The sequence below is a fragment of the Ptychodera flava genome, chromosome 8 (genome assembly GCF_041260155.1).
Source record: "Ptychodera flava strain L36383 chromosome 8, AS_Pfla_20210202, whole genome shotgun sequence".
NCBI classification, from domain to species: Eukaryota; Metazoa; Hemichordata; class Enteropneusta; family Ptychoderidae; genus Ptychodera; species Ptychodera flava.
This window is the reverse complement of record NC_091935.1, coordinates 148,243-263,681: the sequence shown is the minus strand read 5'-3', so window position 1 is coordinate 263,681 and position 115,439 is coordinate 148,243. Positions and strand designations below refer to the sequence as shown.

The 115,439-nt window shown below is 38.5% G+C and overlaps 1 protein-coding gene and 2 long non-coding RNA genes across 4 annotated transcripts; all 3 read left to right on the top strand.

The window, feature by feature from the left end:
- Window positions 1–13,490: 13,490 nt before the first annotated feature.
- Window positions 13,491–16,323, top strand: LOC139137866 (uncharacterized). The gene is made up of 5 exons (XR_011553464.1): window positions 13,491–13,555; window positions 13,835–13,901; window positions 14,175–15,013; window positions 15,467–15,513; window positions 16,064–16,323. It is a non-coding gene; the product is annotated as an uncharacterized lncRNA (long non-coding RNA).
- Window positions 16,324–23,074: 6,751 nt separating this feature from the next.
- Window positions 23,075–28,071, top strand: LOC139137865 (uncharacterized). Its single transcript, XR_011553463.1, has 6 exons — window positions 23,075–23,115; window positions 23,384–23,450; window positions 23,690–23,707; window positions 24,250–24,516; window positions 27,248–27,294; window positions 27,849–28,071. It is a non-coding gene; the product is annotated as an uncharacterized lncRNA (long non-coding RNA).
- Window positions 28,072–34,068: 5,997 nt separating this feature from the next.
- Window positions 34,069–101,867, top strand: LOC139138121 (patched domain-containing protein 3-like). 2 transcript variants are annotated; one of them, XM_070706343.1, is made up of 19 exons: window positions 34,069–34,559; window positions 37,183–37,429; window positions 39,289–39,359; window positions 42,124–42,243; window positions 46,261–46,408; window positions 46,954–47,051; window positions 48,385–48,505; window positions 48,871–48,994; window positions 61,296–61,405; window positions 63,830–64,150; window positions 64,968–65,105; window positions 68,125–68,317; window positions 72,659–72,774; window positions 78,054–78,212; window positions 84,842–84,967; window positions 86,244–86,388; window positions 91,142–91,263; window positions 92,015–92,281; window positions 98,319–101,867. In XM_070706343.1, exons 1-19 carry the CDS (start codon window positions 34,456–34,458, stop codon window positions 98,571–98,573), a joined length of 2,985 nt encoding a protein of 994 aa, XP_070562444.1. In that variant the 5' UTR covers window positions 34,069–34,455; the 3' UTR covers window positions 98,574–101,867. The 2 variants fall into 2 exon arrangements, with proteins under 2 accessions (XP_070562444.1, XP_070562443.1); XM_070706342.1 differs by lacking the exon at window positions 98,319–101,867 and having other exon boundaries at window positions 92,015–95,601.
- Window positions 101,868–115,439: the final 13,572 nt, after the last annotated feature.

Here is a 115,439-nt window from a genome sequence, read left to right as displayed (position 1 = left end):
TAAATAGTTGCAGTAAGGAAGCCTGAAGTCTAAATATTTGTATTTTATTTGGCACAGAACATTCATTTTATGACAGCTCATTGGTAATATTTAGTGTGAGGGGAGGCAAAGTGGATGTCACTGTTAAAGATCAAGATTAAAATCAGTAATAAACACCAATCCCCATTATTTGTGTTGAAGCTCATGCAGAGATAATAAAGAGTAAAAAGTTGAGAATGCTTTTTAGCTAGTATAGACTATGGTCTATAGAAGCTATTGGGATGGGTATCCGTCCGGCGTCAGTCTGTATGTATGTATGTATGTATGTATGTATGTCCGTTTGTGAGGCGTCCGTCCACTCAAATATCTTGAGAACCTCAGTACTTACTGATTTGATATTTGCTGTGTAGATGAAAAATATAATTTTGAGAAACTGTTTTTTTTAATTTTTTGATATTGTTGAAAATAGGCAAATTAATGCCAAAAAAGGTGTTTTTGGTAAAAAATCTTCTTCTTCATAACCGCTGGTCAGACAGCTTTGTTATTTGGTATACAGGTCCCTAGGGGTAACCCAATGTAGATTTGTTCAAATTGTGATGAAATATGCAAATGTGTATTTTTAAGGAATTTTTTTGTCATTTTGGTCAAAATTTGACCTACATTGTATGTAATTCTTGTACTGTATAAACCCTATCAATTCACCCAGAAAAAAATAATTACTATGATTTTAAATAATTTAATTAATTAGGAAATCATCAAAGCCAAAATAATTTTAGTGTAGAATTATCAGGAAGTTCAACTTTTTTTGACAGTTCATAGTGAAATGCTTACCATCTTGGAGGATTAAAACATGTAAAGGCAACTTTCCTGAATCCCAACTTTGACATATTCTGAACCGTCATTTATTGTGCCCTGTATGTTATCTAAAAGAAATTGCTCAAAATAGTCAATAGAGATAGAGATAGAGATAGAGAAAGTTCTAATTTCCATTTATGGTTATATTGGTAAGGATAAAATAAAATTACTTTTTCAGGAAAAAAATAGAGTGGTCAAGTAAAAGAGTGGTCAAAGTGATAGGGTTTTTATGGTAAAGCTGGGCTGTAAGATTCCTCATGTGCTATTTATAGCAATTATGCAATCTGTGTAAACAGTGCAATGAAAGTTACATGATTCCTTATAATGCTTTTGATGACCTTGAACTTCTTAAGTTTCAAACATTTGTCTCTTCAGTGTGCTTTCTCTGAGTATGTACAGTCTCAACTTATTCAACAGAACTCACTTACAATGTTAATCAAAGATATCCACCCTCTTCATCAATACATGTGTCACAAAAGGTTATTCTCTACATAACACAGCAGACCTCTGTCAACTGTTGAGTTGCTTGTTCTTTCAAAACCGCTGGTCAGACAGCTTTAATATTTGGTTTACAAGTCCCTAGGTTGACCTAAGTGAGATAATTTCATACAGTCAGGAAATACTTAATTTTGTATCCATGTCTATAGTAGCTTCAGGGACTTTGGCCCTATGTTTCATTTATGTGATAAAAATAGAGATGAGTGGGACTGGAAGTGAGGTTTAATAAAAATATATCCTTGTAATTTTACTGGTATGAATAGAACTAAAAATTACCAATGAGCTGTAATAAAATGACTGTACAAATACAAATATTTAGGCTTCTGGCTTCCTGACCGCAGCTACTTACATCAGACACCCTACTGTATTGAAAATAACTGCAAATAGAATGATCCCGAAATAGACATTGATACATTGTAGCAGCCCCATGAGCCTATATGTGGATGGGCTTATCAAAACTCTGGTATTACGTCTAGACCAATCATATTGCTGTATTTTTGTCATCAACATACTGTTACGATAAAAAACAATAATAGCCTTTAGAGGTATTAAGGTATACAATAAAGGGGCTTTGCATTGGCACCGTACGTTGTGTAGTTGGCATGTCATGAAACTTTGTTTCACAGACCGTGTAATGGTTGTTGTGCAAGTCAGTCATACTGAACTAAACTCTAATATTGATACTGTTTTAATAATACATTTTGCAATTGCCACATATTTTAAATCTGTAATTTTACTTTCCTCAGATACAGCATATGACGCTGTCACTCCTGCTGTGTCTATCGATAAAAACATGGCTACTGTGTTTAAAGGCACATGAGCTGCAACTTTTGGCATTATTTTCACAATTTTATATTTAGATTACAGGGCTCGAAATTAACTTTTTCCCCTGGTAGTCCACAGTGACAACGGCTGGTAGCCCAAGCATATTTTAGTCTAGAGATATTGTTTTTCATTAACCAGACAAGAAAGAGCCATTTTCTTAACAATGGTGGTTTGGCACTATTGTCTTTTATTACTGGCCGCAAAATACTTCCGTTTTCTGTTTAGCATTTTTGGACATGCAAACAGGGATATCAAAAATAGCTGTATTGATCAGTATGTAAACCAAAAAAACCTCCTGTTTGGAGGAGGCATATTGCCCGTGATTGATACGTTATGATCAAAACGCATTTTCATTGACCAAAGCCTGTCATTCAAGTATGTTAGTTCAGATATTGGACATTTCAAGTACTGACTGAATTTTATGTCCCGGTCTTTGGTAGTCTGTGTGGGCTTCTATTTCATGGATTTTGGTAGCTCCAGGGAAAAGTTGGTAGTCTGTGGAGTCAGAGGTGATTTATACTCAAGGGAAGAGTTCAGTCAGACATATAATAAACGGGTGCCGCACCCAAATATGGCCGCCTCCATACAACTTCATGATAAACAGCTTAATGGTGCATGTACACATTTGAATCTTTACAAATACACATGGTGCAACCCACTGAAAGGACGGGAAAGGGATTCACTCCACTTAAACAAAAAATTCTCCATATTTCACATAACATAGCGAGATTTTGAAAATGGCAGGAAATTCAAAATGAACAAAAATCTGTTCAATTTCTTGCCTATCTGCCACAAGCAAATGTTGTTGAGGCATAGTTAATGACTGTATCGTTCAATTTTCAGATTGCAATGAATATCTAAGGAAATTGGAGGTACCTTGATGTTGGACAAATTTCGCAAAGCTGCATCTCATGGGCCTTTAACTATGAGCTGGCTGTCCATCTAATACTTTTCTGTGTGTTAATTTTGATTTCTATCTCTTTATCACTTTACTAACCATCAACATCAATTTTTGGCTTACACATCGTACAGGTATTGGTAGATATTGCTGTTAAATATTCATGAGTATTGCAGTGGATAAGACTTAATTTTTCCTTCAGTAGTCATCAGAAATTATTTAATTGTCATTGTCATGATTTAATCCTTGGTGCTATACCAATACCAAAGTCCCATAATTTTAGATATTTTCAATGAATTGTGCAGCATGTTGAAGAAAGTTGATTGAGATAATCAACAAGTACATGTAAGAGAGCTGTTGTATGGAGAAAAGTGAACTATGCATTGTCAGTCAGATCACAAAGAGCGGTGATGTGAGAAGTTCATACTTGTAAAACTACAAGGAAATACTCACTTCCAGTTCCTCCCATCCCTATTTTTATCACAGAAATGAAATATTGCCCTTTGATGTGTAATTCATCAATAATGCATAGAATTTCCATCTGGAATAATCTGTGAAGAACGTGATGTGTGGCGTTTACCAAGATTAGGCTGTTGAAGAAATATGACCGGAATTGATATTGAAGCCGCTGAAACATTCTTCAAAAAATTACTGCATGAAAATACAGGTTATGTAGCAGACCAGATTCGTGATACACATCACTGCATCAAAATAGCAGACCAGATTCATGATACAGCTGAATTTACTTCATAAGGTAACTCTTCTAGGGAGTCTTTTCGTTCGATGAAAATGTCCATGTGACCTGATTAAAACCAATCAGAAAGACGTATACAAGAGTTTTAGGTTTGGTGTAAAGTCGTTGTTCCAAGCAGACCGATATTTTTGATGTCTTGAAATGGTGCTGAATTTATCCACCAAAGAGAACTTTTATAGTCCAGTCATTCCGAACTAATTGATTGAAGTTGCAGGAATTCCCACTAGAGCCGATGGCCTAATTTTAGCAGGGAGAATGAACAATATTTTTTCCGAATGTTTGAATTTATAGAAGTGTTGAATTAAAAGCCTTCATGCGGGAACCGGTAACTTTTTCCAATTACTGTTTTCTTTTTTTGCAGTTTCATGGTATTTGCCATTTTGATATTTTTGGAAACGGCTGCTTAAGTAAACGTACACTGCAAATTCAGTTAGGATCTATTGGCGTCATTCGAATTATTATTACACGATAAAACATCAAAAGTTGTCACTGGCTATGCAACTCAGTGTGTAAACTAGGAAATGCAACGGGTAACTCGAGTTGCTCAAGGAAGTGCCTCGTTAAGCCTCCGAGTTCTGCCTTACATGTAATTAATTCATCATTGAGTGAAATATGTAAGCCTCTGCAGGAACTTTAATAGTTATAGTCCTTGCCAGCGTATTGAAGTTGAGGGCCCACAAAATACATCTCCCAATATGCGTGTTCGTGTTTACACACCTGTTTGATGTAATAAACCTTAGTTGAAGGCAGACATCATCAAACGGTTCATTAAAATAATAATAATAATAACAAGGCAGTATTGCTGAAGGCATGAGTACTTGGGCCGTGATAGAGTAATTTTGAGGACAATATATACTACTATTCAAATATGGTCTTGAATTTCCTCCTGTCAATGAGGCATTTGATTAACTGGTTATTAAACGAAGCAACGGCATGACAACGGCAAAATATGTCTGGCAACTTTTGTGGAGTTTGAGGCAGGGGTTCTTTATTTATAGCGGGAATTGCTTAAACTCCTTAAATATTCAAATTACAGCAAATTTCTTTTGTTCTCGATGGTAGATGTCTAATATTTAGATGGGCATATTTAGATTTCTACCCTATAGTTATCCCTATATACCAAAAATCGGACATCCAGCTCTATTGGCTTGCTCAGAATTAGATATGCGCATAATTAATGAGGTACAATATGTGGTGTCATAAGGTGTCCCATCATACCATTTATGAAGGGTGTAGCACTTGTGGTTACTGAGTTATGGACAATAATGTATATTTGAGGTCAAAGGTCACCAAGGTCACATGATATTTTGTCAAAATGTCTGAGATATCTGCGTGAACCGATGGACTCACTGATGCACTCACTGACGGATATGAGCCAATCTATAAGCCCCCTGGACTTTATCCGTGGGGACAAAAAAACTGTGTCACTGCATCCTTTAGGCAATATGAATACGATGAGAAACTAAATTTTTATTTTCTTGGCATCATACATGCGAGTCTATGGAGAACTGCCTTATACATGGGAGTCTATGGAGGTGTAAACTAAAAAGTCCTCTAACACGGCCAAATTTGATAGCATTGTGAAACAAATCGACGTGCATCTGTATGGGGTTGGGTACTGTAGGCGTGAACGGACGGACGGACGCACGGACATGACCAAACCTATAAGTCCCCTCGGACTTCGTCCGTGGTGATTAAAACAACGCAACAGTTATTACAGCTACACCGGCGGTAGGTTCATATCCAGAGCCCCGTACGGTCTACCGCCGTCGCTTGAAAACAGTCTCATGCACCCGGCCATATGGGCAGCTGGCCGGATCACAGTCGCTCGAGAGCTATTCAGCTCTGGGACTATTCGCCCCATAGACGAGTATACAGAAGCGAGGTATTTCTCGCTTCTGTATACTCGTCTATGGGGCGAATAGTCCCAGAGCTGAATAGCTCTCGAGCGACTGTGATCCGGCCAGCTGCCCATATGGCCGGGTGCATGACTTCCCGGAGAAGGCGAGCTGTCACGTTCACGCTCAGGATTATTTGTCGATCAAATTTCAGTAAATTTACCTTACCTAGATGAAATTTTGTCTATAGGCTGAAATTTCGCCGAAGTTTGACAAAATTACATCGATTTTTCAGGTTCATATGCGACATTTTTGAGTTTTGAGTGCAGACAGAAATAAGTTTTGAGGCAACATGGCTGCGACCCCATGTTGACCCCTAGCCCTGCGTACGATGCTATGTGCTACAGCTAACACACAGCATCGTACGCAGGGCCAGCGAGAGAGTTGCCGACATCGACGGTTATTTACGAGAAGTGAATAAAAGACTGTCATTTTTGGAAGCGATCGAGTAGCTGAGGTAGGCTGGGATACGACTTGGGCCCAAGAACGCTGAATTTCGGCAGTAATTTGGCTTTTTACGTCAAGTCCCAAAATGGATTTGAAGTCACCGACCCAACGTACGGGTCTTTGCAGGGCTGTGGTGAGCGGGGCGGTTAGCTGTAGCGGAACACACAGCATCGTACGCAGGGCTAGTTGACCCCCAAGTGAAAATGTGTTCGCGATCAAATCTTCCTATATTTTTTTCAGAATTTTCAACAAAATCATTGCTTCTTACATCTTTTGTAAAATATAAAATACTAAAATAAAACTGCGATGTGCCATGTCTCCAGATTTCTAAAATATCGTTCGTTGACCGTTCGACGCAAACTTGTGACGCAGTTGAAATTCAATACTGACCGCCAAATAAATGAGACGAGATCAGTCTAGACATCCTCCAAATTATCCAACCATTCGCATTGGAGTTCAGCTCGCTTAGAGTATCATAACATTTTTCGGCCTTTTAGATCGACCCTAATATCTCCCATTTAGGAAATACATACACAAGCTACCTCGACAAAACTTCGTGCACCATCCAAGACCAAACGCACTACAAATCTGTCTTGACGTCATCATCTCCTTACATGGTAATCGGCATACCGTATTTTTTAGCAAAGGGGACACAGAATACGTCGGGGTATTCAGTTTCAAAACGTATTACATTGTGTGATGTTGTCAAAAAAAGTCATGTTACTGCAGTGGTATAAATTACAAAACACAAAAGTTCAAATCAGTTTATTTTGGACTGGCTTTACCCAACATTTCATATTGTTTCTTATGCCAGATTTGACCACGTGCTTACTGGCGACCCCTTTTCATGCAAATTTTGTGTCAAATGATGTGTTCCCCTGGAAAACAAAAACGTACGATTTCTAAATGAAGGAGGCGAAATTTGCCCTCAAGACTCGAAACCACCCTTACGGGGTGTACCTAGCTATTTTTAACGAGCTTCTCGAATCTGCAGCTCTATTCCGAAATGATGGTCTGGTTTTCTCAGCTCAAGGATAAGTGTTCTCCATCGCTGTGGGCGTTACTATTCTCAACCGGGGGTACAGTTTCCAGTCGTAATGTTTTTCATTGTGTCCGGGATATAAAACCTTTCCTTTTCAAACTTTCTCTTTGATTAACATTAATCCACATCTTGTCAGTGATTAAACATGTTTCAAGTTTAAATGTTAAATTATGGTCTCGAGCCCTCCTGTTCGACCAAACCGAAATTACCCCTCCCACTTTGGCTCGTCCAGTGGGTGTAGCAAGGGTCGTGCCATCGCCTAGTAAACGGAGGGTGCATTAATTGTTGCATTTCGATGCACATTTGATTATATTCAGAAGATTTTGTGGCAAAAACTCAGATAGAGAAGCATTTATAATCACATCTCACTTATTCAAGACTGGCTGAGAGCAGCACTTCCATTCAGTTAACATCATTACGCCATTATTATGCCAAGAAAGATGAAGCCAAGACATTTTGCCCTCCCTGGTCTCAGCCAGAAATGGTTATACCTTACAGTTTTTTCCCACGGAATGAAAACAAATGTACTTGGGCTGAGGCCCAAGTACAATAATAATAATTATTGCATAACAACACACTTTGGAAAGTGTGGTAGAGCAAGTTACAAAATCAAACGTCACACACATAATCGGGTGAGGCTGCTGCTGGGGGAGATTTGGTAGTGTTAGAAATATATCTTAAAAGAGGTACCTTATCTTCAAAACTTATACAGTTATGCTCAACGGAAAGTAGACGATGAGATTAAATGATACCTTACTCAATTACTAATTTACATCAGACACTTTATTTCTAAAACTACACTTGTAACACTAGTACCTCACAATATTGCTTGCGAGCGGCAAGTTCTCAGAGACAAGAATAACAAATACCAGACCTAAATGATTCCTTAACATAACAGTCCCTTGCCTGCTTCTCGGCCGACATGAGTGCCTTATCTCTTTCTTCTGGTTTATTGCCGTAATCTTATACCACGATACTAATTACACAGACTAATTACAAAAAGACAACTGTAGTTCTTGCTGAAATGAACGTCATCGCCGGGGTAGACCGGCCGACATTGTTGAGACACTGCTCAGTAAGTGTCAAGTAGATTGGGTTTTCAATCTTTAAAATCATGACTTCTGCTTTTGCCAATTTTCATTTTCTTTGACATTAAAATGCCTTAAAACAGATTACCCCTCATTCTTTGTATGAAAATGCCTCGACCTAACCCCCCTAATTCTTTGTAAAACAGGTCCACACTTACGATTGATAACAATGGGTATTTTGCCAAACCATGGTGGTGAAAATGTTACAATCAACTGCCACTCTGTAGTTTGTGCTAGAGTGAAGATAAGTGTGGACAAAAACATTTAGATAAAACTGACTTAATTTGGCAATGTTATCACGCATGGGGGTCTCTAGCTATGTACCATATCGCCAACTTTACAATTACCTAAGCTACTTTTGATTAATGTGAAATACTGTCTGTGTGTCCACTGTTCTGTGTATCTCTTCTAGCAGTCAAACAGTGGTGCAACTATTCTCATGCATACTCTTCCAAGTACATTTGATTGGGATGTTTAACGTTTTGTGTTTATTATATCCAATCAAATGAGACTTTGTCTATCTATTATTCAATGGCTCAAAATTGATGAGGGTCAATTACAGATTTGTATAATCCTCTACAAGATTTACTCGCCAAACCAGAGAAACCATATAATTATTGTCTGTCTCAAGATATCTTTGCAAGAGCTTTTCAGACAAAACGTTTGATTCATGAATGATGAAGATGTTTCATTATTTGCCTTTTATATATCTCTTTGAGAGGCACATATGTTACTTCATGCTTCAGCCAACTTACAGTTGTCTTTTTGTCGCTGTGTAATTAGTATAGTGGTATAAGATTACGGCAATAAACCAGTGGAAAGAGATAAGGCACTCATGTCGGCAGAGAAGCAGGCAAGCGACTGTTATGTTAAGGAATCATTTAGGTCTGGTATTTGTTATTCTTGTCTTTGAGAACTTGCCGCTCGCAAGCAATATTGTGAGGTACTAGTGTAGTTTTAGAAATAAAGTGTCTGATGTAAATTAGTAATTGAGTAAGGTATCATTTAATCTCATCGTCTACTTTCCGTTGAGCATAACTGTAATATAAATGTATTTCTCTCTGTCACTCAAATGTTCAAAATTCTGACAATGTGACTCCATAGATGAGAAAAGGGCGTTTCTATACGCAACATATTTAATAATAATATAGAAATGGTCCGATGAGTTGGAATTCGTGACTTTGCCCGAAAAGTAGCTACTTGTGTTATATAATCTATCGATGCACGGTTACTGTCTGTGTATTGTAACCGTGTTCGATGGTTGTGATCGTTCTGTTTTGCTTGTTCAAACCTGCAACTCTTTCTAGTCTATAAAAGTTTTTCAATTGATTCAATCTGACACTTTGTTTTTTCCTATGTGTTTACTGGGTGTCACGACAATAAGGCGAGACTCTCTTGTCGGTGGGGGAGGGAGGGGGAAGCTCTCACATATGGACGATGTCGTATACGCTACGGTGGTGTCAAGTGGCAGTATTGCAAACCGTAAATCACGCGGCAAATGAAATTTTAAGGGTAGACAATCCGACTTTGACAAAAACGTAACGGGTATTTTACATGTAAATATAGTATGGTAATGTATTCGGTACAAGATAAAGTTACGGGGGAGGCAATGACGGCTGTATGCAACTGCGCTCCTGTTACGAATTGTTGGCTGCCATTATTTTTTTTAATTTGATTTTATTTGCTGTTAACAAACATTAACAATAACAACACAGACTGGTGAATACCAAAAAGAAAATCACCAGAAAGCATTTCTGAGGAGTTCTACACTCATACTACGGCTTACCCTATTACCAGGAGGCAATGCCGCAGACATGTTTACAGAGCAAACAAATTGCTCAGGGTCCTGCGGAGTTGCTTTAATTATATTGAATAAACAAAACATTCTGCCAATTATAAATTATTGTGGACAAGTCAATATTGTTTTTTCTTTCACAAAGGAACTCCTGGAGTGCAGAATGTGTGGCAAGGCACGTGACCGAAGTGGAGGGACTGGCCCAGTCCGCCATTGGCCATGACAATACGTCTAACACAATACCTTGTACTCGGTAGTGTTGTGTACAATGAAGAAGGGAGTTGGGAATGATTGTTCCTTGGTGTTGGAATTCTTTGGCTGTGTTTAGAGGGGACATTGAAATATCATAACAATGCATCGAGATGATCTAAAATTTCATTCCGGGCAAATGCTGTTCATGTATACATTTGGTCCCCTTACAGGATGTGGTCGGGTATGCAAAGATCGCTCAAAATTTTCTAATTTTGTAAAATTTTCTTTACTGTTTAATTTTACCAAAATTCAACCCAAAATACTAAGCAAAATACATAGCCCCATTTCGCAACAGCCCTCTCACATAACTCAGCATCAAACTACTACCATACTTTAGTCTACGTATTCTCAACTGAAACCATCGCATTACTAATAACATAAACCTAAGCAAATATTTTATCATCGTGGGCGTCAGCGCCACCATGCATGTAAGCTATGAATACTATTAACGCGAAGCGCATGATATGCCCGGTCTCTAAGGGAATGTCAGAGTTGCGGGTATGAATACCGGACTTGGTTTTTGATACACTGCATTTAGGGGCCGTGCGCACTGTGACGGTGCGGCCTCAAACCACCCCTCCCCTGGAACCATTGAGCTCCATGCCTAAACGAAAGTTTGGAACTGCGAAAATCCAACTAAGCCTCCTTATGTATCAGCATACCTACAATCGGTAATTATGTCGCTATGACGTCACACATACGCTACTCCCTACCCCCACCCCCACATACCCTCTCTAAAATCAATCTTTGTTCATCGCCAACTCGACAATGACGCAACCAGCATTTAAACCATGGACAGTCTTCCCCCTTTACAGTCTGTATGATTCCAAGAGTGAAATAAAATCGAAACACTGCCCAAGATGATCGTTACGTTATTTTACTCGTATATGCGCTGAACCACATGTATGTCAAAGGAATGCTGGTGCACAGCTGGTGCCGCACTGGCCTGGTACACGCCAAATAATATCGCGCGATATTCTGTCATACATTAAAATGTGTAGTTCGATTGTTGCGCACGGTAATCGAAATACAGCCAAACCCCCTTCCCCTAAACACAGAAATTGCGTTTAAAATGCCCCTTACTACATAGTGTAATAGTTTGACCCTGTGTGTTATGTGAGAGGACAGGCGCGGAGTGGGGCTCGTGTATTTGGCTTGATTTTTTTAGTTTTGAAGCCTTTCACTATTGTTTGGTCGCAGTTTAATTCTTGGACGAATGTGCCTTTCACTTACAGTCCATTAAAACGCCTCTGAAACGGCCCTGGTCCAATACTGACACAAAAAGTTGTGTGGACGCTCCAAAGTGCTTTTGAAACGTTTCAAATTTGAGATGGTTTAGCTGACCAGACCTTAGCCGGTGTAGTGATTAACTGTATCCGCAACTAGCTGTGGGGACGGACTGAGCCGCTTTAGAGCCGTCTTAACCATAGACCCTCGTTTCTCGAAAAACGCAAATAGTGTCACTGAATGTTTCCAATTTTTTCCTGTCTGAACGTAGTATAATTGACCATCGTTTCGACTTCTAACACTTCCGGTTGTATTCTTTTTGGCCCTTACACTACCTCAAATGGCAGATAGACTGGGCATTGCATGCGGGGTTTTCTACGCCTCACCTATCTCTGCTTGGCTTAATTGACGTTGCGGGAGAAGCCGTGTTCTACATTTTATTCATCGTCCGCCAGCACGGGTAGTTAGCCAGACAGGAGTCTTCCACTAACTACGCCTGATTTCGGGAAGCATCCGGCTGCCCGAACAGCAGGCCTTGGCAAGGGAAGATGCATTTTATTTACATGCTCAGATCACACGGCCTTTCATCTTGCTGCGTTGTATGATCTGCCGGGTTTCAAAAGTTTCGTAGTCTCATGCGTAAGCAGAGGTTGCAAACGTACCTCACTATCCGACGACGTTGCAATGGCTCAAAGGCTGGGTTCAATCAAAGGCATATAGTGAGTTATTATTTCCAAAAGATCATTTCACCACTTGCCTCCCGACTTTCAAAAAGCCTCGGAGCTTCCGGATAAGACAGCGACATGGGGTCCCCTGACGCTCCTGGGATACACCCTTACACCTATGTGAGGAAATTATGGAATTTTTATGCTTACTTTTTTTTAAAACAAAATTGTTTATTATGCATGAATTGAATCTAAATATCAATTTATCTATGTCGAAATGTGAAATATATAAAAATGCCCAGGTACTCTGGAAAACGCCAAACAAAATGAAACTTAACAGCTTTTACTAAAAATTATATTTTAGGCTGCAAGTTTGTCGGCAAAAAGTTGTATTTTTATATGCAATTATTGTAATCAAGTTGCTATGATCAGAGTATTCGTACTCAATAAACATTATTCGGAGATCAGACTCAATATGAAGTCTTCACACCAACACTGACGTCATTTCATCACGTGGAGAAGGTTTATACTTCAAACATACGCCACATCTAAACATTGCACAGGTCCAAGAAAGTCGGCGAAAAAATCCATGATTGTCTCCCGTTTCAAATAAATCAGTGATTAAAACATTAAAGAATGTTACAAAATTAGAAAATTTTTAGCGATCTTTACATACCCGACCACATTCCGCAAGGGGACCAAATGTACATGGACAATTTTTGGCTGGAATGAATTTTAGATCATCTCGATGCATTGTTATGATATTTTAATGTCCCCTCTAAACACAGCAAAAAAATTCCAACACCAAGGAACAATCATTCCCAACTCCCTTCTTCATTGTACACAACACTACCGAGTACAAGGTATTGTGTTATACCTATTCCTCCACTTCGGTCACGTGCCTTGCGACACATCCTTCACTTCCTTTGTGCTAGAAAAAAATACGACTGCAATATTTCTAAACTTCCATTCCTCGCCTTAGGTTTTTAATTGCTTTAAAGAGAAAAGATTTTTACTACGTTCGTTCTCGACTCCATAGTATTTCAGCTATCTATTTACCAACCATGGAGTATTTGTCGTTCGGCTGAAATTTTAGGTCGTATTTGCCATCACACCAGCTTTGTCCTTTCGTTGCGGCGATGTCACCTTACCACACAAGTTATTCTTTAACTTTTATGATAAATTCTTTCGAACGGTTTAATAATTACTTTATTGTATGATGCGGCTATAAATGAAGATAACTCCAACACTATCCTTCAGTCTCATTCTCGTTTTTGCTCTGAAAACATCTGTACAACAGGACACAAGAGACGCGGAATGTTGTCGAAAACGGTGAGTATTTTGTTATTTTACCTTATCTTTTCTTCGGTAAACCGGACGAGAGATCTCTCAGATTGAAACGTAGAAAAAACTCGGAACATGGAAATTTCACTTTCACATCCCGTCCAGTTCTGCCATACTCAGAATACATATGGTTGTGTAGCCACATATGTCTTTCTATATTCCTCTTTTTTGTCTTATCCTTTAACGCCTTGTGTCTCTTCGTCTGTCTTGGGGGTAACAAATGTACATCTTTATCTGGCTTTGACTGCTGCTTGTTTATTTCTCCAGTGCAAAATGTTCCTATTCATACTTTTCGTTGCTACTGGAGTCCTCTACACGTCTGCCACTGATACAGGTAGGTAAATCAGTTTTTTAATGCAACTCTTTAGAACCAGCACAGAGTATTGTGAATTCAAAGAATGATTTAGCCAGAATTCATGACTAAACCAAGGCTTTTAAGTTTTGACTTGTTTTACTGAAGATATTTGGAAATATCAAAACTATATCACTTGCTATCCTTATTTCAACTTACAAAACGCCCTCTCTATGTAATGATATCAGAGTTTTGACATTATCACTTATGCTACAGCATTTATTTTATATTGATTTTGTTTCTGTTAAATTGCAGTTTCAGCAGCCGGTAAAGGTAAGAGTTAGTCCATACTTACCCTTGTGAGAGAATTTCTTGTTTCCTAGTTCGAATATTCGACTGTTCAGATCACAGTAAAGTCATTCCCCGACATCGTTTTACCACAGTGTGTCATTCTGATGTACCATTGTCTCTCAAGACTTGATTTGTGAATTTTGCTGCTTAATTTACACTCATCTCAGATATTAAGTGACACTCACACCTGGATGGTTCTATTTCGGCGCATTATTTCTACCGTTCATTACATTCAGTAAAATAACACAGTTCCACATGCCGTACACAGTGTTTTTCTGATCCGAAAGATCTGACATATTTTTGACAAAGTATATGCTTACTCTTTTCCTAGGAATTCTACATGGCGTTTTCGTGTACAGCAATGTGAATATTTTGAACAACCAGCCAAGTTTTATATTTTACAAGTCAGCCTCCTCTAGTCCCCAAACATGATCGGCCAAAAATATGTTTATGTGTGTTCATCCACGGAGTCTCTCTCTCTCTCTCTCTCTCTCTCTCTCTCTCTCTCTCTCTCTCTCTCTCTCTCGGTCACGTAATCACCATGCACGCATGTGAGAACCGCTCCATGACTTTGTCTTGTACTCGCGGTGGTACCATTCATATCATCGATGCCACGTACGGTCGGTTAAAGAGGAATGTCTGTTTTGTTCTTTTTGGCAAAACAAACTGCAAGTCTTCGAGGAGCTTCAGCGTCACTAGTGGTCGATGTGAGGGGAGGAACTCCTGTAAATTAGACGCTAAGAACAGCGTCTTCGGTGATCCGTGCCCGTGGACTAGGAAATATTTGGAGGTTGTTTACGAATGTAAGGTTACTTTTACATGTGCATTGTTATTCTTATATGTATACATGCCTAATACGCATCTGCACAATCTCTTCGACGCGGATGGCAAAATGGTTTCAGTCAAACATCCCCGGGTTTCCAGTTCTTTTGCATGTCATGATAGCGCAAGAGCTTTGTACCTTCGTCACACGGCTACTCCACGCCGACCGTTCTTCGTGTGTTAGAAATCAATTTGCTTCTACTGGTCAAAATTTTGTTTAAATTAATGCTTCCTTACAGATCACGTATACCCTCTATACTCATGTAAGGAGTGTTATCATTCTCCAATCCCACGGAACAAGTGGGCAATCCGAGAGATCAGATTGTTTTTTCAAAGGTATCTGACTCTTAATAATCACGTGGCCTACATGATTGATAATCGTTTAAAACCGTCAAAACTCGATGTACTTAAAAATGTATCGGTTGTTTTTTCAGGTCGTTATCGCGGATAGGCTATTTAACAAGACCTGCCTCTGAGTAAGGTATTTATCAATATTTCAATACTAGTATTTGACAAGAGTGTACGAGGATGATCTGATCGCTGAATATCTTAAGCACGTGCCCGTTTTCTTGAAATATTTCAATGTGAATCTCCTTCTCTCTTTCTCTATGTCCATTTGTAGTTCTGTGGAGCCAGGCTCGACTAAATCATTGAATTATAAATCATTCTGATGTATCCAGCAAGGTGCCATTCCTCAGTAACCGATATTTCGTCAGTGATACCACACAAGAGTACACAATTTCAAATAGACTTGCTGCGCCTACTCTCTAAACGATGGACACGTCATTGTTTTTGCAACGCTTTGTCTGCGATATATGACCAGCGTTTGAGCCACTCTATGGTGAAAGCTTGACAAATATTTTGAATTTGTGAACAATGCCAACATCTTCGCCAATATTTTGTAATGGACAGCGGTCGATAATTCTTGTCCCCAAGTCCTCTGACATGGCATGCATAAAATTTCAGGTTCTGTAGCAGTACTCCATTGATCCTAGCTGGTATTTTCATATGGACATTTTCTTCTGTTTCAGTGAACACTGCAATAGAAGTGAACACGGGCAAATAACCTTTGACCTTTAATAGCTGGGATTATGAACCTATCTCTATAGCACACGTCCTTTACCCGACTGTATCACAAGGAAGTTAACAACTTACCCTCGCTATGTTGTCACATGTTTGTCTAATTGCGGGGTATATATCGTGGTTTCAAAGATGCATTTTATTTCATCTTCTCCTTGTTAATTTTTATGTGTGTCTATTATTTTCCGAATAAACTTCAACAATATTTAACTGGCAATTTCCGTCTTGGTAGTGTCATTTTATTACTTTGCATAATGCTACCAAAGTTGGAAGTGAGGTAAAGCATATGATATGGAAGGATGAAGAAGAGCGATCTCTCTCTGTCTCTCTGTCTCTGTCTCTCTCTGTCTCTCTGTCTCTGTCTCTGTCTCTGTCTCTCTCTCTCTCTCTCTCTCTCTCTCTCTCTCTCTTCTCTCTCTCTCTCTCTCTCTCTCTCTCTCTCTCTCTCTCTCTCTCTCTCCGACAAAAGTGCTTTATGCCACTTAAAAATTGCATCTGATTTTGAATCTACTCCAAATTGATATTTGTGGTCAAAGTTCTCAGAATGTTCACAATAAGGGCTGTGATGAGGGTTTTGATTTGTACACAATCAAGCATTACTGTACTTGTAATCCACAAAACTGTCCAGGATTGTTGATTGCTTGTAAACAATTTGATTGATGTTCTCTTTGAAATCTATCATTATAAGTGGATATGCCAAATTTTTCCGCAGCTGCTGTTTTCCAAAAAGCAAAAACTCACTCTGTATTTTACCAGATGTATGTTGATTTTCTCAGTGTTTATTAGTGCATGCCATTTATTTGTATGGGATGCATTTCTAGGTCAGTCAAGTTCAAGCTTATCACTGGTTTCTATCATTCACAGCAATGGATTATTCATTCTTTGTTGTTTGCATGAAAATTGAATTATATTACAACAAATACATCAATAGTCACTGTAGTTAGACTCTTTCAGCCATTGTGAAAACATTCCCCGAATTTTTTCCAAAATTTCCTTTGTCTTGCTCATTTTAGAAAAACATTTTTTTTTTAGTTTTGTGACCTCTGAACCCACTGAATGTCTCGTTTATCCTTAGTTAAAGGCTGACCTTTCACCCAAAATTTAGCATTCTTGAATCCAACAAGTATCTCTGTCTACATGCACTTCTCTAACACACTCAGAATCGTCTCACTTCATGCCTGCAATGGAAAAGTTGCTGAAAAAGATGACGACAGCTCATGGTATAGGTCTTGTGGCAGCCATCGACTATGTTGCACGGTACGGAAAACAAGCGTTTTCAGCGTGAAGTGAATAAAACGTCGATTCTGAGGGCAACTGAGTAGAGCATGTAAATAGGGATATTTGTTGGCTTCAACAATGAAATATTTGAGGCGAAAGTAGGTTTTTGACCAAGGCTGACAGCAAGCAGTACCAGTAGGTTTAGCTGTGGAAACGAGCTATCTGTGGCGGGGTAGCGTGCGTCATCAAAAGGTAAACCCCGCCACGGATATCCGTAGCAGGTATGAACACAGGGCGTTGTCTACATGTCCGTCCCCAGGGGTGGGTAGGTGTTTCGTTGTATCGCTAATAAAGATATATTCTACCAACCTTTGGTGTTTCGGTCTTAACTTAGCACTGCCCTTGACAATCTTGCGCATACGTTTTATCAACATGCTGCGTCTATTATCTGATGAGTTTGAGTGCCTAATTAGCCAAAGTAATCAAGGGTAAATTACTAATCTGTGGACGCTCTCACCAGATTATCACCGGATTAAATTTGACAAAGTCAACAACGAACGCACCAGCAAGGTATCTTCAGTTATACCTTGCTGGTGCGTTCGTTGTTGACTTTGTCAAATTTAATCCGGTGATAATCTGGTGAGAGCGTCCACAGATTAGTAATTCACCCTTGATTACTTTGGCTAATTAGGCACTCAAACTCATCAGATAATAGACGCAGCATGTTGATAAAACGTATACGCAAGATTGTCAAGGGCAGTGCTAAGTTAAGACCGAAACACCAAAGGTTGGTAGAATATATCTTTATTAGCGATACAACGAAACACCTACCCACCCCTGGGGACGGACATGTAGACAACGCCCTGTGGTATGAACAAAAATTACAGGCATGAAATAAAAATTACAGGTATGAAATAAAAATTACAGGCATGAAAAAAAATAACAGGTATGAAATAAATTAATTACAGGTATGAAATAAAAAAATACACCTGTGGCCTCAGTAATTTATGACAGTTCATTGGTAATTTTAGTGTAAGGGTGAGGGGCACAAATTGGATGTCACTGGTAAAGATCAAGCAAACCTAAAATGCAAAATAAGCGCCAATCCCCATCACACTTAAGCTTGTGCTGAATAATTATTAGTATGCTCGGGGGCCATTGACTCGACTAGTCCGTTTAGACTATTTTAATGGTCCCCACCAGATTATACAATACTGCAATGTTCTTTCTTTTTTGACTTTGTACAACTTCAGTAAGACACCGTTTCTTTTCATTGTCATTATTATACATTGTGTGAAGCATCTGGTGAAATAAAGCATTCATTCATTCATTCATTCATTCATTCATTCATTCATTCATTCATTCATTCATTCATTCAAAATACAATTATTAAAGCATTCATTCATTCATTCATTCATTCATTCATTCATTCATTCATTCATTCATTCATTCATTCAAAATACAAATATTGAGGATTCTGGCTTCCTGACTGCAGCTGTTTACATCAGACACCCCTACTGTATTGTTGTGTTGTGCAAGTCAGTCATACTGAACTAAGCTCTAATATTGATACTGTTTACATTTGCAATTGCCGCATATTTAAATTATGTAATTTTACTTTCCTCAGATACAGTATTCTGACGCTGTCGCTTTTGCCGTGTAAATTGATAATAACATTTTCACGATGTTTAACTATGAGCTGGAGGTCCACTTTTTATGCTTTTCTATGTGTTAATTTTGATTTCTAGCTCTTTCTCGCTTCAGTAACCACCAACATAAATTCTTGGCTTACATCTTACGGGTAGATGTTGCTGTTAAATATTCATGAGTGTTGTAGTGGATAAGACTTAATTTTTTCTTCAGTATTCATCAGAAACTAATTAATTCACCATCATTGTCATGTTTAAATCTGTAGTGCTATACCAAGGTACCATAAAATGTAGACATTTTTTGTGCAGCACGCTGTCGTTTGAAAAAAGTTGTTGATTGGGATAATCAAAACCTAACGGAGCTGTTGTAAGGAGAAAAGTCAATTATTGTCTTTTGTACCCCTAATTTCGTTCCCAGCTGAGGATACCATCCATCTTAAGTATATGTAGCTGCCAGCTTCGCTTCCCTTGATCCGCCACTACCTTAAAAAGTTGATAGCATATCTCAGTATAATGGGTGTCTCGAAACTACCTTAATACAAATTGCACGAACCAGTCTGATCAAAGTATACAACAAAATCAAAATTATTAAACGTTTTCTGTTCGCTGAAATGTCCATGTGGCCAGATTTGAGGTTTGGTGCAATGTCGTTGTTTGTTCCAACCAAATCGTTATTTTCAACGTCTTGAAATGGTGCTGAATTTATCGACCAAAGAGAAATTTTTATAGTCCAGTCATCGCGAACAAATTAGTTGAAGTTGCAGAAATTCCCATTGTAGCCGATAGCCTAATTTTAGCATGGAGAATGAACAATATTTTTTCCTAAGAAATAGGGTTCGTTGAATTTATAGAAAAGTCGAATTGAAAGCGTTTATACAGAAACCGGTAACTATTTTCCAATTACTGTTTTCTTTTTTTGTAGTTTTATGGTATTTGCCGTTCTGATATTTTTGGAAACGACTGCTATAAAAAACGTACACTGCAAATTCAGTTAGGATCTATTGGTGTTATTCGAATTAGGCCAAAGTAATTAAATTCTTTGTTTTGCGTCCCTACCCGCCTAGGTTTTTAAGGTTTTCATGAAAAACACACACAGTGTATTTGAATAGGAAATTTTAGGACATAACCGCTTAGCTTTTCTGAACTAAAATTTTGTTACAATTTTTTATTTGCTGCAATCAAATTACATTGTGTTAATTTTCTTGTGTGTGTTTTTCAGCCGCTCAGACGCGTACCTTTTCCCATTTAGAGTGGACGCAAAACAAAGAATTTAATTACTTTGGCCTTACTATTCAGGACATGATAAAACGTCAAAGGTTGTCACTGGCTACGCAACTCAGTGTGTAAACCATGAAACGCAGCAGGCAACTCTGGTTGCTCAAGGAAGTGCCTCGTTCAGCCTCCGAGTTCTGCCTTACATGTAATTAATTCATCATTGAGTGAATTATGTAAGCCTCTGCAGGAACTTCAATAGCCACAGTCCTTGTAGCTGTGGAAACGCAGCTATCCGTGGTGGGTTTTTGATGACCTGCATAGACGCACACTACCCCGCCACAGATAGCTGCGTTTCCATAGCTACAGTCCTTGCAGTGTATTGAATTTGAGGGCCCACCAACCCCCCCCCCTAAAATATGTGCGTTCGTGTTAACACCTGTTTGATGTAATAAACCACTGTCGAACGGTAGACATCACCAAATGGTTCATTACAAAAATAAAAATAGAGAAATGGTCCGGCGGGTTGGAATTCGTGACTTAGCCCGAAAAGTAGCTTCTCGTGTTATCGATCAATGGTTGTTTTTGTTCTGTTCTTTGCTTGTTCCAACCTGCAATTCTTTCTAGTCTATAAAGTTTTTCAATTGATTTAATCATTATACTTTTTAAAATTTGTTTAGGCAATAAAATGTTTCTGATCCTTGACACTCAACAACAGTGATGCGTCGACTCGATTTTCTCCCCCCCCCCCCCCCCCCTTTCTTTATCGCCAACAATGCTGGTTTCGCACTATTGATGCAGCGGTTATTGTCTTTTATCACTGGCCGCGTAATACTTCGTTTTCTTTTTAGCATTTTGGACTTGCAAACAGGGATATCAAGGATAGCTGTACTGATGAGTATGTAACCCCCCCCCAAAAAAACAAACAAACCAAAAAAACAAACCAAAAAAAACCCATGACACGCAGGTTCTGAAATGACGCTCGCGGTGACAACAAATGATCTTTGTTTTCTTGGCCTTGCTTTATGTCACGACAATAAGGCGAGACTTTCTTCCTGTCGGGGGGGGGGGGGGTTCTCACATATGGACGATGTCGTATACGTTACGGTGGTGTCAAGTGGCAGTATTGCAAACCGTAAATCACGCGGCAAATGAAATTTTAAGGGTAGGCCAACCGACTTTGACAAAAACGTGACAGAGGTATTTTACATGTAAATATAGTATGGTAATGTATACGGTACAAGATAAAGTTACGGGGGAGGCAGTGATCGCTGTACGCAACCACGCTCCTATTACGAATTGTTGGCTGCCCCTATTTTTTTTATTTGATTTTATTTGCTGTTGACAAAAATTAACAATAACAACACAGACTGGTGAATTATTATACCAAAAAGAAAATCACCAGAAAGCATTTCTGGGGATTTCTACACTCATACTACAGCTTACCCTATTACTAGGAGGCAATGTCGCAGACATGTTTATAGAGCAAACAAATTGCTCAGGGTCCTGCGGAGTTGCTCTAATTATATTGAATTAACACAACATTTTGTCGATTATAAATTATTGTTGACAATTCAATATTGTTTTTTCTTTCACAAAGGAACTCCTGGAGTGCAGGATGTTTCACAAGGCACCTATGAAGTGCATGTTCCAGTCCGCAATTGGCCTGACAACTATACGCCTTTACACCTATGCAAGGAAATTTTGGCCTTTTTATGGTAACTTTTTTGTAAAAAAATTGTAAATTATGCATAAATTGAATCTAAATATCAAACTCTCGATGTCGAAATGTATTCTCGAGAATTTCAATGGAATACGCCAGTCTGTCGCAAACGTTTTCAAACAAAATAAAATAAAACCTAACAGTTTTTACTAAGAATGATATTTTAGGCTGCAATTTGTCGGCAACAATTGATATTTTATATGCAATTATTATTATTGCTATGATAAGAGTAACCGTACTCAATAAACATTATTCGGCATGGTAGATCAGGCTCAAAATGAAGTCTTCACACCAACACTGGAGAAGGTTTATAATTCAAATATATGCTATATCTTAAGATTTCACAGGGCCAATAAAGTCGGCGAAAAAAATAAATGTCTCCCATTTCCAATCAGCAAATCAGTCATTAAAAATTAAAGAAAATTTTACAAAATTAGAAAATTTTGAGCGATCTTTGCATAACTGACCACATTCTGCAAGGGGGGCAAGTGTATAGGGACAAGTTTTGGCTGGAATGGAATTTTAGATCATCTCGATGCATTGTTATGATATTTTAATGTCCCCTCTAAACACAGCCAAAAAATTCCAACACCAAGGAACAATTATTCACAACTCCTTTCTTCATTGTACACAACAGTACCGAGTACAAGGTATTGTGTTAGACGTATTGTCATGGCCAACGGCGGACTGGAACAGTCTATGCACAATATAGGTGCCTTGCAACACATCCATCACCTCATGAGTTCCTTTGTGAAAGAAAAAATAAACTGCAGTATTTCCAAACTTCCATTCCTCGCCTAAGGGTTTTAATAGCTTAAGGGTTTTAATAGCTTACGTTCGTTCTCGACTCCATAGTATTTCAGCTATCAATTTACCAGCCATGGAGTATTTGTTGTTCGGCTTAATTTTTGGGTTGTATTTGCCATCACACCATCTTTGTCCTTTCCCTGCGGCGATGTAACCCCACCACACGAGCTAGTCTTTTACTTTAATGATAAATTCTTTCGAACGGTTTAATAATTACTTTATTGAATGATGCGGCTATAAATGAAGATAACTCCAACATCATCCGTCAGTCTCATACACGTACAACAGTTTGTGCTCAGAATACGTCCGTACAACCACAGACAAACATAGACAGTCTATACTATTTGTCTGTGGTACAACAGGACACCAGAGACGAGGAATGTTGTCGAAAACGGTGAGTATTTTGTTATTTTACGTTATGTTTTCTTCGGTAAACCGGACGAGAGATCTCTCAGATTGAAACGTAGAAAGACTTCGGAACATGCAAATGTCACTTTCACATCCCGTCCAGTTTTAGCCATACTCAGAATCCATATGGTTGTGTAGCCACCTATGTCTTTCTATATTCCTCTTTTTTGTCTTATCCTTGTTCTCTTCGTCTGTCTTAGAGGTGACATGTAAATCTTTATCTGGCTTTGACTGTTGCTTGTTTATTTCTCCAGTGCAAAATGTTCCTATTCATACTTTTCGTTGTTACTGGAGTCCTCTACACGTCTGCTACTGATAAAGGTACGTGAATCCGCCTTTTTTATTCAACTCTTAAGAACCAGGAGTATCGTGAATTCAAAGAATTATTTGGGCAGAATTCATCACCAAACCTTTTAAAGTTTTGACATGTTTTACTGAAGAAACTAAACTATAGTACTTGCTATCCTTAGTATAACTTATAAAACGCCCTCTCTATGAAATGATGTCGCGTCTTTTGAAATTACTGCAGTTAATTTATATTTGTTTCTGTTACATTGCAGTTTCAGCAGCCGGTAGAGGTAAGAAAGAGTTAGTCCATACTTACTCTTGTGAGAGAACAGGTCAAACAATTCCTTGTTTCGACCGTTCAGATCACAGTAAAGTCACCCCACGTCATCGTTTACCGCAGTGTCTCTCAAGACTTGATTTGTAAATTTTGCTGCTTAATTTGTACTAATCTCAGAAATTAAGTGACACTCACATCTGCAAGGATCTTTTTCGGCATTTTGTTTCTTCAGTTCACTACTTTCAGTAAAATGACACAGTTCCACATGCCGTACACAGTGTTTTTCTGATCCGACAGAGCAGACATATTTTTGACAGAGTATGCATACTCTTTTCTCAGGAATTCAACATGACGTTTTGGTGTACAGCAATGTGAATATTTTGAACAACCAACTCAGTTTTATATTTTACATTTCAACTTCCTCTAGTCTCCAAAAATCTTATGATCGGTCAAAAAGTCTGTTTAAGCGTGTTCTCTCTCTCTCTCTCTCTCTCTCTCTCTCTCTCTCTCTCTCTCTCTCTCTCTCTCTCTCTCTCTCTCTCTCTCTCTCTCCAGGTCACGTAGTGACCAAGCTCGCATGTCAGGGCAGCTCCATGACTTTGTCTTGTACTCGCGGTGGTACCATTCATATCTTAGATGCCACGTAAGGTCGGTTAAAGAAGAATGTCTGTTTTGGCAACACAAATTGCAAGTCTCTGACGAGTTTCAGCGTCACTAGCGGTCGATGTGAGGGGAGGAACTCCTGTAAATTGGACGCACAGAACAGCTTCTTCGGTAATCCGTGTCCGTTGACTACGAAATATTTGGAGGTTGTTTACGAATGTAAGGTTAATTTTATATGTGCTTTTTTATTCTAGGCCTAATGAGCATGTGCACTATTTCTTCGACGCGGATGACAAAATGGTTTTAGTCAAACACCCCCAAAGTCTCCAGTTCTTTGTATATCAAAAGAGTGCGAGAGCTATGTACCTTGGTGCACACGATTACTATACGCCGACCGTGTTTCGTGCAGTAGAAATGAACTTGCCTCTTCTGGTCAAAATTTTGGTTAAATTAGACTGCGTTCACAATTAACGGTTAGGGAGGAATCGCGACTGAAACTAATTTTTTTTCAGATCCACCCCTTCAATACCCTAAAAAATGTTCAAGTCCCCAAAAGAAAAAAATAAACATGTATTGGGCAGTAATTCTGCTCGCAGATGTTCGACACTACCTGTTATTAGCAGTTTGTAGAGTTATATTTCTAGGGCAAATTCTTAAATTCATTCAGTATTAAATGTATCAGTGGACTTTTTTGATTTATCAGTCAAAGGCCACTTGAGTTAATCCAACTCGATCTGGCCAGGCCAATGGCACCTACTGAAGAGCACATAAAATGACAATCATGAGAGAATATGCACATTGTGAATTCCCGGCTACACTAACTGCTACTTATAAGTTTTACAATTGACAATACTGGAAGGTTAAAATATTCCATTAAATAAACGTTTTAATCTCTGAAATTTTGGTGTAGTAATGGTAAATTTGGTAAAATTGAAATCATTCCATCATTAAATTAGAGTCTTTACTGTACAAAGTTTTACTTTTGTGTTATTTTGCAATGAAAATGAGAAAATTTAGAAAATCAAGCATGGTGCCCCCATCTTTTTTCTTTAACTTTTGATTGTTCTCATATGCCAGAATTCAAAACTCCCAGATAACTTTCAAGTCTCCTGATCTTCCATGTGTAGCTTTCTGGCCTGATCTTGTGTACAAGTATGTTTTACTGTCATGACTCGAACTCTCCTTCAGCTCAGTACTTCATACTCAGAGTTATCTCTGTCACTGCCGTTATGCAGTGACAGTGACACTACCCGTAGGCAATAGGAGGCCAGTAGCTCTAGACTAACTTTGGTAATTTTGACAATAATTTTATTAAGTTTATTACAGCTGCATCCTTTTTCTACTTCCTAAAGCATGATGAACTGTCCGGTATTCAGCTTGCCAACACAGCCTGTGAATATGTACTGCGCCTTTGTATCATTGACAAATGATTTTCAGTCTAGACTCTAATTCAATTATCACCCAATATTCTTATGTACAGGCTTTTGTCGACAAACTGAATATCGTGTGTTTCAGCACGCTGTAGGGAGACAGTACGAAACTGTTTTTGATGTACTGCACAGAAATATCGAAAAAAAATTATCAACAGTTGCAGCTTCTGTCCCGATGCTTGGCCTACTTGTGTGGTTTTCTTTTAACGGAAATCCTACATTCAGATTCAGAAAACTTTAGGCCTATTATCTCCTCTAGAGAAATTTACATGTGGTTCTTAACACCAAATACACAACACACAATACACTTACACACAAAGGGATAGAACTGAGACTGGACATTACCCTAATTTGACTTGTTTAAAATTGAAATTGAATTCGGAATAAAACTCAGCTTCGTTCTCACAGCTCTACACTTTGGAACCCGTAAACGACGGCCTGATGGCAGGTTCTCATAAAATCTACTTAAGACGTGATTTTGATCTTTTAAAATCTCTTTTGCCTTCTTTTTTATGCGTCGGATATATAGATCACTGAGATTTAACTGTCGCCCATCAACAATCTTGTTACATATATTCACAATTCTACCTAGAATGTTTTTGCCACACAAACTCAAACCTCCAAACCAGCCTAAAAATGAAAATGTCAACACGGATTCGATAAAACAACGATAAAACGTTTTTAAGATTGCAGAATTGACACTGAGTGATCTGAGCTTCTGAAGGCAATAAATCCTGGACTGACACTTTGAGTTAATGTAATCAATGTGTGCTTTAAAATTTAGCTTGTTGTCTAAGATAGTACCTAAATATTTGTATGTAGTAACCCTTTCTACTGCAACATCATCTATCAAAAGACTGGGAATGACTGTTGGTTTTGTCCTGAAATCAATAACCATTTCCTTTGTCTTTTTTACATTCAAATCAAGATAGTTTTCTTTACACCATTTCGAAAAATTTTCAACTTCACTAAAGTAGGTGGTATCAGAGTTGGATAAATCTACTAACGCAGAATCATCAGAGTACTTGACAAGTTGGGTAGATTCATTACCATGACAATCATTTGTGTAAAGTGTAAATAAAAAGACATATTTAGTTTTTTCGAGATAAAAGTAATGCAATGCGACAAAATAGTTCTAGATCTTGTGTGATTATTACTAACATTAAAACAATTGGATGACATTAAAATATTATTAAATTTCATGGAAAGGAATCAAAAATGTTCAGGTTCCCCTATAGGCAGAGCAAAACTTTCAAGTCCCGTTCTACTACCCTAAGAATTTTCAAAAGCCCCTGAATTCATCCAGCCCCCCCCCCCCCCTGGGTTTTTATTGAACGCACGTATACTCTTGATACCCATGTAAGGAGTATCATCATTCTCCAATCTCATCGGCCAAGTGGGCAATCCCTGAGAACAAATTGTTTCTTTAAAGATGTCTGACTCTCTATCAGTAATGATTGATGGTCGTTTAAAATCTCCAAAGCTAGATGTACTTATATTAGGACTGGTTGTTTTTCCAGGTCGTTATTGGGGATAGGCTACATAACAAGACCTGCCTCTGAATAAGGTAATTATCAATACTAGTATTTGACAAGAGTGTACGAGGATGATGTGATCGCAGAATATCTTAAGAACGTGCGAGTTTTCTTGAAATCGTTCAATAAGTATCTCCTTCTCTCTTTCCATATGTCCGTTTGTAGTTCTGTGGAGCCAAACTAAGTATTCAATCATTCTGATGTGTCCAGCAAGGGTCCATTTGTAACTGAATATTTAGTCAGTTATACCACACATAATGGAAAACTTCACAATTTCCAGAACAGAGTCACACAATTTCAAATAGACTTGTTGCCTTTTCTCTACACGATCGACACGTACGAAGAGTGTCAATATTGAACTCTGCGGTATGACCAGCGTTTGAGCCACTCTATGGTGAAAGCTTGACAAATATTTTGAATTTGTGAACAATGTCAACATCTTCGCTAATATTTTGTAATGGACAGCGGTCGATAATTCTTGTCCCGAAATCCTCTGACATGTCACGCATAAAATTTTTAGGTTCTGTAGCAGTACTCGATTGATCCCAGCTGGTGTTTTCAAATTGGCATTTTTCTTGTGTTTCAGTGAACACTACAATAGAAGCGTACACGAGGCAAATATCTTTGACATTTAATGGCGCGGATTATGAACCTATCATTATAGCACACGTCCTTTTCCCGACTATCAAAAAGAAGTTAACAACTTACCTTCGCTTTGTTGTCCCACGTTTGCCTCATTGCGTGGTGTCGTAGTTTTAAAGACGCATTTTATTTCTTCTTTTCCTTACTGATTGTCATGCATGTGCACTTTCCGATTTCCGTCTTGGTTGTATTATTTATTACTTTGCACAATACTACAGTGCTATATTCGCGATATAGTGCAGATGGAACACACCCAAGCAATTAGCTATAGAAAGAATAATTGGGTTTTTTTTACGTTTCATGCCAGAAGTTCACTATACTGTCATGATAAAATAGCAATAAAACAACTCAGCAACAGATATACCACTCGGTTTGACCACTCCCTAACACTGGTGCATGATATGCCACAGGGCTTCGTAAATAATGCAAATACATGTATGGTGAAAAAAGAGATGAATAATAAGAAAATAAAATTACTTGACCATTTTTATTCTTTGGGTTTTTTTGTTTTTCTTCCTTTTTAGAGTGACCTTTTTGTGAATAAAGAACATTTTTCAAGTTTTGTCTACACTCTCAATCACTGAATTAAACACGTAACTCACAATCTACTTATTAGGGAAAGTGGCTCACAATTCTGCGAAGGCGAAGGTGGCTCACAAGCTAGCGCTTTATTCTTGTGTAGTCTTGAATCCCAGGAATCAGTCTTAGCTAAGAGAGAAATGGTACAGTGGCTCGCATCCCGCGCTAAAAACTAGAGATAACACAATTGGAACTAATTTTGGATAATTGGATGGTGAAGTAATGTAGATTTAATCTACAAATGTTATCTCATCTGCTTTTCTTTTTATATTACACACTTGTTTTTATGAGTAATTTGCGATATTGCAACATTTAGCTATATGGCACCTAACACTTTTGAGAAATTTGCAAAATATGGAAATCCAATTATCCAAATCCTATTCGTTAATTTTTGTTAGAGAAAAGCTCTCTGGAGAAGTGTGAGTAACTTGCCACGCAAAAAGACAATGGTGTGAGACCTCATAAACGCAAAGCAAAAGAGTGTAAACTTTGTGTAACTATATAAGGAAAGACGTGAATTTGCACGATGTGCATCTCAGATATAAAGTTCAACTTTAACACAATCACTTACAGAGATTTTAAAGTAATTTGCCACTGAGGGCGGAGTGGGGGAACCTTGGCTTCTAGCGAGGTGCCCTTCCTCATTTAAGCTTGCAGCTTGGAGTGACACGACCTCGTGCTCTATCAGAAAGTCAGACGGGGAATTACTGACTAGCGATTGGTCAGAAGTTTCGGAGGAAACACTTGTAGGTGCACGATTGGCTGCTGTAGTGAAGGTGAACTTCTGACCAATCGCTATTCAGTAAATTTTCCGTCTCTGTTTTACTTCATTTGTGCAAACAATCATACAGTGGCGCCATGGCCGCCACAGGCTCGAAAACGGCTAAATCTGCCGCTGCCGACAAAACAATATTTTCGAACAGGTACAAATAAGCTTATTATTTTTCCACCTGTCTGCGCGTGTCTTTATATGCGTCAAGCTGTGTACCTGTCAAATGTGGCTGTACTGACAGATAATATCTAAAGTTGGCCGTTGATACAAATGCTTTCTTTCACGTCTTCATTATATCGCGAGATGTTGACAGAGTCAGACAAGTTGAACAGGTAGCTCCGTGGCAGGTGTGTGTGGTCAAGTGATTAGGGATTAAGTAAAGAGATAAAAATCATAATAGAAGCTATGTATGTAAAACACAGCTCTTTCTTTGAAATATCAAGATGTTATCAAAAGGATGTGTGCATATCTGATTTTCGTGCAGATCCCTATAATAGATTAGGCTCTGGCGTAGGTCTTTGTCTAGGTGCAGTGGAGTGACCCAGGATGATAACATGAAGGGAAGCCAGCGCACAGCTATTACACATAAATAGGAGGCCAGTTCCTTCAATATGTGGTTCAACCACGGCCCGGTGGTGACACTCACAGGAAAGGCTGGGTACCCGTGCTTGTTCTGTAAAATTTCAAAACATCTGTTATCTAGGATTTTGCAACAAAAAAACCTTTAATATGAGAAATATTGGAGAAAGATACACCCATAATTACAAAAGCTAGGAGCGAGTGAGACAATTGCAAGTGTAGTTACATTTGATCTTGTATAAGGCGCCGTAAAAGAAATTCTTTGTTTGCCGTCCGCATGCGGGTAGGTTTTTGGGCGATGTCTGAAAAACAAACACAGATCGTCGCTCGAAAACGAGTTGTTCCCTTTCCTGTCCGCAATGACACATTCAGGCTGCCATCAGTAGTTTACTTAAATGCCATATATTTGCCCGAATATCGGGATTCCTGTTTATTGTGTTTTAGTGAAATATGGCTGACTGACAATATACCAGACAATGATATTACAGGTGGATGGGTTTTATGAGCCATTCAGAACTGATCGCGATCAATATGCAACAGGAAAACGAATGAGGATGAGTGTATGTAAATGTGAAATTGTGTAAAGAAATACATGTGCGAGAACAAATCTGTACCAGGGACATCGAACTATTATGTGTGTTACTCAGGCCGTTCTACCTTCCAAGAGAGTTTGGACAGATGTATTTGTGATAGTTGTATACATCCAACCATCATGCAGTTGATACAACATGCAGCACTGTTCATACGAGAAGTTGTCGAAACACGTCATCGGATTCGCCGAAAATAGTGTTAGGAGATTTTAACACGTGTTCACTGACCAATCAGCTTCCAACTTATCATCAATATGTGACTTGTTTCACTCGTAAAGAAAAAACTCACTGGATCTTTGTTATTCAAACATCACGAAGGCCTATAAATCCGTGAGGAAATCACCACTTAGCACTGCTAATCAATGCAGTGTATCTCAACCCTATCTACAAACAAATACTGGAACAAAATAAACCAAATACAAGATTAGTGTAAAATTGGTCAAAACAGTCGACCGAAGCAGTTCAAGGGTGTCTGGCCAGTACTGTTCATTGGCAACTATTCCCTTGAAGAATCTACAGAAGCTATCAAACGCTACCTTAATCCTGTCAAGACATGCTACTGGAGAAATGGTGATTGTAGTGTATGGATAAACAATGGGTTGCTTCTAATCTGAAACATTTGCTGAAAGAAAAGGCAGCTGCATTCGCAGAGGGATGAGTTTTTGATGGAAAAGTTCTTCAAAAGAAGTTGAAACAAGAAATACGCGCTTGCAAAAGCAGGTATCATTATAAAACAAAAATAGAAAGTCAGTTCCAGTCGGGTGATTAGGAAAGCATGGCACGGCCTTGCTGTTCTTTCTGGTAAAAAAGAGACTGTTCTAAAATATGCGGTATAGGATGTAAGAGTATGAAAGCACTGTATAAGGACAGAGCTGTTGCTAAAGCTGTAAAAATTACTAGTGATTCTTCCCATGCATTGGCTTAGCATATTGAGGAGCTTCCTTCAGGTCACAGATATAAAACTTTTGCTTTAACACGCCGTGTCCGACTCAGCTATGTTCATTCTGTAGTCAGACTACTCAGAGACTAACTTAACGTTGTGTCTGAAGTTTGAAATGAATTCTGTTGCGTATTTTTATTGAGCTTTATTCATACTTTTGTGATTTTAAAGATATGTTTTACTATTGGTTTTATATATTCTTACTGTTTCGATGTCTGTGCCGTTGCTAGACAAGTTTCCCACTTCAGGGATAATAAAGTTTAATAAATAAATAAAAAGGTACATCAGCCGCTATACGCAAAGTGTACATCTCCACCTCCTGTTGCAGCGGACTAGTGTGTACCGCACGATCGATCACAGTCCCTCTACGGAGAGAGAGGGACTGTGGATCGATCGAACGTTTCAAAAGTTTATTTCGCCCTCAAAGTTTATACATGTCAGCGGAAGGGCGTGAAACTTTCGGTCTCCATAAAAGACGGATCCGAAAACAATGCTTGACTGCTGGTTTTGCTTCAAATAAAAAACGGAACTGAATTTCCACAGCTTTTCCGCGATTCGCAATTGATCACGATATTGGATCTGCAACGGGGCAAGCAGGTACCGTGAAATGTTCGTTGTTGAATGCTCCAAATAGTTCGATGTAGTTGAAGTCATTTTATAATTCCGGATTAGAATTCATTTTTCAAAAATAGCAATGGCCATTGGGCGTTACACATGCATTTGCTGTCTTGACAAGCAGAATATTTGGCATTTTCGTGTGCGTCTATGGGTACCGATTTTCCATGAGAGTGCCACCGTCCGGGAGGGTATTCTTAATGGTTGAAGTTCAAGCCCGGTAATCAACCTGCTTAAGATTTATTTTACAAAGTTGATTCCCAATTATCGCAATTCTTACTTGCCCTTGTCAGAGAATGAAGATGTACCTCAACGGTCAGAGTATAGTCGATTGACCGCATAAGTTCATTGATCGGCTGTGAATAAAGGTGGGCATAACAAGGTAGACGTTTTACTTGTCCCGGCACGACACCATGTTCGCGTGAATCATAGAGATAGCACTACCTCTATGCGTTGACGAAAATTCATACTGAAAACTGATTCACATGGTGGATTGCCTTCCGATGACTGTAAGACCCTGGACGTGGTCTGTGCACTACCTCCACGGTGAGAAAAGAGAGCTAAGTAACATGCCCTAATGATCGTCCATGTAGCCGACACGAACACGAAGTGTCTGATACCGGCTACCGAAAACTATGAAAAATAGTAAAGAATTAGCTACAAATGATATGGTTGGCGTAATTTTTACGACGACAGCCTTGTGGTTGTTTTTCGATACAAGACGTGACGGTATCTGATGAAAATAAACAAGAATATTAACAATAATAATTGGCCTAATAGTAATAATACTAAGCCAAAGAAAAAATTGTGCTGAACCCCCCTACCCTCTTTTTTACCTGCCGACCCTAAGCTTAAACTTTTTAGAGCTACCTAAACACGAAAGTAAAAAAAGAAAAGAAAGAAAGAACCCGTAATATCACGTTTTAGTTACCCGGAATTTGATTTTTGCCGGAAGGAGGATGTCTTTTTATGTTTTTATTCCTTTTATATGTATGATACTTTTTTTCTGGAAATGTTGTGGCCAGTGTTTGATCGCCCTGAACCCCTGAAAGTGCATATTAAAAAAAATATATTTTGGAAAAAAAATCCCTGCCGACCTACCTACCCTATTTTTGAAAACCATGTTGTCGGAACAACGCAATTTATTTTGGGGGGCTTATAACAACAACGACGACGACGACAACAACTTTAATAGCTCAGGCTCTAGAACCCCTCCTGAGGTAAGAGAGCATAATACAATTGTCAAGAGTGAAAAAATACATAACTAATACACATAGTTTAAAAGGCAAGCATTTGTCATAGTTACATGTAAGACGGGGAATATGACAGATATGCAGTACAAATTGGCACTTAGACACAAAAAGACAAAAAATCAATAAGCTTACCACCGATGAGTAAAAGCCCAATCAAACTTAGACATAATGAGTATGGTGAATTTGGCGGGGTTTGATATTTCGGCGAGATTCATACTCTTGAATAGCTACACGAACATTGCAGCGTTCAGAATATTTTTAGCTTTATGGTTTCCATACCGGGCCATTGGTGAGACCAATTGTCAACGATCAAATGGGCACTGTGACCTAGATAAGAGATCGAGGAACTGTCCGTCGTACACCAAGCCATGAGAGACTGCGCATGTCCGCAGTACACAGGTATTGTAGGGATCGTAGGGTAAGGTACTTCTGACTGATAAGAACATTGGTGATTGGGCATCAGTTAGTTGTTAAGTGCGGAGACCGGGGAGCCATGAAAACAATTTCTGAAATCGGATGGCTGGTTGCCTCTACAGTCCTGCCCTTGGTACAGTGAGTGATCTAGTAAGTCCCCCATATATACGAATGATCAATCCCTGAAAAGTTCAGTTATATAAGGCGTAATGATCCTCGAACACAGATTATACTTTAATGAATTTCAATAATCCGAAATTATAAAATTTTGAAATATGCTGCCACCCAAAGCTTAACTATACATAAATTTTAATACTAAGGTTTTAGGTACCCTACGCAGTATCCGTCATATAGTCTGATCGTACCGTCTCGAGATATTCCTACGCTTGCGAGAGCTTCTTTCTGTTTGTTCGACGTTCGACAGAAGGATATTTGCATAACAAAAGATAAGCGAGAGCGGTTGGTGTTGAAGGTGACCTTGTATAGATTACAGATAGAGTCGGCTTTCTAGGAGTTCAAAGTAGGATGCCGGCAGCGTCACCAATCATCCAAGCTGAGCATGACAGTTTCCTTATAGATATTCAAAATTCTGGCTGACAAGCCGTCAGTTTCGGCAGCGCGCTCTCGCTCCTTCAACTGTATCTTTGACAGCCATACCGCAACCATTTGTTGATAACGTTTTAATACAATAGTGTACATGCCAGGACCAAATTTCATTTCTTTTGGTTTATCTTATTGTCATCGCCGAGACTGTCAAGGCCAACATTCTCACTTCACTACCAATATAATTTATTTAACGCGTCTGTTTGATGGCCACTGCTAAGAACTCCGAATCTAACGGCAATGCCAAACCAAGCTGTCTACAGACCTGCAGTAATGCCATCGTCACTGTTCTCGAAAGCGTTTTCTACAGGTAAGATACCACTGCCCTGCCCAACGGTGTATAAAGGATTAGCTCAGCTGTGCGCACAGATCAGTGTTGTGCCGTTATTGTTCATGTAGTGTTTAGATTTATATCTACCTAAGTCTAGCTAATTTGAGCATAATTTATAGCTAAACAGATTCTCGGTGCAGCACTGACGCGACCAGAACAGTAGCTCGAGGTTTCGTCTGCACCGGCGCACATCTGAGTCTGCACTGTTGCATTACGCGCAGTGTGGGAAATGATATCTGCTATCGTACTAAATTATGTAAACAGCTCAGTACAAAGAACATAGAATCAATTATAGGTATATTGACTGCATCGAGCTCTACGTCTGTGGAGATTTCGAGATAATTTCGTTGTCCTGATAATTCAATATTGGCAGATTCACTCGTGTGGTAGCCCTGCGTACGATTCTACTTTAGTTCCCACCATTCCACAGGTCAATTTCTCAAAATTTTCATTGCGAGAGAGGAACACCCCTCTCTAGTGCTCTCCCCCATGGCGTATTCTACCAGTTTTGCTAGTAAAAGACAAATCGAAAACACATTTCAGCTTGCACCAGCTGCACCATTGCATAAATTTCAGTTTCTCAAATTTTTCACAGGATCTAGGATAAAACTGAAATGTTGTTTTTCATCCTTTATTATCACAGAAACATAGATTTTCATTGACTTCAGTTCAACAACCATTTTGACATTTAACCATTCCATACCGTATTCAGGCTTTTCATTAGAAGCTGGCAACATTTAACCATTCCATACCATATTCAGGCTTTCATTAGAAGCTGGCAACTGGACAGATTTTCCATTCCTACATTTTCTTTGGTCTTCTGTCTCTGGCAAACTGAGAACTATTTTTTACAAAATGTATCGTTGTTGTTTGGTTGTTGAATATTGTGACCAAATACTGATCATGAAAAAAATGTAATAAAAATATCAGTGTTAAATGTAATTTTCAAACAATTTTACTGAGTGCAAAATAAATTGAAATGTCATCTCTCAGATTGCAACTTTATACCCATCAGTTTCTTAAAATTTTCGATACGAGAGGGGAACCACCTCTCATGCTCTCCCCCTAGGGTGTTCTAAGAATTTTACTTAAAGGCATGGTTCAGCTTTGACACCTTCATAGTCCAGTTACAGGCTAGAACAAACTTGATCCCTGGGATCGATTCCCCTTCAGATTGCACCAGACTGCACACATCAATTTCTCAAATTTTCCAGATAAGATAGGGGCCGGGGACAGCCCCCTCTGACTCTTTCCCCATCAGCCTCTCGTGTGTTCTCCTCTTGTACTTTCAAATTCTGTCCAGTCAGATTTGTCATGATACCCATCCAAGTTAAACAGTACATGGTTGTATACTTTTTATAGTGTGAGTTTTATATCTGTATTTTGTTGTCACTTTGAAATTTATTTTGTTGGTTTCACCTTTTTTCAACCATCATGAGATAACCAATGATAATCTAGGAGGGCACATCAGGATTTGAAAGGTCGAAACTATTGCTGTATTTATGTAAATTTTACAAATACGCATACAAGGGGTATTAAATCAACATTTCTGAGTTAGAAAGGGGGTGTTACTCACTCAAACTCATCATAGTTAGCAGGGGGTACTCAAAATTTTGGAGTTTCCAATGAAATTACTCTGACCTCCCTCCCCCAGCTGTAAATAATGATGGCTCCCAAATAATCTATACAGCAGGCCTGGACTGACCCTGTACCCAATAAAGGGTTAATATACTGTAGTAGTGTACATAACTTGGCAAAGGTACCCTGGCCTACATATATGTGTGGGCTTGTTTATCAATATGATTAATGTGCTCCCTGGCAGCCATTTCATATGTCGGTATCTATGGAAATCAGAATGAATTCACATCCAAATCTCAATCTAGAGCAATTTTCACTGATGACATTATTTAAAGGGGGAGTTCACCAAGGCAGATTTTAACATAATGTGATGGCTGGGGGGTTACTTCATCCAGAAAAGCCATTTTCGCCAATTATAACTTAATTGTGCAATTTATTGCAAAAATGGAAAAAAATAGTGGTGGAAGTTGCAGTTTAGGGCTTCATCAACTCCCGTTCTTTGAATCATAGGGAAAAGTGCCAAGCTTGGGGCTTTCATCATATGATATGACAGAGACCTTCTGCTGGGTATGGCATTGTCACTCACATTCACACAAGGCTGTGTGTGTCTGCATAACCATTATTTATGTTATGTAGATACGCACAACAAGCTTGGCTCAACTACTTTGAAACAATACCATCACAATTTAAGATGGTGAGAACTATTTGTTTAATGATAATTTGTTGAAATTTAGCAGATCGAACTAAATCACATCAGTGTAAAGAATCCTGATGTAAGAACAACTGTTGCGCCTATAATGTACCTATAAGTAATGGATCTCATTTGAAGTTCAAGAGTGTTATCACATCGCTACATCAGATGTGTGGTGGATTTGTAACTTGTGATTTGACTGAGTTTCTTGGACTGGTATACAGTCTGATCAAAAATACACGTTGATGAATGAAGTATCTTTAGAATCACCTAGCTGTTCACATGCCATGTGTTCCCACATTTCACCCTGGCAATGTTTCTTCTTTTCTTCAGACATGGAAAGTTGGTCGGAAAGTATCCATGGATTACCATTTTGTTCTCTGTCCTTGTTGCCATGGGATTTGCCATCGGAATGCTTAACTTTGTGGAGGAGAACAGACGAGAGAAACTGTGGATTCCTATGGGGTCACAATCCATTGATAACTTGTATTGGGTGAATGAATATTTCTCCAATGATATAAGATTTTCACAGTTCATCATCGAGGATAGAAATGTATTGAGACCAGCTGTACTCCAAGCGGTTAGTATATGGCTTAATTAGATTCATCATAAATGCTTTTAGCTTGGAGGGCAAGTGTTGTGCCCTCTCAAACTGTGAATTCTCAGCAAACAATCGAGCTTATAACTCAATTTAAAGCCTCAATAGCTGCGAATTTCATGCATTATTTTGTTTTCAAACCAAAGTTCATGTCAATGTGCTAACTGAAGGACATATTAGAATTATCACTGCGCACTTGGACCATGCCTACAGGTTGTTAAATAATAAATAGGTTCTGCACTCTTAAAATGGTGCCCCATGGAAAAGTACAAAAATTTAATGCAGTATTTCGTACATACACATCATGATCATCTGAGGAACAAGCATGGTGCCATTTACTTGAATGCACAACACATGATGGCTGACATTTTGTTGTTGTAATTTTTATTTTCTCTGTCACATGATTAGTTTTTGAATATGCCAGGAAATCTAAAATGATTTTAAAACTTTTGAATTCACATGCCACTTTCAACTCTTATGACTGGGTTATACACTTTTTCAGTCTTTAAAGGAGCTTATTCATCTCTTGAAAACTCTTGGAAAACTGAGGATATTTTGAGATCTGTTTATTACACATTTGCAGCTTTGTGGCTTTAAGGATATATTTTCTGAAAGTTGGATATTTGCAAATGCTGTGATTTGTGTTTTGTAATCATTGTTCACTCAAGGAACATGTGACAGTTACTTTGTCCTCCAAAACAAATTACTTTTTACTTTTCCCTGTACAAATGCTGCTATGTTTGTGGTTGTAATGTGTGACATTGTTTGGCTATCCTAGTTTTTAGGAATTAATCACCAACAAGAAGATAATCCCATAATTGTAAACCATCTAAAACCTCACACAAAAGTCACAGACACATTTTGTAAGATTTTACAATAGCTTTTGATCACAACATGTATCGACTTGGAACGCTGCAGCAAGTACAACTTGGGAGAAAGAGGATTAAGGTCCAGTACTTATCCTAGAACTTTTGACACATCTATTGTGGATAACACAAAGGAAAAAATTGTCCAGACAATTCAATATATAACAACCCAGAACCACAGGAACTTGGCTTATTCTTGGATTGACTTTACCAAATACTTAAATATTATTTCCAAACATTTCCTCATTTGGCAAAAACCACAATTTGCTTAAAAGGTAGGGCACTTGATCCCAGGGATCAAGTTTGTTCAGTAAGATTATTACGGACATGTCATGGCCTTTTGTTTTCCATTTCAATTGTCATTTAATGAGTGAATTTCCTAGCAAGACAATGTGACGCCTGACACAGGCCTGTAATGACTTTGTCATGATGAGTGGAAGATGAATGGTGACTTATTATGTCATTTGCATTTTCCAAACTGGGAAAGTATAGAGGTAATTGTTTGTAACAAAATAAATTCCACCTTTGCCTAACCCAAAAGTAATTTAATTTCAACAAAATATATGTATTTTCTGTAGATTACTTGATGTTTTAACTCTGGAGCCAGCATTCAAATGATATCTATTTCTATGTCTATGGATCTCTCAGTTTGTAAGCTCGTAGAGATTTTGTTACCAGGCAGTTTTCTAGGAATTGTTATAGCAAAACTGCGACAAAGTAAAACCTGTGACGTCATGAATTGTTTGCACAGTAATGACAAGGCTAACTCAGTTTTTGGCAGTGTTTGGCTTTTTGTTGGAAATTGATCTACATGTATGTGAGACAAGAAATGCTAGTTACATTATACACCACTCAGATGCGAGCACAATATCATTGATGCAACTTAAATCAGAACATTCTCAAACTTTATAAAACAATAAGATAAATTGTAAGTTGCTTTGAAAATTGAAAATTGTTAGGCGTTTATGCTTACAGATGCTGGAACTGGACAAGTCTGTGAAGTCAATCAATGCATCTGGAGTAGACTGGGAAACAGTGTGCTACAAGTAAGTGTACACATATATACATGGTATATGGTATGAGGATTGGACAGTACAAAGTACCTTATCTTTACAAAGATGTGTATGACTAAGCCTGAGTATCAGATAATGATTTTGATTGGTAGTTTATAATAAATCTGAACAATGATGAAATCTGGTCTAAATCTACATTATGTATTTTATATTTTGAAAAGTGGCCTCTAAAAGGAAAAAAATACATGTACACGCTTGACTTTCATAGAAAACAATGACATGTAAATAAATATTGTAAAAGTGAGTCTATTATAAAAAGGGATATACAATGCAAGATCCGAGGTACATGAATATTCCACATTGATTAAGGGTCATTATCTTGCACTAATAGAAAAGGGATAGTTATCAAGTTGATTTGTGATGCTGTACTATAGATATTATCTGAATGGAGATTTGTAATGATGTTTTAACTAAATACAATGTGAATATATCTATACTCATTGGGAAAAAAAATGAGAATTCATTCTTGATTTAGTGAAGTAACTGTTAAGGTAGAATGAATGAGTCATGTCACAGACTAGACACGCCACTTGACCTTTAACCCTGCCAACCTGTAGATGCTTACAAGTTACATTGACAAGCCATTACATAGCTTATCTCAGCTAATAAATTTGATTCTCATTGCTAAACGGTAATATTGCCCAAATTCATTAAAGCCAAGTCAATTAAAATTGAAATGTCTTATTTTAACATACAAACAATATGATAATATTTCTATTGACAGTGTTCTCCGCAGAGGGTTTTAGCGTATCGGGGCCGATATGCTTTCACACCGGCCGATACGCTATCCGATACCCTATTTGAGCCAACTGCCGTGTACAAATGACCTGCTAATGGGTAGCTGATTAACGGTGCACCAGCAAGTTTATTGTCAGTGACGGACAAAAAGTGTACTTCACAAGTTTATTTTTAAATAATTCACAACAAAAAAGGTGTCAAACGTGATTTGATGTTGCATATGGGACAAAGAGATCGACATTTGGTAACAGACAGACGGTCGTCCGTAACTTTATCAAGAATGTTGACAGCTGCGTCCGGGCAGCTAGGTTTGAATTACGGTAAACACAAACCATCGACCGTTGACAAGTTTGTTTCCTGTGGCAGACATGCTAAAATAAACTCTAGGGGCCAACAGTCACTATTAATTTGTAACTGAAGAAGTAAATCAAGGTTGTAGGGCCTCGGAAATTCAGTGGTAAAGCATAACGACATCTCTGAAGTGTCAGTGTCTCTTGTCTGTCAATTACTATTACACGCGTACATGTACGCTGTACTCTCAATTGACTCGTGCACACCGTCTTTCCGTCAATGATAATATACAAACCAGCCATTTACAAACCTTTTTGTTCAAAGAATTCATCGTTTTTTTGTCCAAAACAACATAAATGTGATAAATGTGGCATTTTAAGTCTCAAAGTTTGACAAGAAATATCGACGGCATCCAAACAACCACACTGAAGCCGACATATTGACAGGCCATATAGCCTTGTTCACGGTTACAGGTTTGTTACTAAATATAGCTGTACGCGCGCGACATTGGACACGCAGCTTGAAATGCGGACAAATTTTGTCGATGCTGCATACATGGCCGTTTTTGCAGCTTGTACTCTGAGTCGTGAATATGTTTTTTAGTATTCATTGTTACACTAGAAGTCGCCCACTGAGATGTATTTTCGTCGTCCTTGCATGCGTAATTTTCAAAAGCGTAATCTAAAATTGCGGACAAATATTTATTTTTGCATATTAATGAGAGAACAGTGACGTAAACTGTGAACGGCCCTATTGACAGGCCATTTTGCTGCGTCACAAAGGTAGACGCCCTAAGATACCGGTTTGTGATTAGACTCCCCAAGTCCTTCGGAATACGTACAGTTCAACATGAACACAGAGGAAATGACACTATACAATATATCATCTTCAGGTTTAAATTTTTTTCATAAATTTTAACGAAAATAATTAAAAGAAATATTCATGACTTAATGTTATGTAAATTTTTGCTAATTAGCCGATACTCTATGACTTTTTTCTGGGGAGAACACTGATTGATATCCCAACAATATTGGAAACAATTGGTCGCTATGTTTTTCATGTGACTTTAAATTTCAACTACCTGTAGAGTGTTAATTTTCATCAGATACATGTATCTTTCTGTGTATACAAAAGCTGTATCAAGCTTTTCCAGGCATACCAGTATTCCCAATGCTAAGATTTAAGAAGATACATGACCTTTACACTGAAGGGGGCATACAATGCCATAATATTCTTCCATGTCGTTTGTTATTGTGTAGCGTGACCTTGACATTGAAGGGGGCATACAATGCCATAATATTCTTCCATGTCGTTTGTTATTGTGTAGCGTGACCTTGACATTGAAGGGGGCATACAATGCCATAATATTCTTCCATGTCATTTGTTATAGTGTAATTATCATCATTTCCAGGTCAGCTGAATTGATGTTTACACAAGACCCTTGTTCTAAATTCACATCCACTTCAAAGCTATTAACATCTCTGGTATCTGTTTCTTCATTAGATTATTGGATTATTGTCAAAAAGTGCTGAAAAATACTAATCTTCACTGTATTCTGTTTTACAATTTTGAGGTACAGTGTGGTGTTCTATAAGAATTAATTTGAGGCTATTTTGAGGGATTCAGCTTCTTCAAGTTTAGAAGTAAAATAAATCATCAAAACACAAAGGAATTGTACTTTATGTAACTTCTCTCTGTTCTCTACTAGGGTTGCCGGTCAGTGCTTATCCAACAGTCTTCTTGAACTCTGGTCTTTCAACGAGACGGTCATTGTGAATCTTTCTACAAATGACATTTTAGACATGATCAATACAGGAAATTTGACAAGGTAATGGCACAAAAGCAAACATCTGTTGAGCTACATTTCTTCATTACTTCAACTTGTATATGATTTCAGAATACAGGAACAGGTGTGATAATTAAGCAATAAAGCACACCCAGCGATGGTATACCACAAGATTTTATCCAGTTCATGACATATATGCACGAGCAATAGCGAGTGCATATATGAAGTGAGCTGGTCAAAATCTTGTTGTATACCATCGCTGGGTGTGATTTATTGCTATCATATCATAACAGTACATTGAAATTCTGGCGTGGAACGTCAAAAACGAATTTTTACTCAAGCTGAGAGTTTGTGCGTATGCCTACCGTGGTATATCGCCAATATACCATGGTTCTTTTCACGTCTCGACCAATCAGATTGTTGTATTTGCACTATCAATATACTGGTATGATATAATTAGATATTTATCATAGTGAAACAACATATGATGAAATATTGGAAACCCCCAGTATATGTATAAAATGTAAAATGTCATGAGAGTGAAACTGTAACCCCAAGTGAATAAAATGTCATGATAGTACAAGGCCAATCACAACTGAATAACATATTTGCAAAGTAGTTAAGGTAGATAAATACCTTTTAGACACTTTCAGACTTATATTTTTTTCTCAATTAAAGAAGTCCCAAAACCCAATAAAGTATATAGGTATTTTCTGAAAGCCCTGATATAGAGCTATCCGACCAAGCACAGTACACGGTCATTATTTGCATGAGAGTCGCGTGACAAGCGTTTTGCTGAACCTTCCAAAATACGTTTTTCCCTCCTTTAATAGCGAGCACGCTGCAAGATTTCTGGTTGAAATTTCTTCATTGACAAGCCTCGACAATATCCTTCAAATCCGTGTCTGCGATTTTTTCTCGGCATCTCTGTTCAAATTATATGGCGTGATAATTACAATTCCTTGAATAGCACCTTTGTCCAACACCTTGAAGAGCGCATAAAAAAAAAAAGCATATAAAGGAAATCCCAGACACGGATTTTGAGTTCATTATGTTTCCAATGGACTGTGTGAATTTCAAGCAGCTGGTGTTTGTGAGCGTGAATTGAAGAGGTGCCAAAGAAGGCCACCTCATTCACACATTGAATTCGAGAAAAACGCAAAAAACCTGTTTTGTTACTTCGACGCCACGGCATTTGATAATTAAACGTGCATTAACCTAAACGCAGGCATATTTTGTTACCTAGTGATAATGTTGATCGGGAATGACAGTTGTTCAAAGAAAACTTCCGAGGAAAATAAAATAAATCGCGGAAAAGTACCGATTTTTGGAGCCTTCGTTTCGGCACGTCACCACAGCGAATGGCTTCACCGAGCAAAAACAATGACATCAGCAGTCATTACTGATATCAGGCTTGTCCTAAATTCATATGTAAATAAGCTTGCCTGCATTCCCCAGATAAACCACAGGGGACAGATGAAAGTCCCCTGGGATGGGGAGGAGGGTTTTTTGTTCAACGGTTTACCTTATTTGATTTTATTAATTTTGACTGTGATATTTCAAATAAAGAGTTCAACTCCACACCGTCTGAGTGCTTTATATGTTACCGACAAGTCCTTATCTCCTCTCCAACTTGTGTATACACCACTGCAATTGTTCTGGAAACATTGCCAACTTACTAATGTCCGTATCAGCGGATTAAGTGATTGAGTCAACACCACAGCTGTCCCACACGCATTGAAATTATATAGTATTTGTCAACAACAACAACATATAAACAACAATACAAACAACAACAACAACCAGATGTCTGGGTTCCCTATGGTACATGTAGCATAGCAAGCTTGATGATTGAACTGACATACCGGTAAAGCAAGACTGTATGATAAAAAATGACAATTGATCTTGTGAGTCAGCTTATTACAATACTGTTAATGGCATCTATTTTCAGTGCTAAGTTAGGAATACTGAGTAAAGTGTACCCAGCAGGAGTCCTTATTATTCTGGTGGATTTGTGATCTCCATATATACAATCATGTTTATGATTTTCAAGATCTTAGATAGTATAGCAGAAGAACTATGTTACGTCTCTCTGTTATTGGGTGGGCTTGTTGCAAATATTGGTATTTGTAAACTACCAGTATATTTTCAGTGATTGTTCTTTTTCCATTCAAAATGGTGATGATTTCCTGAAAGCAACAAAACTTAAAAATTCATAGGCAGGTGCACATCTTTGAAAACCTTACCACAATACCACTTGATAGATATGTGCCTTGAGTAGAGCAAAATCTGCACATAAATGTATTATCTTTTATAAGATCTGGAATTACAAGAGATTACTTATTGTGCGCAGTAATCCCTCCCTCTGGCATTGGTAGGGGTGTTTGAGTTAGGCAGTGAGTTACCAAGAGTTAATTGCAATGGTTCTGAGTATGACAATAGAAATCAGACTGGGCAATAGCTGATATATGACTTTATCCTGCCCAACAAAAGTCTTATTGAAATCACATTTTTTTTCTGGTTGAAAAGTAATCTCAGAGATTACGTCTGAGTGTTGTGTAGTTCTATACTTAACAAAGCAATGACTTTTCTAAACCTTTTATACATTATACTATGTTGCTCTGTGAAACACCCTTGAAAATATGTCACAAACTGTGCAATAAAAAATGACAATACCTCTAGTGAGTTGAGATAATTGCAACGCTGAATGTAGCATTCACGCTAGGTTGGCAAAAATGGGACCTTAAATGCCATTACTGCGGGTGTGAATGTTCTAAGTACAATGGTATATATTGATTTGAACAGGGTTAAATCACTGTGAACTAATGTAATAGCTCTCAACATCAGAGATTTACCAATCAAGGATGTTTCTGAATTTTCACATGCATCTGGCACCTTGAAACCATTTTCAATGGAGTTTTGGAAAAGGAAATCTGTTTAGATGTCAATGGATTTTATGTGCACACTTTGTTTTCTCAATCCAATCTGATTGATGATTCAAGAAATGTGACTTGATCAGGTAGACAACCTGAACATTTATGTCATCCTTTGTATTATTTTTTCCATGTTACAATTTGTGATACTTGCACAATGGATAAGTAAAATGATTTTTAAACCAAATACGTGTATATGAAGTAAGAGGTAATTGTCAGTAATAAGCAGAGGTATTTCACGGTCTTTGGTCATGATCGTCAGTTCATTAAAAAATAAGTGAATGTGGACTTCAAACAATCTTATATTTATTTATTTATTTTGAATAAATATAAGAATTATATAGCTCTGACATGGACAGTAGAGGTATCACTGTAGTTTCAAATAATAATTTCCCCTAACACTATTTTAGTGCATTCGTACTGTCTAGGAGTGTATACCCCCCCCGGTAATTGTATAAGTCCTACCATCACATGCAATTAGCACATCTGTTTAATTAATTTTCTAAACAGCATGAAAATAAATCAATTTTCCTGGTTGATTTATGATCTATGTCTGTTAGCCAGTGCAAAAAATGGAGTCATCAACTATAAATATAGGTTCATGTTCATGATTTTATAGAGGGGTATAAAATATTGCAGCCTTGTTTATTCCATGTATTTACTGTGGTGACTCTCTTGCATAAAAATTACTGGTATGTGCAATGGTGATTGTAAAATGCTGTAATAATGAATTGGTGTAACCAGCTGATTTGCATTTGTCAATACTCTGACATAAATCATACATCATCGTGATTGGTGGTTGAGAATATCTTGTATCATAATTAGCAAATTAGGTAAGCTATCAAAACTTGTAAACTGCTGGTATCACAGATTTTGTTATTTACCCAAAGATTCTGTATTGCCCACCATGCTCTGCCCTATGTACGCGGCCGGTACGATACAACTACAGCAGACACGGATTCAAAGGAAATTCCTCACTAATCAACACCCTATAATGGTCATGATGATACTTATGTATTTATTTCTATAATTAATAATGTTTTTGAAGTGCTAGGGAAACTCATCTTATCAACCACAATGAGTTTTTGACATAGTGTAATTGCAATGGTTCTTTTGCCTATTGCAGTCCTGTCTACTACAACCAACTAGACATTGAAAAACTTCTAGGAGGTATTACTCGAGATGGCAGTGATCGTATTATATCAGCGAGGGCCACAATAATGAACTTTCTGCTGGAAGACAACAGAGAATATGATCCAGACAGTGGAGATGAGGTAATGTGATACTGTAAAAATCCTAAATGGAGATCTGTGTTTGTACAACAGCATGATATGTTTAGTAAATCTACTAAATGTGCAGTTTAAATGGGAACTCAACAATAGAAATTAATATCCTTCATGTTAGTTTTAATTTCTGCAGTCCATGCAGAGATTTTTTTGGATTAAATGTAAGCTGTGATACCATCAGCTGGAAATACAAAACGCCTGGAGCTAGGAAGTTATCTCCAATGTTCTGTCGTGTGATCACAAATCAGCTAATGTCTGCCTGAATAAGATGTTACAGACATGAGATACTACCATATTATCAAAGATGGTGAACTACAGAAATTAAAATCTTGTTAGGTATTTTTCATTTAAAATGTTATACCGGTACAAAGGCACATAAAATTACAAGGGTTATAGCAAGAACTGAAGATTTTCATGAAACGTAAATGCATTGAGTCTGCAGTTTGTGTACTAAATGTTGTTCAAGTTCAAAAATTATCAAAGAAACCAATTACTCAGAATCTTGTAAAGTTTGACTTTGATTTGGCTTTCAGGTTGATCCAAATGGAGATGCTTTTGAAGAAAAAGTACTTGAGATTGGTAAAACCGAACAAACCAATATTGATTCTGTTTTTGTTTTTAACATTTTTGGGTAAGAACAAGATTAGCTCAGTTGTAGACATATAAAATTTATTGCTTTCACAAGAACACAAGATATCTTTTATCATAAAATCAGGAATTATACACATGTACAAATAAGAATGTAATAATATTCTTCAAAATTATCCGTAGAACTGTTGAATAAGGCATTTGAATTTCAATTCTTTATTGTAATTAACCTTGAGCACTGCAAATGTTGTCAGCAACATAAAAGAAATAGAAAATACATGGAGAGGTGAAAAGCTTTAATTGTAAGTGACAGGCCCTAACACTGATTCAAGTAACTTCATTGCCATGTATGTAATATTTGGCTGCAAAACTCACTACACCTTGCAGACATGGCAATAGCGCTGATCGCAAATGACGTCACTGTTCTCTCTCATTAATATGCATAAATAAACATTTGTCCGCATTTTCTGCATAAACGACGAAAATAAAACCTGCGAGTGTTAGAAAGGCTATTTAGCGTCACACTTATTCGTATGAATTGATGACTGAGACTACAAGCTGCAAAAACAGCCGCGCATACAACGACAAAATTTGTCCGAATTTCAGCATATTTGTCCGAAAGTCGCGCGCGTGCAGCTATATTTAGTAACAAACCCGAAATCGCGATCAACGCTATTTATATGTTTTGAATGAGAAAGGGTTCAAAATAATTGCAGAATTTGAATAAGTGACCTTAATTTTTCCAAAACATGTATTTTTTATTTTTGATAGTGAAAGATAGAGCAATAAAGTTGTGGAAAATTTTGTAAATTGCTTGGTTCATGGCTGCTGTGTCATCTCAGAGATGACTTGATGGTGATTAAAATGAACAATTCACAATACAGAGATGAAGATTTTATATTCGTTACAATCATGATTTTATGTTAAATTCCTAAGATGCATAGCAGTTTACTTTGCATCATGAATTATCATGTAGAGGAAATTCTCCAGCTGCATGTTTACTGTATTCCCATGAGACTTCCAAAATATGGATAAATCATTGTTGTTCTTGTCAATTATCAATAAAAACAATGAACAAATCAAATACTATTTCTTGCCTAAAATACTGGAGTTGTGTGACTTGTTGTTTTTTTGGTCTGTGTTACGCCACATGCACATGTCAAATTTGAAGCCTTATGCAGTTTTCTCCTCAAACATCATTCTCACTGCTATTTTAATTCCAAAGATTTAGGCTTCTTTCCACACTGTGCGATATCAGTAATTTTCCTGTTTGAATTATAGTCAGTATAATTTCAAAGAATTCTGAAGCAACTTGAATTTCTTCATCAAGAGGCAAACACTGTCATAACCAATACTCTTGTCTTTCTGCAATGTAGCTTTGGAGAAGAGAGTTCCAAGAGTATACAAGGCGATGTTTCCTTGTTGTCAGCTGGTTACATGCTTATCATTGCTTATGTTGCCATCATGTTAGGAAGATTCACTGTCATTGAACAGAAGGTAAGCTTTGTGCAAATACTTACACTTTACAGGCAAAAATGTATAGGTAAATTAAGTACCAAGTTATTTACCATTTCAATATTTTGTGAAATTTTGACCAAAGTTGCTTTGAGCCGTAAGGATTGTAACTGTATGTCATTGGTTATTTTGTTTCTCTGTTTGGCAACAAACAGTAAGAACCTAAAAGAATTAGTGTGTAAACATGTGTACGTTAACTCTTACAAAAGTTGAATGTATTTTCTTCATTACGACACTATAAATAGTGAAAGAATGCAGTGGATTTGAAATGTGTTTCAGTGAATACAAAGGTATTCAAGGCATACTTTACAAATCTCTGAAACAACTAAACCATCATTTTCATTCAGTTTTATGTGGCTGTAGGTGGTGTACTGTGTGTTGGTCTCTCCATACTGGTTGCTATTGGACTGTCTTCAGCATGTGGTTTTTTCTATGGCCCAGTACATACAGTGCTGCCATTTCTCCTTCTCGGTGAGTAGTTCAATGTTTTTAGTCCCCACGGACACCGTCCGGGGGGACTTATAGGTTTGGTCATGTCCGTGCGTGCGTCCGTGCATGCGTGCGTGTGTGCGTGCGTGCGTCCGTTCACACAGATATCTCAGAGATGCAAGAAGCGATTTCATTCAAACTTGGTACAAGGATTACTTCATATGTCATACAGATGCACGTCGATTTGTTTTGGGATACGATCCAATATGGCCGCCAGGCGGCCATTTTATTACGATTTTTTCATGTACAGAGCCATAACTCAGACATGTTTCAACCAATTTTATTCAAAGTTGGTACAAGGACATTGACCAATGTCATAGATATGCACGTCAATTTTCTTTGTGATACGATCCAATATGGCTGCCAGGCGGCCATTTTATTACGATTTTTTCATGTACAGAGCCATAACTCAGACATGTTTCAACTGATTTTATTCAAAGTTGGTACAAAGACATTGACCAATGTCATAGATATGCACGTCAATTTTTTGTGATACGATCCAATATGGCTGCCAGGCGGCCATTTTATTATGATTTTTTCATGTACAGAGCCACAACTCAGACATGTTTCAACCGATTTTATTCAACATTGCTACAAGGACATTGACCAATTTCATAGATATGCACGTCGATTCGTTTGTGATACAATCCAATATGGCCGCTAGGCGGCCATTTATTACAATTTTTTCATATACAGAGGCATAACTCAGGCATATCTCAACCGATTTTATTCAAAGTTGGTACAAGGACATTGACCAATGTCATAGATATGCACGTCAATTTGTTTTGTGATACAATCCAATATGGCTGCTGTGTGGTCATTTTGTTACGATTATTTCATATACAGAGGCATAACTCAGGCATATCTCAACTGATTTTATTCAAAGTTGGTACAAGGACATTGACCTATGTCATACATATGTACGTCGATTTTTTATGTGATACGATCCAATATGGTTGCTAGGCAGCCATTTTATTACGATGTTTTCACGTACAGAGCCATAACTCAGACATATTTCCACCAGTATCATTCAAAGTTGACATTGACCTATTTCATACATATGCTCGTCAATTTGTTTCACGTCATGTAGCAGTAACATGTCAATTATTGAAGTTTCGTAAGTAGGCTGATATGTCAAGAAATATGTACTGCATCAAATTCATGAAACTTTATACAGATGTTAACCGATGTTTAGCTCACATTGCTTTAACATTGAAAAAGACATTTATCAGTGTCATTTTAATTAATTTGTAATTGCATAAGTAATGAACTTCCCTAATTAGGGTGATATAGCCACAAATTAATACAACGTCAAATGTGATGAAACTTGATACAGATGTTGATCTCATAGTGTTGTAAATACTGCATCAAACTTTATGAAATATGGTACCAGTGATAATCTGTTAAGTGTTAGGATTGTATGCAAAAATGTTTTGCAACATCCTGTTGATTAATTCCTAGTTGACTCATTTTATGAACTTTAGGATGGTTGCCTACATTGGTTTTATGTTTTCATCACCATTGAACTCATTCTTGGCCATTGAGCGCCATCTGTATCAAAGTATTTTTATCACAGACCTAATTAATGAAGAGGACTCTATCCTCTCTGAGGACATGTAATCAAAGTACCCATTATTAACAAGTGGGGACTGTGTCATCAACGATGACTTGTTATTCAAGCACCCCCCCTCCCTGACCCATAATTGACAAAAACATACTTTGCAAGACATACATGTATTATGTATCAGTGTGAGGCAACGCCAAGTACATTATGTCGTGTAAAGTTTGCTTACAGCGAAAACGGAGTCAATGTGGACTCTCTCTTGTGCTGTGCCACAAAAGAAACACAGCCACCGATGTTTTACAGACAAAACACACAGACAATGTAGCAAATGTCATGAAATCTTTTTCTATTATAAAGGTGTGCTGGCGTTACCAGAACTTACTTCTTTGAACGTGTTGATTTCGTCATGGATGTGTAAGACAAATACATAGGCAAGCGAAATTGACATATAAGAGTAAAATTGAATCCACATTTGAACAGTGTAATTTTCGCAAAGCCTGGCAGGGTATCAAGAAGATGGCAGCGGTCAATACTGCCACAGAACGTAATCACTCAATTGTTAGTCTTGTTGGTGAAACGGAACTGACCTTACCGAACGTTTTCAACGACTTCTTTACTCGTTTTGAGTCACATGATTTCTCAGCTGAGGTAAATAGTATAAAAGCTTCTTTGCAGTTGGAAAACAACATAATTATCAGTAAGGATCGAGTGGCTAAGTCGTTGAGAACGATCAATGTGAGGAAATGTCCAGGTCCTGATGGTATATGTGGCAGAACGCTTAAATTGTGTGCCGATCAACTGAGCAGCGTACTTCAACACCTATTTCAACTTTCATTAAATAATGTTTCTATTCCGGCCTTATGGAAAACCTCAACAGTTATTCCAATTCCCAAACGCAACAATCCAAAGCAGCAAAACGATTTCCGTCCTGTTGCCCTCACTTCTCTTGTGATGAAAACATTCGAGAAAATAATCAAACATTTCATCCTATCCAATACTGAAAATATGTTGGATCCTCTTCAATTTGCATATACGGTAGAACTGGAAAGGGTGTTGAAGATGCCAACTGTTTGTTTTGAATGAGTTGTATAAACATCTTGAGAAACCTGGTGCTCATGCTAGAATTCTTTTTGCAGATTTTTCATCTGCCTTTAATACGATACAGCCCCATATTCTTGCCAACAAACTTATCTCGAAGTTTAGACTCGACAGTCAGTTGATATTATGGGTTATTGAATTTCTAACTAACAGATCTCAGCGTGTGCTTGTTAATGGCCGGCTGTCTGATTCTTTACAAACATCTACCGGTTCTCCACAGGGTTGTGTTTTGTCTCCTCTGCTCTATATCCTCTATACAGATGACTGTAGAAGTAACTATGAAGGTCGCCACATTGTAAAATTTGCAGATGACTCGGCTCTCCTCTCGCTTCTTGTAGGGCCTGATGAACAACATGGTCCCGTCCTAGACGAATTTGTTAATTGGTGTGACAATTCATACCTTAATCTGAACGTAGTCAAAACCAAGGAAATCGTTTTTGACTTCAGGAGACAAAAACCTGTGAAGAGCATTATTCATGATCAGGAAGTTGAAATTGTTCATATTTACACATATCTTGGCTCGATTTTTGATGATAAATTGAGGTGGGATGCGAATTCTGAAGCGATTTCAAAGAAGGGGAAACAACGAACGTATTTTTACGGAAATTGGAATCCTTTTCAGTGAACAAGACGATTTTATCTCTCTTTTATAAGTCTTTTATCGAAAGCATTATAACTTTCTCATTTATCTGCTGGTTCCAGAATTTGAGTTTAAAACACAAGAATTCCATAGAAAATATTGTCACTTTAAGTTCAAAGATTATTGGCGCACCACAGAGGAGCATTTTGTCATTTTACAAGCAACAGTGTCTGAGGAAAGCACGTTCCATTTTAAAATCATCAGAGCATATTTTAAATTCAGAATTCCAACTGCTTCCTTCGGGAAGACGTTTTAAGTGTCCAGTTTGCAAGAAAAACCGGCTCAAGAATTCCTTTATCCCTACTGCTGTGCGGTTTTTAAATGATATATCTGAACGGTAGTTGTGTGTTGTCACTATTTTCTTAGTTTTAGTCTTGTTTTGTTGTTTCATTGTGATATTTTGTGTGTCGTCCGCCAATCTGAATTGCCCTTAAGGGATGAATATCCATGTCTTGAATAAAAAAATTGAAAAATCTAAATTTCAATAATATTAATGATTTTATACAACTCATAAACTGAAGCAAGAGGAAGAACAGATGAGGCTAAAAGCGGATAGCATAAATGGAAAAACACATTACGGACCCGACCCTAGTACGAGTATTCGCTGGTTTGAGGGGGGGGGGGGGGGGGTGGGTTGGTGTCAGTCAAGCTTGCTGTTGCCGGAATTTCTTTTGACCTTTAATAGACGTACGGTGATGAAGGTGGCATTGAATAATATAGATAAGGTGATACCGCGCCGTTCAAGCTCTCTCTGTACATAATTTACCGCATTTTTGGTTTAATTCTCAACTCGTCATGAGGAACTTTTTCTAACAATAAGAATACAAATTGAATCTTTTGTCTTACTTGTTGGATTGAATAGGCGGTGTGCCTTTGATGACATTTAGTTTGGGTGCTCTGTCTGAAAAAAAGTCTGTGGCTGCATTTATTTTGTTACGCCGCACAACAGAGAGTCCACGCTGACTCTGTTTTTGTTGCAAGTCCATTATGGGCCAGGAGGAGGTATTTTATTGTACTGATTTTGTAGTTTTGCTAATGCCATTGCATCTGTAGATGTAGAAAACATCTGGGCCATGATATTAGATGACCGGATATGTTATCAATAATCTGGGGGATGACATCCCAAAATTCCCTGGTATTGACAATGCTGTAATACAATACCAGTACTGTAGAATTAATACTGTTTAATAGAATTAACTGTAATAATCTTTGGATTTCAAATGTTATCAGATCATTCAGAAAATGCGTTTCAGCTTTGCATGAACTGGATATTTGTTGGACTGAAGGAGATATTGAGTAGCAGCCTTTGTATTTTTCATAGTCATCTGTAGCAGAAAGGTTACAGTGCACATGTGGTTGTAGCAGTACAATTCCAAGTCTTCACTGCTGGTTAAAACTTTTTTATTTTACCTCATGGATGGATTAACCCTTTTCCTGCCAAGTCGGTGAAAATCCGCTTGAAATTCGGTGTAGCTAGAATCTGAGCAGCCACGGCCGTTATCCTCCCAAGGCGGTGGAAATCGGGCTACTTTTTGGTACCCCCTTTCCTGCCTAGTCGACGGAACTACGTGTAGCAAACCCTTGCTCGCGCTAGGGGTCGTTCGAGGACAGGTTTTGGGCGAGGAACAGCGTTTGCTCTCGAAATGGGTTCACAGAGAGTCCAACGACAGGGAAAGGTGCGGAAGCTACCCAGCCAGTCCCCCACCCCGTTGGGGGACTGGTTTTTTGGGGGGGGACGAGTAGCGTACTTGGCAGGTTAGCACGGTGACGTATTCTAGCGGAGTTTGGGTTAACTTGGCTCTGAGGCACTACATAGATTGCGGCCGAAATTGACCGTCTCGGCAACGCTAATCTGTAAGGCAACCGCCTAAGACCGCCTCAGCTGGCGGTGCAATTTTTTGCCAATGGTGCGAGACGAAAATCACGGACTTAGTCCTGATTGACGGGAAGTGCGGACGGATTTGACGGACTCGGCTTGATTAGTCCCTGACATGGAACTGATCCGAACGGACTTGAGCGACATTTGTGAAGGGTAACCACCGCTTTTAACCGACTTGTTACCTTCTCGAAAAGACTACCCACTCAGATGTCGGACGTTGTCGGCTGCACTTGGCTCTAGACGTTCAAGCCGTGCAACGAAACACACCGCCTCAGCCTTGCCATTCATGAACATGGCCTCAAAATTTGATACCATTGTTCACCGACTTGGCGGCTGCGGTTAGGTGCGTGAACCGTTGTTCACCGACTTGTTACGCCTATGTTGTCCCTATGAAGTTCGGCTAACGGCCGAGTCTAACGGGAGTTGGCAGACCTGTGTTTGGTTTATACCGTAGTATGACCGACTCAGGTAGAGGTACCTGTCGGTATATTCCGAGTTTTACGCACTCGGGCGTCAATGACGGGTTGTCATCACCGCTGATGACGTAGACGTGCTGGCCACGTTATTTGAAGGAGCCATGTTTGCCCAACGGACGAGGCCGAGACAGCTGTTGACAATTTTGGCATCCTTCATCTTTGACCGCCTTAGTTGGGTAAGCCGCTCGGCAGGCGACGGTTATGACCTAAACAAGCCGCTGAAGCACTGTTCGTTGCCGTACAAGAACGAGACGGCCAGTCCATTACTGCTTAATGGGCGATCTGTCGGGTTGGCTTGTCACCGACTTGGATGACAATACGCCCTGCGCAGGCGTACTTAGAAGGGACATGAGGTTAAAGATACGGGTTTCCCACCCGTACTAAACATGGGCTTGGGCCAACGTCCTTGGGTGGCAGGTGCGCATGCCACGTACCCAGCTGGACGGAATGTCAAGTTGAGATGCTAATGACATTGACTATGTTATGCTAAGTGCTCGAGGGATTTGCATTGCAAATGAGTATTATAAGCATATCAAATGGTGGGGACAGGCAATTTACATGACGGGTAGGAATGTCAGCGCCGGTTGGTGGACTGATTGCCGTAGGTCCATTATAATAACAGGTGGCTGCATATATAAACACCCCTGCGTCCAATCATGTCCAGGGCTTTGTTTCCCTGTGGCTTTAAAAGGGTGGGACCTGCTAGTCTGTCGACACTGTTCCAGACATGAGCTTGACGGACCGCAAAAGTTTTCTGAAGGCGAGCAGACGACTGAAGCTCAAAGATGCAGAGTCTCCGGGCGGTAGTGGTAGCGATCGTTGTGATGTCCCTAGTAAACGTTCTAAGAAGTCGGGCAAGAAACGCTCCCGTAAGGCGAAGCTATCTCCGGCTGAAAAACCCAGTGGTAAGCGTAAATGTAAGACTGATCGTTCTGCCGATGAGGATGATGATGGGTCACCGGTTGCCAGTGGTTCTCACCCGGCTGCTCCGGGAGAGACTACTTCACCTGCAGAGACTACATCTGCTCTTGTGGGAGATACTTCACCTGCACAGACTACGTCTGCTGCTGCTAGTGAGACAGTGAGTAACAAGACGGCTGATGCCATTGGTTCTCCCCCGGCTGCTCCGGGAGAGACACCACCTGTTGCGTGCACCATGAGCCCTCATCCTGCGTCAGGAGAGGTTCCTGTGCCCAGTGCGAAAGAGCTTGAGTCCTCGTCATCAGCAGAGGCTGCCCAGCCCGCTCCTGCCATAGTTTCGTGTGCTGCGATGTCCCCGCCGAAAAAGATAGTGCGGAGGGTTCGTTATCAGGATAGCCCACCTGATTTTGAGCCAGATATGATCCTTGATGCCGCTACGGGCGAGTTCAGGCCCAGACGCCCAGACGACGGTGATATCACCGCTGAGTCCGACTCGGAGGTTGACGAGGATGCGGCAGAGGACGATGACTTTTATGACAGGCAGTATGTAGGTGAGGCAAGCTCTGACGACGATGATGACGTTGCTGCTGTGTTGGCGGAGGACGACACCCCTCCTGTCTGGCGTATGTCGGAAACTACCGATGCTAATATATTTGAGGAGACCGATTTTGACCATGAGAGAGGACCGACTTTCACCTTGCCCAGCCACTCCCGTGAGATCGATTACTTTTTAAAGTTTATTCCAGCTACACTGATCAGATTGGCAAAGGACGAGACTAATAAATACGCCAAATTCCACCAGCGATATATCGCTAGAAATATCGCTAGGAAGATAGATAAATACTGGCGTAACGCTGACTACCGAGAGGTGCAGGCGTTCATTGGCGTCTTAGTCTGTATGGGTATCGACCGTAAATCATCAGTGGAGGATTATTGGTCTAGCGATCCATTTCTGAGAAACCAGGGTATTTCTACTGTGATTACCCGCAGTCGCTTTCAGCAGCTTATGCGATACTTTCATCTGGCAGACCCAGAGAACGATCCACGTCGTGATCCTGATGAGGCACGCCGCCGACGTCGGTGTCAGGAGGATCCCCTTTATAAAATCAATCCATGGATGGAGCCCATAGTTGACAGGTGCGTGAATAATTATAAGATGGGTAGAGAGATCTCCATCGACGAGGGCATGGTGCGATTTAAGGGCCGTTCTAAATTTAAGCAGAGATTACCGCATAAGCCTGATCGAGACGGTTTCAAGATATGGCAGCTGTGCGACTCCACCACTGCATACATCGCTAACTTTGCACCGTACCTAGGTGTGAAATTTCGGGATCGGACTGATGGGAGACGGCAGGAGCGAGGTGTGGTGAAAAGAATTACGATGGAGCTGGTCCAGCCATTTTGTGGATATAATCACAGCCTATTTTGTGATAGCCTGTTTAGCACGGTCGTTACTGCTAGAGAGCTGATGGAGACCGGGATCTACATGGTCGGGAGTTTTAACCGCCGTAATCGTCGCACCATGCCCCCTCAATTAATTCCGCCGGGTAAGAGGAAGCGCCTTCCTCTGTCTGTTTGGGATATGAAAGCCACGACCAGAACGGACTCTCGTCTTAACATCACTGCTTATCAGGATAGTAACGCTCAGGTGCTGATCTTGAATACGGTCTATCCACCCTTGGAGTGCGTGCTAGTGGGGGAGGGAGACGAGCAGCGACAAGTGCCTCTGTCGCTGTATAATTATCGCCGGTACATGGGAGGCGTCGACCGAGCCAACCAGAAGCGCAAGTACTTTCACACTGGGCGCAAGAACCACAGATGGTGGACATATCTGGCATGTTACCTGATTGATGTTGCCCTGGTAAATGCATATATATGCTTCAAGCATGTACACCCTGATAGTAAGCTGACCCATAAGATGTTTCATCTGTGTGTCGGGAAACAACTCATTAGCGGTTATTGTGGGCGATCGCAGCCCAGTGTGAGAGAGGTCGAGGCCACCGTTTCTCTTGCCTCGTACATAAATCCACAAAATCAGCCGATGCACGTTGTCTGCCGTTTGGAGGGGCGGCAGAAATGCTGTAAAGTGTGCAGCAGAGAGGGTAAGACCACTGCGAGCGGACGACTGTCTGAGACGTCCAAAGGATGTAGTCTGTGCGGGGTTCATCTTCACAAGGGCGAGTGTTTTGCGGCTTTTCATCATCGCATGATGCTACGAGGTAAGAGGAGCATTGGCGTGCAGACCTCTACTCACACAGCCCCGACGACACCCATCAGCAAGAGAACCCGACGTAAATAACGGTAAATACGGACAGGGGACAGCTTCGCCTAACAGTGGCTTGACTGTATTCTTAACACGGACCATGATCACATTTTGAGCACGGTTGTGCCGTTTGTTTGTGCTTTACGATCCCGCTGATTGTAAATTGAAACACGGATTATTTTGTACAATCCCCCGATTGTAATCTTTGTAACACGGACCATGCACTCGGACGGCGAGACAGACTCTGAGATTTATTATTCGGCATAATGTAAATTATTCCCGAATAAAATACTATCTATGGATCGCATATTTCGTTTGTTTTGTTTAGACGGATTATTTTGTACAATTCTCCCTATTATAATTTTTGTAACACGGATCTGCCACCCCGATTGTAATTTTTGAAACACGGACCATGCACTCGGACGTCGAGACAGACTCCGAGATTTATTGTTCGGCATAATGTAAATTATTCCCGAATAAAATACTATCTATGATCGCATATTTTCGTTTGTTTTGTTTTACCCCCACTTTCGTTTTTGGCAGATCCGTAAGGACGCTATAGTAATGGATGAACGTGCGTTGTATCACGTGGGAGGGCACAGCCCAACGGAGGCTGTGCTCGTGCGACGTAGACGTTGTACCAACCATCTGTCGTTTGGGTTAGTGCATAGAGCAGTTGCACTGTCCAGAGCTAAGGTGGTACAAAACTGCACCTTAGTAACAACTGCACAACTAACCTGTTAGGAAACGGTAACACTAACGAGCTAAGTGTGCACTGAACTGGCCAAACTACGTACACGCCTTCCTTCAATGGCGAAGCTATGTCGTTGACACTACGTCAAAGCAGACTGCACTGTGCGACTCTTCCAAGTCGTTCAAAGTACGTGGCCAAGTGACACAACCCAGGGGAAACAGGACAGGTTTGAGGGTGCTGCCGCACCCATAGCACTAACCCCTGGGTCTTCTACTAACCCACGAGCGAGGTGATGTTTCCCCGGTGTGGACGTGCGTGCCGGCGAACGAGCTTTACTTCCGCAAAAGTAAGCTAGAAAAGGGCATAAAAGTGCACGTCCCCCGGGGCAAACAACGCCCAGACCTCGTCATTTTCTCGACACAACCTCATCAGCGGTTGCCCCTCTATACGGGCATGCAAAAATTTTGAAGTCTAACACGTATATGGTCGGTAATCGTACCCGAAAATGCGGTATTTCCCGCCAAATGCCTGGCAGGAAAGCGTGCAGGAGAGCCTATCTTCTGTAGACACAGAAAAGGGGGCCGGTTTTGACCGACTTGGCAGGATAACGGACAGGGGCGCTCGGCAGGAAAAGGGTTAATTTAGCCAAAATGTCCAAAAATGTCCAAATTACGGTACTTATTGAGTCTTAAAGCGCAGTGGTCGTCGCGCTGCGCGTGCGTGATTTTTTTGTTGATAAACATAAATGTTTGTAAACATAAGTCTTCTCAACTTCAATAGGAGTGAGATGGGAGCAGTCCCCCACTTTGTTAAGGCCATTGTAAGACTCAACATCATGCAATAGTAAAATATTAAGATCGGAAACGAACTTCCGTGGTGTATTTCTATCTATAAACTCGTGTAGAGCTACGAAAATTGGGACACTACACTCAGCACATTATGTCGCTGAGTTTACTGCACGCAGACACAGTGAACAAATGGGTTTGATGATCGCGCGCGGTCACGCTGGTTGTACACAATGCTATGTACAGTACAGTGAAAATACATGACTAAAATGATCAACATTGCCTATATATGTAGACCAGCAACATGCACAATGCCTAACACAAAAATTACACTCAAGACCATGATCGGCAAGCCAGAGCAGGACACGTGAGATGTTGTTGGGAGACGGTCACCGCGTTGACGTACACGGATATAGAGAATCCGGTCCCACAACGTACCGGCCCGCTACGACTTGGCCCACAACCAACTGTTGATCACCACGTCTTACTTCTCCTAGTATTACGTGGTAAGAAACAGTAAAATGACAGAAAACAATAACAAAACGAGCGGGTTTTCGCGGCATTTGGCAGGGAAATTGCACGGCTACACCGTGCATAGACGTATCGAGAGATCCTGTGCCCCGGTCCTGTGCACGGTCATGGCAGTGATCCAACCGTTAGCTGGTGTAGGCCTACCGGTGCTGGGCAAACTTCGTTGTTGTACCTCCTGATTGCCGGGTAGGTCTGAATCCTCTTTCAAGTGAGATAACCCCCACATAACAAGAAGACCTATGAAAGGTCCTTCGCTTGACTTGATACCTGTACTCGGAATTCTCGTTTGCACCCCCAACGGGGTAAACTTTGTAGTTGAGTTGGATTCTCCACAGCCGGGTGTAGCGCGTCATATACCCGGTTTGACACGGACGTTCATACAGACCACGGAACGGAAAAGATGCAGAGATGCTTCTTGCTGCAGCGGGCATTGCTCTGCGAGCTGTAGATTTCTGTAGTTTGGGTTGTTGTACTTGTACTCCTGTCGGGCCTCTTGAAATGAAAGCTCTCGTCCTTGCTAGCGATGTCGAAAACTAGAGCCCAGTCGTTGATAGTCTGTTGGCGTATACATGCGTACGTCTAGCTCTATGGCTCGAGCGATAACAGTAGGAGCCCATTCAACTGATTCAAGAAAATCATGAGCAAATGTGATCTCAATCCAGCGTGCAATCATTGTTCGATATTCAGCAGATATTTAACTTAGATTAATTGACCTTTTATTGCGTGTTACATTTGGATAGTTGGTATGCTTGTGACAGATCAGCCGCCATTTTAACAAGCGGCAATATCGCAAACATTACAATCAACCGGTAACATGTGCGGCGTTCATGGATTTGTTTACAACAGAGGGGGACCCCCTCAGGAGGATGCGCAGCGCGACGACCACTGCGCTTTAAGATGTTGGTCAAACTAACTGATATATCAGTTTTCAAAGACTAAGTGAAGAATAGCATACCGACTTTGTATGTTTACTATTAAGCTAAGTGTCCTGATCTTCTGGCTTTAAAGATGTGAATTAAGCTTCATTGGTCAGTAAATATTCATGTCATTATTTTCAACGCCATAATTAAGCATTTTCTAAAATATGAAACAAGGAAATGCAGTTTGTCAAATAAAAAGCAATGAATTTCCTTTAAATACCCTAGTATAAAATGCTTTGTAAATGATTTGCAAGTGAGGGTTGTGGTATTCAAATTTACAAGTTATTTTGGTAATGTTTCATAACCTGTTCACCACCAATTCCATGTAAACAGGTCTACAATCACCATTGATAACAATGGATTTGGGCCAAACCATGGTGGTGAAGGGGTAAACCTGTTCACCCAAGTTACACATAAACAGGTCCACACTCACCATTGATAACAATGGATTTTGGCTAAACCATGGTTGTGAAATGGTTAAAGTTTGAAATTTCTGCCTTTGTACTTTGTAGGTATTGGAGTTGATGATATGTTTGTAATCGTGCAGGCATGGAGTAATTTACCAGAAGATGCCAAGAAAAATCCTATCCATGAAAGAGTTGGACAGGCATTGAGACATGCAGTGAGTGGGTTTGAAAATTCTGCTTTGTATTTAATTTCATACTTGTCATGCCAGGGGTGGATGGGGCTATTTTAGAATTTACTATCTCTCAAAATTTCAACAAAGTCAGAATTGGCCTCAAATTATATGATTTATTCTGACAATTTTGCCTCAAAACATATACAGGGCTCGAAATTAACTTTTTTCCCTGGTAGTCCCATTGAGCTACCATTTTCTGAAGTTGGTAGCCCAGTACCAAGGTCTGGTAGCCCATGCATGAATGAAGATTTTTGTTACGGGTCCTTTCATTATATCTACACAATGAAATATTTATTATGCATGATTCTATCCAGGAAGTGAAGTTCCACCGAAAAATGTGAGCAAACCGGATTTTAGCTGACTTTGTACGACTCCAAAGGTCTCATACACATTTCTGCGATTTACTCAATGTATCGCAACTTCTGGAGAGTGTTACGTGTGGTGCCACGTTGACGGATTAGCCTTATCTTTACACAGTGGTAGTTAGTGACTGTTTCTACAAAATCGTGTCCCAGCATTCCGATATTGTTCAAATAAATATTGTGACAAGTGTCGACAAAAGCCGTTAATTTTATTCAGAATCCACCACTTCTCTCTGTCATGGCTAATTGTGCAAAAACAAAGCAGAGTATAAAAATCTAAGACAAACCACTCACCAATGGCCATCACCCCTAATACTTACACTTTTTAAGGTAAAGAGCGACGAATTCGGACGCGCACACGCTTTAGAACGTTTCTGCGCAGATTTAACTCCAGCTGCCGCAAATGGGTTATTTTGTAGCGCATGTATTTAACATCACCTGTCATTGTTGAAATTGCGCTTTTACCTAATTTTTGACCCAGTCTCTTAGAAATACATGTGACCTATAACCTTGTCATATTTTGACCCCTAGGAAACTGGTTTTATTCAATATGAGCGAAAATTAACATTTCTCTCCCATTTATATGGCGCATATTACCCATTCACCTGGAGATATTGTAAAAAGTAGCGTGGTGACACCCTTTTATTAAAAGTGTAAACTAAATGGTATTATGTCAGGAGTTTATTCGCCAAGTTTGGTCAAAATGACACCATTCAAAGCGACAGGAAGAAAGTTCAAAAATTATGTAGTGATATAATTTCGATATCGTCATTTTGTAATCGATACTTATGTTAAAATTTCTTCACAAACATCATGAAAACTATACATTCGATAGATATGGATCTTAAGTCTTGGTATTTATTAAAATTAACTCATTTGCTAAGCGTTTTATAATTGCTTTCTTTAGTTTAAGTGAATTATATCATTTTTATTTATTTCTAACGACGCCATTTTAACGTCCGTTTCCATGGAAACGAGCGTGGTGACCCCCATTTTTTATTTCATTTTTACACTTGCACAACTTCCAAGAATATTTGTGCAAAGTTTCAAGAAAATGACACCACAACTTAATTTTGACGTAATTCGTAGTACTTCACCTTAAGTGAAAAACTCAAACGCACGCACACAGATTTTGAAATATTCTTACAATTTCTTAATCTTCAATTGTTGAGCGACCAAAATACATATTACATGTCGGGTTTAAGATTCATTTTAATGGTGAAAAATCAAGTTAAAGGTTAGTGTCTGCGAAGGTGGGTCTCCCCTTAATTGTGATTATACTTTGTGAGTAAATAACTATAAAAATGAGTTTTCATTGGCCATCATTTCCTGAGCCTGTCATCCAAGTTCATCATTTCAGATACGGTAATGATATTTAGTGATGGTTTGTCGCAACAAATTCGACTGCACTGTCGCCTTTTAACTTGCATAACAAAGTCATAGTCTCGCCTTTCTCTGTCCCAGCTGGGTACCTGTATGGGCGTCGATCATCTCACAGCGATCAGCATCACAGTGTTTTTGCTAAGGGCGGTAAGTAGGTAAATGTTACCGGGGTTCCCCAGTCATTTTACCAGGGTTCCCCTTGGTATATCAATGCAATCAGGTTAGGGGACAGAAGAAATGTTACCTGGGTTCCCAAACCATTTACCAGTGTTCCCAAACCTTAGCAAAAACACTGCGTCATGTCGCCTACCAAGTAATTTCATGTCCCAGGCTTTGGTTGTCCGTGTGGACTACCATTTCATGGGTTTTGGTAGCCCCAGGGAAAAGTTGGTAGTCTGTGGACGCTGGACTACCGCTAATTTCGAGCCCTGATATACCAGTATATTCTGACAGATTCTGTAGAATGCTTAGCTGTGCTCCTGGGTACACCAGGGTTTAACAATAGTACTGGAATGTTTCAAAAATATATCATAGCCTACATTTGTTTCATTGATGACAAGCAACAGCCAACATGACTGCAGTTCTGTTCAGGGTTTAGAATTTGAATGTGAGTAACAACAAAAGTGAAATTGTAAATGAACTATTCCTCCTTCTCCTGCAGGGTGTCTCTATCACAGTAACATCCATCACGGATTTTGTTGCCTTTGGAATCGGTGCATCAACAATCCTGCCAGCCTTACGGTCCTTCTGTGTGTACTGTGCAATAGGGATATTTTTCCTGTTCTTCTTCAGTATTACATTTTTCACGGCAGTATTGGCCATTGACCAGAGACGAGTGGAAAGCAAGCGCAATGCCTGCTGCTGTTGCTATGTACACCAGGCAGACTTTCCAAGATGGCGCTGTGGACAGGACAACAAAGGTCTCTTGGCATCTTGCTTCAGACATGGTTTTGCCAATGGTCTGATGAAACTTCCTGTCAAGGTACCACATGCTTTTACTTCTTATAAGTGAACTTTACAACACACGTGTATTTAGAAATAGATTCAATATAGTGTTAAAATGCCCACATATTATGTACAGCACATACATGTAGTTGTGTCATCAATACACCATCGTCACACCTTTTTCCCACTAAATAAAGAAGCATTAACTCTCGTCTTAGTCATCAAGGCAGGGACTTTGTCATGCACGATGACTTGTTCCTTGCTTTCTGTAAATGTGCATTTTAAGAAATCTTATCTCAAACTACTCTTGAGATCACTTTCAAGAATAAGTAATGAAGATTCCTTACAATGATATCATCAAAATTTCTTCTGATCGTAATGAAGTGTTCGTTTTCTAGAGTTTTTAGCCAATATTAAAATCTACATTCAAGTTTGATTACATTATGGTAAAATTGTATTAATGTAAGTTTTTGTGGCCAATGTTTTACTTGTCTGATAGCTTTCAAATTTGCTATGTAGGATCCAAGGATAGCTTTCAAATTTGCAATGTAGGGTCCAAGGTTTTACTTGTCTGATAGCTTTCAAATTTGCTATGTAGGATCCAAGGGAGGATGAATAATGGTAATGCATTCTAATGTCTAGGAAATGTACTATAATTGTTATAGTTTTTGAGTAGATCACTTGTTTTTGTTGAAAACTTTGTGTCTTGAACCACTTTGAGGATACTAGCTTTCAAATTAATTTTGCCTGTTAATTAGAGTTGCATTACTTCTTGGAGCGCAGTTGTCATTTACATTTATTATCCTCTTTTCATTACATTTTTATCTTTTTTTATTACATTTTTTATTACACAGATAGTGGTAGTCATTGCTGCCCTTGCTCTACTGGGTGTTAACATCTGGGGCACAATAAATCTGGAACAGGAATTCCAGTTTGAGTGGTTTCTACCAGAAGATTCATATGTAATTGACTACTTGGACGCCTCTGATACAGTAAGCAATCATTTCTGTTCTCTGATCCAGCTCCTCCTCACATGCAACATTAACCCATCACTTACGTCATCACATAGAGGGGATCTATCCTCACTATAAGGAACCCATGTTAATGAGTTACAAGAAATCAAATAGGATGATCTCATTACTGTTGTTTGCATCAAAGGCGCAAGTTACAGTAATTATTACCCCTGGTCACTGGACCTAAGTTGATACCACTCAACTCCCTGGGGAGCAAACAACAGCTCACATGTGCAGCCAATCTGTGCAGCAGAGCTAAATTAAATGCACACATTACAACCACTGTCCTACCAGGTACCCATCACTCCTGGGTGGGGAGAAGTAATGAGGAATAAAGTGCCTTGCTCAAGGACACAACACCATAGCCATGCTGGTGCTCGAATTGATCCTTAGATCGTGCATCCACTGCTGGCACAAGACCACTAATTAAATTCCCATAGGCCACCACAGTAGCGTTGAGCTCGATTTTCCTATTTTAAAACATTCAGCGGCACGAATCCTCTTAACAGGTGTTAGGTCAATGTCAGCTTGACTATGATTAATTTTTCGTGTGGCAAGTCCACGGAAATTTGAGATAGCCAAGAAAATAGCGCCCTCAGTGGTGTTTTTGACAAAATTCAGGCTTATTGTTATGATTTCTATTAGCCCTAGAACTCCTCATATTACCACCAAATGCTTCAGCCATTATTCACAACAGCCTGCATTTTGATTCAGGCAGAAAAATATCTTTACAAAAAAAAATTCTTGACGTTAAAGTTCAAACTAAACAAGCATCCACACAGATATCAAAACTTCAAGGTCTGCACTATTTTTGTTCCGAACTATCTCCGTGGGTAACGAACCCGGAAGTGAATTAGTGGGCTTGTGCCTGCTCTATAACCACTGGCCCATGATGCCTCCTCCAATTATGTAGGCATATCTCAACTATCGGTAGCATTTTGCTGTGTTTTGGAATTTAATCAGTGCAAGACAAAGATACCCAATATAATATATGGATTTCAGTGTTCTCCCCAGGATATTTTGACAAGAGGGCGAAGACGTGGTGCGAAGCACCACACGCGACCGCGTAAGCGGTCGCGGGGGGAGGTCAGGAGGGGGGTGTCCCCCCTCCTGCCGTTGGAGCTTTTGAAAAAACAGAGGTTAAAATGGTGTTATTTGGTGGCACTTGGGAGTATTTTTTCCGATTTTTTTCGTATAAAAAACTCAGAGGAAAAGAGATCTGAGACAGTGTTCGATAACTTTTATTCTAGTTCACTGATTTCAATGAAGATTACATTTTTTGAAAACGAAAACATAGCGACAGACATACATTCATCGATGTCAAAATTATCACCATAACACTCACGTATTCTCATCCTGATACACGTCCGGCCGAGCCTAAAAATAGGTCGTTTTGCTTTGGGAAGGAATACGCAAGCGAAATTCTAACCTCCTATAAAAACTTCAGTATACTCTGCTGTCCTTGGTTACCCTCAAGCTCCTTGGCATGTTTACTCAGCTAAGTCGGTTACCTAATGCACGGTCCCTATGGAGGGACCGTGGATAACGTTACGGCCTGAGCCATGCAAATATGGCTGCCATCGATGAGTTGCACATGGGCCTATGATCTCGGATGACATCACAAACTCGCGAGATTTGCAAGATCGATGAGAATTACGTTTGCAGCCTACAGGATCGAGCTCACGCTTGCATTTTGCTTGTAAATCACCGTCAACTTTTTATCTCGTACATTTTATTGTTCTATTTTTCAAAAAAATAAATCTTTTTCATTTCTGGCAAGGGGGCGCTCGGAATTTACAAGAGGGCGCCACGCCCCTGTTACCTTATTCAGGGAGAACACTGGATTTATCGTACACCTACTGTATCGGTATGTCCAAAATAAAAGAATTTGTTGTCAGTGATGCAAATGTCATGTAGACTCCTTTTAGCTCACATGTTAAGGATCACATGTCACTCAAGATTTGTTGATGTACCAATGTGTGTATCTATCTGTATGTCTGTTTGTGTACATACAGTGTATACCGGTATCTGTCAATGGAAATGATATCTCAAGAACAGCCCATTTGATCAGAATTAAATCTGATAGATAGTGTTCAGCAGTGGTAAAGAGAATCTTATCGATTCCTTTTTGTCAGTTGGATGTAAGATGGCATAATTGATATTCACATCAAACTATCCTAAACCAGATATTCTCAGAGTGACTGTATCAGATTTAATGAGAATCTTGCCATACATACTAGTGTTTCTTTTGTTTGACAGTTTTAAAAGTCATAGCAGTTTTATGTCAATAATATTGCTAATTTTGGTATTTAACAAACTTTAGGCCTGCAAGGGATATGCTGTGTTTTCCAAAGGTAACAAAACTTGCTGCATAATGTTGATGATATAAAGATATTGCAAAAGTGATAGACATTGAGCAGATCAGTGTCAACTAATACATGTAGCTAATTGTAGTGGTATTATCAGTGTCAACCCCTTTGTACAGATACTGCTCACAACAATATGTTATTTCATGTCAAATGGTTGATAATTTGCATATTTTATCAATTTTAAATTTATACCTTCATCTTATGCATATCAGAACTAACTGAATTTTGCAAGTGATATGCTGATCATATCACCGCATGGAAAAATTTTCCAAGAAAATGTAATATTCATGACAGACAACTGTATACTGATGTTACAATATATCAAAACCTAGGAGCTGTTCTTGTTTATTTATTTGTTTATTGCTTTGATCGGATAAAATGCACAACTAACTTTTTGAGGAACTGAACAAACAACTTAACTTTATTGCATAGACAGAAAGAACTTCTATTCCGGTAGCTGTCAACAGCTTAATTAAAGTATAGAGTGTCAAAAGTGGGCAGGAGATTACATTTTTGTAATTTCATGTGACTTCATTAACATACTCAATTTTTTTGGAAACAAGCATGCATTTCCCTGATTAACGCAACAGAAACATTTTTTTCACATCAGTTTTGTGTCCATATTTCAGTATTTTCCGGCAAGTGGTTTGGCTGGAGATGTTTACTTGGTGGATGTAGATTACTACACAGAATTTCAGGCCCTTGATGACCTGTATGACCAACTTGAAAACAACCAATACATCTTTGCTATTGACAGCTGGTATGAGGATCTCAGAGTTTGGATACGCCGTCAGAAAAATAGTGATCCAGCTTATGGTGACAGTAAGTGTAACTCTCCATTTTGTCATATACCGGTATATGTGACAATGGGGCCTTGTACAGACTGAATATTTTCATAAAAAAAATAGACAACTTTTAGATCTGTTAGATCTGCTTATCTGGCCACAATTGGGTCTTGAGTTCTTGTACTCACCACCTTCTGTTACTCTACCCACCTAGCCATATATGATGCCTGTTAATATACCGTAAAAACCCGATCAATTCGACCAGAAAAAAATAATTACGATTTCAAAATCGTCGATTTATTAGGAAATTAAAACTGCCGAAATAATTTAGTGGTCGAATTAATTGGAACGACGAGGATGAAATTTACGCGAGACATGTTTGCCATGTTGAGACTGCTTCAAAGCATGGACTGTGAAATTTTGTGAGGTCGACAAATTAGGTAACAAAAAACCTCAAACGCACCTGGGTGTCACATCAAAATCAAAGTGGCCGCGATTACAGACGGAGCGATCTGTGACACTGCCACCGGCCGCTCGACGGACGACGCGTAAGTTGACATCGTGTGCCAGCCATTGGAAATATATTGTAACTCCCAGACAGGCAGATGAGATAGTCTAATGGCGTTTGATGCATTGAAAGTTTGTAAAAATAATAAAAAATGACATCACCGATCATAAGAAACGTGGTGTTGAAGATAATATTTTTAAGAGAAGACTATGACGACCATATTTCTGTAAGTGTAAGTCTAAGTGTTGTCTAACTTTGGAAAACCAACATCTGAAGATTTACTTCAACCAACACTTTTATATTTATTCTACTCTTATTATAAGATTAGTCGAATTTCTGGAAAGTAGGTGTACATTTTCGATGTCTGTGTATCGTCTATACCGAAGTCATATCCGAAAAAGTATAATCAGATCGCGACAGCGTAAACCTCTCTCTCTCTCCCCCTCTCTTTCTCTCTCTCGGGCATTTCGATATTTTATATTGTCGACATTTATATATAAGTCTGAAGTTTCAGGTCACTGCTCAATGCAAGTAGTTGATGTCAATTTTCCGTATCGGGCATGGTCTCTATCGTCACTCAAATCGTACTAGTAGTTTTTTCCTGTTATATTCGATATCAGACTCAAAACACAACGTGAACAATGCTGATAATATATTGCATATTTCGTATCGAAACCGGTAAAGTTCGTAACTGGTGACATGTCGCGGCCTGGAGAAAGTTCATCACCATCGATCGAATGTCCGTGACGCTTTTGCTGCCAAATAGACATATTGACATAAGACATATTGCACAGGGAACTTCGCGGTATGGCAATTATATGAATTTTACCGTGAAGAAAATCTGTGACTTTAAACTGGCTGTACAACAAACAGTAAACATGGCGGAGCATGATACCAACTTCAGAGACTTTGATTTTTTTTCATTGCGATCGCTGGTGAGAGCGAGTCGTCCGGTCGAATTTTTTCCCACTGGCTATTTGGCTTTGAATTTTCAATTGCCCACATGTGCTAAAAACAAGACGGGCGTTCTCTGTGAATCAGTCTTTGAATATGAAAAAATCGGACATCTGAACCTCAACTCGCAGCTTGAAAGTTTCTCCGAATCAGGACAGGGACATCGGTGAGGCCGGATTTCATGTAGTAGCTATGGAAACCGACGGCTCGTTCGTTGTGAGAAAGCATGCGATGTACGTCTACGTTATTTTACTGGTTTTGAGAACTTCTACAATAACTTGTAATCTGTATATCTTCACACATCCGAACCGATATTGTATACCTATCACCGTCGAAGTTTATGTCTTTCACTGTAGAGTTCTTTTTTATCCAAAACACATATCCAGAAGAGTCCCACAGAGCAGTCAAATGAAAGGATAATTGCTCCAAACGAATGGAATTGCACGAAAGAATGGAAATCAACAGCACATCCTGGACGTGATTTAAAACAATAGCGCTTGTGAATAGGACTATTCTATTTGAGTAACGGGGATGGAAAGCACAGAACTGTAAAAGTACTGGAAAAACATGCCGTTTTTCTCGCAATTTTAGCAACTGTAACGACCCTTTATTCTTTACTAATACCTTTCCATAATTGAATTAAACTAGGTTTAGGGCTTATACACACAGTGTACACTGATGTACAGAACTTCAAAAAGTACTCTGCTGGGAACGAGCAGGGGTTTACACGCTATGGGCGCAGTAAAACAATGGTCACGTCTATAGGTTCAAGGACGTTCATCGATCACGGGGACACGGTGGCAAAGAACATACAATATCTGGTCATCGGTGTAGGCCTACTGCTACCTGTGAATCGAAACGACAAGTATAGGCCTATATAGCTTCGAAATTTTATTGGAGAGACACCACGACTGGATCCGACCGGCAGTAGCACAACAAACTATTCCGAATTCTGGTCCGTGTTTAATACAGACATCTCTGTAGGTGATTCTGGTTTCTCAATCGAATCAAAGTCCGACATTGACAACATTGACATAAAATATGTCCGAAAATTTTGTTTTATTCAACCAACTGATTCAATTCCTTTGATATCCCCTAAGCAACATGTAAACAGTCCAGAAGACTGACATCGATGTCTCCGGGGCCCCCATGCATACAGTATGGCCGTACGTGTTCAAATATTTCAGTGTTACATTTTCTTGTCCTTCTCTTTCTTTCTGAGCCAGTGTCATTATTGTGAACACGGCTAATAAATAAATATATTTCTTCACCGTTTGCAAAATATCTCGTCAACTGGGCGCATGGGCAATGTCTTTGTACGTTGGTCAAAACTAATGACACTGTAGTCAGGATAAAACATCGGTCAAAGTAAGATTGAATAAGGAAGCTAGACGAAAATGCTTTCATCGATTGACAAAAATGAGAAGGAAACGAGTCAGTAAATATCGAACCATAAAGGGGAGATCGAGACTGCCATCCCCCATGATTAATCAACTGGGAACAAAATATATATTTCGATCGACAGACTTACACAACCAGAGACAGCATTTTATTCAGCTTTAAAATAAGTCACCGCCTTTCCTATAATAACACCCCGTTTGCGTTTCGATCTACTCTGCTCTGTCCCCAATCGGTATGGCCTCCGGGTTTCGCCTGCCGTCGGCATACTGACTGATACATGGTTATTTCTCTAGCTATCTTTTCATCGTTTGGCATAAAATACAGCATCTCTTTTGGTGCACAAGGCAAATCAACGTTTAGAAGGAAAGTCACAGGAGGTTAGGATATTATATAGGTGAAATTAGAATGGAATATTGAAGATGAAAAGACTTTTATCGGTCGACAAAAATGGCCACAAAACCGAGAATTGAGATTGTGTATGATTTATTAATTGGGAACCAAAATATTCGATTGAGTCATTAAAACAGCCAGAAAGAGCATTTTCTTCAGCTTGAAAAATAAAGTCGTCGTCTTACTCTTTCCTTGACACTGTCCCCATTTGCGTTTGAAAATATTAGTCTGTTCCCAGTTGGTAAGAACGTACGCGGCGCAGCGGCCGTATTTACCGACATGTAACATCGATTTTTCCTCAGCAATTTTTTCAGCGTTCGCAAAAGATTTCGCAAACTCATTCTTTTAGTGCACGGGGCACATCTGTCTATGTGTTTTAGGTACAAACAACGTGTGGTTTAGAACATAATATCTGTCAAATTAGGAAGGGATATTGATTCACACACACAAAGAGTCTGTAAATTTCAATCGACACGGGATTGTAAGAATTCGGAAAAGACAATGAGAAAGGGAGAAAGTAGGTATTTATTCTTACTTTCTTCGATATTAAGGTGAGAAAATAGTTACAAAACCAGAGACTAGTGGGCTGGTACTTCACACACGCTGAAACTTCACGCATATTTCGAAAGCCGCGGCTGAGATCCAGCTCACTAAATCACTGAGGTTTCCCACTCAGCGAAAATAATCATGTGACCCAATGAAAACCAATCTGAAAGCCGTTTACAAAGCCCTTTGTTGTTCTCATTTCTGCCTTTTTGTCTGACTGTCCGTTTTTGTCTGACCCGTGGTTCATCGTATTCGTAACGGTGGTTTTCGATGTCTTGAAATATCGTTCATTCACCAACTGAAGGAAGTTTTTGAAGGGTATGTAATTCGGTCGAATTAATAGAGATCGAGAAAGTCCCAATTTTAGTCGGTGGTCGATTTGAAAGGGCCCAAATAAAATTATGTTTTGTGAAAAAAATAGGGTGGTCGAATTAATAGGGTGGTCGAATTGATCGGGTTTTTACGGTAGTAGTGCAATATTATATTTCAGATGTTGTGTACGGTATACATACGTGTATGTCTTTTGCTACAACCAAAAAGGAATACATATTGAAGTTGCTCATATCTTTCTGATTGCAGACGATCTTCCAGTAAATGAAACTGTATTCTTCACATGGGCATTAGAATTTCTGCAAGTGACAAACGAGGGAAGGAGACACTCTGATGACATCAAACTTTCTCAAGACAATATCACTGTAAGTTATACTCTGTTCATGTATTTCTGCTTTTACATAATATATATGGACCCACTATGCTGTACCTAACATTTCAAATACAATGAAACTGATAAATTGATAATCAAAGCTCCACCGGCTTATTATTTTCTTCAACCAATAAAACATGTTCAGCAAAAATCTGGCGACACATACAGTCGATGTTAACATGAAAATTTCATTTGTCATGTCTGAAAATGCATGTGCAAGTAACTGCATGGTGATGCTGAGTAAGTGTGTATATTAGAATGAATGCTGTGTGGTCAGTGGTCAGAGACCATTAGCTTCCCTTCATATAATGGTTGGTAGGAATATGTGATTGTTCTGGCCTTGAAGCTTTTCAAGTGTGAACAAGGTTGTGATGATTTGCTCCAAAAGTTCCATGGTGGTAGCATACATCAACAAACAGGACGGCACATGGTCCCCAACCAACCATATCCTGAAGTGGTGCGAAGTGGACATTTTAAGTATTTAAAATACTTTGGCAGATGTAGTCTCCAGGGAGAGTTTTCATCACCTTGAGTGCGAGTTACATCAGTTCATCTAAGTTCATTTTTGTCACGCCAGTGCCACTTCTTGGGCAAGTGTTGGCCAAACCAAAGTGAGTTGGTTTCCCATGCTACTCAAACTGACCACTGAGAGTCCACTGGCTTCTAGTAACCTCCTTCAGGCTGTTCATCAGTTGTTCCTCGGGGTATTGTTGGATGTCCAGTAAACTGACTAGAAAATTTTTGAGATCAACATGACCTACAATGATCATGACCTCTGGTTATATGCAAATGACTTGTACAGATTTTAAGTTTTGACAAAATTGCAAACTTAGTAATCAAGCTTTGAAAGTGACTACTGATGACGCGACATGTATTGATATTTATCAGACAATATTGGACACATGAAATAAGACAGTATTGACATGAATTATTGAATACCTTGTGACTTTTATGAAGTTGTGTAAGTAGTTGGACCCTGACCTGTCTCATTTTAAGTGACAAATCTAAGCGTGCAAGGAGATATTACGCAACGTTTACAGACGTCATTAAGATAATGACTAATCAAAACACAAGACCAAAGACAGACATTGTATAGACAGCCAGCATTGCACTTGAGTACAGGACATTGAATGGAACACTGAGACCTGACACTGCCACAGATAGACAAGACGTGTATACATTCTACTACAAGAGTAACTATCTCTGATGACGTTGTATTACGTTGTTCACTACTCCTGTCAATAAACCCAACTCATACCAATATAATCGACACCCGTGTGAGGCGTGTTAACAGTATCAGGAGGTAAAACTTAACTCATGGAGCTGATTGGGCAATCCTTGTGTCTGCGAGGATTTTCTGCAGAGCAGCCTCCCACATTAATTGCCATAGAGACAATATCATAGACCTTCAACTTCAAATGCCTCAGCTTATGCAAAGTGGGTTTCTTACAGTAACTGATGAAGCTATATCGATCGATTGATCCTTTCAGACATACATCTCTTCAGTAAGCTGATTTCTTCAGTTTGTTTCATTAGAAGAATACTGCTGTGTCCACTATTTGGCCATAAGGGTGGCTATCTATAATATGTTCTGTTTGTTAGGGCTAGAAATGGTTACATTACGTCAGTCTCTCTCAGGTTTGATTGACAATCAGTTTTTAGCTAGACTATCTGCGCTCTTCAGTACCAAATTGCAATTTGTCTTTGGTACTGAATGTGTTATTGCATTCACCTCTTGAGTCTTTATGGTCAACTGACTTCAAATATCTCACTTATGAGGTTTTTTCCAGTTAGCTTTAGCTACTGCAAGTAGATGGTAGTGATCAAGTCACTTTGTCATTTCTGCCTCAATCAGCATTGTAGTTTCACTGCTGATGGTGTTACCAGTTGGCTAACCCTGAGTTTGTGGTTTAAATCAGGGGTGCCTCAGAACCACCTCAGCCACTAGTTATTTTTGCCCTTTTGATAATCCCTGCGTTTGCCTTTTTTCTAGTCTGTAAGAGGGTTATGGAGGTGTGGTAGCCTTTTGTCTTCCTTTGAAATTGTAATCTTGTGGGTAAATTTTCTGATGAGACAATCTGGCACCATCGCAGGCCTTTAACTAATTTGGTGGATAACAGGGGAAAGAGTGTTTCTTTGTGCTCGCCATTAGAAACCTTAAGTTGTACATTCAGTACTCTGAGGGCAGCTGGTCTTCGTCTGATGCTTCAATGTGTCTAGCCACTTTATTTTTGGTGGAGTGTTGTACTTTCAGGTTTGTTTATTCGTCAGATTCAGATGAGTCTCTTAAATTAGCATAATAGGCTTTATTCTTGATTTATTTCTGCCTAATATTCCCTAAGCAAAGCAATGGAGGTCTTATGGTGTTTTTTAGCTCCACTGTCAGCGACATGGAGCTTATCAAATAGGTTGATTTTCCGTCGTCGTCCATCGTCATCCGTCGTCCGTCATTTTCGTCCGTCGTCGTCGTCGTCCGTCAACAATTGCCTTCTCCTCTGAAACTGCAAGTCCAATTTCTTTGAAATTTTATATGCAGTTCACTTGGGGTAACTTCACTTAAGTTTGTTAAAATCGTGGTGAAATTTGCATATTTGTATTTTTAGTCCCCGCGGACGAAGTCCGGCAGGGACTTATAGATTGGGTCCATCCGTCCGTGCGTCCTTCCGTCCGTCCGTGCGTCCGTCCATCCGGAGCAGATTCTCAGGCACTGCTGAACCAATTTTGTTCAAACTTGGCACAAAGGCATAGAACTATGACCTACAGATGCACATTGATTTATTTTGCGATACAATTCAATATGGCCGCAAGGTGGCCATATTTTTGCGATTTTTCATGTCTTTGAACCATAACTCAAACATCCTTGAACCGATTCTGTTCAAACTTGGCACAAAGGCATAACACTATGGCCTACATATGCATGTAGAATTATATTGCGATACAATCCAATATGGGCATGAGGCGGCCATTTTGTTTGTGATTTTTCATGTCTTTGAACCATAACTCAAACATCCTTGAACCGATTCTGTTCAAACTTGGCACAAAGGCATAACACTATGGCCTACATATGCATGTTGCATTATATTGCGATACGATCCAATATGGGCGTGAGGCGGCCATTTTGTTGCGATTTTTTCATGTCTTTGAACCATAACTCAAACATCCTTGAACCGATTTTGTTCAAACATGGCACAAAGGCAAAGCACTATGGCATACATATGCATGTATCAATTAACCTTGCGATAGGAGCCAATATGGCTGCAGAACTGCCATTTTGTTGGAATTTTGCATGTCTTTGAAGCTTAATTCAAAGGTCATTACACCGATTTTGTCCAAACTTGGCACAAGATCATGCACTATGGCATACATATACATGTCAATGTACTTCGTGACATATGGTTGCCAGATTGTCATTTTTTCCCAATATCGTGCTAGATGGTCATTTTTGGATTTCTTCATGTCTTTTAGGCTTAATCATATGCTTATCCAATGTTGTTGAGACTTGGTACAAAGATAAAGTACTATAATGGTATACATATGCATGTCTACTAATTTTGTGCTATGATCCATATGGTCAATAGACAGCCATTTGATTTCAATTTTGGTGTGATTTTTTTGTGTCTTTGAAACATAAACATAGGTCACTGTCCTTCGATGGACTGATTTTGTTTAAACGTGATATGGCTGCATTCTTGTGCACATTAATTTGTTTCATTATATGATCCGAAATGGCTGATTACAACAACATACCCGATCCCATACCATTTCTAAAATTCCACCAAACCATGTGTATAGTATGTGCCATCATGACACTAGAGGCAGTGAGGGCATCGTTATGTGTGATGTAATCAAAAGTTCCTTCAATGGTCATTACCGGCAGAGATGGGTCAATTTTATTGAACGTTCCTCAGATTAATTTAATATGCAAGTCACAGGTCTGATGCACCCGTTGCATCAATGTCATTCCACAGCTACCTACACCACAGCTACCTAGACACCAAAGATTATAACAAAATGGACAGCGGGGACTGTGTCATCAACAATGACTTGTTGGGACATGTTTTGCCTTTTTTTGTCAAAAAATGTGTATTTCCAAAAGTACTCATCTGATAGCTTTGCTATTTGGTATACAGCTTCCTACAGATCACCTTAATGATATTTATTGAAATTATGATGAAATCTGCAATTTTGTAATTTTGGGGCAATTTTTGCCATTTTTGGTCAAAAAATGTGTATTTCCAAAACCTCTCATCTGATAGCCTTGAAATTTGGTATACAGGTTTCTATAGATGAACTAAATGATATTTATTGAAATTATGATAAAAATCTGCAATTTTGAATTTTAAGGGCAATTTTTTTCCATTTTTGGTCATAAAATATGTTTCTCAAAAAGTACTGGTCTAACAGCTTTGAAATTTGGTATACAGGTATCTATAGATAAACAAAGTATATATATTGAATTTCTGATGAAATATGTAATTTTGTATTTTGGTAGCTTTGAAATTTGGTAAAAAAGGTTCCAATAAATGAACTAAATGATATTTATTGAAATAATGAGGAAATCTGCAATTTTATTTTTGGGGGCAATTGTTACCGATTTTGGTCAGAAAATTTTATTCTCAAAAAACTACTCATCAGATAGCTTTGGTTTACATGTTCTTAGGGATGATCCGATGTGATATATTCAAAGTATGATGAAATCTTCAATTGTGTATTTTTGCAGCTATTTTAGCCACTTTTTCCTGGCCACTGCATTGAGCTATCAAAGAATTCCACCTTCTTCATCAACATGTGTCAAAATATTTATTCTCTACATAAACACAGCAGAGCTATATCCGCTGCTAGGTCGCTTGTTTTTACTTTTTTGTACCTCTTACGTATCCTCTGAGCAGGAAGGTATGTATTCTATAGCGCCTGTTTGTGTCACCCAGGTGCATGCATTAATAGTAGACTGCGAGTCTTTCAGAGGAAGAAACCATACAGAATAAGGAAGTCATGTGGGTTATCTTTAAGTTTTTGGTTCCTACTTCTTACAGACAGAGACTCTAGCTGTTAGGCATATGGTTCTTGTCTTGAAGGTACAGTATTATGTAATAAAAATGGAAAATCCGTAGGATTGTAATTTCTGTTAATATTGAGTAATACTGACCTTCAAGATGAACCTACTCTCATCCACCTCCCTAAACCCAACCAAAAGTAGGGTGGTTTAGCACAAGCCATCATAAAATCTAGCACATGCTGTATCCTTGATGCCATTTTCCGTTCTCTTTCCAGTATTCTCGAATCAATTTCCAATTTGTTTCCTTGGAGAACTCAGCAATACAAATCGATGCAATGCAGGACATTCGGAAAATCATAAAAAATATTGGATTTACAGCGGAAGATGCAGCTTTTGCGTATGCAGAGGTTTTTCCAACCTGGGATGCCAATCAGGTTAGTGATATTTAGATTTCTTTTTGATCTTCTACCATTACCTGGTATACAGTGGCATGTATTATAGTATCAACAGGTAAGGACTTTGTACACTGCATACCATACTGGTATGTATCTTTCTGTAGTGCCCTCTCAGTTTCCTTGTTTGTTGAACTATACACATTATTTTGCATGTTTTCTAATAGGGAAACATTGTTTTGCAAGAAATCTTTAGCTCCCTTCGGATATACCGGTACATGTACATGACATTGTGCATATCATGGATGTGTCATGTGCCATCTCTTCTGTACTGTCTGTTTATTTGTCTGTCAAATGCTGGATGTTGCAGATGTTCTGTGAATTTTTGAATACCTGTCACAGAGTCAGAAAATACCAGTATACTGCCTTCTAGTAAGTCCCTGTATGGCCATTAACAGTGACACTATTGTCAGTGTAACACTAACAATATTTAAGATGAAATGACCTTTTTATTAGTCTGTCAGAAATACAAAGTTCAAAGAAAAAACTTTTTCACTAAAATTAATCTCCCTAATGATACAACTGAAAATCAGCTTATTTCTCTACTAACAAAACAAGAGTGATCTTTTAATGAACAACTTGCGGGTTATATTTTTACTTCATATAAACAAAGAAATACATGTACCTAGTTATATTTATTATAAGCTACTGTTATTATACTGTATTACATTATCTTTATTGGAGAAAAGTTTGAGCTTATTTTTGTATTACACTTTTATTGCCACAAATGTTATGTAAATCCTATATTTACAAGCAGAAAATCAAATATTATTATTATTAGTCACAGAGTAAGAAAATTACCAGTATAATACCTTAATTCTAGTATTATAGTCACTGTACAGCCATTAATAGCTTGGTAACCTTGGAAAGTGTGTCCATAATTTTTGTCAAGGAGTCTTGCCAGAAACAGCTGTCCTGATTTTAAAAAAATGTTCAGAGGTTTACATGATGATCAACACTGAAAGGCTATTGTTAGAGCTTGGGGTTCCATTTAAGTTGACCCTAATTGGAGTAAGGATACAAGTAGTACACATTGTAGATTGACTTTTCTGTCCAGTAGGGCATTGAAAAACCATGGGTGTTACACTGTTCAATGTTAAACCCCGGGTCGAAAAGGCCCGGGATAGAGGTTAACTATGGTGTGAAGAAGATTATGAGGTGTTCCTGTCTTTTGTTCTCCTTTGAAACTGCAATCATTATATAAACTTGCTAGATTTTTGTATTAAGCAGCGTTTCCGTTACAATTTCAAAACTTGCGTACGATTTTACGCAACTGAGTTTTATTTGCGTAAAATGTATTCAAATGCGTACGGTAGGAATCAGTATCTGAAGTGAGTTGGGCAGTCTTTTCTGTAGAACTTGGGGGGTTTCCCGTAATGCGCATGCTCTATTAACAAAAAACAACAACCTGGGGAGCTTCAAGGTGTAGCTGAACGTTTGCCATGCCATGATGCATGTCCCGTATATGATCGTTGAGCAGCCCAATGAGTTCATGTTCAAAGAAAATACCTTCTGACTACGAAATTAGTGTTTTCAAAGGGCCAACAAAAAGCAGATACTGTTCAAAGTCCAGCGGGACCTCTCAAGAATGCAACCCGACAGTCTAAATGGTCACCCGTAAACACTTTCCAAATAACATGCGGCGTAATGACCATTAACTGTATTGTGTTACCAACTACGTAGACTCGATCGATTCTCGAATTTTTTGCATCTGTAGTGCCATTGTCTGTACAGAACTGATTGACATGGCGTTTTGTGCTGATGAAATACAATGTTGCATAAGGTGCTGCGGTCTGCTAAAGTCAAAATGTTGCAATATCATGATAAATGTCACTTGCAAGCAGGTGCATATGTTCTATTTTTGTCCTGCATTGAACCACGTTCAGGCAATGTAGTGGGGCCAAGTACGTCGTGTCATTGGGCGGCATTTCTCAACGCGTATTTGTTTACGCAGTCATGATTTTTTTGCGTATTTCCGAACAATTTTGCGTAAAATACGCAGGATTTTGCGTTAACGGAAACACTGAATTAAGTCCGAACCGGCCTTTAAAGATAGGGTTTATCAACTCAAGGAAGTATTCTTTCTGCAAAGCTGTTTATGTATATGAGACAATTGATTTTTGTCTCAATCTTTAAATAGGGGCTGTAATGTAGGGGCTGCAATGTAGAGGCTACATGTACCATATAGGTTGGCTTTTAGTTGGCTTGGCAAGATGATGTATGGCTCTGAGTTGCTGAAGTTTTAAGCCTTTGTTTCATTAATATCTGAGTTTTACCTTCAGCGTCTTCATTGTCTTTGTCAAACTGGATGCCCCAAATAATAATGAGTTTTTTTTTTGACTGAACCTGTCAAGTGGCAATTAGGTGGCAATGCCTTCATGACGTTTGTTTTTCAGTGATTCACGCAAAGATTCCATCCCTGAGCTTAAACAGGAACTTCCCCTATAAATGCCGGATTACAGTAATTCTATGCAAATGTCAAAAAGCCACGCTACTGATCGGACGTGCCGTGTTTGTTCCAAGAATCGTGTTATTTTACCGTGTTCAAGCTGTTTGATGTCACCAAATGTCGCATATATTGTCTATGAATATACAGCAAATGCAGTCGGGTCGAAAATAAACTTTGAAAATGTCGTAATTTTTGTCAGAGCCGGCATATATTTTCAACAGCGTGTTCCGGAACGAGCATTTGACCCCCATTTGCAAATGTCACGACACTGTCAATCATGAGTATTCAAATTTATCACGTGGTCAGAGCGATGTTTACCCCACTGGCCGAGACAAATATAACGCACCGACTTATCAGAGCAATGCAATTAGATAAAGATTACAAACAACAAATACTAACACGCATACATACATCCAGGGAAGGAGTCAACGATACACGGTTTTCTCTTTTTGGAGCATGTAGTGGTCCTGAAAAGGACCGTTTGGCATTTGGTCCTGAGAAGGGCCGTTTTTGTGGTTATAATACCACCTGTGTCCCAAATAAGGAACGCCTTGGGGATTTGGGTATAAACCTCGAACTTTGGTCAGCACCCAGTCGCGCATTTCCCTGCGGGTGAATACGTCGTTTCTGTTAGTCAAGGCATGGCATTTCTTCTTCAGATATCTTGGGTTTTTCCAGCCTTGCTATTTGTCTATCAACTGCCAAAAGTCTTTTTACATGCTTCTTCTCAGGCCGGGGTTGTGATGCGAAGGAGCCATTTCTGCTCCCTTGCTGTGACGCATGGGTGGCGAAAACAATGTTGACATTCGGGCAGCCCTTCATCTCTCTGTACTTTTGGCGTTGGCACTTCCGGAGGAGGCAAAATCTCTGTCTGCACTTTGTTTCCATCTGCCTGTCTCTGTGCTTTACTTGAGCGTTGATCAATAAGACAAAGCTCCCATCCTGATCGAGCAAAGAAAGCGCGGGTTGCTTCCTTTTGATCTTCGGATAGGAAAACTGTGTGTGGGATAGGCATAGCCGTAGTTGTTACCATTGCAAACGACCAACAAGAAATGATGCTGAAACTACTTCCCAACGGCTAGCTAGTCATCAATATTCATGACAAAGACGACGCACAATAAATCACACTGAAGGTGCTAACAGCTGCGGCTTGGTCATGTCTACAGACAAATAGGAAACACTTTCTGCTCTGTCGACCTGCCCAATCGCTTTTTTTTCATTTCTTATTTCGCTGATGTCTGTGAACAAAAATGAGGTGTCGGCGTATTATAGATTACCCAACACTAAAATCACAGTCCCTAAACACATCCATGAGTTTGTCATGCGAACAATGCGGAAAATTTTCGTCTTTGGACGACGGCCCCAGGACCCCACCAGAAAGTCGTCTGTTTTTTTCACACTAACGGACAGCAAAGGGAGATAATGTACTGCGCAAATTTTCTATGCTTCTTCCTGTGACAAGACATTTGGGTGCTAAAAGGCTTGAAATATGTTCTGATATCACTCTCGTCATTTCCATCCACCAATGGCAAGTGCGAAACAAGTGTACAGTCTTAGCTCTGTCTAAGATCATATGTTCAAAATGATAGGAAATTATCCTAGCAGAGGTCGTATCACGGCTTCTTGTCACACGGAGTTTGACAGTGTAAGCTTTAATATCGAAATGAACAAAAATTGCCTATTTGAGAGTATGTGACGTCAGGGCTTGACCTAAAAGTTGCAAGTCTCGAGTCTAAGATGATGTCACCGAAATCACCCTAAATGGTGGATAAAATGTGATCTCAGGGTCAAAGTTATGACCCTATTTAGGTCTCAGTCATGTATACATCCGATGATCCGACATTGTAATCAAATAATATCTGGATATCTTTGTCTTACACGTCCATGATGAAATCAACACGTTCAAAAGAAAAGTCAGTCCCGGTAACGTCATCATACTGCAGTATCATCATGACATTTGTCTGTGTGTTTTGTCTGTAGAAAACGCCAGTGGCAGTAAAATGTGGACCATCTTTTCACATTGGGTTGGAGTCGCCTCAGTTTACTCCACTTGTCGTTCATTCATGAACATTCAGGAAAAATTGTCCGGCTAGCGGAAAATACATTGGCTCCACATCAGTCTTTGTTGCTCCATGCTCGCTGTTCATCAGCGTTTAGATTGCACACGTTTTATGGCAAGATGTGACAACAAGTCTTACCATGTCGTTACTAGATAAAAGTTATAGAGGTATAGCATGACAAAAACGTAAGGCCTAGAAAATTAAAATTAAAAAAAAACCCAATATATAAGTGCTACTTCACTGTATTCTCGTACCATAACTTGAAATTATGGAGGACATTGCCAGCTGATGCTATTGGGCATTCGGCTTTTCCGTTCACGTCAAATTTTCTTACGGTCTATTAGTCTAAGACAACAAATTACACCTGTGTACCCTAATCAAGACACAGATGTAAACATGTGAGCTTTGGATACCCTACTCGTGACACAGGACATGTCCCACAAACGATTCACACATTCAGCTTGCGTCTATAGATTGCCAACTTGGAGGGACCGTGCTTCTTTGTACCGTTTATCAAACTTGATACCAATGCCAGTCGATCCGTGTCGACAAATGTTACTAGTGATTAACGAAAAGTCGGCAAAGACGCATCTGTCTTTTCATTTTCGACAGTGTCGAAACGTTATCAGGCTTCGGAACTTAAGTCACCAGATAAACGAAAAATGCAAAAACTGCATGGACAGACAAGCGTCATTCGCGAGTATAGACAACTCTTGACGGCGATGTATCCGAGCAAGCTTACTCGCGCGATCGCGGCGAACTACACCTCAGCGTCATGAAAATTGAAATATCAACGCTTGGATTTACAGTATGACAAGTCTAAGTTTCAATGTCAATGGAAAACTTTAAGTTCTGTTTGTCACAAAATTTATGCATCGTGCGAATTCCTGTAGGCATATCGTATCGTATGCAGTCAAAGTTTACGTTACCTCAACGTACATTTCACCTCAATTACGTCACCCCGGGGTCAAAATCCTGCCAGCGACATTCACGCTTCACTTCGTTATGGTCGGTGTTGAGTCCCATTGTTTGTGAATTTTCGGCAGTTGTCGGACGCTGCCAGCGCTGTTTATGTTTTCAAATAGAAGGCGAAAATGTTGCCTTTGATTCATTCCTTATAACAACTGAATTAGTTATACATAAGATGTCATCATGCTGTAGTATACAACGAAGTTTTAGTCGACGTTCACTCTGACTGCAGTTAGGCAGACCTCAAGCCCGGGACCTCAAGTTGGACGGGGTTTACTGCGGCCATAAAATGATCACGTTCAGTGTATTTTACCCGTGGAGACAAATTCCTTGTTCAGGTTTCCATTACATTTAGACAGAAGGTGATAATTGAAATCCCTCTTAATCGGTAACAGATAGTGTTTACCCCTCCATTAACCATCGTCCACACGTGACTTCGAAAAATCCCGCCCAGTGTATGTAAATTATGAGTGTCATGAATAATCGCTCTATTGTGCGCCCACGGTCCTGTAAGTTCCTGTTTAAGTGTTCATGTCTTCGTTCTAGCTCAGTGACGTTATCTTTAATCCAGTGACATTGCTTCTTTTTACAGTAGAATTCAACTCCTTTGCAATTGAAGAAATGTTGGCAGTTAACCCTTCTCTTACTTTGTCACTTTGCTGTCGCAATTGTTTTTATTTTGCATCGTCAAATAGTCACCATAGCATTTTGTGCTTGTGGAAGTAGTTGAAGAAAATTGTCCTTACAATCAAGGTGTTTGCACACCAGTCTCTTTTTGTTAGGAGTCACATTTCCAGTGGAAGTCATGCAAGTCTATATGCTGCTGATTGAGCTTGTTGAAGATTTCAAACATTGTCTCTTCTTCCTTCTTCCACTGTATGTTAATTCTTAATTATCAATGGGAGCTCAGCATTAATAAAGTCATCTGGTTTCTCATATGTGACGTATGATTCAAAAACAACCTTTCACCAAATGATCTTCTCATTGTTTTATATGAGGAATACATTGTAGCAACACATCAAATCTGGCATCAAAGGATATAAAATGTAATGTATGCACTTCTTCACATGTGTAAAATTTTTATGGTATTATATCATATCTACTCATTTCAAATGTTGCATTTATTTTACCAGGTCATCAAGAAGGAACTCTATCGTAATCTAGGTCTTGCTATGGCCGCAGTGTTTTTAGTCACACTTATCCTCATTGCAAATCTATGGACTTCTCTCCTGGTTTTCCTCTGTGTCATTTTTACATTGGTAAGTTCCTTAACAGTGTCTTACTTAGCTTGACAACACCAAGTCATTGCAATTGTCCAAGCTGTCAAACCACAAAAGAGCATTCTGGAATATTATCAGAGCATTCTGGGATATTATCAGAGCATTCTGGGATATTATCTGTGGCTGTTTTCTGAACAATTTCTTCGAAGTACCTGATTGGTCCTAGGATATGTAGTCACTTAGCACATTTTCTTCTGGACACTTAACTAGCCTAATTGTAATCCCAACCAGGTGGGATTGTGTATCATTATATTAAAAGCAGATGGGATTGTGTATCATTTTATTAAAACCAGGTGGGATTATGTATCATTTTATTAAAACCAGGTGGGATTGTGTATCATTTTATTAAAACCAGGTGGGATTATGTATCATTTTATTAAAAAAACACCCATTTTTGCAAATTTTACATAGAGTATTAGGAGAGCATGTATTGATAATTTTATTAAAACTAGCTCCACATTGTAGATTGTGTTGAACTTGAAGGCTGACTGATGTGCCCTCAGTGTTCCAGCCTGCAATGGTTGTGCCTCTGTAGCTACATTTATACGTTTTGTTGAGTTTATGTAATTCATGCACTTAACAGCTGTGGAAACCAAGTTTTGTCATCAGTATAAGAGGAAAGATGTTATTAAGGGTACAATTCAATGAAGTAACAAGAAAGTTTCATCTCAGAATATAAAATGTTAATGGTTGCAATATCTTGTTTTTCACTTCATAAAGAGATAGCTTTTCTACTTAGTTATTTGAAACCATCAGGAGAGAAACTGCAAGTATTCTTTCAGCAAACTTACAGTATTATGGCAGTGAATTTGATTCATTCTGTATCTGTCATTCTGGCCGGCCGGGTGTAAAATAGTACTGGTACTTCATATTGAATAAAAGTTAAAAAAATCAGTTGCCACAACAGTATTAACTTTATCATAATTGGATATACAATGCAAGATCTGAGGTACATGAATATTCCACATTGATTAAGGGTCATTAGCATAGAAGTTTAATACCGAAACAATGCTTATTAATGTAATCTGCATATTTGAATATCATTATACCTCGCATCTTGTACTAATAGTAATTGGATAATTTGTAGATACCGGTATGTCTCCTTATGCATTCTGATATTATAAAATCAAAAACTGCTATACACTTTGTAGACTGGGGACAATGGTGTATGTTACTGTTAGTCAAACTAATGCAGTACTTGCTGTAAAAGGGAAATATAATCTGTGTTCTTTCTTTGCATCAACATTAAATGCAGGTTGATGTAACAGGAATGATGCATTTCTGGGGATTGACAATTGATACAGTCACCACCATTAACTTGATTCTAGCCGTTGGATTGGCTGTGGACTACTCTGCTCACATTGGACATACATTCATGACGTTGAAAGGAACCAGAGATCGTAAGTTCTGCATTTGTGACCTTATTCCTGTCCACCACTTACAAAGTCCAATCAAATTCTAATTTTAAATGTGTTCAAAGGAAGCATTATCCAAGAATGCTCCATATAAATTGTGGGGAAATCTGCTATACTCATGGTTCATGTGAAAAGGGGGCTCACAAACCTAGGCCAAGACCACTGATTCATGCAGGTGTGGCAAACAAAAGTTTGAGTGAGTATTTGTAGAGGGCACTTGTCACGATGACAGCTGGATAGCCTCAATGTGACTCCAGGGAAACCTGTAGGGCTTAGTATAAAAGCTGGTGTTATTTTTAAAAAAAAACGATGTGCTGTACTGCTGAGAAGTTTGCTGCTGTAGTAAATATCTGTCTATTGCAACTATCTGCTGTAGTAAACATCTGTCTATGCAACTATCTGCTGTAGTAAACATCTGTCTATGCAACTATCTGCTGTAGTAAACATCTGTCTATGCAACTATCTGCTGTAGTAAACATCTGTCTATTGCAACTTTCTGCCGTAGTAAATGTGTGTCTATTGCAACTATCTGCTGTAGTAAACGTGTGTCTATGCAACTATCTGCTGTAGTAAACATCTGTCTATGCAACTATCTGCTGTAGTAAACATCTGTCTATTGCAACTATCTGCTGTAGTAAACGTGTGTCTATTGCAACTATCTGTGTTACACAGGCAGTTACTCAATTGCTTCATCTTATCATATGCCACAATGTAACACAATAACAATTAAATGAATCAGCACCTACTCTCTAGCCTAACTCATAATTGCTATCAAATCTACTTGGGTCATCTCCTCAGAGTCATCACCCACTCACAATAGCAGTACCATCAACATTGTGATCCAGCCTCGTCAGTTCTTATCATGCTCAAGTTCACATCCTACTCCCACTCACCTTCCATTATAAAAATAAATTATGTCGATGCAGGGTAGCAGTTAATAAATAAAGAGATTCGTTACTTATTTTGTTACATTTGGATGACTGTTAAGCTCAATAAAGTTCCCATAGGGTTACTGTTATGGGCACAAAGTGTGCGCCCAGTATTATGTGCGGCGGGATCCAGTGAGAAATTTCTTACGCCTTCCAAGCAACGACCATGCCCTTATGACCTCACTGCGGCAGTACATGTATAAATTTCTGCCCTCCCTTGAGGCCATTCAAATCTGTGACTGGCCTCATCGTGGCATACATACCCTAATAAAATATATACCCTGCTAGGTGCACCCTGGATGTATCTATGACCCTCCTAAAACACCCCAAATGCTATTCAACCCACACACTCCAACCTGAAACACCCCCAGCTAGGAAAATGAAGTTGGTTACAGGCCAGCATCTTGAATACACCGATAGGGCCAGCATCTTGAATACACTGACAGGGCTAGGGGTGTTTTAGGTGGGCCATAAATCCACCCTTGAAAAATTTTAGACACCTGAAACTCACCACTTTTGGACTTCGTAAATTTTTTTATGATTCTAACCCAGCTGTTTAAATTAATTGCAGCATCCTTTTGGACTCTGAAATTAATTTAAACGTTCTGTTTGTGTGAGATGTATGATAGCGTGTGTGCTAGCAAGAGTGCTTCACGAACTCTACGGCGAGTGGAGAGGGCGCAGTCAGAATTGTAATATCCTTAGCTTGTTTATTGAACAAATCTTTATTGAGATTGGGGATTTAGCCGAGCGGTTTGTCTGTTGGCCTCTGCACTAGGTGATTGGGTGCCATGCGTTGTGGGTTCAAGTCCCGGTTGAAACCATCATATTCTAACTCACTTGAAACATACCAATCACGAGATAGAAAATATCCTATCATTATAACTGACCCACTCGAAACACATGTACTGCTGACTGAGAAAAAATCTTATCATACAAACCAGTCCCACACAAAAGACACCAATCAGGGACTTAGAAAATCACTGATCACTCTTACCACACCAGTAACACACCAACAACAGACTTAGGAAAGATTTTATCAGTCTTTTTATCAGTAATTATAGTCATATGATGCAGGGATGGGTTATTGCCCCTTGATTGCAGCCAAACCTTTGCCTCTTTGTGGTTTCTTTACATTTATTATTAACATAATGACCGAAAGTCATCATGTTATTGTGATGGGTTGACTTGACATCGTCCATTGAAAATTGTCCGTAAACGACAAAAAGTCAAAAACCACTGAATAGACTGCGTTGATATTTGGTACAGATATTCAGATTGTGGTCTAGGTTCTGATTCCTAAAAATGGAGTTAAACGGTGTAGCGGTTAGATAGTTTTGGGAAATTGCTAACCCCCCTTTTTAACTAATTGATTTTAGGGGTCTTTCATATATGTAGTTTTGGAAGGTACACTAATCCTGCATTTTGGACTGTTTTATGAGTTGTGGAACAGAAACATGGTGCTGATGAATGTTAGAAATATGCAGGATGGCTAATTCAAAGTATCAGAGATTTCCACGCTCTTTTGGGCAACAAAAGCGATAAAAAAAACATATTTCATATTTTAGATTCTTACATTTGTGAAGACCCTAGGCATTTGTAAAGTAAACATCCTTGAGTCAATATACAGACTTTGACATTCACATAATTTCCGGAGATTAAGTATCCATGACCTCACATGGTTACAGTCTCTACTCTGAGACAATGATGTTACAAGTTTTAGGTTAGTTATCAAGCTAGCACCAGCATCTGTCCTGAGCATCTGTCCGTGTCACAGGCGCTCCTTAGCTGGGTCGTCTGCTAAGTAGATCGATTTTCGGATCGATCAATTGATCCCGTAGTCGATATGCCCGCCACTGCAACCTAAATACTCACAAGGTGTGCAACACAATCAGTCAAAAAACACACCACCCGATTTGTCAACTGGCCGTGCGCTCACACAAAACATTCAAAACTTCACTCCCATATACCTAGTTGGATCACAAATTTAACCATCTCCTCAAAAATCACGCCGATGAATGTGTTACTCGCATCATCTTGAAGAAATCGGCCGTGTATTGAGACCAAGCGCGGTGAAATGCGGCCTGCAGAACGATTCTACCATATGATGTAATTTATTCTACTACTGATTGGCTAATCAACGGTTAAAACAAAGGTCATGGCAAGACGTCACTGCTGAAGTACAGTTGAAGCAATCAGCAGTGGAAAAAATGACGTCATATGGTAGAATCGTTCTGCAGGCCGCATTTCACCGCGCTTGGTCTCAAAACACGGCCGATTTCTTCAAGATGACGCGAGTAACACATTCATCGGCGTGATTTTTGAGGAGATGGTTAAATTTGTGATCCAACTAGGTATATGGGAGTGTAGTTTTGAATGTTTTGTGTGAGCGCACGGCCAGTTGACAAATCGGGTGGTGTGTTTTTTGACTGATTGTGTTGCACACCTTGTGAGTATTTAGGTTGCAGTGGCGGGCAAATCGACTACGGGATCAATAGATCGATCCGAATATCGATCTACTTAGCAGACGACCCAGCTAAGGAGCGCCTGTGGTCCGTGTGTTCTCACAGGAAATTACTGGGAATAAAAAATTATCTGAGAAGTTTCTCTCCTTTTAATAGAATCTATATTACAATTTAAACCTGTCATGGATGGATTGCTCTCAAATGATCTGAAACACAGTTATTGCCCATAAGCAACAAATCTATAGCAAGATTTATGTAAAGTTCATGAACTTACACAAGGTATTAGACAAAAAGATGACTATGACTTTGCTGCCCTACTAGATCATCTTGCCCCCTTTGACTAATATTTATAGACCTTTCTGTAATAAGGGTGGCAACACCATGGTATTGACCAATTCCTGTGGTGGCCTTCTACCAACCTTTTAGCAGTAACTAAATTTATTCCTATCTTAGCTTCAATTACTTCTTTCAACACTTATTTCAGTCAGATTTCCTTAACTTGGTGTATAATTTTGTAATCTTAATGACTGTCAACTTAGCTTTACTACACTTATTCTAACCTCATTATTTGTACACTACTGTTATACCTTATAACCACAAAATTTTTCAAGAGATGCATACGGGATTGTCACTCAACAAACCATTTACAAATATGTCTTCTGCTTTTTTCTCCATATACATATACATGTCCCTTTTCTTATAAAAATGGGCTTAAAATCACAATGTGAAAAATAGTCTTTCAGCTATATGTAGCTCATTGACTTCATGGTCTGTCTAATTCACAGTGAGTGGGGTTGTTGATAAATGCCGATAATACTAGGCAGTCATTATGTCCAAGCGCCATTGGCAGTATTTTGTTAAATATTTCTTTATGAAATATTTCATGTTAAATCATAACAAACTCCACAACTTTTGGTAATAATTAAGCATACACTATACATTAAGTTGGTGAACAATGTTGTAGCTGCATTGTGGTTATCATTTTGAACGGTGGGCCATTGATGCATAAAGGCATATCATTACTTTCAGCCACCTTGATGATTAGAATCAACAAGGACAATGCTTTTTGTTGCATTGAAACATTTGAAGAAACAATCATTCATTTTCACAGCTCTGAAAGTGTTTATTAAATGGTGCATAAAGTACAAATAAAAATATACAGATTGATGACAATGCAGAGAAAAGTCTAGACTCAGTCTGGCAAATATTTGATGTTAGTACTAGGAATGCAACCAAAGTAAATATTGATAAAGAGGTCAACTAAGCTATAGCAACTCTCCCTTCAAAATTTGTTCTATGAATAAAGTGAAAATAATTCTTGTCATCTGAACTTTTTCCTTGCAGGGCGTGCAAAATATACCCTAGGAGCCATTGGACCAGCTGTCTTCAATGGTGGTTTCAGTACTTTCTTGGCATTTGTTCTGCTTATCTTTTCCAACTCATATATATTCAAGGTCTTCTTCAAGGTTAGATGTTTTTCTATCTATTGTAGTTTTACTACGGCAGTCTATGGTCTTTATGTATGCATATTTTGTGATAATTATTCCATATTTGTGTTGCTCTTACTTGAAAGCATGACAAAAATAATACAAAATTGTATACACGACTTTGTTTCCTTCCTGAAATGGACAAATAATTTTACCAATTCATTGTTGTTCCAAGTTTTAAGGTCAGCCAATAAATCGAACACATTGTAACCAGAGAATTTTTTACATGTAAGTGTAATCCTTCTTGCATTATACCTAGTCTGATGTTTCTCACCGCCGTGTCAAATAATCATAGCCAGCCCTTTGTCAAACGCCTGAAAGAAGTGATGCAATCCTGTTTGCCCAACAATCATTTTAGCTTATGGAGTCTTCCACTGTTTAAAAGAATACAATTTCCACTCTCACTAATGGTATAAATTGCTTGCCCAGTCTTTACTCAGTACACTGATAAAAGGAAAAAAATGCCATCTGCCTGTCTAATTCCTGTTGCCGTGAAACATCTTTGTAATGGAACAGCGTTGCTTTTTGCCCCTGAGTATGAGCAGCCTTTGGTCTGACATTACTGATAACTGATTTTTGAGGAATATTTTTACAAAGACAAAAATTAGAAAAAGTTCTTAATTTGATAAATACCCGGCAGTCAAAACATGATCAGATAAAAGTGAAAATCAGTGTCTCATCTAAACTCTGTAATCAAGTGATATTTTGTGCATTTCTTTCATTTAAACAGATCTTTTTCTTGGTTGTGTTATTTGGCCTGTTCCATGGTCTGGTGTTTCTACCAGTAATGCTAAGCTGGATTGGTCCATCCCCATACCTCTCAGCTGTTGACACAGCCAAGGAAAAAGATGAGGACAAGATGCAATTGGATTCAAAAGAGGAAGGTGTTGCCAAGGCAATGGAAGGTTACACCAATCCGATCCACATTCCAAGGCCAAATCAGGTGATCGTAGAAAACGGAGAAGAAGTTCTTGTTATGAAAGGCGATGGGACTCAGGTATTGTGCCATGATGAGGAAATGAATCCAAATAATGCACCTGGGCACAATGATTCAGGAAAAGTGATTGTAGTCAAGGAAACAGATGACAGGGAGGGTGGGATAGAGGCACCTAATAGGGAGGATAAGAATGAAAGGAAGCTAGTAGAGGAAGGGAAAGGAAATGATGGTCAAACTATGCAGCACAAAGCAGATAATAACATTTATATCAATAATGAAAATTTACAAGAGAAAAGTAATAGTAATGAAGAAATGGTACATGGAAAGTCAAAAGAAATTGATGAGAATGTAGATGTTAAAACCGATGATGTTGAAGAAAGAGCTGAGAAAAATTTAGAGAGTGTTACACAAGCTGAGGAAAATTTGAATGATTGTGATGAGGAGGTGTTCTTGTGAGTGTTAACATCATTTTGTTCATCAAAATTTACAAATTTATTCATCACAATTGAAAGCAAAATATGCCTAGGTTCATGTATGTTTTTTTATGCATCTCAGTTTGTCAAAGAGGCAGTGGTTTGGTTGTCATAAAGATAATGATAACACAAACCATCATAAGTGGCATTTAGGCTGCAAATATTTGTCATGTGTTATTATTTGTGTTTGTCTTGAAGTCATTAACTTTGCTGACCAAATGATTAAGTGATAAAATTAAATGGATCTTTGGATGATGTATTTGAGTTTAAAGATAGATTAAAACAAGATGGTAAACAATTTTATAGTGATCATATATGAAATAATAAATCTAAATTAATTAAGGGCATTTTTTGGTGCAGAAATGAACATATACCCTTCAAATTAATGATACTTGTTCTTAAATCTGTCAGTAAATTGACAATCAGATAGATATAAGCAAGTCTCTCCATATATGGGTCAGTATAAATTTTTGTACCAATGTCAGTTCTCAAGGAGTGAGGTACAAAACTTTACCAATGATAGTTTTCAAGGAATGAGGTACAAAACTTTACCAATGTTAGTTTTCAAGGAATGAGGTAGAAAACTTTACCAATGTCAGTTTTCAAGGAATGAGGTAGAAAACTTTACCAATGTCAGTTTTCAAGGAATGAGGTAGAAAACTTTACCAGTGTTAGTTTTCAAGATATGAGTGTGAAGTTCGCATTGAATGCTAAAGGTGTCTACCCTACCCCTAAGAATGCCAGGGTTGAAAACATCATCGATGTTGTAGAATTACTAGTCTGATGTCAATAGTGGAATTTGTCTTCTTGTTTCTATGGTTTGTCATGGGTTTGCTCAACCAAGGTGAATCAAAATTTCATTCCAAGTTGCCTTACAACTTAAAGTATCCTTTGCAAGTCAAGAAGGAAAGTATACTTGTATCATGTTTGAAGTACATTGCAAAAACTGTAACAAGTCATGAAAGAATGACTTACATATCTGAATGGACAGCTTTACATTTGAAGGATGAAGACAATATTTTGCTGGATGACAACGTCATTAAAATCTCTGTCTACTTGGCTTTGTTGAAACTTTAATTCAACAGGGTGTTTAGAGTGTACATATTCGACAAATGTGTATCATTTTGCAAAGACTTAAATTTTTAAGGACTTAAAGAGGATTTAAATTTTGAAACAGATGTAATTTATCACTTTTTATATGTATTTATATATTTAAAGAGTTTTTTGGTGTATTTTAATGTTATATACAGAGACAAAAGAAGGCCTGTGTGGGTGTTCCGTGTTAATTTCTGCAAAAACTGAGCCCATACATGGCAATTTGAATTCTGTCAATCATTCATTTATGAAACATTACTGCAGCAGAATACAAAACAAATGTTTTGGGGTTTTTTGGCTGAAATAAGAGCTGGGCGCTGCCATATCTTAAATAATTAAGTTTTGTTTCCAAGAAAAGCAGACACTTGCCAACTCCCTCTATGTATAATTCAAATTAATGAACAAAACTTATGCAGTAACTAAACAGTGGTTTGCATTGATCTGTTTAATGTCAATGGGTCAACACAAACTACTGTAAATTGCTAGACATGCAGGTTTCAAGACAAGTGATTGACCTTTTTAATCTAACAGTTCTCTGGTGATTAATAAGCTCAGAACCCCTGTAAATTATACATTTTCTCCAAGCCTAGATATAGGGGAACATTGTGATAACCACAGTGTCACCATTGTGTACATAACTATCACGTAAAAGGTAATTTGAATAACCTTTCAAAAATTGGTTTTGTCGTAACACTATAAAATATCTGACTCAGACTTGCGGGAATGCAAGCTGTCACAACATTCTTCCAAAGCGTGTCTCAGATTTTTTACATCTTGCTAAGTGTCTTTGGAGCACAATTTTAAAGAAATCAACTATGGTTAAATTCACCGCTCTGGAAGTTTTCCTGGCATAAAAATTGTTTTAGAAGGTTTAAAAAAATTCTGAGACACTTTTTGGAAGATCCTAAGGACAGCTTGCACTCACACAAATTTCAGCCATTATCTCAAAGCATTGAAAAAAACATAGGGAAAATCGATTTTTGAAAGGTTCTGCAAATTACCTGTCACGTAATAGTTATGCAATCAATGGTGACACTATGGTAACCAAAATGTTCTCCTATATCTAGGCTTTCTGAAAATATATAATTACAGGGGTTCTGAGCTTATTAACCACTAGAGAATTGTTAGCTGAAAAAGGTCAATTACTTGTCTTGGAACCTTAAGAACTATGAATTTCCTTTAATCAGTCATTGATACGTGAAATTCTCTATAGGCCTCAATCTTATGAGCTACATGTATGTGAAAATTTAAGAAATCAAAACATTTACTTTGTTCAGATTACTTTATGTGTCGCTTGTATGAACTTGGAATTAACATTCTGAACCGCAATTCTGTGATGTCCATCTTGCCCTCTTCTCTCATTCCTTTCTATAAAATCACACTCCTGCTCCATGCAACATCACAATGCTTCATAAATCCAACACAAATATCATACAGGACATTTTTTTGGTACCTGATGAATTGTGTCCATCACTAGAATTGTAACAATTACAAAACCAGCACTACCTGCCGTTTCTGCAGTGCAAAGGAAGTACATATTTGTTAATGAAAGATGAGTAACAACTAATATGAATTTTGTTTTGCCCTTCAAATAGACATGATCTGATGCTTGGCAGCTTCATATAAAGTGAGGGGATTGACTAAAATATGTAATATGTAAATGATACTTTTCAGTTTGGGCTTTCCACTGCTATACAAAGCTTTTTGTATCTTTCACTATCAAAGAACTAATTTTTGCCATTATCACCAAACTATTTCATATTCATATTTTGCAAGTATTTGCTTAATTAATAAACATATTTAATCATTTAATCTCATGTTTCCATTTTGCTGTTATTTATTGTTGCTATGAATGCTTGCTTTTCACGTTTGCTTGCTTGCTTGCACTCATTTCTAAGTGTTGAAATTTTTCAATGTGTTTCTTGCTTGGTTGCACTCAGCAATGTGTGTCCAAACTCAAAAGTGTGTGTGTCTTGTAAGCTCTTCCAGCATTCTTAAGATTGCCCAGATTTCCCAATAATTTGATCTTTCTAACATGCACCTACAAGATGTGATGCAATGAAAGAACTATTCTCAGTTGACATGTCCAAATCTACTCAAGGATTGCAAAGATTGTTCAGATAGCTGGATGACTGTATATTGTCATAAAAGCATATTGAAAGTTTCATTATTGAGATTGACTTTTCTTTATGTGCATTGTTTGACATGCTTTTTGGAAATGTATGTGAATTTTCACCAATTCACTAAATTTTGCTTGGGTAGAAACCCAAGGGCCATGTAAATTTAAAAGTGAGTGGAGTAGCTTCACTTTCTAAAAAAGCAAATTATTCTATTTAGAATATATAGCCAGGGGAATAAATAGGAAAAAACCCAGAATAATTGCATATTTACAAGATAATTTATAGATGGGAAAATTACCACTCTCTTCAGATCTGTGCCTTCTAGGGAAAATTTAACACAGCACTGGCATTAAAAAGTTCTCTTTGATGCAGACAATTGTATAGAAGTAGGCATACTGGTACAGAATAGTTATGTTTATGGTACTGGACTACCCATGTATAGTGCAATGATAGCTGCAGATTTAATTGATTTGAATGTACAAATGCAATAATATATTATAATAAGGGCTGAAAGATTAATGTAATTGTTTCTCTGAATCACCACTTTTCTTTTTACCATTTTTTTCTCCCTGCATTGCAATTATTTCTGGCCTGTACAAGTCAATTGGAGACAACCTTGCTACAGTGCCATTACCTTATCATTTGAATCATGAGCCAGCTTGGTAATTTGAGCCTGGCCGGTAGGGTCCCAGTGCCTTTGCTGGTAGGGTCCAAGTGTCCTAGCTGCATGGTGAAGTCTGGTAAGGTCCCAGTGTCCTGGCTGGTAGGGTCCCAGTGTCCTGGCTGGTGAAGTCCCAGTGTCCTGGCTGGTGAAGTCCCAGTGACCTGGCTGGTAGGGTCCCAGTGTCCCGGCTGGTAGGGTCCCAGTGTCCCGGCTGGTAGGGTCCCAGTGTCCTGGCCGGTAGGGTCCCAGTGTCCTGGCTGGTAGGGTCCCAGTGTCCTTGCTGGTAGGGTCCCAGTGTCCTGGCTGGTAGGGTCCCAGTGTCCTGGCTGGTATGGTCCCAGTGTCCTGGCTGGTAGGGTCCCAGTGTCCTGGCTGGTAGGGTCCCAGTGACCTGGCTTGTATGGTCCCAGTGTCCTGGCTGTTGGTACCAGTGTCCTGGCTGGTAGGGTCCCAGTGTCCTGGCTGGTAGGGTCCCATTGTCCTGGCTGGTAGGGTCCCAGTGTCCTGGCTGGTAGGGTCCCAGTGTCCTGGCTGGTAGGGTCCCAGTGTCCTGGCTGGTAGGGTCCCAGTGACCTGGCTGGTGAAGTCCCAGTTTCCAGGCTGGTAGGGTCCCAGTGTCCTGGCTGGTGAAGTCCCAGTTTCCAGGCTGGTAGGGTCCCAGTGTCCTGGCTGGTGAAGTCCCAGTTTCCAGGCTGGTAGGGTCCCAGTGTCCTGGCTGGTATGGTACCAGTGTCCTGGCTGGTAGGGTCCCAGTGTCCTGGCTGGTAGGGTCCCGGTGTCCTGGCTGGTAGGGTCCCAGTGTCCTGGCTGGTAGGGTCCCAGTGTCCTGGCTGGTAGGGTCCCAGTGTCCTGGCTGGTAGGGTCCCAGTGTCCTGGCTGGTAGGGTTCCAGTGTCCTGGCTGGTAGGGTCCCAGTGTCCTGGCTGGTGAAGTCCCGATGTCCTGGCTGGTAGGGTCCCAGTGTCCTGGCTAGTAGGGTCCCAGTGTCCTGGCTGGTATGGTCCCAGTGTCCTGGTTGGTAGGGTCCCAGTGCCCTGGCTGGTAGGGTCCCAGTGCCCTGGCTGGTAGGGTCCCAGTGCCCTGGCTGGTAGGGTCCCAGTGTCCTGGCTGGTAGGGTTCCAGTATCTCTACATGTGACTTGTGTGAATTTAGTTAAGATCTTGCAATAAATCTAGTGAGATAGTGTGAAATTTATCAAATTTAGTTTTAAAGTAGATAGTTAAATTTCTCTCAATAGAGTGTATTGATCCAGAAGATCACTTTCAATATTCTCTGAATATGCAGTTCTATTTCAGTGTTACAAACAATATGCACATAATCCAAACTTCAAAAAACATCTCTGTCTATACACAGAGCTATGCTGCCTGTTCTTTAAACCCTACATTCCTCTAATTTGCGCTATTACATTGATCTTTGTGGCACTTTTATACCTGAAGTATATCTTCTAGGATATCATTTTCAGATGTTTTATTTCAGATTTTTGACATCCACAATATTATTATTTACATTTACATGGTATTAATTTATTTGCATAGTTCCTTTTTCATTTACATTTAATAGAATATGCTAAAGTTGCAAAATAAATTTATTTTTATTAATCCATTCCAAAAAGTATATAAACTAGGATCTTGGTCTCAACAAACTCAGCCCGTCAAACAAATCAGAAAATGACAAAATCCTTGATCCCCTTCCCCATCTCACGTCATAAAAAATGAAGAGATCTGTCTCCTTTTCCTCTTTTGTTAGATCCTATATCAAAGCAACAACTCTGCAGATACCAGCAACAGAAGATCAGCCAGTCCAACCCCAGTATCTCAGCAACCAATGCCCACCAATAAAATCCCAACATACGGAAGACCTGAAATTCCTCCACCAGACTATGATGACCTACCACAACAAGGTCAAAGATCTGACAGTTTCTCTGGTCAGAGGGTGCCGACAAGAACTCTGAGTGCTGGCCACAGCGTTGCCCAAACTGATGTACCAACTGTTGATATTTGACTAAAAAGAAGTCTCGTCTTGCAGATTATCAATTAATGGAGTTTATCAACATAACCTATGTACATCATGGACAAAATACACACAAATGCAAATCTGCCTTGAATTTGTTAATTTTTTTTAACATAGCTTGCGGGTAATGCGAATATTCGTACTGCGCATCGTATCTACGCACATGTACGAACATTCTTTACGCGAGCGTTCTTTCCGGAAGTGGTCTTTTTGTCGCGATATAGCATACAATTACTTTGCAGTGCGACTTTCAAATCTGGTTTGTCAAAACAGTTCACACCAAGATAGCAAACTCTGTGTAACAGGCCCGTTTTAAGTGTGACAAATGTGGGATTATTTGCAGTATTTAAGTGAACTAAACTTTATTTAATACCTATTAAAAAAGTTTCGAATATATCAAACTAAACAGGGATCTGTCGCTAGAGGGCGCTTCAGTGTAGCATATTTTGTATTAAAAATGCCCATATCTTAAAAATTGTGCGGTGACCCCCATTTTTTTTTGTTTGATTCCACATCTATATATTGTTTGGCTTAATTTACGAGAGTTTAAAGAAAACGTAGATTTCAGATCATGTCATTTGTAATGAAAATATCAAAATTTGGCCAAACTTTGCTCTTTTTATAAAAGCACTATTCATGGAAACATTGTTATATTTTCTGATATTTTCAAAGGAAGATCACAAAAAAAATATATTACAATACAGGGACTTGTGTTGTATAAAATCTGTCAAATTGTTTTTACTATATTTCAGTTTTATTATTCAATAACACTAGTTAATCGAATAATACAACATTTTAACCAATTTCAGCTAAATGTTTCCGCAGGACAACATAAGGGTGCCATACCTCCAAAATTTGCACGGGGACCCCATCTTTTTTTCTTATTTTTTAACATTTTATCTCATCCCAGACATCTCCTGAAAGTTTCAGAAAAATCCTGATTAAAGTCACTGTTAGCCGCAATCTACCTTAAGCAGTAAATTTCACGTACAAAAAACACATTCAAATTTCAGACTCAAGCAATCATCAGACAGGAATTTGACTGGTTCGCCATTGGGCATCATTTTAGAAATGGTATAGCCACTAACTGATGACGTCAAGATTCTGTACACAATATACACAGTGCCATAATTACAAGGTGTCTGCATGTTTTGTGTTCGGCGATTTGACGTTATCAGTTTGTGTCTTTACCACTTGTAAAATAGTGCCAGCCATAGACTGCGTAACCTTGCATAATGAACAGGCATTTTGAGTACTTTAACGGTATGTCTTGGTTTGCAAATTTAACATTTACAATTTAACGTTTACCCAACTTTATGAAAAAATGAAAATATGCATTTACATCTGACTTTATGTAATTTAATAGATGATATTCTCAAAATAGAGCTGTATGTTTTTTACAAAGGTTTTGCCCTTGTGAGAGTGATGTGGGAACATACTTAATTTACATGATATGTGTCAACTGTGAAGTTAACAGAATTGTACATACTTAACTATCCAACCACTTCTTTGTCCTGCTTTGTTGACTTGAACCTTACTTAAAAGAAATACTTACCCTGATGATATTCACTTTGAAAATTTACTCCAGTAAACTTATTAGGGGTAATCAGCCCACTGAGGCTTTGGCCCAATACAGCAAGACGTCTGATTCTTTATTGACAGGGATAAGTATGGGAGCAAAATTTTTTTCAAAATGTCATGTGACCAGGAATTCTTCAATCTGGATTTCACAAATACAGTACTCCTATAAAACAGTAACTACAAGTGTTACACCATTCATACTTGGAGGGATGTGCTAACCAATGGGATCTCATCCTGCACGTCATTAATATGTCCACTTGGACCTTGATTTAACAAATGTGCCTGTGACGAAAAACTTTATTTGCTAACTATTTTGTATGACCTTGCATGACCTGTGACCTACTTCATTGTATCTCAGAAACTTACGGAAATACAGGTTTCATTTCTATGTATGAATCCTGCCAAGTTTTTCTACAAACTGTTTATATGACCTTGGATGAAATTTATTTTATTTCTGTGTACTAGTATCTCAGGAACTGCAGGATAAGTAATATGTCAATCTAGTACCTTTTATAGCCAATGTACATAAGTGCTTAGGCCTCGTGAAGCTGCCTGTAGCTTTGATTTAATTTGATCTTTGTAATTCAGGGGCCACTGGATAACTTTAAAGAAATTCGTTCTTTCATGATGATAACTTCAATTGAATTTTCTATATTCTTCTTGATTTTGGGTAAAAATGTCTGCCCACAACAAAATGTTCATCCACTTGCTATAAGATTTGAGTTGCAAGTCCCTTTAATTTTTCCATAAGGTGATTTGAAATTATGACAAAATCACCAATATCATGAGTTTGAGGATGATGATATTTTGTTCATTTTTTGTCAAAGCACTCTCTCTCTCTTTCTTTGAATTTATGTAAATATGGTACTCAGAATGATATGACTAGAATTGATGTAAATAATTTGAAATAAGAAATGTTGTACATTTTAGAATATATATCTATATATATTTTTGTGAAATTGAAACAATTTTAGATTGCTTTTGCCTACAGTAACTAGGAGAACCATGTGATATGATACTTTTGGAAGGCTCTATTGCATTGTTGCAAGTTTTGTTTCATTTTTAGCTCACATTTGGTACACCAGTGTGAGGTTATAGTATAAGCTGAAGTCGATGGCGTCTGTATGTATGTATGTATGTATGTATGTATGTATGTATGTACCGGTATGTATGTATGTATGTATGTATGTATGTATGTATGTATGTATGTACGTCTAGTATGTCCTCAACATCACAAACTCGTGAACCGCTGCACTTTTTAGCTTTGTATTTGTTGTGTAGATGCATCCTGAGCTATAGATGGGATTTTGTTCAAATGAAATCTGCTTTGTCAATATTATGCAAATGAGCTTAAAAATGTGAAAATTGTCAAAATAAATAACTCAAGAACTGCTGTTTGATTGCTTTGAAAATGTAATGTGCAAGTACCTTAGGTGGACCTCATACAGTTTTATGCGTATCGTGAAGAGATCTTGAATTTTGTATTTTTGCTGAATTTTGGGGGTTTTTTTCCTCATTTTAAGTAATAATTCTTCTTCTTTGAAACCACCAGCCCAATTGTTCTCAAATTTGGGTTCGATGTTTGCAAGGGTAATACCCTTCTAATTTGTTTAAATTACAACAAAATTAGCAACATTACCGTTTAGGGGCAATTTTTGTCATTTTTGATCAAAAAATCATAAATAAAATGTTTTTTCTTTGAAACTGCTGGACAGACAGCTTTTATATTTGGTGTAGTTGGATGTGTGGAAATTTTCCTGAAATATGCAAATTTTAAGACAGTTTTGTCATTTTCGGTCAAAAAACATATTTTTTAGACAATTTTGTCATTTTTTGGTAAAAATAACTTGTTCTCAAAAACTGCTTGTCTGATAGCTTTGTGATTTGGTATAAATGTCTCAAAGGATGTTATTAGTTAGATAAATCTTCTGCTCAAAGTGTTAGGAAACCCCCAATTTTGTATATTGTAGGTAATTTTCTCAGTCTTTGACCTTAAATGACCTATACCAACCCAGGATATGTTGTGAGACAGTGGTTAAGGCTGAGAACATAATTTTGTCATATTTGGTATCACTTTATAGTGAAATTTGATCCCCAAAACAAAGCTGAGGTTAATTTCTCATTGCAGACCATTTTTGCAACTTTTCCATGTAAGATACACAAGTATTATTAAGAAATTTGGATCCAGGATAATTCCAGATGTCATAATCACCCCTACAGTGGAAGGCATTTCACTATCTATAACTAACTTAAGTGCTGTTTACATTTGAATGAAGGCACTGATAGCATTTAAAAAATCCCAAAGGTTATAAATAGCACACCTACTTTACTTTTCCTGCCATCTGGCCATTGTAGCTTGTTAAGTAAACACGGTCAATACCAATGGAGGGAAAACATATGATATCGAGGGATGGGGTGGGTGGGGGTGTAGAAGATTCATGAGGTAGCATTAATTTGTTTCACCTGATCCTTTGCATATTTTTTCCCTCTCTCCCACCTTTTCTTTTTGTCAAGCCTTCTCTGGCTGATTGTTGTTATTGACATTTGCTAATGTATCTAGGATCTGCTTGTTCGATTGCTGTAGAAGTTGATATGCATGTATCTGAGGTTGACCTCCAATATCTAAGTTGCAGATGTTAATTGCTTTTGTCTTTCTTGTTTTTCTGGTTGTACTGTGTAGAAATCATTGTCATAACATAAACGTAGAATTTTGCTGCACTGAACAGATAGAAACAACATTAATCATTGATCTTTGGTACCAATTGTAGTATGTACCAATTCCCACCAAATGTGAGCAACACCATATCATTTGCAGTATTTTTGTCATACTATGTCAATCGAAGACCGCTTCATCTGACCTATAAGATGTTAATCAGCTTTCAAAATTATATACCATTACTGATGTTTAGCAAAGGTCACATGTTTCAAGAGCATATTGCCCACCATCATTTATATGCATAAAATATCTCTGTGACTAAACCATGGCACGGCATGACCTGCTGCATCCTACTGAAGTATATAGGCAACTCTTTCAAGCTGCACGTGAAATATAAAATTGACCCTGAAATTTTTATTAAAGTGTGCCCGGACCGTGTAGTTTTTTACGCTCCCATATATGCATATGTATATATGCAAATGGGAGGTATTCGTATAAGGTGGCAAAATGGCGTCTGTGTGTATGTATTTAAGTACATGTATGTATGTATGTCTGTTAGTCTGTCCACATCAAAAACTCCTAAACCGTAGCACCTACTGTCTTAGTATTTGGTGTACAGGTGCACCTAGGGGTGGAGATGTGAATTTCTTCAAATGAACATGTCAGTGCCAAAAATATGCAAATGAGGGGGAAAAAAGGAAAAATCCTGCAAATGGTTAAAACTCAGTAAGCATTGGTCAGATTTGGTTGAAACTTGGTATGCAGATTTCTTTAGGTATTCTAAATTATGTGTGCAAAAATTGGGATGAAATTTGCATGTTTGTATTTTTAGGGTATTTTTTCCGTTTTTAGTCAAAAAATCTTGTTCTCTGAAATGGCTCGTCTGATTGCTATGAAACTTATTATTCATGTTCCACAGAATGACCTCAGTCATGCTTGTACAAATTGTATTGATATTGTCATATTTGTAATTTTGGGGTAATTTTCCCAATTTTTGATAAAATCATTTTTTAATCCAAAAACTGCTGATTTGATAGCTTTGATACATGTATTTTGTATACAGGTATCTAAGATTAATCTCAATATAATGTATTTAAAGTATGTTGAAACTGGCAATTTTTTTTGTTTGGGGGGGGCAATTTTTGCCTTTTTTGGTCAAATTTTTTTTCTCCTAAAACTTCTGATCTGGTAGCTTTTATATCTAGTGTACAGGTTCCTAGGGTTTATGTAATAATTAGATATATTTAAAATTAGGATGAAATCTGCAATTTTGTATTTTGGGGGGGGGGGCAATCTTTCTCATTTTTAGTAAAAAAAAAAATTTCTCAAAATTTACCAGTCTGATTGCTTTGATATTTAGTAAACCAGTCCTTAGGGTTTTTGTTAATAAGATATATTGAATTAAGTTGAAATCCGGAATTTTGAATTTTTGGGGGAACTTTGTGAAACTTTCAGTTTTACTGGGATATCTTTCATTTTGTATTTTTAAGATTTTTTTTGGTAATTTTATACCTACTGGAACTAAGAGTATATAATGTGGTGATTTAGTAAGCATTTGATATGGTAAACTGTATTTGTGTTGAAATGCGGTAAAAAAATCCTGGCAGATTTTGAAAATATTCCAAACAAATGCCAATAAAAAATTCAGCCAGAGAAGGTTTGACAAAAAGAAAAGGTGGGAGAGTGGGGAAAAAAGAATGTACAATGGATTGGATAAAAAAGATAATGTACCTCATCGATCTTCTAGACACCATCCCTTATCAAATGGTCCACCCCGATGTATTTTTGTGCACAATTAACCATGCAATGTATTTTAGTTTAAGATGTCAAGTTAGGTAAGGATTTGAAAGGAATAGTCAAGTTCACCACAGTTTAACTGTATCTCTTGTGTCATCATCCTTGTGTAATTGGTTAAGTTTGTAAGTTGTTCCAGATGTGGATGTACCAGCTGTTCTGGAAGAAAACTGTTTACTTTTTCCTGTAGGGTTTCTGAGTTGATGATTGTATGTTGAAATTTCTCCATGTATCTGGTGTATGGGCAAAGTGTAAACATTGGTTGCATGTTATGTATTTCAGTCTATGTCAAATATTGTAAATGAAAAATCAAGAACAGTTTACTGTGTGCTTGTAAAAGATAACATATTTGTCAATACATAAACTGCCTTGCAGATTGATTGTCTTAAATATTATCACAGAAGTAGAAAAGGAAAAGAAACTAATCAAATTGCTGTAACATATTCACCCTCAGTGCCTGTATAGGCCTATACTTAACTATTTTATCATTACATTCAGCTGTTTGTTATATCTTTATCACTCTCCATGGGCCAAGGCACACTTGGGGTCAATGTCATCACTCTGTGCCAGTCTGTCTGTATATGTATGTCCATGTTTCATACAATTGTTGACTTGTTTTGATAACTATATGGGAGCGAACAGTGATGTTGTCACTATTTTTATTAAAGTGTGCCACAATTCATCATTGTAAATTGTAATCCCCTCCATGTTGTTGTTGTTGTTGCTGTTATTATTATTATTATTATTATTATTATTATTATTACAAGAAAAACCCTTTTTATCAATTTTTTACATCAGTCAATTGTTCTTTAATAGGAATTTGGGAAAAAGTAACATTTTCAATCCCAAAATAGTTACCATGGCAACTCGGAACATTAAGATAAGTCTGTTTTTTGTGTTCTCTGACCCGAACTCCCCCACTAGGTAATTGATTAATTTTCATATCAATCAAAGTAACTTTTCATGGGATATTAGAAAAACTGAAATTTTCAACCCTAAAATGGTTACCATGGAAACATGGGGCAGTGAAATCGATATCATATTTGGTCTTTCGACCCAAAATACCCTTATGGTGATATTTTCTCGGTAATTGAACCTATTATTATTCGCGTTATTATTTCTATATAATACTTATATTAATTATTATTATTATTAGGCTTTGTTTAAACTCAATAAACTGTTGAGTGTTTGGCTCTTCTCACTCAATGTAAAGTAAAACATTTCCACTATGTACATAAAAAAATGAGGGAAAAAACTGACAACAGAAAATAATTTGACAGATAAGATGATTGAATGATATTTAATTGTGTAATTTGCCTGTTACAAGTCAGACATGGTAAACAATATATATTATTGCCCAAACATGGGACTATGTGCCCGAGGGTAGGTGACCATTTGCCTGACGTAAGGAGGGCAAGTGGTCTCCTGCCACGAGGGTACATTTTGTTACGTGCAGAGAAAACGAACAAAAGGGTGAACTCAGCAGTTAACGTTTAAACAAAATTTATTACGAAAAAAACTAATTGCTAAGTCAGGGATAGAGTACAAGCTTTAAAAGTGTACAGACTACTTATCTCAGCTGGGACGGCAAAGCTCCAGTCTCAGAGTTGTAACAGTCAGTTGGATGAATGAACAGTCCTTGCAGGCTTGAAGCTGCACAAAGTCCACAGTATAAATCCAGCGTTGGCAGTGAGGTCTTGAAAAGTCTTGAGAATGACTACTGCTGGAGTTTAGTAACACACAAGAGACACGATCCCAAAAGTCTGACTGGAAGCTGAGCACGTCCCTTTTATAAAGGCATATAAGAACAATCTAGAACTTTTATTGACATGCTAATTACTGTTCTAAATTATCTCCCTTACACAACTAATCAACTTTCCAGAACATTCCAAACATGACTAATTGAATTCAAGGTTGTGAGGTCATCAAGGGCAGTGACCTTGAGAATGTTCTAGACTAATTGAACTCAGGTCATGATGAGTGTGGGGGAAATGACCTACATAACACACCCCCTCTTCAAAAAAAAGAAAATTTTTCAAAGAAAATCTTTCTTTTGCAAATGTAATCTTGAAAAGGATTTAAGTACTCAAAATTTGTTTTACTCTAAAGTAAAATTTCTTGAAAGTGAACAACAATAAACTCTAAATACGAGAGAGACAGTCTGCAATTAAATTGTCTCTGCCTTTGATGTGTCTAATATCAAGATTAAACTCCTGTAACATTAAACTCCATCTTAGCAATCTCTGATTTTTGCCTTTAAATTTCTGCAGAAAAACAAGAGGGTTGTGATCAATATAAACCACTATTGGCTGATTTGAAGAAGTAACATAAACTTCAAAATGCTGTAAAGCTAATATCAAAGATAAACACTCTTTTTCAATTGTAGAGTAGTTTCTCTGGATTTGTTAAATTTGCGTGAAAAATAGCAAACAGGATGATCTACACCATGACTATCCTCTTGCAATAAAACAGCACCAGCAGCCGTATCACTAGCATCCACAGCTAATTTGAATGGCAAAGTGAAATCTGGTGCAGACAACACTGGAGCACTTTGCAGTATGGCTTTAAGTGTATCAAATGCCTGTTGGCATTGCTCTGACCAAACAAACTTTACTTTCTTTTTAAGTAAGTTAGTCAAAGGCTCAGTAATTGTGGAGAAATTTGGACAGAATTTTCTGTAGTAACCAGCCATACCGAGAAAGCGCATCAGTTGTCGTTTGCAGTTTGGTATGGGAAAACTTGAAATGGCACTGATTTTGGCATCAACAGTTTTACCTCACCCTGTCCTACAGTATGTCCGAGGTAAGTTACCCTAGCCCAACCAAACTCAGATTTGGCAAGGTTGACAGTCAACATTGCTTTGCTCAGTCTCTCAAGAACTTCCGCATGAGCTTGATGTGTTCCTCCCAGGTGTCACTATACAGGACGACGTCGTCAACGTAGGCTGCACACCCGTCTAGCCCGGATATGACGTCGTTGATCATCCGTTGGAACGTTGCCGGAGAGTTCTTCATTCCGAATGGCATCACCTTGTACTGGAACAATCCGTCTGGTGTAACAAAGGCGGATATTTCACGAGCACGATCCGTCAGAGGGACTTGCCAAAATCCCTTCAGTAGGTCAAATTTCGTCACATACTTGGCTTTTCCCACTCGGTCGATGCAGTCATCAATCCTCGGGATTGGGAAAGTGTCTGTCTTTGTTAAAGTGTTGACCTTCCTAAAGTCCGTGCACATACGATAACTGTGATCTGATTTGGGAACAAGTATGCACGGCGAACTCCAGTTACTTTTACTGGGTTCAATAAAGTCATTGTCCAGCAGGTATTTGACTTCTTCCTGGAGATATTTCGCTTTTGTTGGATTCAGTCTGTATGGATGTTGTTTTACAGGCTTACTGTCCCCAACATCAACGTCGTGGTAGATGACGTTTGTCCTCGTGGAACATCTTGAAACAGGTGTTTATATTCATGGAGCAGTTCTTTCACCTGTTGTTGTTGTTCTGGCTGGAGGTGTGCCAACTTTGTAGACTCCAGCTTCTCCAGGATTTCTGAGTTCTGAAGCTTGACCGAGCCCAGCTTTGAGTTTAGAGTATTTTCACTCAAGTCAGTTTCAGTATCACTATCTTCATAATGGCCAGAACTGACTGTACTGACAGGCTTTGTTTTAGTAGGATTATCCCTATCCAAATATGGCTTAAGCATATTTATGTGACATAGCTGTTTTTGTTTTCGCCTGTCAGGTGTTATTATGATGTAATTTAAATCACTCAATTTCTTATCAATTAGGTATGGCCCAAAGTAACGAGCATGGAGTGGTTTGCCAGGAATTGGAAGTAGAACAAGAACTTTTTGACCTGGTTCAAACTTCCGTTTTGAGGTGCTTTTATCATATTTGGTTTTCATTGACTGCTGAGATGACTCAAGATTTTCTCTGGCTAATTCACATGCTTTAGAGAGTTTTGTACGAAAATCTGACACATATTGCAAAATATTCAGACAATCATCATCGTCTGATAGGAATTTCTCTTTAACGAGCTTAAGTGGGCCACGGACTGTATGTCCAAATACAAGCTCAAATGGGCTAAAACCAAGAGACTCCTGAATTGACTCTCTAACAGCAAAGAGCAGAAAATGAATTCCTTCATCCCACTGCTTCTCTGTGTCAAAACAGTAGGTCCTAATCATGTTTTTCAAAGTTTGATGAAATCGCTCAAGAGCACCCTGACTTTCTGGATGATAGGCGGAGGACCTATACTGTTTAATGCCTAGCTGATCCATTACTTGTTGAAAAATACCAGACATAAAGTTGGAGCCTTGATCGGACTGGACACATTTAGGGAGGCCAAATAAAGTGAAAAATTTGACTAAAGCTCTCACTATAGTCTTTGTCTTTATGTTTCTCAGTGGTATGGCTTCTGGAACCGGGTTGATGTACACATAATTGTCAACATATACTCATTTCCTGATCTTTTTTTGGTAGGGGCCCAACACAGTCTATTAGTATCCTACTAAATGGTTCTTGAAATGCAGGAATTGGCTGTAAAGGGGCCTTTGGAATGGTCTGATTTGGCTTTCCTACCATTTGACATGTGTGACAAGTTTTACAGAAATGTGTTACATCTTGCCTGAGATTAGGCCAATAAAGTGACTGAGAATTTTGTGATAAGTTTTCCTTACTCCTAAGTGACCAGCCCAGGGGTTTCATGGGCCAGGCGCAATATTTCAGCACGGTAGGGCTTTGGAACCACAATTTGATGTTTTATAGCCCAATCGTCATCAACCAAAACATCTGGAGGTCTCCATTTACGCATGAGAATACCAGATTTTGTATAATAGGAAACAGAGCTATCTGAAGTTTTACTTCATCATCTACCCTGTCAAACAAAGACAAAATATCTGGGTCTTTGTGTTGTTCTGCAATGAGATTTGATCTAGAAAATGTCTGACTTTGGTCCAGCAGTTTTACTGGAAGTTGCAAATCCACGAGGGATAACGGAATGATCCGTGTCAAACACCTGACTGAGAAAGGTGTCATTTAAGTCAACATCTGTGACATTATTTTTGAGAGTATTTTGATTCTCAGAAGTTTTCTTTGACATGGCTCGAGTAATAGCACATGAAGGAAATAAATCGGGTATCTCTTGTTCAATTGGCTCTGGATCCTGATCTAAACTAGGATTATCAGTCACAAGTGGATTAGTAATGACCTTGTCCCCAGCAAGGTCGTTTCCGAGAAGAAGGTGAATCCCTTCAAAAGGCAAAAAAGGCCTAATACCTAAAGTCACAGGTCCAGAAACAAAGTCCGAAGACAAATAGACATTATGGAGAGAACAGGAATGAAGTCATTGCAATCTACCCCCTTAATAAGAACTTTAGAACCTGAAATGACTTTTCAGAAAACGGCAGGGTATCTGCCAACAAAAGAGACTGGGAAGCCCGGTATCTCTTAAAATTTTGACAGGGGTAGCGGAAGAGAAATCACTAGAAAGTGATATAAAACCATTATGAATAAATGGCTCGAAAATACCCATAATGCTATCTTGAGAAGAATTGACCTTGACCTCATTAATTGGGGATAAGAGGGGTTTAACCTCAAAAATGTGTTGCACACATTATTAGACTCTAATTGAGTTGATGAAGAAATAAAGCCGGTGGGCTTAGATCCACTTTGACCACTTTGACCTTCACGTTTTCTTTTCAATTTGAAACAACTCTGACATTAAATGGCCGTCTTTCTTGCAATAATTACAAGAAAGTGTACCAACTGTTTGTCAGAAGGAGATTGAGACTTGGGATCTGATGATGTGGGAGTGTTACTTGAACTCTGTGAACTGTTGTCATTTGATTTCCTACTCTCCTTTGAAAAATTCTTGGATGAAAAGGACGAGTTAAATTTACCTGCATTGTTTCTGTATGGAAAGGACTGGGATGGTTTGCTGAGAAATGAAGATTTGTGGGTCAATGAATAATCATCGGCCAAACGTGCAGCAACCTCTAATGTATCTGCCTTTTGTTCATTGATAAATGTCTTGATGTCACTCCGGATGCACCTTTTAAATTCTTCAATCAAAACAAGCTGTCGTAATTTGTCATAATTCTGACTGACCTTTTCAGAAGAGCACCAACGGTCAAACAGTGTTCTTTTGTTCGAGCAAATTCAACATAAGTTTGATCTTTCACCTTCTCACAATCCCTAAATTTCTGACGGTAAGCTTCAGGCACCAACTCATAGCCCTTGAGAATTAATTCCTTCACAGAATCATAATCTGAAGCCTGCTCTACTGACAACTGAATGTAAATTTCTCTGGCTTTACCCACCAAAGCACTCTGCAAAAGCATAGACCAGGACTCCTTAGGCCAATTCAGACTCTGAGCAATTTTCTCAAAATGGAGAAAATATTTATCAACATCCTTTTCTTGGAAAGGGGGAACTAACCTGAAATGCTTAGTGATGTCAAAATTGTCTGAAGGGAAGAATTTTCCTGACTTTCCAAGCTCTAAACGTCTCATTTCTAACTGCAGTCGGTGTTCAGCTAATTCTCTTTCCTTTTCTTTTTCCTCTCTTCTTCTCCCTTTGTCTTTCTTCCATTTGCAATTCTTTTTCTTTCATTTCCAATTCCCTCTCTTTCTGTCTTTCTTCCATTTCTAATCTTTCCTGCCTTTCTTTTTCTTTCTGTCTTTCTTCCATTTGCAATTCTTTTTCTTTCATTTGTAATTGCATTTGTATTTTTTCTTTTTCTAATGCCAATTTTTTAAGCTCCAAATCTGCCTGAATTTCTAATTCTAATTTTTTGAGTTCGAAGGAAGACTCAGGCTCATAATCTTTTAAGGCAGACTCTTCAAAATGGCCAGAATTAACTAAATGTTTTGCAATCTTGAATTGAATTTCTCGCTTGCGCATAGATCTTTTGACATCTACTTTAAGGAAATTTGCCAGTGCTATGAGGTTGTCTTTTCTGAGGGAATCAAATGCGTCCTGATCAAGGTCATCCATAAATTCGTCTGGCTTGAATTCCGCCATGATTGAATTTCGCTGAGTTCACAGTATACAGTAGTTTTGAAAAGGCTGTCAAAATGTTGTCAAACGGCTCAAAATATTCGTATCCCGGACGAGCCCCCAATTTTGTTACGTGCAGAGAAAACGAACAAAAGGGTGAACTCAGCAGTTAACGTTTAAACAAAATTTATTACGAAAATAAAACTAATTGCTAAGTCAGGGATAGAGTACAAGCTTTAAAAGTGTACAGACTACTTATCTCAGCTGGGACGGCAAAGCTCCAGTCTCAGAGTTGTAACAGTCAGTTGGATGAATGAACAGTCCTTGCAGGCTTGAAGCTGCACAAAGTCCACAGTATAAATCCAGCGTTGGCAGTGAAGGTCTTGAAAAGTCTTGAGAATGACTACTGCTGGAGTTTAGTAACACACAAGAGACACGATCCCAAAAGTCTGACTGGAAGCTGAGCACGTCCCTTTTATAAAGGCATATAAGAACAATCTAGAACTTTTATTGACATGCTAATTACTGTTCTAAAATTATCTCCTTACACAACTAATCAACTTTCCAGAACATTCCAAACATGACTAATTGAATTCAAGGTTGTGAGGTCATCAAGGGCAGTGACCTTGAGAATGTTCTAGACTAATTGAACTCAGGTCATGATGAGTGTGGGGGAAATGACCTACATAACAATAGTCCCTTGTTTGGGCTATAATATTTTTATTACATGCCTCTCTTACTCAGTTTGCACCAAAAATATTTAAGTTTATTGGCAAATTATAGTCAAATGCTTTATTTTCATTTTAGACGAAAAAACAGTTAAAAATAGAACGATTTTCATCATCGAATGGCGCATTGATATATTTAAAGTACTGTTATGCGGTTTATCAATATTTTTATGCAAAATTTTCAAAAAACCGGATTTTCTGTGCAAAACATGAAATTTCAAGATTTTTACACCCAAAAGTTTTAAAGTTGAAAATAGTTCCGGTTCACTTTCAGTCCAGTGATGACTTTATTACATGCCTCGTATATCGAATGTCGCGCACTCCATATGGATTCAATGGTAACTCGTCGATGATGTCGTGGGCCGCATAGTCATTAAGGAGCTGCCGTATCCAGTAATATAGTCAATCATCTTGATATATGACAGTCCTCTCAGGGAAAATGAAAACAGGAAAATTGACAGATGAGAGATGACCAAGAAAATTGTCAATAGGAGTCTATCAAGAGACAAATCAAAAGTTAGCATTAGGTTCCTGGAAGACTCAAACTTTTGCTCGAACTTTCCTCAATGAACTTCAAACCATTCTGTCACTAAATCAAGAATGAAAATTGAGTGTCGCAGTCAACATTTTGACAATAGAGAAACATTGTCTGTCACACTCTGATATTGAAATTCAAAATGGTCATCACCATCGCTTTGTCAACTTAATGGGGAAAAATACTGTTTTAGATTTTCAAAAAGAAACAGCTATGAAAATTTTTCTTACCCCCAACCACATAAAATTCGCCCTCACAAATAGTAGATCAGAAAATCATTGTCAAAATTTTCAATCTGAATATTTGTTCCTTTAGACCTCTACCTTAATTTGTATGACACTGAAAAACTGGTCGAGGTGACTTATCTTTGTGAAACGACTAAATTATATTTGAAAAAGTGTGCCCTAAAATGACAAAAGCAAATTCATCATCATCAAATATATCAAATATTGTCTAAGATTGTATAAATGTGGAGGAAATGGTTGGGGCTCTCAAGTTTATATGTATATATATATATATATATATATATATATATATATATATATATATATATATATATATATATATATATATATATATATATATATATATATATATATATATATATATATATATATATATATATATATATATATATATTCAAAAGTAGTTAAACAGTTTAAATTCACTCAGATGGAAATAAATACAGCAATGATGTAAAGTAAGTCATGCAAGTGCAAGCAATAGATAATTATGGGTACTCTATGATTGTGTCATATGAATGATCAAGATATGACATCAGCAGGATTAGTTTATAACAAATATAAATATACAGCAAAGAAATAACATCATCAAAATCTCCTAGGTGTTCATCAGGTATTTACCAAGGCGACTGTTTATATATATATATATATATATATATATATATATATATATATATATATATATATATATATATATATATTCACGTATATTGTAAATATTAAATTTTACACATTCAGTTTTAGTGAAATTGTTGGTATAGCTGTAGTATATATAGGAATTTCAACATTGTTTAAATTGTGAATACAGTATTTTGAATGAGCTGTGAATGTATTTCACACTTTCTATGCATAACAAGATGTCCAGAACTGTTGTGCATAAAGTTGATGTCAATCGTTAATATCAAAGAGAATCAAAGATTTTCCTTGGTAATTTGACTGTTATCAGCCATCATGTTAAGTGTTAATGAACCAATGCTTTGCTCAATGAAAGTCTGTTTTTCCTCATTTTTTGGTATAACTGAATATTTAAAAAACAATAGCTTTATCTTTTGACGATTTTTCATGATTTTTATTCTGTATAATAATAACAGAAATGCCTAGAATTCAGCTTTTCAACAACATATCATATATAATGTATAAAGGTTGGTGTTATTTTGGAATTCATAAATTCTTCTGGACTAAAAATTCACCTTTTGCCAATAGATATACAGGCTATTTCAACCAGCCTTACGCCCTGCATCACCAACCACAATGATTGTAGACCTTTACAGAGGAAATGACCCATAATGGAAGTGAAAAGGTTTATGCATGAGTACAATACACTTGCTGCTATTACAGAAAAGAAGTTGTATTGTCATAAATTATAGCAACTCTCCCTGATTAAAAGGCAAGCTAAGATAAGACAAATATTTTATCATGATAAGTGAGGTAAAAGGTTTATCTTCATTGTCTATGCACTATTCTCTGAAACCATACTTTAAAAGTTGCCCTTGTACTAACCTCCAACGCATTGAATATTTCTTTCATGATTTTCCTTGTTCCCTCTATTAGAGTTTCAGAAGCTTTGTATGAAATGATTACGAGTAAGGATATTATTATTCTGAGTAAAAATTAGGAGTTCCATGCCATAGCAAGGTGAATCAAGTAGAGGGGTTCCATGCCATAGCAAGGTGAATCAAGTAGAGGGGTTCCATGCCATAGCAAGGTGAGTCTAGTAGAGGGGTTCCATGCCATATCAATGTGAGTCTAGTAGAGGAGGACCATGCCATATCAATGTGTAGTCTAGTAGAGGAGGACCATGCCATAGCAGGGTGAATCTACTAGAGGAGGACCAGGCATAGCAATGTGAGTCAAGTAGAGTAGGAACAGGCATAGCAATGTGAGTCTAGTAGAGTAGGACCATGCCATAGCAGGGTTAATCTAGTAGAGGAGGACCATGCCATAGCAGGGTTAATCTAGTAGAGTAGGACCAGGCATAGCAATGTGAGTCTAGTAGAGTAGGACCATGCCATAGCAGGGTTAATCTAGTAGAGGAGGACCATGCCATAGCAGGGTTAATCTAGTAGAGTAGGACCAGGCATAGCAATGTGAGTCTAGTAGAGTAGGACCATGCCATAGCAGGGTGAATCTAGTAGAGTAGGACCATGCCATAGCAAGGTGAATCTAGAGAGGATGACCATGCCATAGCAAGGTGAATCTAGAGAGGATGACCATGCCATAGCAATGTGAATCTAGAGAGGATGACCATGCCATAGCAAGGTGAATCTAGAGAGGAGGACCATGCCATAGCAGGGTGAATCTAGTAGAGTAGGACCAGGCATAG

Bases quoted from the DNA above. Each gene is read 5' to 3' on its own strand.
- LOC139138121 (XM_070706342.1), top strand. From the start codon at position 34,456: ATGGCCACTGCTAAGAACTCCGAATCTAACGGCAATGCCAAACCAAGC. The intron at 42,244-46,260 runs GTAATGGCACAA...TGCCTATTGCAG, and splicing joins AATACAGGAAATTTGACAAG to TCCTGTCTACTACAACCAAC. The intron at 47,052-48,384 runs GTAAGAACAAGA...TCTGCAATGTAG, and splicing joins TTTGTTTTTAACATTTTTGG to CTTTGGAGAAGAGAGTTCCA.